Raw genomic sequence first — 140,398 nt, forward strand, 5'->3', positions numbered from 1 at the left:
ATGTTGAAATTAGTATTATCTTTGTGATAACGTTTATTGTTTTACTAAATAATAATTATAATTATAATTATAAAGTTATAAATGTTAAATATAATCTTTAAAATTTTGCATCTAATAAACCCTTTTTTAAAAATTTAACCTAAATTAATTAAAAATTAATGGTTTAGATATTTTTATTATTAAAAATAACGAAGTTATGAAAGCAACTGAATAGAAAAATAAAGGCTTTAATTGTCTAAAATTCTTTAATCTTATCTAACTGGTAGTTATTTTCAAATATAAATTTAAGAAAGTGATTAATTAAAAAAAGATATTTAATTGATTGAAATTAAATTAATTAATATTATTTATAGAGTCGTGTTGAAATGAACCAACCGAGTAGTGTATTATGTCCTATTAATGAAAAAAAAATTAAAATTATATTATTTTGGTACTTAAAATTTTCAATATTTTAGTAAGAAAGAAATTCGTATACAAGTGTTCCATGTTTGGATAAGCTTTCATAAAAGCTTAGTGGACCAGGAAATTTGCAGGGACATTTTCCCTAAAGCTAGAAATGGCAATATTTGACAGATTGTGACAGGAAGGATAACCGATTATCACGGCAGAAGAAAAAAGAGTGCTTTCTGAGAAACTTTTGCTTCATCCAAATCATTCCTGACAAAAATTTCTTGATCTCACAAATACAGTTCTTAAGTTGTAAAACACTTTCTAACAAGATCCATTATCGATATTTTTTGTCTAATCGTACTTTATTACATATTTGAAATAATAAAAACACGAACATTTATTACATTATTTCAGTCTCTTATTACATTGTTTCACACTCTTATTACATTATCTCGGTGACCTATTACATTATTTTTTCAATGAACTAGACTTCTTTTATATTGTTTTTATAGGAGCGTTCAAATTCTCTGTGGCAAGCTAAACTCATCGGAATCAAGCTCAAGGTAGTGAGACAAGTCGAAATCTGCTCTCCGTGTCGTCAAAAAATAAAAATTCAGCAAGATCCAAGTCAGAGATTTTCTGGCAATTTCGACAGTTGTGCACAAACCTTTATTATGTTGTTTCAGCCTTTATTACACTGTTGCAGACTCTTATTATTTTCATATAGAAAATGACAAAGAGCCCAAAATTTGGTAACCCAAAAGAACCCAAATCTAGTTGGCATGTCCATATCAGCATCCTATGTGGATAAAATTTGAAATTTGAAAATTTCACACAAATATTCACTCTCCCCTCCCCTCACACACACACACTCACTCTCTCTCTCTCTCTCTCTCTCCCTCCCCCCTTTCTCTTCCTCTCACTGTCGGTGGCTGGGTCACAACATGGGTCAAGCACCTCCGGTGGTTGTTCCTACCGAAAGATAGTTGGGCTAGGTGCTCCTCAATGCGGGGAGTCCAGTGGTGGTGCCCGTTTGCAAAGGCAGCGTCAGAGGCTGTCGGATCTGACGTTCGAAGGTCCGGCTCCATGGCAAATTCCTTTGGATTTTCTGGTCAATCTTGCTACTAGATCCGGTTGATGAGGGTTGGATTGTGTTCATGATTATTGTCTAATCATTTTGGGACCAACACGAACACCAAACGTTGCCGGACGTCAGAGTTGTCGTCGGCCAGTGGTGGAAGCGGGGAGAGAAGAAAGAAGGGGAAAGAGAGTTAGCTGTTGCTCACATGTGCCACAGCAAACTCTAAAGCAGAGATGAGTTCTTCCTAACTAATCCACTTGAATGGGTCAAGGGTATGGGTGAGAATCCATTGTGTGCTATATATGGGTTTGGTTACAGGAGGATCTTTGTACGATGAAGGAGCCATACCAAATAAACAATTATTTCTCATTCTATTTTTTTGAATTTATTTTGTTTTCCTCTAAAATATTCAATTTGCTTCTCAGATAAAATCAATGGAATATCCCCATTCCATTGATTTTATCAATGGAATAGTTCAATTTTGTTGGACAATCTAATGGTTTCAATCATATTTCCATGCTCCAGATTTGTTGTATGTATTCCATAAATTTGACTTGGTCACACTTATTATTGGTACAAATAATTGTGGAGAACGTAAACATGAAGAAAAATCAATTGGCAACGAAATCAATCGTCACAGCAAAAATAACTACACTCACCTAATATGTTGTGTTGAATTATAAGAGTAATGCTATACATCAATCCAAAATAAGACCTGAATTTTACCTCCAATTTTATGTGGCAAGTGAAATAGGCAAATAGTCATTGATTACAAATACAAATGTAGGACTCACTTAACATCTAATACTCCATTATTCAAATATCCAAAGCAAAATATCTTCAATTGTGATTTTTTTGAAATTAATTTTTCATACTGGGTTATAAAATTTTCCACACTGACTTTACACAATTTTCCACACTAGGTTTGAGTGTGACAATCCAGAATGTCTTTGAAATTCTCAAACGTACAGTTCAGGCTTTGGAAATAGTTCCTCTTTATTTATTTTAAATTGGTTTTATTTTTTTCGATTTTTTTTTGTTTCTTGGTTCACACATGGATTCATGGAAATAATCTATCTTCACAAATGTGTTATTGACTTATAAAGTCACGAATGAAAGAGATAGGTCTTGGGCTGTTTCCCACAATATATTAAAAATTAGTTGCTTCATCAATGCCGTGGATAAATATAGATGTTGAAAGGCACATGTGTCTTCTTTACAAGCCATGCACTTTCTTCTTGGTATTCCTTTGTTTAGCAGCTAACGACTTTTTCAACATGCCATGTTGGTTAAAATGACTTTTCCTTGGGTTTAAAGTGCTAGTATTTTCTCAACATTTGTCATTGTGTCGTGTTATTTGGTTTTGTCATATTGTTTGTTGAACATTCTAATGGTTGTCACTCCTATTTGCATTCTCTAGATTTGTTGTTTTATTGTGTGATAAATGTTGAAATTAGTATTATCTTTGTGATAACGTTTATTGTTTTACTAAATAATAATTATAATTATAAAGTTATAAATGTTAAATATAATCTTTAAAAGTTTGCATCTAATAAACCCTTTTTAAAAAATTTAACCTAAATTAATTAAAAAAATAATGGTTTAGATATTTTTTATTATTAAAAATAACGAAGTTATGAAAGGAACTGAATTGAAAAATAGAAAAATAAAGGCTTTAATTGTCTAAAATTCTTTAATCTTATCTAATTGGTAGTTATTTTCAAATATAAATTTAAGAAAGTGATTAATTAAAAAAAGATATTTAATTGATTGAAATTAAATTAATTAACATTGTTTATAGACATGTGTTGAAATGAACCAATTGAGTAGTGTATTATGTCATATTAATGAAAAAAATTAAAACTATATTATTTTGGTACTTAAAATTTTCAATATTTTAGTACGAAAGAAATTCGTATACAAGTTGTCAATGTTTGGATAAGCTTTTATAAAAGCTTAGTGGACCAGAAAATTTGCAGGGACATTTTCCCTAAAGCTAGAAATGGCAATATTTGAAAGATTGTGACAGGAAGGATAACCGATTATCACGGCAGAAGAAAAAAGAGTGTTTTCTGAGAAACTTTTGCTTCATCCAAATCATTCCAGACAAAAATTTATTGATCTCACAAATATAGTTCTTAAGTTGTAAAACACATTCTAACAAGATCCATTGTTGATATTTTTTGTTTGATCGTACTTTATTACATATTTGAAACAATAAAAATACGAACATTTATTACATTATTTTCTCAATGAACCAGACTTCTTTTATATTGTTTTTATAGGAGCGTCCAAATTGTCTGTGACAAGCCAAACTCGTCGGAATCAAGCTCAAGATAGTGAGACAAGTCGAAATATGCTCTCAGTGTCGTCGAAAAATAAAAATTCAGCAAGATCCAAGTCGGGGATTTTCTAACGATTTCAACAGCTTTGCACAGACCTTTATTATGTTGTTTCAGCCTTTATCACACTACTGCAGACTCTTATTATTTTCATATATATCTAGTTGTCAGGATTATGGATACTTATTGATAAATAGTTGTATGGAAGTTTAGCATTTTCATTTTTTCGTGGTCTTTCTTTGTTTAGCAGCTAATGACTTCTTTCTACACGCCATAGATTTTATCAATGTGTCGTATTGGTTACAATGACTTGGTTGCAGTAAATAAGAATGCACTTCAGTTGGTCTATTCTAGATATGAGAGTGGGACTCTCTTTGGGTTCAAAGTCCTCGTCTTTTTCTCAATATTTGTCAATGTGTCGTGTTACTGAATCCATCCGAAAAGAGAAAGGCCTGGAAAGTCGTGTGAGGTACAATCCAGAAGCATTTCATCAAAGAATGAAGCATTACAAACAGACAGTCAAAGGAGACAGCGTTCACATGTTCTGGTGGGACGATTTCTATGACAATCACCCAATCCCTTAACAACGCCTTCAATTGCTTCCTGTAAACCCAGCAAGTGAGCAATCCTTTACCTTTACTCATATTCCTCAACCCTTTGATGAAAGCCCTTCTAACCCACCACCTTGTCTTTCTCCCTTTGATAATTTGTTGGACAATCTAATGGTTGTCAAGCATGCTCCAGATTTGTTGTATGTATTCCACAAATTTGACTTGGTCACACTTATTATTGGTACAAATAATTGTGGAGAGCGTAAATATGAAGAAAAATCAATTGGCTACAAAATCAATCGTCACGGCAAAAATAACTACCTTCACCTAATATGTTGTGTTGAATTATAAGAGTAATGCCATACATCAATCCAAAATAAGATCTGAATTTTACCTCCAATTTTATGTGGCAAGTGAAATAGGCAAATAGCCATTGATTACAAATACAAATGTAGTACTCACTTAACATCCAACACTCCATTATTCGAATATTCAAAGCAAAATATCTTAAATTGTGATTTTTTTTAAATTAATTTTTCATACTGGGTTACAAAATTTTCCACACTGACCTTGCTCAATTTTCCACACTAGGTTCGAGTGTGACAGTCCAAAATGACTTTGAAATTCTCAAACGTACAATTCAGGCTTTGGAAATAGTTCCTCTTTATTTATTTTAAATTAGTGTTATTTTTTTTGATTTTTTTTTGTTTCTTCGTTCAGATATGGATTGATGGAAATAATCTATGTTCACAAATGTGTTCTTGACTTATAAAGTCATGAATGAAAGAGATACGGCTTAGGATGTTTCCCACAATATATTGAAAATTAGTTGCTCCATCAATGTTGTGGATAAATATAGATGTTGAAAGGCACACATATCTTCTTTACAAGCCATGCATTTTCTTCTTGGTCTTCCTTTGTTTAGCAGCTAACGACTTTGTCAACATGCCGTGTTGGTTAAAATGATTTTTCCTTGGGTTTAAAGTGCTAGTCTTTTCCCAATCTTTATCAATGTGTCATGTTGTTTGGTTTTGTCATATTATTTGTTGGACATTCTAATTGCTGTCAATCATATTTGCATTCTCCAGATTTGTTGTATGTATTCCACAAATTTGACTTGGTCACAATTATTGGTATAAATAATTGTGGAGAATGTAAATATAAAGAAAAAACCATTGGCTACAAAATCAATCATCACGACAAAAGAAACGACCTTTACCTAACATGTTTAGTTTAAAATTGTCTTGAGTTATAGCTTAACATTTACAGTATTCAGAATGAAATATTTTATAGTGTCAATGGTGTGTTAAAGCATAAGCAGCTCCCAGCCGCTTTCACGCCTACCGTGCTTTTTTTTTACTAGGTGCAGATGCATGATTTTATGTTAAGGTGTGCAAAGGCAACTAAGGGCCTTGAAATTATTTTTGAGTTATTTATTAAGTATACATTTGAAAGTACTAAAACAATACTAAAAATCAAAAAGTTTAAAATTAGTGATTGATAAGTAATAATTGAAATTTAAGTATAAATGTACCAAAAGCTCTATAAAAATAACTCCCTGAAAGCCCAGCAAGTGAGAAATCCTTTACTCTTCCTCATATTCTTTAACCCTTTGATGAAAGCCCTTCTAACCCACTACCCCATCTTTATCCCTTTGATATTATTTGTTAGATATTCTAATGGGTGTCGATCATATTTGCATGCTCCACATTTATTGTATGTATTCCACAAATTTGACTTGGTCACATTTATTATTGGTACAAATAATTGTGGAGAACGTAAATTTGAAGAAACTACAAAATCAATCCTCATGGCAAAAATAACTACCCTCACCTAATATATTGTGTTGAATTATAAGAGTAATGCTACATCCATCCAAACTAAGACCTCAATTTTACCTCCAATTTTATGTGACAAGTGAAATAGACATTGATTACAAATACAAAAGTATTACTCACTTAACATCCAACACTCCATTATTCAAACTTATAATTAACATATATGGTATCCAAAGCAAAATATCTTAAATTGTGATTCTTTTGAAATTAATTTTCCAGACTGGGTTACAAAATTTTCCACACTGACTTTACTCAATTTTCCACACTGGGTTCGAGTGTGACGTCCAGAACGACGTTGAAATTCTTAGACTTATAGTTCAGGCTTTGGAAATATTTTCTCTTTATTTATTTTAATTTGGTGTTTTTTTTTTCTTGGTTCACACATGGATTAATGGAAATGATCTATCTCCACAAATGTAGTTATTAACTTTTAAAGTTATGAATGAAAGAGATAGGTCTTAGGCTATTGCCCATAATATATTGAAAATTAGTTGCTCCATCAATGTTGTGGATAAATATAGATGTTGAAAGGCACATGTATCTTCTTTACAAGCCATGCATTTTTTTCTTGGTCTTCCTTTGTTTAGCAGCCAACGACTTTGTCAACATGCCGTGTTAGTTAAAATGACTTTTCTTTGGGTTCAAAGTTCTAGTCTTTTTCCAACCTTTATCAATGTGTCGTGTTGTTTTGTTTTGTCATATTATTTGTTGGACATTCTAATGGTTGTCACTCATATTTGCATTCTTCCAGATTTGTTGTATGTATTCCACAAATTTGACTTGGTCACAATTATTGGTATAAATAATTGTGCAGAATGTAAATATAAAGCAAAAAACCATTGGCTATAAAATCAATCATCATGGCAAAAGAAACTACCTTCACCTAACATGTTTAGTTTAAAATTATGTTGAGTTATAGTTTAACATTTATAGTATTCAAAATAAAATATTTTATAGTGTCAATGGTGTGTTAAAGCATAAGCAGCTCCCAGCTGCTTTCATGCCTACCACGATTTGTTTGTTTTTTACTAGGTGCAGATGCATGATTTTAATTGTTTTTGAGTTATTTATTAATTATACATTTGAAAGTACAAAAAATAACACTAAAAATAAAAAAGGTTGAAATTAGTGATTGATAAGTAATATTGAAATTTAAGTATAAATGTACCAAGAGCTCTATAAAGATAACTCATATACAAGTTGTCAATGTCTGGATAACGGAGTTGGTAACACAACCAATTATCATGGCATAAGAAAAATTGGAGTGCCTTCTCAGAAACTTGACACCAACTTTTGTTTCATCCAAATCATTCATTGCAAAAAATTTCTTGAACTCACAAATTCAGTTCTTGACTTATAAAGTCATGTAAGAAATATGTCTTAGATATTAATGATGTGGATTAATATAGATGTTGAAGAAACACATGTGTCTTCTTTACAAGCCATACATTATTTTCTTGGTATTATTTTGTTTAACATGTAACGACTTGTTTGTTCAAAGCATTGACTTTGTCAACTTGCCGTGTTTATTAAAATGACTTGATTGTCATAATTAAGACTGTACATCAACTGGTCTATTCTGGATATGGGAGTAGGACTCTCCTTTGGGCCCAAAGTGCTAGTATCTTACCAACCTTTGTCAATGTGTCGTGTTGCTTCGTTTTATCTTATTTGTTAGTACATTCTAATGGCTGTCAATCATATTTGCATTTAGAGGTGTCAAAGGCGTGGAAGGCCTGTTAGTCATGAACTGCCCGGCCTAGCCCAATATTCCTTAACAGGTTGGGCTGGGATTTTTGGCTCACTAGGCCTGACGCATAGGTTGTCCCAAAAGGGCCAGCCCGACTCGCTTGGCTTGGTACTTGCTTTTTTGTTTTGAAATGATCATAATTCCCCCAACAATTATATAATTTTGAAGCATTTTGTCGTTGACCTTATAAGCCAAAGTGAGGCTTATCAATTTGAATTTGGTGCGTTTTTGGTGTTAATTAACTATCCAAGAAAATCAATGCAAACTCTATTCAACATTGTTAATTTTTAAATAATGTGAACCCCAGTCCCCGAGCCAAGCTATCACGATGGATCTTCTCAAGTGGAGGATCCCCTATATGGATAATACACATTCTAATTGATTGGGTCTAATTCTAAATGTTTTGTTCTGAAGCAAAGATATTCACGAGATGATTTGACCTATTCATGACCCAGAAATATTGAATTCTCTTTCAAATAGGTCTTGAAAGGAGAAGGAGGGCTAGAATGTCAACAGGTGGCTATTATTGAATGCTCCTAATCCGATAGTACCCATTACAAAACTTGAACCACAATCATAAGAAAATTCCACATTTTGAGGTTTTGATTGCGGTGTTTGGTCCAAATAAGCAACAATTTGGTTCTCATCGGAATCAACTAGAACAATGGGGCATGACTCATCCAAATATTTGTCTACAATTTTTTTCTGACAAGTGAATCTTGAAGGAAACCCGTCTGACAAAAAAATGTTTCAGTGTTCACCATATAATTGTTACCTACTGAAGTTACAGCAGTGTAAATGAGATCCATAAAAGGAACCCGAAGAAGGGGTACGACCCAATCGGACAATAAGCCACCCATGGCAGAGAGAGTTTCTGATACGATTAAAGCACGCTTTCCCTCTGCTCAGGTTGGCGCCTCCACCGCTTCTGCCATCGCTAATCCTTTTGTTGTTGCTTTTGTTGATATGAACCCTAGAAAAACCACACCCCAAAAGCTAGCTTGTAAGGTTCGAGGCTTGGGCCTGTCCACTCGAGGTTATTACACTAAGATTGATTCATGGATCTATATTGATATTTGAAGTGATTGTTTATCGCCAAGGAAAAGGAATATGATAAGTTAAAATGAATAGAATGACAATCTATCTAGAGTCTTTTGTAATCTGTATTGAAAGTTCACAAATGATCTATTTGTTAAAATATGAGTAATTTAGTAGCATGCCCGACAACTTTTGACTGTCGCTTTTCACACCCACACATATTACATTCAAGATGACTGTTCATTACCAGAAAACACTTAATTTGCGAAAGAATTTTCCGTCATAAAGTAAGGACATTCCATCGTAAAAAATTTCTACGACAAAAAAAAATTATGACGGAATTTTAGCTACAGAATTTCCATTGAATTTACGATGGAAAATAAACGACAGAATTGCCATCGGCCAAAATAATAAATGAAAAAAATAAAAATTTTCAAATTAGCGACAAAATTTGAGTGCTAATAATCAGTGATTCATCAAAAACCCATAAAGGAAAACTAATCTCTGCACAACTCTGTTTCACGTAAGTGGTCATCCAAGCACTAACGGGTAACGGCAAACCAACCTAAACTCAGAAAAACTTGCAAATCAACGACTCAAAACAACAACCAACTTCTTATCAGAATTTCTAAGCATGAGTTGCCACGAACTCAACCATATAAAAGCGCATTACAAATTGGGTCTCATTAACATTAAATCTATCAAGAACTAAGAATCCTGCAAGTCAAGCCAATTAAAACATAAGCAAGCACATAATTCTGAAAAAGTGCATTAGAAACCAATTTTCCTGTAACTTGAAATAGAAATATATCAGAAAACAAATTAGGAAGGTTACTGCCATTTGAATCTGACTACCACTCAGAAAAATCATTTGAAGCGAAAACAAAACATACCGAAAACAAGACTGACTACAACTAAAACAAGAAACATCATTAAGAAGACAGAAAAGACTCACAAAATTGAGCAAGGCTACTGCCATTTGAACCTATCATGAGATAGTGTCTAAAGAAATGCTGGGAAGACACAACATCAGACAAAACCCACTATTCCATATTCCATAATCTTATCAGTTATAAACCCATACCATTGAACTTATTTCCCCTTAGGATTTGGCATCTTCATGAAGGTGAAATCCTATAATAACAGCTTTTATAGATCTATACTTCAATATATATTTCCACAGGATTCAGGTCATAACATAGAGGACAGACTACATCCCAAAAAATAAAAACCGATCTTATGGAACCGATCAACAAATGCAACAAACAAAAAAAAGAAATCTTCAGAAAAAATCATTACAAAGAAGTCCTAAACAACCTATCTTTATTAGCCACCAATATATCAGAAAATCTAGAGATCGGAAGCATAATAAGAGTACCTGATCCGAGGATTAGGGTTTCGATATGTAGAAACTGAAGTGCAAACCCCCAATTATCATAACAAGTGCAGCTCTCTATTAACTCAAATGTGGTCGTGGGAGTAGAAATGCTCAATTGCTCGGCAACCAAACAAAATTTTAGGAACACAACTTACAAATATAAATTCTCAATTGTTCCCAACAAAGTTTCAGAAAGATATTAAGTTGGAGTTTCCCTGCAAACAAAGAAAAACACCCGAAGTTAAAATGATGGGTCTCCAATGACTACTCAAAAATGAAGAAACGTAGGGTACTTGCTAGAGCAGCGAGAAATGGATGGGAATCCAACGTTGGGAACAAGAGAACAAAAATGATTTTCTGAATCGCGTTGGGAATGCTAGGTTGCTTCTTTTTTTTTTAATTACAGGGAAGGGGATGGAAGGCTCGAACTCATCTTCATCAGATAAAGCTCCAACCCTATTTCCAGACAATACTGAACCATTATCTTGAGATCATATGGCTATAAATGTCAAAAGTGGATAAAATATTTTTGAGGCTTAACTGTTGACTAATGTAAAGCAGGAATTCTATTGAGTAATTTCTTCAGAGAGAGGACTAATTAAGGCGCCAGATGCAAGTTCATTCAATCCACAGCCCCGATCATATCCAACCCCAATGCTAGTACCAATTAACATTCAAATACAAAGGGAAAAGAACGAAAAAAATGGAACCCATAAATTCCAGAATCGGAGAACACAATTCAATTCAGGCCAAAAGGGTATTCGAAAACGCTAGTCCAAACAAAGAAAAAATGAAGGGAGAGAACCAAAAGCTCAAGAACTCAAGTCTTACAGGTGAAGGATTTGCAGTACTGATTTTGTCTCTGGAAGTGATGACAGGGTACGCTCCATCCCAATTCGTCAATTGGGTATTCAAGGACTCTCAATTCAAAGATCAAGGGTCCGTTTGGTAGAGCAGAAAGATTATTTTCAATGTTAGTGGAAAGGTTGTGAAAAAAAAAAAAAAAAAAGCTGAGATTTAAGCTGTCAAATATGTTGTGAGGTGTTTGGTGAAGTAAAAACTGACGCTAGCAGGAAAAATTGTTCAATTAAAGTATTATAATATTAAATTTTATGATTTTAATAATTCATCTAATAAATATAATTTTTATTAAAATTGTTTTTGTAACAATAATTTATAATTTTACCATTAAATTAAATTTAATAAATATAATTATTATTAAAAAAAATTAAGTATATTAGAATTTTTTTATATCAAAACTGAAAATAATTTTATTAAGTAGAAAAATATATAATATTAAGTAGAAAACTGTATATATATTATTAAAATTGTGGGGCTCACATTAATTATTATAAAAATTTAAAAATATAATCATTACGTGGGCCCCATAATTAAAAAAATACTAGGCGGATCCACCTTCTCATATTGCAGCGGAACCGCTGCAAAATGTGCAGCGGTTTCCTACACTGTTTGGTGCAGCGGAACAGCACAGTGATGCCCTTAGCGGAACCGCTTTCGATTCCGTTGCACCAAACATGTGGCAAGACTTCTTGGTCTTGCCATCCATGTTCTCCATTTCCTCTCCGTAATTATATGTATTTACCAAAATCAAATAATTATTATATTCACAATATTAAAATAAATTTATTTATAATTTTTCTAAAAATTTTGAAAATATTTTGGTGAACGAAAATGCCATATACTTCAATTGTAACGTCAAAGGAATTCCTAATGTAGCTAAAATCTAGCCCAACAATTCATAACCTAAATTGTAAGACAAAGAATATATATGTTGATAACAACTAAATTGGTAAGTTTTTAGTTAATCCTTACAAGTGACCTAAACGTAGGTTCAAAGAGTTGTTTTATGAGTTTTAATATGCATTTCTTATGTTGATGCTTATCTATATGTGCTATGAGTTTGAGTTGCATTTTTTTACTGTTTATATATTTTAGGGCTTTGTCGAGGGTAAAATATACAATCAAAGATTTGTATCATTGGGCCACCAGCAACCTGCAAATCAGATAGAAGGATCAAAGTAAGATTTGAGCACCGGTGGGGTACCTACCAAAGACACTCCAATGCTGAAGTTAGTATGGTGATCGAAGGCTTTCAATGACAATTAATCGAAGATGGAAGTAAGCAATAGCAAATAGTAAAGAATTCAAGTGAGCAATGAAGATGATTCTTAGGATGGTTCTGTCGAAGAGTTTAGGTCGAGGAGAGTTAGCAGAGCATAGTTCTAGAGAAAGAGAGAGCTTTCAAGAGAGAGGGGGAAAAAGATCCTTGCCTTTGGTTAATTTATGCTATTTATCTTGTAGTCATTGGGACATGTGTCCTCATGTGAATTGTTCGATCTCGAGCCAAGTTATCCTTGGAGACATGTTGCCAAGTTATCGTTGGAGACATGTTACCTATGACAAGACGCAAGACAACTCTGTTTGTAAGGAATTATCCCAATTATGCCCTTGCGTGTCAGGAGGAAAGTTGAGGATATCTTATTGTGTCAGAAGTGGGTTCATTTGGTTGATCCCTGTAGTACGTCCTGTAGGATTTACAAAAGTCAAAAGATCAGGAACCAAAACAATGGGACTTTGTAACCAAGGAAATAATACTGTCATGGCTAGATTGTTCGACTTCAACAATTATTATTCCGACTCTTCGACAGTCAAAGACACGAGTCTTCAACCCAAATTGTCTGGCCCAATTTCGGTTTGGGCCCTTGATGGGCTCCTGACAATTGTTGGGTCAGGGCAATTTTTTGCTCTTATATTTACTAGGTTTGTAATTGTAACGAATGCCCACCTTTGTAAATTGTAATTAGTAATGAATCTCTTAGTGTAACACTACTCTTATGAGGAAAAAAAAAAAGAGGAGAAGAGGGAAGTGGGAGGACTAAATCTACATTATGAGAAACTGTAGGGATTAAACCCCCGAAAATGTTAAAGTGAGAGAATACAATCGGAAATATTTTTAAGAATAAAAACAAAAAAACGGACAAAAAAATATCTCCGGAAGTAGGAGGGTGTACGATGAGGTTTTAGAGAGGTTTCATTCTCTCTTGTTCATTCGCCCGAGCCTCCCCCGAGTCCGAGAGACCTTATCTCCAATGGCTTCTTCAACAGCCGCCTACGCCATGAGCCACAGAGCTCAAATTCAATATCCAACATGGCCTAAGCCCCCAAAATCCACCAAAGCCCACAAAAACCTCCACTTCCTCTCCACCCCTACCGCTCACACTCTCTCCAATGCGGGGGCAGTCTCCTCCTCATCCTCTCCCTTCCCTGTTAACCCCAAATCCCCCTCTTCCTCACTTCACTTCCAACCCTTTCGAGACGCGGTTCAGGACAATATCATTGAGAATCTCGAAAATTCGATCAGTTTTCAAATACCCACCGACTTAGACTCCGAAACTAGTGAAATTATCAGTCACGAATCACGAAGGAGTATCTTCATTTTGGACCCGCCATGGATTTCTACCCTTTTCTTGAAGGGTTTGTATAAGAAAACGAACCAGGATTTGAATCGAGAGTGCAAGGAAATCGAGAAGACAAAGTACAATCTGTTGAGGAGGCGGCAGATTAAGGAAGAGACTGAGGCATGGGAGAGGATGGTGGAGGAGTATAGGCAATTGGAGAGGGAAATGTGTGAGAGGAAGTTGGCGCCGAACTTGCCGCATGTCAAGGGATTGTTCTTGGGGTGGTTGGAGCCGTTGAGGGATGCAATAGAGACAGAGCAAAAGTCGCAGCGGTCAAAGAAGCAGAAGGTAGCTTTTGCGCCCCACATTGACTTGTTACCGGCTGATAAGATGGCGCTCATTGTTATGCATAAGTTGATGGGGTTGGTGATGGTGGGGCACGACAATGGCTGTGTTCAGGTTGTGCAGGCTGCAGTGCAGATTGGCATGGCTATTGAGCAGGAGGTGAGGAATGTTGGTTCTCATTTTTGTTAGTCACAATCTGCTGTTAGTTTCATCATTCATGTTAAGCTACCAGGACCTTGTTGTTTGTTTAGTTGCAGTTAAAATCACCTATGTGGGTCAGTTGATGAAAATATATCATATAGGAGAAAGATTGACTGAACTTCATGGAACATGTTAAATTCTAGAGAAGTCACTGCATGGAAGTAGAACGGCTTTATGATGTATGGGTATGCTGAGATATTTTTCTTTCTGCTTTGGAACTAATAAGCCTCAACTATGCTTACATAGACCTATGGTGTAGAGCTGTTCTGATTGATATAGTTTGCACACAGAAAAGTTTAGAATAGGTGTAATTTCCCAATCAATTTAAAATTAAAACTGAAGAAAATTGCTTCAATGTAGCACTAATAAGAGGAGAACGAGTCATTTGCGCAGTCAAAAAGAAGCTTGCCCTTCTGTCATTCTCATCATAAAGATATGCTGTAGGTTATACAGTAGTGGACGTTTGGTGAGTAAGTGTTGATGCATAATCTAGAAAAATGGAATGGGGGAGTTTTTGAAAGGGAGAAATTACTAATGTGGGTGGTGAAGGATCTAGTTTTGTTACTCTGTCTTCATGGTAGCGAGAAAGCATTATCAATGAATATTTTGTTATTGGATGAGAATAAATTCCCTATTGTCAAACTGCTGATACCATCAAATAATGCAGCACCGTTTGTCATGTCATAGCCACCGCCCAAAAACAAAATCTTTTGGCACTCAATGTATTGAACTTGATCAGAAGGAGCATAAGTTCTGTCCTTTAGTTTTTCAGTTTAATGATAAGTTTGACCCTAAAAATCTTTCAGTTTCTTTTTTTCTTCTTCCTATCTGGTTCATTTTTTTTTTTTATAAATTGCCTGCTTGCTGAATCGCACACTTTGTATGCATAATTATTTGATCCATTGTTCCCATTTGACCTATACATGAAGCCTAACGGGTACATGAGTTGTTGCACAGAATCAACTCTATCTCAGGGATTTAGCTGAAAAGAATGTGTTCTTTCAGTTTTACCTCAATTATTTGTTCGACTTTTTAGATTTCTTTTTGCCTGTTTTATTTTTTCTTTTCTTTTCTGTGAAAGATTAGTGGTAACTGTACAATTTAGGAGCATGAGCACAAGGCACTGATATGTTGGATCCCTTGATATAAAGCTTTAAATTTGGGGTCAGGAGTTATGGTAGGTGTTTTCACTTAAGTAGGCTGCTAGGAATCAGGATCGGTTGGGGATGAAGGCAAGGTGCCATGTCATATATTGAACCTTACAAGCTTTTGTTGTGGTATGCTACCTTATCAGGCTTTATCTCAGCTTGACATTGTGCTACCCTTAATTAGTTCTTGTGTTACTGGACCTGCAGCTTTATAATCTCATGGTCCTTTCCCTCTATGCATTTCGTTGCAATAACTCCAAGCTGTGAGATCCTCTTCCACCAAGTTTGCTATTCATTCCCATGAAGCTTTTTGTTGGATGCAAAGTTTATCAAGGCACCAAATGGGTACAACCCGAACATTATAGGAAGGCTTTGTTAATATCCTCAATCAGATTGATACAACGTATAGAGCACTAAAACTTTAGAGTATGATATCAATTGTCTGACATCGAAGACAACTTCGGGGAATTAATTCTCTTCCCATAGAGTTGGTGGTCACCCAATTGATGCCTGCCACATTTAAAACAATTGGCCAAACCTTATTGGTTCGGGGACTGAAGAATGATGTGATCTATTGATTCGTGAGATGATTTACTGAGTCGACATCTGTTGACTAGACTATAAAATCTTCCTTCCCCCTACTTGCAATGAAGTGTTTGGCATCTAATCGTTTCATCTCAAGATTTCAGCAAAAAGCATCTATTTTCTAAGGATGTCTCATTTTTTAAGATACCTATTTCTAAGATTCCTTCCTAGTACCATTCATCCATTGTCTTATCTATGGGATTGTCATAATTGGGAAAATACACAGAATTTTGTCTCAATCCAACTTCTGCTATTAGTTCTTTGATTATGCAGATGTGATAAATGTATGTATACCTGTCTGTTTTTTTTTTGTTTGTTTGTAGTAAATAGTACTCTACTAGATGGGTGGATTCTTTCTTGGGATGAATGCTCATCTATTCTACCTTGAATGATGTACTAATTCCTCTTGTCTTTGCACCGGGTAATAATTATAAACATGCCCAATGAGTTTTACTTACCATGGTTGAATTCTTCATTGCTTATTTTTACCTATTTTTTTTTTTTAAAAAACACTGTTTTGGCTTAGCAAATATGCAAAGCAAGTGAAAATAAGCAATGCCTAACTCAATTTTAAGTTTGGTTGTCGAAGTTGACTTTACTAATTCCTCTTGTCTTTGCACCGAGTAATAATTATAAACATGCCCAATGAGTTTTACTTACCATGGTTGAATTCTTCATTGCTTATTTTACCTATTTTTTTTTAAAAACACTGTTTTGGCTTAGCAAATAGGCAAAGCAAGTGAAAATAAGCAATGCCTAACTCAATTTTAAGTTCGGTAGTCGAAGTTGACTTTACTGAACCAGTACTGAATTAAGTGTTGAAGAAGGTGAAGTTATATGCCAACTAGCGCCAGCTGCTTTTAGGGACTGTGTAGAATGTCTCTTTTTTCTAAAGACTTTTCTCTCTTTTTAATTTCGTATCTCAGGTTAGGATTCATAGTTTCCTGGAGAAAACGAAGGATTACCTAAAAAAGAATACAATAATCAATTCTCAAGATGGTCTGGAAAAGGACAAGGAGATGGTCAGGAAACGTGTGAAAAGCGTGAAAAGCTTAATCAAAAGGAAAAGACTCACTGAAGTGCAAAAGCTAGTGAAAAATGATGAAACTAAACCTTGGGGTAGAGATACACAAGCTAAGGTATGCAGTTTCCGCATTTCTACCTTTTGGAATGGATTTTTTCATTTATTTCTACAGATTTTCTTTTTGTTCTCAATAATGAAAATATCTTCCTCTGACTCCCCTCCTCTGCGCTGGCCTAATGCAATTGTGCAGCTCGGGAGCCGTCTGATTGAACTGTTGATTGAAACAGCTTTTGTACAACCTCCAGTTAATCAGTCAGCAGATACTCCACCTGATGTTCGACCTGCATTTAGGCACAAATTGAAAACTGTGGGGAAGAACACTGGGTGAGACTTATATTCTTTCCATGAAAGAAAATATCTTACTTACTTTTTAATACCTTGTACGTCTGTCTGCTGAATCACTTTTTTGTCCTTGCAGGCAGAGAATAGCAAAGAAGTACGGAGTTATAGAATGTGATCCCCTTATTCTTACTGGGCTTGATAGATCTGTGAGTTAAGAATCTCTTTCTTTCCCATGTAGTTGCCTTATGATAGAATTGCACCATTGACTTGTTGCTCAAGTAGTTTCAATTATGATGCTTTTTGTGGAATCACCTGGAACCTAATTGTCAAAAAAGTTATCCATTAATAATCAATTTTCAATGAAAATGTTTCTTAGTTGCCTCAGCTTATAATGTAACATTTAGGTATCCTATCTTTAACAAATAATTCAAAGGACTTTGCCATAGGCTACCTTTATTTCTGGTGTCCTTATTCGAGTAAAGTGAAGTGATTTTTCATTTAAAAATAGTTGATCTTTTATTTGTGATGCGAATTGATTTGTACTGTAGCTATTCCCTGATTCTCGGATAATGGTTAGAGCAGGGAAGTGCTGCTGAAGATGTGATATAGATAAAATGTTGTTTGTGTTCCAAATATTTAGATCAATATTATATTCTTTGTGTCTTGACATTTTGCTAATGAAGTTATGTCTGATATCTTTCCTCTAAAGCAGGCTAAGCATATGTTGATTCCTTATGTGCCGATGCTGGTGCCACCTAAGAAATGGAGAGGGTATGTATAGTATAGAAGTTGGAAGTGATATAAATTTCGTATTTCTTTCAGCAAAGTCTGCCTTGGGAATGTAATGGGTGGCTGTAAAATCAAATGTAGTTAATCATGTTATTGTCTGCCATATTTCCATTGTAAACAAACAATTGGGAAAATTGATTGACAAACAACTAATTAAGTGCTTAACAGTGTGCTGTTTTTGGCTAGGTTTCCCTTTTGCACCTCGACCTTTTTTCTTCTTTTTGTCCAAAATTTGTTTCTTGGCATTGTAGGCTGCCAGTGCTTTGTAATTTTAAGTTCGTATAGCTTTTATCTTTTGTTTCCAATTTTAGTAAGGGGTTAACTTTGTACTGCAATAAGCCTTCCTGAATACTCTGTTATCTTCAAGTTATTTGGGACATTGGTTGTAAATATGTTTTAATACTGTATCAGATATGACAAGGGCGGCCACTTATTTTTACCTTCTTATCTGATGCGCACTCACGGGTCTAAGAAGCAACAAGATGTACTGAAGAGTGTTCCTGCAAAGGATATGGGGAAAGTTTTTGAGGTAAGTTGATGTTCCCTATATTTGATATAATTGGCTTTATGCTTATGAGATGAGCTTTTTTTATTTAGCAGAATTCAAAATTGAAATGAGATGAGTTATTGGAGATCTCGAGCTGTTCTTGTGTTGTGAAAGTAAATTTTTTAGTCTTTAAAGAGTAGGAATGATAACTGAACATGCCTGGATATATTTGAATGTGAGAGAATGTTAAAAGGAGAAACAGAAGGAAAAAACAGAAGATAGCTTGTTAAGCGTTATAACAGGGTCTTTTGGATGTCAGCCAGCTTAAAATTCTCTAAGAAGCTATTTGTCCATTATATGGAGAAACTTAAGATCTATATGTAAAGATTTTTTTGTGATCCTTAGTTCCTAACTTTATAGGTACTTTGACTTCTAATTGTAAACTACTTGAACTGTTGGTTTGACTAAACAAATGTAAGATGATAGAGTCGCGCCCATACACGCTCAGCACCCAAGGCCCAACCGACACCCACCCATATGGGCTGGCTGTACCCAAGGCCTCCCAGCCCATACTAGAAAACCTTGGGTACTAAGGGAGGCTCATACCTCCCCCTATAAACAACACCTTAGCTCCCACATCTTCCGATGTGAGACAATCCTATCATAAGATAAAATGGACTGGCTATTCCAGCAAGTCTAGAAATGATGGAAGTAACCATAGTCTATAAAATTAGAGTAAACTTGAGTATATAAGACAAGATACTATAAATAAATAAATATAAAAGTAGCAATAAAAATTCAATATAAACGTGGTACTTAATAATATATACCAAAGACTATGAGTGTCAAATATCATCCAGATTAACTTTACACCATCACTGTTGGTTTCTGTGGCTGTTAATTGATCCTTTTCTGGAACTTTTTGCTTTCTACATCAAGCAGCCATCTGACTGAGCTCAAACACTTGCTGCTGCTTGTTGATAAATAAAATAACGGAAAAGGGACTAGATGGATCAAGTTTGCATTGCAGATAATAATGATTCGCTAGCTTGAAGTTCAAATAATGAAGAGCATCTGCTGAAAATCTTTGTTACATGGGTGTGCAATAGAAGACTCAGAATTTTGGAGTATCAGTGAGTAGTGGACCTGAGTTAAAAAATAACTTATTTGCAAGCATCAGTGATAATGCTTTTTTGAATCTTCTTCTCCTTTTTTCCCTGTTGAACAGAAACAGAGATTAGAGATGTCCATGACTTTTAATAAATATTAAATACCATTGATCAAACTTGAATTATCCATAAATCCAATAGCTGTGAGTTTGATCCAGAGACCCATGACATCTTCTGACTTACTCTTTACATGTTCAAAAGCTTTTCTTTCCTCTCCAACCTTAGCAGTTCAAATTCTTTCTTCCCTTGAAGACATGGAAGTAGGAACACACATTGAGCTTCATCTCAAACTAGAAAGGCTTTAATCAAGAGCATCCAATGACATCAAGAACTCTCTCCCAAACCCCTTGACCACTTACAATGGAGGAGAAGATGAAATGGTGTCTACTTATTCGAAAGATAATAAATATTCACCAAAACCCACCTCTCTTTTTGAGCTTGTTGATTTTCAAGATTCTTCCCCAAATGGCTTCCCAGTTGAAGACTCATCCTTTCTGGATCCTTCAACTTCTAGATGATTTTGGAGGTGCTTAGCTAAAATAAAAAGAAGCATGTGGTCAAAAATTTATTCCCCTTCCTTGTAATGGTTCCCATGAATTTTAATTGATATTTTATATATTCTCTGTTGGTTTCAGTTCTTACTTTATCAACTATCATTAACATGTTTGATTCTGTAAATCAACAAGAGCACGTGTGTAAGTGGCATTGCCCCATATTTTTTTATTTCATGTTTAGTCTTATCATTATCATTACTGTGAGAGAGGACTCGAACCTTGTCCCGGTTCAAGTTCAAGTCCTATGAAGTAGGCTACCATCAAGCTAAGAGCTCAGTTTTTCTGACACTTATCATTTTGAGGATCTTACTTCTGCTTATAACTTGAAACTGATACGTCCTCTTGGTTCATCACGGGATTCAATTTAACTTAATTGTTTTCTGTAATGGCTCATGAACAGGCCCTGGATACCCTTGGAAGCACCAAATGGAGGGTGAATAGGCGAGTGCTTGCTGTGGTGGAGAGCATCTGGACAAGTGGTGGCAAAATTGCAGGCTTAGTTGATCGTGAAGATGTGAGCACATCTTGCTCTGCTCCCTTTGGCACTTTCTTGCGCTTCAATAAAATTCTTTTTCATTGGGAAAAAGAAATAAAGAAAAATTGTCTCTCTTTCTCTCTTTGGATGAGTTGTGTCGGTTGAATGATACTTGGCATTTCAACATGAAATGATTCACCTTGGAATATGTATCTTGTGTCAATAATATCAAATTATTAATCTCTTCCATTTGTCATCCTCGTTCAAAACTTTACTGGTTTGTTTGTTGAAGAAGTTTGTAGGCTATTATGTAGCTTTTTATACCAGGCTCTCATGCTTTTAGGCCTTTTTTTGTTTCTTACCCAAATATGGGTTTCTGTTGGTTTGCAGATTCCCATACCAGAGAAGCCACACTCGGAGGATGTAACAGACATCCAAGAATGGAAATGGAATGTGAGAAAAATAAAGAAGATTAATCGAGAGAGGCATTCCCTACGATGTGACACTGAACTTAAACTCTCTGTGAGATTTCTTTCTCTGAAGTGAATTTTCTTTGTGTTTGTACTCATATATGCGTATCCTAAATCATTGTAGTAGCATTGAGTTGTGGTAAACCAGATAGGAGACAGAAGTTGGTGAATCTGTCAACTGGTTAACCTAGTCATGCTAAGTGCTAACATAGGGTACAATTTAGCCTTATAGGTCGAATTTAGTGGCCCAGTGGTAGAGTTTCAGGGTTGCAAACTTTAGGTCATATGTTCAATTCTTGAAAACAACCTCTCCACATACTATTTGAGGGTAAGGTCTACGTATATCCTGCCTGTCCCCGCCCCTGGTCACTATGAGAGCCTTGTGCATGTGACTTTTTTTTTAAGGTGGAATCCTAATTGCACATTCTATTTGGCATTAGCATTGGTTAGCCTTGTCAGATTTGCTATTCAAGCCATGTCATTTTTGGGCTAAGTGGGTAACCGGACAACTCAAAATCTTAATGTGGTTTGATCATAACGTGATTTGACTTAGACTGTGCCTTGACAAATCGTTCTCCATCATATGCTTTTGGTTTCAATTTTTGAGCATGGATTCTAAGCACACTCATTTGAACAGGTGGCTCAAAAATTGAAAAATGAGGAAGGCTTTTATTATCCTCACAATCTTGATTTTCGAGGCCGTGCTTATCCAATGCATGCACATTTGAATCATCTAAATTCTGATTTGTGTCGAGGAGTTCTTGAATTTGCTGAAGGACGACCATTAGGAAGGTCTGGATTACGATGGTTGAAGATTCATTTAGCAAACCTTTTCTCTGGCGGGGTTGAGAAGCTTTCTCATGATGGTCGCCTTGCATTTGTCGAGAATCATCTGGATGATATTTTTGATTCGGCAGAAAACCCTGTTAATGGAAAGCGCTGGTGGTTAACAGCAGAAGATCCTTTTCAGTGCTTAGCTGCTTGTATTAATCTTTCGGAGGCCTTAAAGAACTCGTCACCTCATACAGTGATATCCCACCTGCCAATTCATCAGGTAAGAGCTGCACTGGCAGGACTTTATTTTGTGGCTTCTGTTAAACGATAGATGCCGTAGACAATTTTAGGGAGGATGAGCTTTAGCAAGTTGAGATATACCATAAACAAGGTTAGGATAGACTTCTTTTTTTTTCCAATCAATCATATTAAACCAATCTGCCTTATGCGGCACACTATGTGCAACCCTTACTAGTTGATGGAACTATAGTGGATATCCTTTGCATATAGATTTTCTTTGGTTGAATTGTATCTTTAGAATTTGAGGGAACCTTCACTTGCATTTCTCTTGTGACAGGTTCAATATCTTAGATTTTTTGGCTCTTTCATTCCATTAATAGACAAATTCTTTTTGTCGCCGCTTGTAATGGGTGCTTCTTAAATTTGGAAAGACTTGATAGAGAGCTTAGCGTTTAAGTTCATTTGGATCCACATTTTCTGCCTGACACAAATAGTCTTATTTGGAAGGGCTTTAGCCTTGAGCTTATTTTAGTCCACATTTTCTGCCAGAATCAAATAGTCTTGGTGATGTTTTCACTTTTCTAGAAAATATACCATTAGGGATTTTTTTTTTTCCTTTTAGGGTACATCGAGTATGATGGCTCACAATTGATTGTATAGAAGTTCATGTTTGAAACACCATTTTCAAAGTATGTCCATAATTATCTATAGGCGCGAACATGTGGTCCAGAGTTGCAGGGGCGCAACCTAGAGGTCACAAGTTCAATTTCTGGAAACAACCTCTCTACATATTTGGCAGTAAGGTCTGTGTACATCCTGTCTCCCTGAGCCCACCCGAACCTTGTGTACAAGTTTTGTTTATATCATATCTAGAATTATCTAATATGTTGAATTACACCTATCGCCAAATTACATAGCCATTATCACATTAGGAACTAGAAAATGTGCTAGAAAATCGTTCTGTCTGCTCGATGCAATTTCCCTGGGTATGCCCTAGACTGTTGAATAGGTATGTACAACAAAATTTTCATTATTGCGGTCTTATTCTCTACCACCTTGTTCAATGTAAAAGACTAAATTACTCGTCTTGTTTTTTTGCATAAATCATGTTTATTTCTTGTTTGTGAGATTTTAGACATTCATGATTATAATTTCCTTTCAAGTGTACCATGAAAAAAAAGTGGTCAGAGTCTTTCCCACCTTGCAGCACATTAGTGATTTGTTTTGCCTCTATAGATCTGATCTGTTGTCTTTACCCTTTCTACCTCTTATGAGTATTGGAATAAACTAGAGTTTCTTCGTTACTTTTCTCTCGTCTTCATATTAAGGGAAAAATGATGCAGAATTTATTTATTGCAGGATGGCTCATGTAATGGCCTGCAGCACTATGCTGCCCTTGGGAGAGACAATGTAGGTTTATTTACTGGCTCATGTATATATCATTTTTTTGTTGTCACATGATTTATCTTTACAAGTCACTCTCTGGATGTGATCTCCTTCTATATTGTACATATGTTTTGGAGCAAAACAAAATACAGAACTTAAAGAGCTCATTCTTCTTCAGAATACCCTTTCGTATCAGGCAAGCTTTTGATTCCTCCTCTACACCACTCTCTCTCGTCCATCCACCCCTACTCAGGCTACAAACACATGTTTGTGCCCAGCAAACAGAAAGTAGAAAGAGAACCTGAACGATCAAATCTTGGCATCAGGGGATGGGCAGACTTATCACGTCAGTTTAGGTTGCACTTTCAGTTATATAGGCTTGAGCAGTCTTCTGTTTATGCGTTTCATAAAATTATTTTTGAGTCATCTGCCACCCAATATTAAGATACTCCTAAATTTGACTAGCTACAGCACTCCAGTGAACCAGCCATCTGCTACTTTAACCTAAATGCCCTTTGCCTCAAACACTAGTTTATCCCTTCTGACATCGAGCCTCTGGAATCCTACTTGATATGCAAAAAATCTTCAAATATTCAACATAAAGTTACGGAAATTTATATTTTTCTTTGGAGAATGAAGGAATATTTCGCTTTAGAAATTTTACACAGAAGTTGCTTTTCTTTTGCATTATCAATATCTAATTATTGACTATGCAATGAGTGGAAGTGTTATTTTCCTGCTTGATTGTAACTTGCAATTATGCTAATATTATTTCCATTTGGTTGTGTTTTTCAGATGGAAGCGGCAGCAGTGAACTTAGTTGCTAGAGAGAAACCTGCTGATGTTTACTCGGAAATTGCTGCGAGGTATAGTATTGTCTTGGAAGTAGGAAAAGTTGTCACTTGAATCTTATCTGGAAATGGGAGTCAACAGTCTCTCTCTCTCTCTCTCTTTCTGAACATGCATGCATGATTTGTGTTTATTTGTTTCTTTATTTGGCATCATACTGGATGGCATCCTAAGCTGCTTTTTACTGGGCAGGGTTCATGAAATTATCAGAAGGGACAGCAACAAGGACCCTGCTACGAATCCAAATGCTTTACTAGCCAAGGTCCTAATTGATCAGGTTGATCGGAAGTTGGTTAAACAGACGGTGATGACTTCAGTATATGGTGTCACTTTTATTGGGGCACGAGAGCAAATAAAAAAAAGACTAGAGGAGAAGGGTCTTATTACAGATGATAAACTTCTTTTTTCTGCTGCTTGTTATGCTGCTAAAGTAAGTCATCAACCTTATAATATTAAGGTATAGGTTGTTCCTGTTTTGAGTACAGAATTGTTGCCTGAAATTCCAGTCTGTTTTGCTGTGCTGTCGAATCCAAAATTAAATAGGATTTTACTAGAAAGTTTCACTAAAAAAGTTGGTGCAATTCAAGGTAAAGTAATATAATATATTGCATTCCTGGTTTACTTTGTCTCGGGCCTTGAGTTTTCAAATGTCATGTCAGACCAAATTTACTGAATCTATTGGTGTCATGGATGTCATATTTACTTCATGTATGTAGAGCTATATTAAGAGTTTCTCATAATGTTACCTTTTTTATTCTTCAGTTTAATTTATTCCCACACATGTGAAAAACATTTTACAGGTGACATTGACTGCCCTTGGAGAGATATTCCAAGCTGCACGTGGCATAATGGGTTGGCTTGGCGATTGTGCAAAGGTATCTATGTTGTCACATATATGGAAGTCAAAAGTTCGTCAGCCAGTGAATGGTGATTCTAGAGTGTGGGACTGTAATTTTGTTCATTTTGAACTATAAACTTCTGCAGGTTATTGCTTCTGAAGATCAACCAGTGCAGTGGACTACTCCACTTGGTCTTCCTGTTGTGCAACCTTACTGTAAAAGCGAACGACATCTGGTAAGGGTTGTACCTTAGTTATATAATGTTAGAATTGCAGATTGAACTACTCTGTGGTGCAATAATTTGAAGTTAAGGCTTATAAATAGTGGCTGCTTCATGTAAAATTTTTGAACCATACTGCCAAATTGAAATTGACAGTAGCGCTGATAAAGTTAGTGGTGCTCGCCAATGATGCAAATCTAATGTGCCCATAAATTATGCACCTGGTAAAATAGATGTATCTTCCATATTAGATGTGAAAATGCAATTGCTTTTAATAGAATTTGCATATTTCTTGCATCAGTTCCTCATCGTTAATGTGATTACTCACCTTGTCATATTTTTTTGAATGATAAAAATTTATTAATCAAGGGCAAGACACCATGATGGTATCACTTTAAATGCAAGTGTCTACCACCCAAAGGTGTATTACATCAAAAAAGAATTATTAGGGGGGTTCCCATCTCTATCGGTGAAATGTTCATTTTATTGGAGGTGAAGTTGGAGTGATCAGTTAAATTTTATGTTATGTTGGGTTGTTCAAAATGAAGTGAATTTCTCTCAGAAGAAGTATGTACTGATTATGTCACTGCATTGAGAAAATTTTCCTTAGTTTTAAGACCAACTGTATATGACCGTGTAGTGTTAGAGCACCTACAGCAGATTACTTTAACAAATTCCCTATTTTAGGGAAGTGAATAGTGGTTCTCTAGATGTAGGGAACTATTGTTCATGTTCTGTAAAATAGGGACCCTCTAGGTAATATGATGCAGAGCTATAGTTTGATAAGTTCTCTACAATTGTTCCCTATTTTACAGACAGGCCAATGTTTAGGTAATCTGATGTGGATGCTCTTACAGCTTACAGATAAGTTGTCTAACACTAAAATATGGAAGGATGTTGATGTAGGACAACTAGCTACCAGGGATTGAGTCATCCTCTATATTTCTCATGTGGATAACAAAACTGCAAAGGAAACTAAGAATTTAGAGATTTATCATGTGGTGGTGGACAATTAAGCTGGTTTAGCTGGAAATTTGGCATAGTATCGTAGAACTGAAATGTGAAGGGTAGTTTGGGGTTTAAAGGTGGGATATTAGGGCCTTCTTCCTCTGGAAATAGATAGAGAGAAAATACGGTTTTTAGGGGGTTTTTCTGTTTGGGGGGGGGGGGGGGGGGATGTGTGTTGTTGATGGCAAACCGGTTCCTGAGTGTTTATGATCATCATCATTGCAATCAAAAGATATAAAAGATGGTTTCTAAGGTTGCGTGTCAAATTTCCTTTCATATCAAGCTTAGTAATTCATTGGCATGGCATCCTATAATAAGTTCAAACACAACTTTAAAGTACATCATAGCTGCGGAAAAGACTTCTGAAGTTTCTTATCAAAAGAGAATACAACATATATAGAGGATATATGTTGCACTAAACTAATTAGAAATTGGACTATAAAATTAGAAGTTGGAAGCATATTATTGAATTGTTTTTTCATTAATTTGGGCCCACTTGCCTCACCATCTCTCTTCCTAAGTTTTATCTCTCTTAAATAGTGTAGCGTGAGAGTGATAATTGGACTTGGTGTTGCAGATAAGAACTTCTCTTCAGATTATCGCCTTGCAGCGGGAGAGTAATTCCGTAAGCTGTAGATATTTTATTCCTTTACTTCTGATATTTAATAATATGTATTGACCGAAAATATCACCCTCTCAATGCCAGGTTCAAGTCAGAAAACAGAGAACTGCTTTTCCTCCAAATTTTGTGCATTCACTAGATGGTTCACACATGATGATGACTGCTGTTGCTTGCCGGGATGCTGATTTACGCTTTGCAGGTCTGTCTTCCTTGTTTATAATAGACAGCTCAAACCTATTATATAGACTAGTACAGGCAGAATAGTTGGTTTTAGAATCATTTTTTTAAATTAGTTGAAAATCTCATTTCGAATATTGATTTTAAAATTGTTAACTATATTATCGCCACCTTTTTCCTTTTATTAGAAGTTCCATTTAATGCTAGTTGGAGCTTGATGTTCCAAAAAAGAAAAGAAAACTAAAGGTTATATGATACTTGACTGTTAATTTTAAGTAGTTGGATATCTTTTCCTGAAAGGATAATGAATGCTTTTCAGTTGGAGGAGTTTTGTTTTTGGGTGCATGCCTTTACTCATCATGCGTTGAGATTGAAGTTTCCCCTAATTCATGGATATCCTTGACCTTGAAAGGGTTTCCAGTCATAAAGGGACTCTTGTGGCATTTGCTTATTTTTTTTCTAATCTATGAGGAACAAACATATCTATTTGGGACGAGGTTTCAAGTACTTTCTTTAGCAAATGATATCTTCTTTGTTGTTGAGATTAGGTTGTGAGTTAATTCAAAGTTAGAAACAGTAATACGCTCTAAAGCTTGGAGCTTTCAATATAAGGGGTTTGGCTCAAAAAAAGTTTGTGGTGAAAATAAGTGTGTTGAAGTGGATGTGTGATGGCACATGAAATATAAGAAATGAAGTTATAGACTGTCCGATCAGGAAAAAAGAAAGAAAGAAAGAAGAGAGACAGAGAGAGAGAGAGAGAGAGAAATGAAGTTATAGACCTGAGGTATCCAATTCTAGGTGAGATGTGGAAATAAATTTTAAGATGGTTCTTAGATGTATGTCTATGTCTAATGTAGATGCAAAATATCTGGGCATGGAGAAGTGAAAGAAAATCCCGGTGACTAAGAAAAGAGGAAGGTTAAATACACCATGGCAGTAATTAGGAAGGATATAGATGTCAAGGAACAGCTATTAATGTAATCTTAGATATGATAAGTGTAAAAGAGGATTGATGTAGTATCTTCTTACACATTATACTTATTTTAGAATCTGTATATTTTCATGTCCTTACATAAGAATCTTGTTTCAGGCGTGCATGACTCTTTCTGGACACATGCATGTGATGTGGATTTGATGAATCGGATACTTCGTGAAAAATTTGTGGAGCTCTATAGAGTGCCAATACTGGAAAATGTAAGTTCTTGACCTTGCTCCTCTACTTTTGCAAGAAAACACTTCAGAGAAAACTTTTGTGGCTGCAGAAAAATATATTAAACAAATATTTCTCGGGTTAGTCAGGAGGGGAAGGGAGTGAACTTATCTTCTAACTTCATTAGAATGTTTTGGCAATGGCTTCTTTCCATCCTAGCTTGTGAAACATCAAACATGCTTAGCATTTTCTGTTGGAAAATCTGTTCAGTTGGTTGTTTCTAATTTATTAAAAACTTGGGCGTTGGAGTGTTATGATTGTGTACAAGAATGTACAAGAAGCTGCTGCTTAGTATAAACTTGGCGTCAGAGTGTTATGATTTTGTGTACAAGAATATACGACAAGCTGCTTCTTGGTATATTTTTTTCCCAATTTTTTTTTTCCCTCTCTTTCTAGTGTCAGTTGTGCAATCACATAACTTTCGATATCTCATACCAATCTCATTCTTCTCTGCTACTTTAGCCACAGTTATGGACGACTTCAATTCTTTGTTTTCTGACCTTCATAATAACTTGTCATTTTCTGCAGTTGCTTGAAAGCTTCCAGACATCATATCCGAGATTGAAATTCCCTCCTCTCCCACAGAGGGGCAACTTTGACATGCAAGAGGTTCTCAAATCCCCATATTTTTTTAACTGATTCTCACCCAACCAGGGCATTTGCACTTCCATTGGAATTGGCAGGTTTTACGATGGCATGTTCACAATGGCATGTTCACACCGAATGGAGCTAAAAGTTGGTTTTTTTAAAGTACAAAAAACCTGAGTTTGCTCCAATAACATCGGCGACCGATCAAATGCCAGTCTTTCTGGACTACCAAAAGATTCATTGAAAGGCAACCACTCACCCAAGTAGGTGAGTGATTTAGCAGGTGTGATGACCATCAGGCTAGCCAAATCAAGTTTTGTCAAGTGAACATTCTATTGCATTGCTGTGACACGGGAGACTTATTTAGAGGCGGGTGGTGGATACTTGCAGCTATTTTTCCGGCTGTGGGAGCTGAGCCGTCACAGTTCATACCAATTCTATTCAAGTAGTTTTATGTGGTGTGTATATTGTATATTTGTACATGTATAAGCATAGAGAGAGAAGACGGCGAAGCCATTCCGCAGCAGTGACACATTAAATGTAGTATGTAAACTACAGATGACAAGTAGTTTTTGGCAACATACATAAAGAGATGAAATGAAGCTTCTTCTTTTTCTTCTTCTTTTTCTTTGTACTGATGCCTCTGCTTTGAGAACTAGCAGTATTGCTCTAATCAACTTCCAGTGGTTGATTGTAAAGCACAACTTTGAGATCAATGTTTTCCCTGATATGATTTAGATTGAGGCATTGAACGCCAAAAGTCCTTGAATGTAAGTTACCAATATCATAGTAATGAGTGGTATGAAAATCCAAAGAAATATATAATGATTGAGCTTATAGAGTTAGCATTCTGTTACTATGTCCATTGGCAAAATTTAGAAGAAGGTAACCATTTTCTTTTAGCAATTGAAGTACTGAAGCACCTTCATTGATATTTGGGGTTCAAACAAACTATTATTTCAATTGATGGTTATAGATACTCTCACTGTGTGTTGATTATTCAAGAACAGATTATATCTCATGAATGAAAAAGGAGAAACAAGTAAAATGATATGTGAATTCTAACTATGACTAGGTAGGGGATAATCTTTGCGAGTTTCTGATGGTCCTCCACCACATATCCCGTCGTAGATCGCCTCATAATGATATGTCGACGGGGGCCACCAGAAACTTACAAATTGAAGAGAGAAATGACGGTCATGGGTGTTCTTGACACATTGGTGGTGTCGGTCAATGAATCTCCAACGGTCAAGTTAGCAAATAGATGATAAGAAATAAGTGGAGAATGAAACAGAGAAATATTTAGAGGACAGAATTCACCCTGAAGTGAGTGCGCTGAAGAGTGTTGTTCTAAGGAACACCTCCTTGATAGCTGGTGTAAGTATGGCAGTGCGCCTCGAAATACGGAGCAAGAGTGTTCAGTGTAAAGCTTGGCATTATTTGCTATGCACCCCAAGTCACTATTTATAATAGTTTAGGGACCCGTTGGATAGCTAGCATCGAATCTTGGATTAGCCAACTGTAAAGGTCCATTGAGGTGAGTGGCTTTCAAGTTTCAAGATTCCGCTTAAGACTTCTTCGAACAGATGAGCGCTGAGTCCACCCTTTCAATCTCCAATGCTTCCTTTCATTATTTTGTGGGCACAGTACAGTCTAAATGTTATTCAGACATTCTGAACCAACTCGTTGGGCGGATTCGGACAATCAAACATAAGTCACTGGAATATGAGAACTTCATATTGTGTTGCAATTCAATTCAGGAATCAAACATCAATCATCAATATCGAACCAGTAAACGTCAAATATCGCTGACTTGTTTCGACGTTGACATGGAGGATCCTGACAGAAAGGATTTCAAGATTGTCAAAGCTTGTTTGGGTCTATGCAGTGGAACTTCATGTCCTGCTCCCCTCACTGACACAAAGGTAAGTCCAGCATACTCTTGAGTCCACCCTCCAACCTGCATAACATGCATCCATGTCAATTCACTGCTTGAACTATTTGTACATTAAAAAAAACGTCCATAGAGTTTGCGATCTTATGTAAACTCCATGATTTACTTCTACAAAAGAATCAGGAACTTCTGGTTTCAATGTCTAAAGACGGGAAATTTTCATTAAAATGCCATTTTCAGAGTAATTTACCTGTCCATCATCGTACCAGGCATGCCAAGGTCCTACGGTTGGAAGCTTGAGAGCGTCTATACTATACCGTGTGGATGTAACTGGGAGAACGGAATCTGTATCACCACTGTCATATGTAAAAGGCATAAAACAAAAACTAGATCAGTACCAGAAACTCCACAAAACTTCTTCAACAAAGTATAGGGAAAAACTCCATAAAGTTTCTCCTAAGCCCTCAATATTAAGGCAAAACTGCAGACAGTAAAGCTATGTCAGGTGTTGAGAGACCTGATAACCCATATGCGAAGTCCTGAATGTATAAGTTCATGGTAAATATCCAGCACAGTCCTTGGAGAATCCTTCCAGTGATTATTTACCAATTCACTGACAAGAGCAAAGATTGAAGACCATTAGAATGTTAGATATGCCAATCACACTTCGTGATTCGTACAAAATTGATGGCTGCTAACACCATGCATTCTTACAAATTCAAACACCATGATGATAAGTATCCCACATCGGTTAGGGTGAGTGGGGAAGTGCAATAGATAAGTGAGGGCTCTCCTCTCACTAGTATCCAAGGTTTTCAGGGGGCTTAGCCCACTGGGGCCTTGGTACAGCCGGCCCATATGTTGGGTGTCGGTTGGGCCTTGGTTATGCGTGAGAGGGGTTGGTCTGATGATCCTATCAAAGGTATCGAAGCCTTCGTTCCTGCCATGTGGGGGGACGCTGCTGGCCCTCAACTTGGGGCCGCACCTACGGAGTGGCCAGCCTTGGTGCTTGACCCACAGATGTTCAGATCTTCGATGGGGGCTCAGTAGGCTAGAGGCCGAACCCCTGCCCATTCGGAGTGTGGCTTAGGCCCGACTGACTCTGGAGGGGCCAGCCAGGGTGCTTGACCAACGTGGGCGTTGGTCTTGAAGGGGTGGGCTTTGATAAGTATCCCACATCGGTTAGGGTGAGTGGGGAAGTGCAATAGATAAGTGAGGGCTCTCCTCTCACTAGTATCCAAGGTTTTCAGGGGGCTTAGCCCACTGGGGCCTTGGTACAGCCGGCCCATATGTTGGGTGTCGGTTGGGCCTTGGTTATGCGTGAGAGGGGTTGGTCTGATGATCCTATCACATGACTAGAGTAACTACTGCATATTTGCCTGGCATTATTTGACAGGCCAAGAAAACTGGCATCAGTTTTTCAAAGGGATCCTAAATCTTATGAATAAAGAGAGCTGCTTGGTATTAATACTAATATTCTCTTTAAGCTTCATTGATCCAACCCTAAGTAACAGTTAATTATTATCTATTGGTTCTTCAAAAAGTTATACCTGCAGGTAACCCATTTAGATGGAGCAAACTCCGGAATAACATGAAGTGCCTTTTGAACCTCTGGTAGATTGAAGTATGCAACTGAATGCGCCTCCGTGCAAGGATCATACTTCTCTTTGACACTGCCAACCATCTATCAAATGACATCACCTTTCATTAATTGTACAAAAAAGGATACGAAATATGACCGTGGCAGTCAAAAACATCATATTATATTATTACGATGACTAGTCTAGTAAAAAAACACGTTGAATTAACTATCAATCAACTAGTGAAACTGAGATCAGATTTCATCAATAGCTGATTATCATCATCATCTTTATCCCAAAAGTTTGAGATCGGCTACATGTATTTATGAGAAAATCAACGGGAATGCACTACGAGTATTCATTTCCGCAATTCATTTCTATCTAAGATCATACTTTCGTCACTCTCATTAAATATCCTTTCTTACTACTTCAAGTCATGTTTTTTTATGTCTTACTCTTTGTTTCCTACTCTCTCCTATACAAATTCTCTTGAATTTCCTTACTATCGGACCATCATCTCACCTATACAAATTCATCAATTGGCAGATAATATATATAAAGCATTCAAGTGGCAATCAAAGACATTACTAAGTATATTAAAGAGACAGTTAACTGCCTATATGGTATCATGTTTTGGTAATGTGCAACACTAACGTAAAAGACATCACAGTGGCAGTCAAAGACGTGTTCTTCTGGGGGAAATTTCCAATTCCCATTTACTGTAAACTTCTCCGACCTATTAAGTTGAAGAACTCATGGAAGATCATGGACTTTCTACAGAACCTTAAAGACATAATTAACATGCATTTAACTATTCCAAAACTTTAATTAGGATAGAAAAACCAGTTAGAAAGTTAAAACCTACGACAAAAGTTTTGATCATAGATGAATAAAGGTCAACATTTTAGGGCATTTTCAAAATGCGAAGATGGTTTGGACTTTGGAGAGCTATTATAGCAGCATGCAAATATTCTTAAGATGAAAAAGTAAGCTAAGTCAAGAAAATTGAAGCATTAATAGGAACTAGAAATGCTTTTAATCGTACTAGTTAACACTCAACCAGCAGCAGCTTCATGCAAAATATGCATACATACAAACGTATACATATGTTCTTTTTCTTAAGAGAGTCTTCCACCCATTTGCTTCAGAAAATGGAAATCAAGAAAAAAAATATTTATAGGCATTTGTAAGGGTCACCACGCACCAGTCATTAAGACAAGGTACAATGTAATATGTATCAGCGTGAAATGTAAGTGTTTACTCCCAAAACAAATCTATAGCAAATATTAGTATTTACATTTGACACATACGAAAATACTATTTTACATTGCTTAACAAAATATGCAGTTTGCACAAAGTTAATGGATGTCTCGTTGCTGCATATTTGGGGGATAAATCTATTTTGAAAGTAGGGATAAATCATTCCAAAGATTTTCCAAACAAGCCCTGACAAAGTTCTGGCAAACAAACGCCAATAAGCCAGCTAGTATTAGCTGTCAATATAAAGAGCTAACAAGAGAGAATTCATTTTGACATAATTCTACAGGCAATAAATTTATAAAGAATCAGCAGACAATTCTATATTATACGCATAATTATTTTTCGGAAGCAAATCCTGGAGTTCAAAAAAGAACAAGATAGACAGCATGGAAATAACAAACAAAAGGGCATAGTAGATAGAAGCTCACTAAGTAATAACTCACATGCATTCTTTTGCGCAACTGATTCGACTGGCTAACATTAGCAGTACAGGTAGGAGTGAAAATGCTATATGGGTCAATATCTCCAACTTCTTCGCTAGCAACATCCTGAATCTTATTGCAAGAATCTTTGGTGTGAATAAATGAGTCAAAATCACAAATGAGATTTAGTAGCTTGTATGTTTGGTCGGAAATCATGCCAGCTGCCCACATAAACTGGAAAACACCTAAGTGATCATGGTAGTCATCAAATAGAGCATTTCCAACCTGCATTACACATTCATTTTGATGTAAAAACTTATTCAAATGATAAAGAATGACAAAAAGGAAATTTAATGTGAAGAAAGAAGCTGGTAATATATACCATATATCCTTTTAGATTGATTGTCTTTTCTTTAGCAGCTAGGTTATATCGGACGATGGCTTGGCTAAGCTGAGGGACGTAATGTCCTGAAACATATATTTCAATGTTCAAAACCATAATGTATATCTACAAGTTATCATAAAGCACAAACAAATGAAACAATGTAAATTGAATATAAGAATACAACCTCTTCAACACTAGTGAATGAAAATAAACATATTACTACATAATACCACTGAGAGCTTTTTCAGAAACAGAAAGGATCTCTTAAACTTTTTTTCACTCAGGTGGTGTAAATTTTAAGAGTACAAATCATTCATCCATTGTCAACGTATACTGACATCCCAGGTTAGATAGTGCATTTGCGATGAATATAGCTTTTCTGACTACAGCTCTTTCTTATTTTTTAGCCCATGGTCATATTTGCAATAATATGTCCAAAAGACTACATTCATAATACCTCTAACTACTAAAGAAAGTTGTTTCTAACTCTGCTAGTCCTGCAGAACGATCTTGCTCACCATTTTATGAGTATTGTCACAATCAAGAATGGTCCAACTCCACTACTGAGCAAGAAAGACCCAATTTGATATAAAATGGTATTGATGAAAGGAAGTACATATGCTAGCATACACTAACAGCTCCCAAACATCACCCACCTGCATAGCTCTCTCCAGTAATGTAGAAGTCCCTTCCTTTATACTGGGGGAAACGCTCCAACCACCTTAGTAAAAATATTAATGAGTCTGCCGCTGCAAATAATTGGATGACACAAGACATGCGCGTTAACAAGCTGCAAAGTAATAAGCATCTTAAAGCAAGATTATGATGCACAAAGTGGAGGAAGTATACCAGTCCTTCTATCGCCATTGTTCAACAGGTCAGAAGAGGTATTAGAATATGAAAAACCAACTCCCACAGGCGAATCAAGAAACAGAATGTTGGAAACTGAAAGATGGCAAAACTTGTTAGACACTCTTCCCTAGCTAAATCTGTAAGTGCCAAATTGAAAAACCATAAAAGCAAGTTTTATCCCATTACTTCTGTAAGTGCCAAATTGAAAAACCATGAAAGCAAGTTTTATCCCATAACTTCTTACCCTGGTTCCAAGAGTAAGGATTCAAGTAAAGGGTCTTTCCGTCTGGTCTAATATGAAATGGCCCTACTTCTTCCGCCTCACCGTAAGCAATTGATGAACATCCAGGCCCTGAAAAAAAAAAAGCTTCCCAATTAGAAAATCATGATTATTTGTTATCAAGCAAAAGTATCATAATTTGTGGGTCACATATTCTCCCTTGCAAATCGGCTTACACAAGGAAAGGAAACCCAGATCAAATAAACAAGCCCAAACTTATCGATGTGGGACAAGAACATAAGATTCTCACAAAAAGAGAAGGGCAAAAAGAAAGAAAAAAATCTAGCAATCAATAATTACAACTAATCAGCTAACCACTCACCCAAGTAAATATGACATAAATTAAAATGAATATTCAAATCACTTGAACAGTGAAAAAGAAAGACTGGTGATTATCATACCAAAAAGAAATTCCAAATCCAGATTCTAGATGAACTACAAGGAATCAGTGATTGTATTTCTAATGAATTATCTAACAGCACAGGCAACCAGTCAACCACTACTCCATAACTCGAAAATTTTAAGGTTTTCAAATAAAGACAATAAAAGGGCAAAAAAGAGATATTTGACCTCCATTGAGCCAGAGAACAAGCGGTTTTGAATCTGGATCTTCAATGGCCTCAAAGAACCAGTAAAAGAGGGCCCTCCCAGATTCCTCATTAACAGTGACATAGCCAGAGTAGTGTGCAAAGGTGGCATTAAAAGTCTGTCCCGGGAGGTCAAGAACCCTGTCCAGTTCCTCCTTCGGTTCAGATGGGTGCCCACTGATTGAAGATGTAACAGAAACAACACTGTTACCCAGATAGAGGTTGATGAGAGAGAGTGTCAGTAGTTGGAGAACAAAAGGACATCTGGTATTCGCCATATTTGTCTGCCAAGCACTTAATGGAAGATGTAACAGCAACAACACTTATAGGGATAGAAGAGAGAGACTGTCTGTAATTGTGAACAACAGGAAATCTGGTATTGCTGGTCCTATTGTCTACGAAACAGTGCCAGCCCTACCCTTGGCCCACTCACTAACCAACCAAAACCACATTTGCGGTTCAATGAGCTGACATGAAAATTTTACTTGGAAATAAATTTAAGGCAATTTGGTATGAATTTATGTTTCCAATTTCTTTTTAAAAAGTAAATGTTGTGACCGATTGGTCCAATTTATGTCGATAGCATATATGTTGATAGAGGCGTCGCCGCATCAACAACTAGTGGAATTGTGGAAGTTCCCTCCCCTACTCCCCCGGGTTACGACCCCCTAGAATTGCGAATTGGTGGAGATATGTCAGGTGTCAGTCTAGTTTATTCTCATTTGTATATTTCTACCCAATAGGCAAGGTTCAAACCCTGTAAATAACATTTGTGTTGTGTGTGGGTTGTATGTGTATAGTTTTATTGCTAGAGCATATATGCTTTGAAAAATATGTATTTTACCTTAAACATAAACAATTAAATATCTAATTGTTGCACAAGTAAATAATTCTTGGTCTAAATTCTTAGATATTGACATTACAAAATAAATTACATATTTAAAATAAAATAGAAATAACATCTTACATATTTTAAAATTTAATAAACTAGTTTCTTGCGGCATTCCAAAGCTGTTTGACAATTGAATCCCAAAACATTCTCATGTTTCGTCTTCAAGCACCAATGTTTATTCTTCAACATCATTTTCCATAAAAGTATGAAATACTACGAATGAAATGCTGGTAGAAGAAATGGTAGGATAATTTGGTCAAAAATATGATACGATAGTTTGGGTAATTCAATAAAAATGGTTGGATAGCTTGGTCAAAAAAAAAACCTCATAAAATGCTCCTCTTATAATGCTACCTAAAATGTTCCTAAAATTGTTCTAGAAATAGTCATGCAATTTTTGTGTTTGGTGCTCAAGTAGTGATATTGTCCACCATGGCGAGTCGATTAAATTCTAAAATTATACTAAGAGTAATATCTTTTTGATGCCATGCGTTCGGATATATTCAATGGCAGAATCAAGAATTGATGTTAGGGAAAGACTGTTAAAAGTTGATGGGGTCCGGAGATAGCGCCGCAAAAAAAATTATGACTATTTACAACATTACAAAACTATAGAGTATGAATATGCTTTTATTATATTTTATTTTGATTTTAAAGATAGAAGGAGATAAAGAGATAGAGAAGAAGATGAGAGAGTGATGAGGTTGAATTAGTAGTTTTTCATTGCATAACTGAGCATGTCATCCTTTGTTGATTAAAGCTAGTGTTTTTATCAAAAAAAAAAGAGAATCAAATAAACATCTTTCTAATAATTCAAGCAGAACCCATTACCATACTCAACTCTGTTCTAAAGAATCAAAGGCAAAATTGACAAAACAATGAACTAACTAAAATCAAGGTCTCTGCTATGGACAATGCCAATCTATTTTCAATGGCAAAATTGACAAAAACTTTCACCTTAAAAATGTGAAAGGAAAGCTCATCAACCATATTTCATATTTGACAAAACATAAAAGCATAGGCATTTCTTACATGAACAATGCCATCTGGGTTTCCTAAGAATTTGAAAATAATAGACAAAACAAGATCCAAACTAAGTAAAATCAGAGGATCTCACAGATCTTGAGCAAACAATCAACCTCCCAGAACATCCGGTGTAGATGTGCACGTGGACGGCCAAGATCAGGACAACATAGATAATGAAGAAGATCAGAGTGTGAATCGCTATGGCGGTGCCATTAGTCTTGAAGGATCCAAAATCCACACTCCGTTGATGTCCTGAAACTGGAACAGGTGGCAACAGCACAAACAACACTACTTCTATTTGGGTTAGCTAGCTTATAGAGGACATGAATACCGGATTAGGCAAAATAGGGACACGTGATCTCTGTTGACGAGGCGTGCTGACGGCGTCAAAGCTTCCGTGCTCCACCGCGTTCTAGCTTCTCCCTCACCAGAGTCACTCTCCTCTGTTTTGTGCTTCAAAGGCTTGGAATGGCTGGGGTGTTTTAAGTCTAGCCCTAAAAATAAACACAGTCAACGCAAATTCAAAGTAAATCGGAGTATACTTAGTAAAAATTGGGGTGTGACTAAAGCTCTCCTTCATAATCCATCATGAAATCAAAGTAGACCTTGAATAAAGAAAAGCTCAGTCCAAATAGTTAGATCAATTAAAGGTTGCCAAATTCGAACTCTCTGGCAAGACATCGCAGCTACACAGAGGCAAGATCAATCAGAAAACAACAAAGCTTAAGTGTATTTTTTTCTCCAAAACTTGGGGGACTACAACCTAGTGTAGTCCCCTTGATTCCACCTCTGGATGTAGATCTTGGAATGTTGAATTTTCGTTCAGAAGCTCTTGAAGTCTTATGAATGTTGGATCTAGAAACAATCTGCCCAAGTAGGCAAGTACTGTCCAAATCATTCATATATGTTAACAATACCCTTGCCATATTTACTACTGGAGCAATTGACCTCAAAAAAATACATTGTCAAAACAATAACATCACATGTGGGTATAAACATTGTTTGTTAATCTGTCATTTATCAGATAATTAAAAAAAGTAACATTATAATTGTATCATTGTGTGTGGGTATAATGATAATATATATTTTTTTATTAATGTTGTTTAACAAATCGTAGTCTAATGTTATTGTTTCAAAACAGTAACGTTAAACATTAAAGGCCATTTGAGGCCCTAAACGGTGAATTTGACAAAAAATAAGTTGGGATAGCGGTAAGTCAAGTCTTGATCAACACGTCGAAACGAATCACCTGATCAAATTTCACGCAATTTTGACAACGTGACATTTCAATCATACTAGTCGATTTTTTTTTGCAAAAAAAGGTCAATTAAAATTAATATTTGTGATCTACAATTAAAAAATGGATAAGTATCATGGAAGCCCCTGAACTTACGAAAAAGGGTTAGTTGAGCCCCTCAACTTTTTTTCGGGCCAAACGAGCACCTCAACTTCCAACTATGGGTCACGTTTACCCTTCTAGCAATATTCCATTAAAACTATATGACGTGGAATCTCTTATCTGACATGGATTTCATTTGTTAAAAATGAAAAATATGTGTAATTATTGACATGACAAGTTATAAAACAAAATTTAAAACAATGATAAAATGCATATAAGTTAGGGTTCAACGTAGTCTTGCAACCCTTTGTTCAACATTGTGAGAAAATATTAGGTCACAAACACGCAAATCAGTGTGAAGACCGAGATTCAAGATTGAGTAAGGTATGGGTTTTTGTTTCGATTTTGGTTTCCGATTTTGGTTACAAATTTGATCTAGGGTTTATGTTTCGATTTGGGTTTACAACTAATTGGGTTTATACGTTGGGTATTCGATATAGGGTTTATGTTTATGATTTATGGGTATTTGTTATAGGGTTTCTATTTCTGCTATGGGTTTCTGTTTCTGAGATGTGCATGTATTACAGTTCACATTTTCGATTACTCAACTCAAGACGGTAAAACGAAAGATTAGAGCCATTAGGGGCAGAGCCAGTGGAGTTGATGAGGTGAGAAGTCCTCCTAGAATGAAAGTATTGGCTCTTAAAGAATGAACCATGTTGCATTGTGTTTCTATTATTTAGCGTCTTCCAATTGAACCTTTTCTTTCTGCCTTGAATTTGTATACTGGAGTTGATTTTGTATGCTAGAGTTTGGATACCTGGTGGTATCACGTGGTTTTTTTTTTGAATTTTATGAACTTGGTATTGATGTTGTTTACTGGAATCATATTATTTGGATGTTTATGAGTCCGTTATCCTCATTCTAGGTATATCTGTTGGTGATTAAAAGAAGGGGTCGTTTGACCCAATTTGTTAAACTTCATGGGCTTAATTGGGCCATAACCAAGAGAATAAGGGCTTAAAAGGTCCAAAAACTGCTGAAGTATTCTGTTTAAAAGCTAACCAAGCTCTGCAAATGTATAAATTGTTGAATCACACATGTTATGATATGATTGGCACATACCGTGCACGCTACATGGAATATCATTAAATTTTTTTTAAAAATCCTTGTCATTACTTAACAATCATATCATCACAGTTTTAACGGAATATTGCTGGAAGGATAAACGTGACCTATAATAGGAAGTTAAGGGACTGGTTTGACCCAAAAAAAAAATTAAGGGGCTCAACTGACCCTTTCTCATAAGTTCAGGCTTCCTGATATTTATCCCAAAAAAGAAAAGAAAATCATGATTGAGAATACTAAATAAAATAATAAAATACCCAGTGACAATATAAAGCTGTAGCTCTCCGCGTTTCTGCTCTGTTCCTCCCAAACTTATTGTGAAGAGAGAGAGTTGTTTCGTTAAGTTGGTTGCTTCTCGGAGAAGGTTTGCTGTGATTTCGTCAATCAATAGTAAATTACATAGGAATCGTAGAAGAAGAAGAAAGAAAGATCTATTTAAAAAAAGAAGGAATAGTTCAGGTTTCGTGGGGAGAACCTTGTTATGGAAACTTAAATACCTCACCTTTGGTTTGTCTCTTCACGTAATCGCTTTCCATTATCGTTGTCGCACAGTTCAAGTTTCCTGCTTTAAACCTTAGTCGCGAATTTCGCGATTTGATTCGGCTTTATCTGTATTATTTTTCGGCTTGGTTTTATATTTTGGTTGCTTTTGTGGACTGGAAAAAGCTGAAATCGAGGTTTATTCAGTGCAGAACTCTGGTGAGCTGATTGTGGGTTGGGTCAATTGTTCGTTGTTAGCGATTAGGGTTTTGTCGGGCTAGCCATTTGTGGGTCTTTTGAAATCGGGTTGTTTTTGGGATTTACCCTGTGGTTTTTGTTAAGGATAACACTTCAAAGCCTAGAGTCTTTCGGTGATTTTGCTGGTGCGTGTGCTGCAAATTGGCTGTTTCTTTTCCAGATTTTCATGGTGGGTCAATGACAAGCGGGACTTGAACCGATTCAATCCTTGGCGTGTTCGTTTGAAAACTCGGTAGTTTTTGTGGATATCGGTTTGGGGTTGGTGATTGTCAAGTGTTCTATTAGACTTACAGATTCTATCCCGTTGATGCGGGATCTTTCTGGAAATGAATTAAATTGAATTGTTTCAAGCCTCATTGGGGTTTGGGCTTCCTGATTTACTGCTAACAAGTTGGTATTGGGGTTGTTCTTGGATTGTGATTTTGTGGTGGAGAATTCTGCTTTTGAGGATAAGATGAGCTCAAGTATCACTCAGGATAAAGGCAAGCTTCTGGTCCACATAGCCGAGAATGGCCACTCATTTGAATTTGATTGCTATGAAACAACCCCAGTTGATGCTGTTATGCGGTCCATTGAATCTGTCGCAGGGATCAACGTTGGTGACCAGCTTGTTCTGTGCTTGGACATGAGACTTGAGTCACAGCGAGCGCTTTCGGCATATGGACTGCCGGCCGATGATAAAGAAGTGTTTATATTCAACAAAGTAAGGCTACAAAGCAATGCACCTCTTCCTCCACTGGAGCAAGTTGATATTCCTGAAATAGTAGATCCTTCATCACCAGCCTCCCCACATAACTCTCATCCTTTGGATGATGGTGCATTGCCTTCTTATCTTACACAATTTACGTACCATTACCATAAGGGGCATGCAATTTACAGTTGTACCAAATTGAAGTATGAGCACTGCGAAAGATTTTTGGGGGAGCAAGAGGTGCAAGAGAGAGCAGTGGAAGTTGCAAAGGGTAGTTTGGAGCATTACTATAGGATAATTAATCAGAATTATTTGGAGTTCATGAAGCGTTATGGGCAGCAATATAGGATTCATTCTGACTTTATGTCAAATTTTGGGAGAGATATAGAAAAATTGAGGTCTATGAAGCTTCACCGTGCTTTACAGACTGCAACACGTAGGACCTTAGCAGATTTTGTGAAGGAAGACAACTTGAGGAAGTCGGTTGAGAATTGTACCAGCTCCCACAGGCAGTTTGAGAAGAAGGTATTAGACTTCAAGCATGCATTTGTTGAAGTGAAACACAAGGTTGAGGAATTGTTCTCTTGCAGGCCTTCCTTGGCAATTAGGAATTTAGAACTGACGCTTAAGGATCATCAGCAATTAATTAATGAACAGAAGAGTATATTGCAGTCTTTAAGGTTGGTTCTATTGCATGGTTTTCATAGTCTGTTGTTCACGTTATGCTTTTTTGAATATTGAAAATTTGATCACTTGGAATTACTTGGTTCCTTATGCTTATCAACTTATGTATGCACTAGTAATGAATATTGCTTTTGATGTAACAGTTGCTGATGAAGCCTTTTCGCCCATTGCATTACTAGGAAGTTTGGAAAACATAACAAAATAGAAAGTTCTTTCCTCAACCGCGTATATCCAGTCAATATCGACATCTCATGATTTATATATGAAACCAATAAAAACTCACAGATATGTTGAGTATGATACCTGTAATATCATCAAGCTTAGTGGCACAGGCTTTTAAAAGAGGGGCTGATTTTTTTTAAAAAATCACTCTTTTTTCAATCTAGTAGTCATTTGTGGTATTATTACGTAAGAAGAAGTGTTGAAATTTCTCATCAATTATGAAGCCATTTCTGTCAGGGTTTTTTTTGTGTTTCTAATCCATATAGGAGGCCTGGTGATATTTTGTTAGCTTGTTTCTTTGCACAGACTCATTATTTGCTTTAGATAAGATATTTGTTTCTAGCGTATTCTCATGCACAGTTGAAGGTCCATGTGTTAGTAGTTCTTCCCCCTTTATACTAGTTAGCTTACTTTTTCGGACATCACTTTCCCTGCCTATCTTTGTGCTCTGCTCTTTCTGAATGCTGCCTTCTTGTGTGCTGATTTTGTTACTGGATTTCATTGCAGTAGACAGTAGTGATGTAGTGTCATGAAGAGATGTAGTTTACAGAATCGTAAACCTTCAAAATCACATATTACTTTTGTAGTGTTCATAATCTTATAACATGGACAAGATTTGGATGTCACTGGTCGTTTTTGACAATTTTTTCAATTCAAAACTTAGTATGTTGGAAGTTGTGGTGTATATACTATATATTGGTATAACATGTTGTGTTATTGTTATGCTCTCACTGACTGATGACTCACATGTTAATTGATGCAGCAAAGATGTCAGTACTGTCAAGAACCTTGTTGATGAGTGTTTTTCCTGCGAATCACTGGCCTCACTTCGTCCTCATGATGCAGTTTCAGGTCTGGGTCCTATGAATCATGGCCATGAGAAGGATCACCTACCAAAGATGCAAGATTGTGACCGTTCAATTTCCAAGCTCCTTGAATTTTGCAAGGATAGAAAAAATGAAATGAACGTCTTTGTACAAAATTATATGCAAAAGGTAACGTATGCTACTTACATCATTAAAGATATCAAGCTGCAATTTCCAGTTTTCAGAGAGGCAATGGTGCGTCAAGATGATCTATTTACAGACCTAAAGTTGGTCCGAGGAATTGGTTTTGCATATAGGGCCTGTCTTGCAGAAGTAGCGAGAAGAAAAGCTTCCATGAAGTTTTATATGGGCTTGGCTGGACAGTTGGCTGAAAGGCTTGCTGGAAAGAGAGAGGATGAGATCAGGAAAAGGGAAGAGTTTCTTAAAGCACATAGCTTATACATACCCAATGATATATTAGGATCCATGGGGTTGTATGATACTCCAAGTCAGTGTGATGTCAATATTGCTCCTTTTGATACTCATTTACTTGATATTGACATTTCTGACCTCGACCGCTATGCTCCTGAGCATTTGTTAGCTCTGCCTGCTAAATTTGAGAAGCGTGCCTTAAGAAGTTCATACTCCATGTCTAATGACAGTTCTCCATCAGCTGAGGCTGAAGATATTACTTTTGAGAAGGATGACTCTGAAGAGCTTCTGGAGGGCTCTGAGTTTGTAGAAATAGCGGGAACAAGCAAGATGGAAGTTGAGAATGCAAAACTCAAAGCTGAACTTGCTTCTGAAAAAGCCCTAATTTGTTCCTTACTTCTTAAATTTGAATATGAATCACTCGATGATAGCCAAGTGAATTCCCTATTGAAGGATGCCGCAGAGAAGACTGCTGTGGCGTTGCATCAGAAGGATGAGTATGAGAAACACTTGCAGTCCATGCTCAAGGATGAGAAAATGCAGTGTTTGGCTTATGAGAAGCGCATTCAGGAACTGGAGCAGAAATTTTCTGACCGTTATTCGCAGGGACATAAACTTGTGGACAGTAAAGATGTCTCTGAATTTGCTGTTTTGGCTGAGAATACTGGCAACAAGCCTAAACTTTTGAGTATTACAGAAGCCCCAATACCATATGTATCTACTTCTGAGCACATGGATGAGGTTTCTTGTATATCAAATTCTTTGGAAGCAAAGCTTGGGCTTTCTGGGCAATCAGGCAAGGATCGTGATGTGGGTGATGAAAATACGATGGATTTATCTGGCATGCTGAATCCCCTGATGGATTCATCAATGATGGAGCCGCATCGTGAAGAACTGCAAGTCTGTGATAAAGATGGGAAAGATAAGATGATGGGACAGTCAGGCATGTCACTGGCTCACAGTTCTACAGCTGAGAGCATGCCTCAACCTTCAAATGCCTTACCTTGTGATCAACAAGCTGATTCAGCAATGGATTCTAAAGTCCATGGTGATCTTGTAATGGAGTTGCAAAATGCACTGTCAGACACGTCAAATCAACTGAGTGACACTGAAACAAAACTTAAAGCTGCGTTGGAGGAGGTTTCAATGCTCACAAGGGAGTTGGAAACGAGTCGGAAGCTACTTGACGAATCACAGGTATGATCAGATGAACCACTATCTTTTGCACTACTTTGGGTGGAAGGAAGTTGGAGAGTGGAATTACTTTCCATGTTCTGTTAGACACAAATATGGGAGGGGATGGATGTAGAAGGGTTGGTTTTCCTTATGGATCCACCAAAATCCAAATATTTCTGTTCCAAAGTGGGGTAATATGAAGGGAAAGAAAAACAGTAGTGAGTTTTTGCTTTGCAGGGCCGCTTTTTTTTCCCCCCCTCCTTTTCTTTTGCACCTGTTCTTTGCTCTTCCCCTTGACCTGGTGTTTGGTGGAGAATGATTGGTATTCCTTCTCCTTTACAATCCTTGCCCTTCTGCCTGATATAGCACTGCACTACTGTTTAGTTTTGGTTATTTAGTAGTTTTGCTAAAGGGCTTTTTGTTTTTGTTTTTGCTAAAGAATTTCAGCTTTTTTTGTTTTTGTATCTCATACTAAAATTATGAGAACTCTTGTATGTGGATTCTCTTTTGCCCTTCCATTTAGTCTAAATCTATGCTATCCAATAATCCTAAGTTCCTAACTTCTTTGTTTCCTTCTTCAGTGCTTCTTTCTTCCTTGCTTCCTTTTATGTATTTTTGGGCTTCTATCCTTGTCTCTTTGCTGATCCTCGATAGAAATGAGTGGCAGAGAAGTATTCAAGTAGTGGATTCTCATTGATTTTCTCATAAATTCATGTTAGCTGATCCCAAAACTTTTGGGATAAAGACTCGGATGACGATGATATCCTTGTCACTTTGCATCTCTTGTCTTGAATTTCTTTGCATCATCATAGTCACTTCTTGATGTTGTACATCTGTACCACTTAGACAACTTTTTTCTTATCCTATTTTCGATTGCATCTACGTCTGGCTCTCTACCTTATATTGGAAAATTGGATGAATGTTTCTGTCATCTTCTATTGTTGCAGTACATCCAAACAACATCTCGTCAATGCTGTATTCATATTTTCTGCACAATCTACTATTATACTTGATGATTGTGTCCGGTTTGTATGCATGCTCATTGGCTCAAAACAAGCTCAGTTAAAAGTCAATGTGATATGACCTCATAAGATCTATACCTCTCTTAGCCCCTATTGATACGCAGGGTGGTTTGTTGAATTTAATGTGAGTGGATTGCAAGATATTGACTTGTTATCTTTCATTCTGTGGAGGTGCTGAATTTTATATGCAGAAATTATTTTGTAGGATAGCCTTTCAAACTCTTACTGAGTTGGCAATAATGCAATATGGAATTGAAAGGGCACTACATCGGATAAGAATAAGAAAGTTAAGTGGTTAGTATAGCTGGATGTGCCCAAAACCTAATAGCTTAGGTTTTTGGGTTCATGCGAGTTCTAAACATGTATGTTAGCCACGTACCCTCACGGGTATGCATACACAGACACTCCCTGGTCATATCTCCCCAACAAGTAGCATCGGAGCGATAATGACGATTGGGCAAAGTTGTGTCAGATCCTATGGTGGATTTGGACATAGCCCACAGATTCATTTGGGTAGCTTCAAAGGAGCAAGTAATATGCAACTCATGGTGAAGGGTGCGGCTTTGGGTTAGCCTAGGGGTCTTGTTGTTGGGAAATTAGACCCACTCTCCTCATTGACAGATAAATCAACACGACAATAGAGAAATTGAAACTAAGAAAAAACAACAATTAACACAAGAATATACGTGAAAAACCTCCGGAGGAAAAAACCACGACTTTGTCAAAAAGGCAACCAAGAGAAAATTCACTATGTAGAAATTGTTATAACTACACCCTCAATTTTCTCTCACCTTTTATCGTAGGCACTAAAAGAGTGTTAGGCATGGCTCTCGGGGTCTGTAACGAAGTGGTTGGTTTGGGCACGAAGGGGAGTGAGCTCGATGTGGAAGGGAACGACATGTGAGGGGGAGATTTTTGGGAATTCACAAGTGATTGGGGTCCCACATCGGATAAGCATAAGAAAGGTAAGTGGTTAATATACCTAGATGGGCCCAGAACCTAATAGCTTAAGTTGTTGGGTTCGTGCGGTGTGGGTTCCAAACATGTATGTTAGCCAGTATGCGCACATGGGTGCGCATGGACACTGCTCTCTCTCTGACATATTCTTCAACTCAGCGGCTTTAACATAGTTCACTAGTTTTAAGACGTTGTAGTCTTATCTTATCCTGTAATGGAGCCCCCATTAGGTTAGGAATGTCAAATGACAAATGCTTAGGGATTTGTGATGTCTCAAACCTGTAGCTCTTGAAGTAAAAGTAAATAATGAAATTGAGAAGTGACTATAGGAAGTTTCTAACTTTGCTCTAGTCGACAATAACCAAAATTTCATATATGCAGTTGAGTTTTCTTGTATTCATATCAAAATTTGATACTGTTGCTTTAGTGCAAAGTTATTGTCAACTCTGTTCATTCTAAACAAAAAGAGATTGTTTTTTAGTTGTTTTCCTGCTTGGTAACTGCTGCCCTGTACTTTAAATTACGACTTAGGATAAATAGAATAGAGCTTTAAGGACTGACTTTATGTTTTTGTTTGGGGTGGGGCAAAAGGAAGGTGGCAGACTGCAGGTGAATCTGAGACTCTTGATTTTATCATCACTCTAAAATACTTCCATATTCTTATTTTCATCAACATTTTGTTTGGGTCTGTCTCAGATTATGGTTGACTTTTTTCAGTAATGATTATCTGATTTTTTTTTGGTATGTTTTTGGAATGACATTATCTCATGCTACTTTGCATATATCTGATTATTTTATTTTCTCCATCTACCAGATGAATTGTGCTCACCTAGAGAATTGTTTGCATGAAGCAAGAGAGGAAGCTCAAACCCATCTTTGTGCAGCTGATAGGAGGGCATCAGAGTATAGTTCATTACGTGCATCTGCAGTTAAACTACGTGGCCTTTTTGAAAGACTTAGGGGTTGTGTTTTTACCCCCTGTGTAGTTGCTGGTTTTGCTGATTCGTTGCATTCCTTTGCACAATCTTTAGCGAAGTGAGTTTCTTCACGAACTTCATCGTGTCACTTGTTTGTGCGATTTTCCGTTATTTTTCCCTGGATAGATTTGCGGTAGAAGAGATTTTTTTTTTCCTGAATATAAATAGGTGCTGATACCAGGAGCATAAATGCTGGTTCAAATTTGAAACATAAATATAAGAAACCCTGTCCAGTTTATTCAGTTATTTGTTGGGGTAAATGGTGGGTTTGGTGTTATTCTAGATGTAGGTTTCTGGTGGACTTGATTGCTTTTGTTTTGTGTAACTGTCATTGGCAGTTATTTGAATTGATCTTGGTTGGCGTTATTGCAGCTTTGTTAATGAAAATGAAGATGATGTTACTGCTGAGTTCCAGAAATGTATTCGGGTTCTTGCAGACAAAGTTACATTCTTGTCCAGGAATCGGGAAGAACTGCTTGAGAAGTATCCAAACCTTGAAGCGGCAAACGAACAGCTTCGCAAGGAGTTGGAAGATAAGAAGGAGCTAGTTAAAACTTTGTACACTAAGCATCAACTTGAGAAGCAGGTATGTCTTTTACTCTTTTCTCATTGCTTCATGTTCTTATGTTGTATTGGCAGGACTTACCTTAGAGTTCATTTGAGAGAGGCTAGTCAGTTCTTAAAATTATAAGATTTTTGATTCATATGTGCCTGTTTAATATGGTAACGGTAGTATATTAAGTTTTAGGAGGAATGACTCGTTATTTGTAGTTCAAAATTGACATCTTATGATCTGGCTTTGTTGTCAAAATTTGTATCTAGTTTCTGTGCTGCCAATCCATCAGTTTAAGAACAGATGTATCTTGAAATCGTAGCTTTAGACTGGATTGTATGATGTAAGAGAATTCACATTGTGGACTCTAAACTATTTTTATTATGAATTCGGGTAATCAATTGCTGATCTCAAACTGTATAAAAGCTGCATTTTAATCTCTTCCACCCCATTCTTCTAACAAAAATATGTTTGATGATCTTGCTCTAGGCAAACAAGGAAAAGATATCTTTTGGTCACTTGGAAGTCCATGAAATCGCTGCATTCGTTCTTAATGCTGCTGACCATTATGAGGCAATCAACCGCAACTGCTCAAATTACTACCTGTCTGGAGAGTCTGTGGCTTTGTTTGCAGACCATCTCCCAAGTCGACCCAGATATATTGTTGGACAAATTGTACATATTGAATGCCAAACTGTGAAGCCACCACCTCCTTCAAGTAAGCAAGAGCATCGTAGGACAGATCAAGTTGAAAACATATTCTCCGAGTCAGGGACTGAGCGGTTGACCTTAAATTCGGGATCAACTTTTAACCCATACGGTCTTCCTGTCGGCTTTCAATACTTCGTAGTGACAGTAGCCATGCTACCTGATACTGCCATTCATTCAATGTCTTCCTGATCCCTGTTTTTGGCAGATAGACATGAGGGAAGAAGCTAAAGTGTAAATATCACAAGCATTGGAAAGGAAATGCCCTTTGTAGAGGGAGTTGAACTTTATTTTCTTCCTTTTTTTTTGTACAGCTGATGATGGAATTGAGTTTAATCTCCCCCTTCTGTATATAAAGATAATTTTATTTCTTAAAAAATGTGAATACTCACCTAGCTGTGCCCTATTAGCTATTATACAGACTATAGTTGCTGAGTTCATCACCGTGAAATTAGTATGGTATCCATGATAATTCTAATTGGTTTGCTCCTGGAATTAGTATGTTTTCCTTCTATAATTATGATGCTATTTTCAATTCTCAATTTCTGATTTTTTTTTCTAAATCTCAAAACATCAAATCTAAGAATTAGCTCCTAACCAAAGGGTTCTTTAGAGAAACTATCCACAAATTTGTAGGTTCGATTCCTAATTCCTATTTCAATTGGTATGTCATACTACCATGTGTTTGTCTAACACATTTGATCACGCATTATTGTGCATGTCCATAAATATATCTGTTCACATATATATATTCTGTTAACTCTCAAAAGGTAAAAGTTTCAAATCTAATTCATGTGACATGTGAAATAACCATTGATTATAAGGATACATGTATAACCACTTAACATTGAATACTTCATAATGATTGGGGATAAAATACAGGTCATATTTTGGAATTGGGAAAGAAAAAATCTAAGGGTTAGCATGGGTTGTAAACCAGCCATGATAAGGCTTTGAAAATCAATATAATTACCAAAATCTTGGATATTCTATTTTTAAAGATAAGAAAGACAAAAAAAAAACCCTCTCCTAATTATTAATTATCAAAACAGCACATCTAAAAACTGGAAGGAAGCAGAGCAGGACCCACAAGTGGTGTGACGTGGACGAAATCTGAGGTCAAAGTCGGTTAACGGTGAAAAATACTGGAAGTTTTGTGGGCCCTATACCAAAACCTATATAAGGCCTCCAGACTCTCCACAATGCCCTAAACCTAAACCTCTATAACCCTCTCGTTAAGCGATTTGTTTCTTTTGTGAATCCCGACAGCGTAACGTATTTTTCTTTTCCCGGAAAATCGTCGTCTATGATTCCGGTTGAATTTCAGGTATCTTTCGCTTTCTTTGTTTTTGTTCGATCTTCATATTGGTGTTATTGTATTAGTTGTTTGTAAAATAGTTAGATTTTGCTATGCTTTGTCACGATTAATTATGATTTAGGGTTTTTGATTTGTTTATCGTTCCTTGATAATGCTTTCAACTATCGGAAAGTGAAAGAGTATTTTTCAGTGTAGTGTACGTCAGTATTCTTCATCTTATCAGTAGTAGACTAACAGAGCAACTAAAAAACTTGTGTCTCTCGATCTCTCTTAGTGTGTGTAATTGTTATGGAATTATTTTCTTCTGTAATTGTGTTAATCTGGCACTAAAGAGGCTGATTTCTTGTTTTTTCTTATTTTAAATCTTGAGATTCCTTTTTTACTGAGATTTAGGTAAATTTAATGTAATTCCGTGGAATTTAACCATATAATCAATCCACATGTTTCAATCTGTGTATCATGAAGATTTATTCGGCTTGGCTTTTCATGCCTTCAAATGTTCCACTTGTTGGTATTCAACTTTCAAAGAAACAGAAGAATGCCAAAATACCATCTGCTGGTGTTGCTTCCCTTAGAATTGACAATTGCCTAAGTAAATTTCTGTAATTTTAGTCCTGCTGGTAAACGATGGTCCCGATCAGTCACATTTATTGTTTAACTTCAGGATTCATTTGTCTGTATGTATGTACAGTTTCATGATTACTTTTTGATATATATGATCCATGATAATGGGTTGCCACTAGTGTCTTAATGCAGTTCAAAGTGGCACTGTACTCCATCCACATCAGTTTCATACCAGTTACCTTCCCCTAAACTTCTTTAACAACAATGTCAGATATCAATATATGTTTCATGGCATAGTGAAATGAATAGTGCAATTGATTTTGATTCTTTAAGATTACCATATGAATCCCTTCCTAATATGAGTTTTCTAATTATTTGCTGCCAGAATTCCCAGGTTTCAGGCAACTATAAGTGGTTGGACTGTAGCAGAGTGCCAATCATGGAAACCCAAATTATGTTCATCTGAGGGTTGATTCACCGGCAAGCAATTTGTTCAAGATGCCAAAAGACCATTTGCGGTTTTATTCTCGCAGGCCAAACAAAAGTAAAGCGAAGGTAGATCTTTTTTGTTGCCTTAAAGCAAAGGTAGATGATAACACAAGTGCAAGGGATACAGACACAAAGTGCTATGAATGCATTCAAGCACCCAAGACTGCTTCAAATGTTAGTTTTTCAAATGAGAATCAAGCAGAGTTGTCAAGGATGAGTTTGGAAAATGCAACTGTCACAGAGAAACCTAAGGAACCAAATTCATCGACACCACAAGATGGTTGCATAAGTGCAGTTGGGAACTCTCAAACTGAATCATCAAGAGGTTCACCAACAGATTTGCACAAGTCAAGGAACATGGTGAAAATTAAACCAGGTAATGAACAAGCTGGCCTTTAAATTCTGGAATACACGATGTATTTTTCTTCATCTTACTATTGCTAGAATCCCTTTAGCCACATGATTGAAATATGTGAAGTGTACTGCTGCAGCTCCTTGGCAAGTGAGATCAATTCAAGCGGAAACAATTGTTGGACAGCCAGTTAAGGAGAGTGCGATGCATAATAATCCAAGTTCCAGGGGAGTTCGGACGCCTATCCAACTGAATAAAGTTGCACAGCCAGTTAAAGAGATTGAAATGCATATAAATCCTCCTTCCGGCGGAGTTCAAAAGTCTATCAGACAGAATAAAGTTGCACCGCCAGTTAAGGAAAGTGAAATGCTTATAAATCCACCTTCCGATAAAGTTCAGAAGTCTATCAAACAGAATAAATTTACACAGGCAGTTAAGGAGAGTGACATGCATGCAAATCCACCATCCAAACGAGTTCGGAAGTCTATCAAACAAAATAAAGCTGCACAGCCCGTTAAGGAGAATGAAATGCATATAAATCCACCTTCCAATGGAGTTCAGAAATCTAAAGAAAAGAATAAAGTTGCAGAGCCAGTTAAGGAGAGTGAAATTCATATAAATCCACCTTTCGATGGAGTTCGGAAGTCTATTGAACAGAGTAAAGTTGCACTGCCAGTTAAGGAGAGTGAAATTCCTAATAATCCACCTTCCAATGAAGTTCCGAAGTCTATCCAACAGAATAAAGCTTCACAACCCATCAAGTCGAGTGGAGCTAACAAAACTGTCAGAAAGGTGAATCCCCAGAAAGGTTGGCGGGTAAAGGAAGGGAATGAAGCTGCCAAAAGTTCACAGAAACCACGCTCAAAACCAGAAGCTCAAAGACAGGAAACGACGGGATCTGCCAAATGTTCACCTAAGCCAAGCTCAAAACCTGAAGCTCAAAGACATCATATCAAGTGGCATGGTATGTCCAAACTAAAGCTTTATTATTATTGTTCTATTTATGTACATTCAATGATATTATTTATGGATTTTGCAATACCCTGAATTAGAGATTATTCTAATCTAGGACCAGGTTCTCAATAGAATCATTCAACTCAAATATTGGATACACAACAAACTTTGTTAGAAAGGTTTATATCATATTCTGGTGTGTGGTCTTAAAGTTCTTTATATATATAGCTGGGTTATCTTGAGCTTTACCTGTGTGCTGTGTTTATGTGCTTTGGTTGAGCTGGACATGAATCCATTAGCTTTTGATGGACTAGAATAGCTCATTCAGCCCTTTATCTGCTCCCACACTCTCTTGTAAACATACATGCATGCACTCTCACTCATATATATATATATATATATATATATATGCAGAGAGAGAGAGAGAGAGAGAGAGAGAGAGAGTACTTCAGTGAGTCACGAATTGCTTGTCTCAAAAAAGGACCTGCTCTTAGATATAGACTTATAGTTTGTTAAACTTAGGATTTTGTGACATAGATTAGCTATTGATATTACAGTCTCAAATCATCACAATATGTAGAAGTAATGCTGCTGAAACATTTATATTATTGTTCCATGATGAATTCTATATTCTGCATAAGATATACAGATTCACTGGTTTAGCCATTTATTTGAAACCTCTTCTGCACCTTGCAGGTTTTGATGAATCAATTGGATGGAGCTGTTTCCTTTGCGAGAATGATCTTGCACATTCACCAACTGAAGAGGATGAATATGAAACAGATAAGTTTCCAGATGTTGCTGTACTTTCATGTGGTCATGCTTTCCACGATGTGTGCTTGCAGCTTTCCATATCCGAGCTGCAATGCAGTGATCCTCCTTGCATTATTTGTGCCAGTTTAGTTTTTTAATCGGCCTTTTGCGCCAGGTTCTTGTCTTGAACTGAAGCATTGACGCCATAAACCTTTTCACTTTGCAGTTTATTTTTTCATTCTTGAGGTAGTGACATCCTACACTCCAGTGAATCAATTTTTATAAACATTAGGACTTTGTTACTTGGAATCAGGCTATCTGCCATAACTGTAACTATTTCATAAGCTTCTCCATGGAATAATGCTTTTAAATTTTTATAGGGTCGAGCTAATTCCAGTAACTCATTCAAAAGTGGTGTTTAGTCTATCTGCCGCAACTCCGACTATTTTCAACATTTCTCCATGGAAGAATGGCTCTTACTTTTCTATGGTATTCCAGCTTTGGAAAAACCTGCTAGAACAAAGACGAAACTAGAGCTTTAGCATAATAGCTATGTTATTAGTTGTATAGCCGCACTTTGCACGACATGTAATTGATATGAGAAATACCTGTAGAAGTAGATATGTTGAACGAAAGTCTCTCCCCATTGGATCTAGAGAAATCTCTACTATTTTCACTTTAACCTTACTCGGGGTTCTTATATGGATAAATAATGTCCAATAATAACATTTAATGATATGTAAGAGTCATTCCGAATTTTCATGATCATTGTAAATCGTGTTAAATCAAACACATACACCAAGTTAGGGTTCAATGGAACTTATTGCAATATTAATAGAGGAAAAATCAAACATTTGAAAACTATGATTTTAACTCCCATCACCACGATCTGGTTGGTTTACTTGCCACCCAAAAACAAAAAATTATTGAATAGTCAAAAGTTTCATGCGCGTAGAATGTGATGCCCAGTAAAAGCTACATGCCGCCTTCTCAATTGTTAAGGTCCAAGGACTTTACACTTGATCTGTCTAATTGACTCGACATTAAACATTACCTGCATATAGAATAGGCTGAATAGCACACCCTCCATGCAAAAATGATAAGAGCTATTTATAATTCTAAGCTTTTTACAAGGGCGATTACACCTCCATGCAAAAATGATAAGAGCTATTTATAATTCTAAGCTTTTTACTAGGGCGATTACATTACTAGGGATTCTTCATCAAAACAACTTTCCAAATCCTGGTGTCTGCCTGAATGTTTATATTTAACAGCGCAAGCAACCTTGGAGGTGTAGAGAGATCAAATCTTCAATTAATTCATGACATCATTGCAATTACCTTTTAGACCATATTGCTTGACCCTCACCATCTTCTTCGGAAATGTTAAATAAGAATTTCGGAAGAGATGCAATTCGCGGAAGATGAAGCAGCAGATGCCCAAAAGAGTCTTTTCTTGACATGGCACTTGTCTGCTTACTAGGAGAAACATCTTTCACTCCTTTTTCCGATGCCTTCATGTCCCCATGGTTTAACTGAACATCTGCCTTCTCGATGGGTTCTTCAATGCAACTTGCCCCATTCAACTGTGAGCTCTGAGCCAAAGAAGGGTCTTTCTGAAGACGGCAACAGAGTGAATTGACCCTCGACATAAGGCATTTCTCATAAGAAGGTGGTGTTAATGGACCATCACTGAAAAGGTACTGAGCAATGTCCTCCAGCATGCCCTGGTACTCTGATCCATTCTCAGAGAGAAGGGGGATTCCCAGAACCCATCTGCTAAGAAATACAATGCCCAATGTGGCTTACAAGATCACTCATCGACATAGAATGGTGTAGACCTGGAACTTTAATCTTATCCCAGTAACTTGGCCCCCTTGGAATCGACCTCCCCACTAAAGATCAGATCAAGCCCACAACTCTACTGGATCTTAACAAAGCCCATAAATGATGTATAATACAAAGCCAACCTTAGTTCTCATATATCCGTTAGACAACATATAGTTGTCTCAATCATAACTGTTCTCTGTCAGTCTAAAGTCTGTTTCATTACAAGACCTAGTTAAATTCTCGAGTTTTTTTCCAAAATAGCACTGACAAAAAATAATATTTCCTAATATAACATTGGGATGAAATTATTTCCCAATATAACACTACACGTCATTCACAATGACGTGTTCTTTTGTAAAATTTTTACGATCACGCCATCAGTGATGATGTGATCAAATCACGCCAACCTAGTTGGCTTGAACAGTTACAAAATATCAGTCACGTCAACTAGGTTGGCGTGACTATTGGATTTTAACTAGTCACACCAACCTAGTTGGCGTGAAATCTCGAGCGAGAATCCCCAGCCACACACGTTTTTCACCTTATCTCTCCCTATCCCGTCTCTCGTCCCCACCCGTACCCCACAAAAAAACCAGAGAGCTTTTGGTGATACAGCCACCACCAGTGGCCCACAACAGACCCTTCGACCGGTGAAGCAGCCACCAGCCGCCTGCAGCCTAGCCGACCCGTGACGACGCCAGCCGAAGTCCACACCCCTGGAAGATTATCAAGAGGTACGGATGTGTTTAATTTTTTTAATTTTTTTTCTATTAAATATATGATATTTATGTTATTGTTTGAGATATGATATGGTGTAGATGTGGACAGTTATGAATTAAAAATTTTAAGATTTTTTGTAATTTTAATGATTTCCTATTGGTTATATGTTTGTAGTTATGAATGTGAAATTTTGGTAGATGGGATATGTTCATATTATCATATATAGAACTGATATCGTAGGTGTTAAAATGCTGGAGGAAATAATATGGTTGTTTGTAAAATGACACAATTATTATATTCTAATGTAGATTGGAGAATATAATGACGTCACGTTGGAATTGAAATGCAAACTTCCAGTTTGAGGATGATTCTGATAATGACGCAAATTACAATCCATCCATGCCATGGATTGATGGAACTCAAACAGACGTGCATAGTTCATATCAACAATTCTCACCATACGTGAACCTAAATCTAATCCCAGAAATGTGTCATAATGAAGACGATAGTCAGTTCGAGGGCGCAATTGCTAATAATGATTTTGAGTTGGTAGAAGAAGAACAGGAAATTGAGTCCGATTATAGCGATGACAAAGAGGTTGATGGAAATGTGGAGGTGAATATTGACCCAACCATCGCGGATGAGGAGAGGTGCCTAAATTTAGCTGATTGCGTACCTGGATTTGGAATATGAGCCAGTCAGATTATGCAGTTTGTCTTGATTGGGATATGCACAACTCAGATAAATTTGATACAATGGCAATGAATGAAGTATTTGAGAACAAGAAACAATTACTTCGGGTTGTGAAGATGTGGCACATTCAGAATAACTGTCAGTACAAGACACAACGCTCAAATTCAGATGTCATGCAGTTGAAATGCGTGAAAGAGCCAGTTTACATGACTGAATAGGAAAGGGCTGGATAATGTTGATTGGGTGGTCAAGAACGCTACATGGTTGGCATATTGGGATGATAGACTATCTCATATCGCACAGAAGCAATTCCCTCGCACAAGCGTTGGTGAGTATATGCACTGGTATTACTCTATCACCCGACGGGTGATTAGTGCTCCATCTATAGATAGGCCACAAACATATTTGGAGTATGCGCCACGAGAGAGTCGGCTACGACGAGTGGTAAATATGCAAACATTTTCATTTTTTTATGTAACTTAAATTATATTGTAATGTAATAAACCTTAATACAGGCTGCTTTGGCATTAGAGGGAGCAAAAAAAGATGCTGCTGCAATGCGTGATGCAATTAATGACTCTACTGCTGCCATTGCAAATAATTGTTTGGGAAATTGCCGCGACATTCTAGACGAGGTTGGTGAGAGACATCGATTTGAAGAGGCTATAAGCCATGATGTTGAAGCTACACCCCACCATGAGGGTAGATATCCTGTAGGTCCATCACGTCGACGTGGTCACATTCCCCATGCAACTGACTTTACCATGCATCCATCCCAGTTGACGCATGATGAGGTTGGTCCATCCACTACTCCTGCCACATGGAGTATGCACAGGACTATATGATCTTTGCCTTTGTTTGAATCATATGACAATTTATGTGTTTATTTTTACTGTGTTATGATGATGTTTTGTTTATTTTGGATCAAAGGATTAGTATATGTATGTATTTTGCTGGATATGAATTGTTGTTTTGTATTTGTGACAGGTTGGTTTTGATATTTTTTGGTCGTGTGTTTGTAATTTTTATTCATTCACGCCACTCCAATTGGCGTGAATGAACAAAATATATTAAAAATATATTAATTGCATAATTTTGTTCATTCACGCCACTCCAATTGGCGTGAATGAACAAAATGTAATCACGCCTACAACGTAGGCGTGATTAATATCAAAAACTGAACCAAAAATCTCATTAGTCACTCCATTCTCAATGGCGTGTAGTGCTATATTGAGAAATAATTTCATCACTCTAAGTTCTCTGTATATAATCCTGAGGCTGTATCAATTGAATCAAGGTCAATGAAAATACTTTCTACACGTTTCTTTACTCATAATTTCCACTCCCTTCAATCGCATGATTGTCCATCACTAACATGAGCAGATTCAGTGAGCATCTTAAAAAGACTAAATATTATTGATCATAACTACAAGCGCTTATAAAAGAGCTTGAAGATCATTTACTTATCAACAGTAAGTATAGTTTCACAACACAAAATTTCCTCACTCTTGAGGCCAATGGTTAAACATCATGCATGAACCTACAATTACAAACCAAAACAACCACCTGGCCTGTTGCTCGGAGGGTAGAAGGTGCTTGGGGCAGAATATTATGATTTAGATTGGAGATGACAATGGAAAGAGGACGCCAGAAAAGCTATTTTCCTGACATCCTCCTTCCTTGCCATTGCCCACGGACATATATCATTTTTTTGCCACTCACTCATTCCTTCTTTTATCTCATCTTTTTTTACCCTTCTGATTGATGGTCATCTACTCGTCATCGAATCGATGCTCCTTGGACTCGCAATAGCACTCATGGCGATGGACGACAGAGATCGAAAGGATGATGCAAAGTTTCCATTTTCATTACTCCATTACGGCCTTAAACCTCGGAAGTTAAAGTTCAAGGCGGAACGGAATATGGTGTAGGTGTAAAATGATGACAATGTCCATGGACATATATCATTTTATTTGCCACTCACTCATTCCTTCTTTTATCTCATCTTCTTCGCCCTTCTAATTGATGGTCATCTACTCGTCATCGAGTCGATGCTCTTTGGACTCGCAATAGCACCTATGGCGATGGCCGCTAGAGATCGGAATGATGATGCAAAGTTTCCATTTTCCAATACTTGTTGGGATTTTACCAGATAGCATGTTGTTATCTCCTATTCTCAGAACTTGTCGACCTATCTCAACATGAATCTAGCCAGAGAGAGAATTCGTAGACGAAAGCAATTGTGTTTTTTAATGTGGCAAGATGTCTTTTTGAGTATAAGGAAAGGGGACAAGAGAGACTCGAACTCGAAACCTCTATAAGATACCTCACACATGAGTATCATCTAAACAACTAGTGGTTCTCTATGACAGGATGTCTTAATTCTATTTTGATCTAAACATGGCATCTTTATTGTAAACATGGCAAGATGTCTTTATGTTTGGATTTCTTTTTTTATTTACAAAATTTAATGAGTTATAATATTTAAAATTAAACAAAATTTAATTATTTATAAGGAATAATATAGTCTTTTGTCTATTATTCTCATTTTTATTCCTCAATATTCCTGTCACAATTCTTTCACCAATTAAATATCGGAATATTAGAATTCTCATTTATGTTCCCATTTTCATTCATGTTCTCATTCTCGTTCCCACATTTAACTAAACATAGTGTAAATTCACTCGTGTTTGTTATAATGATGGACTCACACGACATATCCAATGTGACGTTTGCGAATGATATAATTTTAATGGGTGAGACAACCTGAGTCAACTTAAAACCTGAGCTATAGAGACAAGTTTTAGAGTCTAAAAAACAATTACAAAATGCTTGCTACTACCAAAATACTGTATGCAATACAATTTTTTCTTTTGTGTTTGATATCCAAGTAGCATATATGCTATTTGGAATTGTTTGCCAAAAAATGTTGAAGACGAAGGGGAGAGAGGAATGGTAAGGAACAGAGAAAACAGGAGAAGGTGTGCGATGCGACTGAACTTCCAAGAAAACAAAGCCATCAACACCAACAAATCGTATGTAACAACAATAGTAGTGTTAAAGTGATTCCACGTTTAAAATGCAAGATTTAACGAGGTCACAAGCAGTAGGAATGCAAGCAGATATGAAAACTTGAAGGTCCAGGATATCAACTACAACGAACTGGATCAGTAGAATACAACAATCAAGTTCACTTGGATTGAACGTAATGCGGTGAAAAAAATCAAAAAGAGGAACTGATGGGGTTTCCCTTGAAAGTTATACACCATCTCTACTTCGCGTTTCTGTTTACTTTCAAGTATGGCATGCAACCAATCACGTTATCATAGTCGCTCCGGCTAACAGGGTGCTGGCAAGACAATAAACAAGGTGGAGATAAGAGAGCAAGTTTTATACTGAAGCAAAAAATAATAGATGCATGATCTCTAAAATACGCATAATGTTTTTTAAAAAAGAGTCATAAAAATTAATGAATGAAGATATATGCTTAACTTCTAATAATAGGTACACATTTTGTCATAAAAATCAGTCATTTTAACTCAAAAGCCAAACAAAATGTCATAATCATCTTTTAAGCAATGTCATTTCAGTAATCTGGCAGCAGCATAATGAACCTAAGGTGTTTTATTTAGCATTCTACTTGGCCAAATCCCATCACTTATTCATCACCTTGGTCATGTTTGTGGATGAAAACTTCCAATCCACTAACTCAGATATTAGATTGTAACTTGTACCCCAGCTTGTTTCCCTCTCCACTCTTTCCAATTACAACTCCAATCTTGAGAACTAAATTTTCCTGCTATACTTGTTCAATGAATATCATACTTTCCAATTGGCATAACATCAATCTTCAGAAAGCGAATATTTCACTCCTAACAACTCAGATGCTCCAAGATTTACAAGTTAAATACTTTTAACATCTCTATATAAAAACATTGATTACTCTGCAAATGTTTTGTACATTTTTTTGAGCAGAATATAAGGTATGCTATAACAATGCTTTAAACTCTATTTATTAAGATATCCACCTTGTTTCCTTACAAACGGCCTAAGCCTCAATGCCCTGACTTTTTTTTCCTTTATGAAATACAAGCAACCAATTTATTGCAACTTGCGACAGGGATCAAACAATGACCGCTTACACTTATAAACACATGGATATTCATCTTCTTTCATGTGTCACTGCACTGTAAACAATGTTTTTTTCAGCTAACTAGCTAAGTTGCTATAAATATGGTGAGGATCCGATTCCTGCAAGGTGAGGTATGAAAATTTCATCCCTTCTGATGTAAGCCTTCGTGGGAAAGCAACTACTATATTTCATGTAAAATACTCCGGCCCTTTCCCCGTGATTCAAAATTACAGGGTCTTAATAATTACAACTTTATCTTGGCATATGCCAAAGGGCTCATTATCACATAGCAATAACAAAATTTGGTAGTTGCATTGAACTAGAAATATCACAAACAACAATAAGGCAAATGACGCTTGTGACGGCACAAAGCAGCAAAAAAAAAACCATATAAACACCGAAAATTAGACTGAACTCACTATTTTTGAGAGCCGCAATTTTCTCTTGGTATTCTTCTTCTGCAGCAAATGTTGCTTTCCAGCCCTTCTCCGCATAATTTTGCCACTACCCGTAACCCTGAATCTCTTAGCCGAGGCCTATCAAACAAAAAAAAAAAATTTCAAAGACGAAAATGAAATAATCCTAATCCCAATCGCAGAAAGAAACAAATTAGCAAAATCAAGAGACTTGCCTTGTGGGTTTTCATTTTGTAGCCTTTCGCAGCGAAAACGGTGAGAGATTGAAACTTCTTGATGAGAGGAGCAACAGCGTAGTGAGTCTGGTTCAGAGGAAGAAGAGAACGAAACCCACAAATGCTATCGGTGGAACCGAGTCTCAACGAGTTACCGAGCTTCTGGAACGACGAAAATTGCATTGAATTCCGGAAGGCACTGAGCGGAGGAGGGCGTACTGGGGAGAGCCCCATCGTGAACATGCTTATAGAAGCCATTGCTGGATTAATTGCTTCTTGTGCTGATAAGGATTTTGAGCAGTGGATAGGACGAAGGAGGTGAATCGAAGACCTCAATCTTTTTGATTTATTTACCGGTCAGTACTGGACATCCTCAACCTCAACTCTCCATCTAGTAGCATGGACACAGGACACTCATCAATTTGTAAGAGGTTCGGGCTGGGCTGGGCCCGCGGCCCAATGGTTTGTTTAGCATGTTAGATCTCATCATCTCAACACCAATTTTATTTTTTATTTCTTTTTTGACAGCAATCATGGTCATTTGGCCCATGTAAATCCGGATACTTTGATGGTGAATCGCCGCTCTTCCCAAGCACTTGATAAGTCGCATAGCATGTGCCATGTGGAGAGTTATACTTACGTCTCCCAACTCAAAGGATTAATTTCTGCCAACTCGGCTACTCCTGGGTGATTGTTAAGACCAAATAAGACAACATATAATTTTCACCTTCAGACTTTTCTTAACACTCAAGAATAATACCAATTAAAAAACGTACAAAAAATATTGACTTTTCTTAATCTTCTCATCATTTTAAAGAACATGGATCAACTAATAAAACAGATGGCCAATGCTTATTTGTTTCACGTAAAATAAAATCTTGGAAAATGATACTTATATTTTTCAGTGTTTGTTTGATGGAAATTGATAAGATCAAAGAAAAACAATTAAAAATCATCATGAAAAATTCACTCTAATCTAAGGAAAACAATATCCCATTTTAAAGAGGGTATGTCGTTTTCCACCATGACTGCAAGCTTATGTGTTTATTAATTAACATGTCGGATATAATATTTTTTATTTATTGATCAAATTTTGGAGTTTTAATACGTACCTTTAGGGCTTGTAAACTTTATATCCATGATGTTGTAGCGGTTTATTTGTTTCTTTTAAATTTATGTTTTCCGTCAAATAAACACCGAAAAACATTAGCAACGTTTTTGTTCAAACATTGAAAATTAATTATTTTTTCATGATAAGTTTTTCCTTTTTCATAAGAGGTTGGTTTTCCTCGAAACAAACGAAGGATATTGCAACTCCAAGGAATGATACGGTAAGATCAAATCTGGTGAACTATCATCAATCACAACATGGTGATTCATCAACAATCTTGTATGTAAAGATATTCTAGGGAAATGGCATGTTATTAATCTATACTACATCATAAATGTTACCATATGACTTCCATGTTGTATTAACCAGTGTTTTCAAATGCAAAAACATAAAGCAATGCATTATCACCTTCACAAGGCAAAGTGTAAGTATTGATGCTTTGAGGTGCAAATTTTTTGCAAAAAATATTTTTTATATTAAAAATATATAAATATAATAGAAAAAAAGGTTAGAGCTAATTACATGAGAAATTGATCATGCAGACGAACTTTTTAAAGTGATTCTATTTGAAAAGATAAGTCAAATGCTGTGTAAAACTAACATAACATAATGGGCTTAATGCCTAGTAAAGTCCAAGTCCAAGACATATCAGCCCAACTTGAAAATAATAATGTGAAACCCAAATGATTTAAAAGGTCCATTAACTGATATAAGCCCAAGCCAAGATACTAGGACACGAGGAGTTTCTGGAATCAAATCAATAGAACCAACGAAAAGGTCCATCAACCATCTCTGAAACTTGTAATCCACTTGGTTTGTCATTTTCACATAATCCCAAGCAAAGTCTTTATTTGGATCTCTTTTCTCATCCATTTCGTTATCCCCTTCACGAAAAGAGCTCACAACCACAAACTTAATAAAGCAGAAGAATGAGATGAAGGGTGTCGAAGTCTCGGAGACTGACATACGAGGCTTGACATCGTGTATCCAGTGAGTGTTGCAAGTCAGTTTATGCAATGCTTCGTGTCAACCTTATATGGATGCTGTGGAACATATATTGAGATATTTTAAATATGCTTCTGATAAGGGATTATTGTTTCAAAATGATGGACATCTTCATATTGAAGATTACACTCAATGAAGATTGGATAGGCTCTCTAGATGATAGAAGGTCAACCTCAGGCTATATTACTTTTGTAGATGGGAATCTTGTAACTTGGCGGAATAAAAAACAATCCATTGTGGCGCGATCAAGTGTAGAGGCTAAATATAGAGGTATGACTAATGGGGTATGTGAATTGCTGTGGTTAGAAAATCCTTGACTGATTTGGGGTTTGAACCAAAGACTATGGGATACATTGTGATATTTTATCAAGAAGAAACTTGAAACCGGATTTATTGGCTTTCCGTTTTGGTAAGATTTGAAGATCAACTAGCCGGCTAATGTGTTATGAAATGTGTGACATATGTGCACCAACTTGAAGGGGGTATTTGAATGAGTTTATATTTAGTTGTACATTCAGTCAAGTCGGCTTGAGTTTAATACATTCATCTCGAGTGATCCGTTTCTAGACAGATTAGTGCTGATTTCCAGTGCTGGACCTCTCGAGCGGTTTCCTAAAGTTGTATAAATACCCCCGTTTTGGGCTTATCAATCTTAATGACAAGTGTTGAACTTGGGCCCGTTTGAGTTTGACACATCTTTCTATATGAGAAACCAAAACTAATTTTGTTTATAAGAGACGCATGTACACATACATAGACTTCGAAAAATAAAAAAAGGGTAAGAAGACACGTGGCGTTCATCAATAGGTGTGAAGAAATCATTCAACCAATTCCAATCCAGTAGTAGTTGATGATAACCCTGCAATATCTGTCCCTGCTGTCTCATATACTTGCCAATGACAAGATTACAAATCTTGACAAAGTTAGATTGCGAAAAATGGTCATTTGAGAGTTAAGAGATTATGATGATGAAGTGATATAACAAGAAATGTGAGGCTTGAAATTGCTGGGCCTTGTGTGCAAGAGCAAGGCCCTCTTTGGCTCACCTTATCCTATCCATCTCTCTCTCTCTGTCTCTCTGTGTGTGTGTCTTTTCTCTCTCAATATCCTCTTATTAGACACACACTACCCACCTCTGCCTCTCTGTGTCCACCACCCCAACCATCTTTTTCTCTTTTCTTTCTCACTTCCACTTTTACAACTCAAATCCAGTTCCAGTTCCATCTCCATCTGAAATTTTCCTTCCTTCTTGGGTTCAAAATATCTTTGTTTTCATTGGTTTCTTGAATGTGCTTACTTGCATTGTTTTGTTCTTGTTTGAGCATATGATGTTTCAGGCATTTGAGTATTTCGTTTTGAATTCCTGAATTAATTGGGTATTAGAAATGGTCAAAGTTCCTTAATTTTCTTTTTCTTTTTGTCTTAAAAGTGCGGGACCGACAGGTTCCTCTGCAGTTTTCTGTGTGCAGAGAAGATTAAGTAGTCGATAAATTCAATTGGGTTTCCATTGTTATCATCGTCAAGAGTACTGTAAATCATTTATATATATATATATATATATATATATTTATATTTATATCCAATCCTAGCCAGCACTTGTGGTGCTCAATGGCTCCTAAACCAGGCAAGGCAAAGCCACATAAAGCCAAGGGGGATAAAAAGAAGAAGGAAGAGAAAGGTGTGTGCAATCCCATCTATATTTACCTCCTTTTTCTTTTTTGAATAATGCTTGTTCCTAGATAAAGTTGTTGTTTCCGTTTGTTTCCTGAGAAAATGGAAGCAAAACAGAAGAAATTAATCATATGTTTTCAGAAGTATGAAGTATGAGCCACAAAATCTAACCTTATCAAGTTTCAATGTATGTGTTTGTACAGTTTTGCCCACTGTAATCGAAATTACAGTCGAAACACCAGACGGTTCTCAAGTTACTCTCAAGGTAATTGATAAGTACATTACTGTGTGTATATATGTATATATATATGTGTGTGTGTGTGTGTGTGGGTGTGTATATAATATATGTACGTTGATGTGGCAAATTTTGGAGTGAAGGGCATATCGACGGACAGGATTCTAGATGTTAGAAAGCTTCTAGGTGTTAATGTGGAGACATGCCATTTTACCAACTTCTCCTTATCTCACGAGGTAATGTTGAGTTATTAAGCTCTCTCTCTCTCTCTCTCTCTCTCTCTCTCTCTCTCTCTCTACATTGATAGAATCTATAGCTACCGTTGGATTGTTGTGCATCTTCTTTTTGGCTTTGTCAATAGTCCATGCTAGTATTATTACAACAAATATATGTTCACCTTTTCAAAAAAAAAATTATATATATGTTCACGGCTGTATATAGTCTGGAAATGTTGACCGTCTAATGTTTTAGTGGAAGGACAAAAGACACAACTAACATCGTTTTCTACTTTCTTATGATGTATATTGACAAAGTTATATATATTATTGGAGTTTAATGAGTATTGTCATGGACCAAATTCAAGAGCTCCTAAATTAATAGTTTTTTTTTTAAACGGGAAGGGAGATTTGAATCCTGATCATCAGGATAATACACATAATCTTTACCACTTCAATTAGTGATTCGGGTGTGCTCCTAACTTAATAGTTGGAAGGAGAGTCTTTTTGTTTTGGAGAGTGGGGTTTCTATTTCTTATTTTAACTCTTTTTTGAGTTTTTTCTAATTAAAATTATTCAAATCCTTAATTCTTTCCTTATTTTTTGTTTTGAATTATAATCATTTAAATCCATTAATTAATTTCCTTATTTATTTCCTATTTTTTGAATTATAATTAATCAAATATCTTGTTAATCTATCAATCTACAATTTAATAAAACTGAAGCTCTACACATCCATAAAATAAACATCGATAAACTTACATAAACATGTGACATTCCTATGTAGCTTTTTTAATAAAGTTTGTTTATTTTTTTTTAATCTATGTGGCATGCCTTTTTTGCTTGCCACCTAGATTATGTAAGTTTATGGATGAGAAAATTATTGACATATATTATTTTGGTTAATAAAATCAAATCACTCAATTTTTTTCCATAATTAATATTATTTTTCAATTAGCAACATAAATAACATAATTTAGTTCGGATATGATGGACACGTGGCGTTTAAAATCAACTGTGGTAACGATATTAACGACCATGACTACCAAAGGAACCTGAATCGTACAGGTACGGGGACCCAAGCTGAAAGATTCTGTTGACATCGTGTCTCTTAAACCCTGCCACCTCAGCATTGTTCAAGGTAAAAGCATCGGACGGTATACTATCACACATGCACAATATCTATCAGTACACCACCACCACTTGATCACCGTCATAATCCTACGATTTTTTAATTTGAAAATTAATTTTTTTTTAATTTCTTAATTGTCGCAGAGGACTATACGGAAGAGCAAGCCGTTGCGCACATCCGTCGCCTCCTCGACATCGTCGCCTGCACCACCTCCTTCGGCCCCACCTCCTCATCCCCTAAAACCCCCGGTCGTTCCAATTCCAAAGAAACCGGTTCAGTAAAGGAGACAGGTTCGGGTTCGCCGGAGAGCGAAGCTACTCAGGATTCCGGTCCGGAAAGCGGCAGTGGATCAGATGCAAAGCTCATTAAGAAAACCACCGGAGCTGGGAGCCAAATTAGCCCCAAGGATAGGGTGGAAACGGACTCCGCCGCCGTGTCATTGTGTCCGCCGCTGCGTCTCGGCCAGTTCTATGAATTCTTCTCGTTCTCGAATCTCACGCCGCCAGTGCAATGTGAGCTCCTTTTCTATGTCTCTGACTCTCAGCTGCTACTCCCTCGGGAAATGTTTTGGCATTTAGACGATAGTGTGTGAGTTGTTGTACGTGATCCGTTTTCTGTTGCAGATATTCGAAAATCAACTCGTCCGTTTTTGGAGGATAAAACGGAAGAGGATCTCTTTCAGATTGATGTAAGGGGGTCTATCTTTTGATCCTATCAATCAATTTTGTTTCCTGGAAGAGTAATGATACCATCAATTTTGTTCAGATTCGAGTTTGCAGTGGGAAGCCAACCACTATTGTAGCTTCACGAAAAGGGTTCTATCCTGCTGGGAAACGGGCTATACTTTGCCACACTCTTGTTAGTCTGCTGCAGCAAACAAGCAGGGTGTTTGATGCAGTAAGTCTATTCTGATTGTTACGTATTCATTGATACTTGTGTTATGTTTCGTGGCAAATTTATCATCCCTTAGCCCCGTTCGAATTTGGATCTTGACATGTAGATGGTTTTTAACAGTAGGCGTCTTTTCATCTTCTTTTATTTTTGCATTTAATGGACGAAAATTGTGTCATTGCAGGCATACAAGGCTCTTATGAAAGCTTTCACAGAGCACAATAAAGTATGTCAGCTTCTCTATTTATTTTTGTTTGAAGTATTGATACAGACAGAGGAGATGATTGTGTGTTGATATTTATATGATTCCAGTTTAGCAATCTGCCTTATGGCTTTCGTGCGAATACGTGGGTTGTCCCTCCGTTTGTTGCTGAGAACCCATCTGTTTTCCCTCCACTGCCCATGGAAGATGAAAATTGGGGAGGAAATGGGGGTGGGCAAGGGAGAGATTGTAAACATGATTCCAGGCCTTGGGCTAAAGAGTTTGCAATTCTGGCTGCTATGCCTTGTAAAACCGCAGATGAGAGGCAAATCCGGGATCGCAAGGCTTTCTTGCTACACAGTTTATTTGTCGACGTTTCTGTTTTCAAAGCTGTTGCAGCAATAAAAATTATCATTGAAAATAACGCGTCCTCTCTGAATGACTCCACCACTCCAATTCTGCATGAGGAAAAGGTTGGAGACTTGAGTATTAAGGTTACGAGAGATATGCCTGATGCAACTAGAAAATTTGACTGTAAAAGTGATGGAAGTCTGGTTCTAGAAATGTCACAGGAAGAGCTTGCCCAGAGAAATTTGCTCAAAGGCATAACTGCTGATGAGAGTGCAACAGTTCAAGTGGGTGTGAAAATGCTTGCTTGGAATGCTTTAATAGTTCATAAAAGCTGGATGTTTTAATTGCTGACATCACCTTCTGGTTTGCAGGATACTTCTACGTTAGGTGTTGTGATTGTTAGACATTGTGGGTACACAGCTGTTGTAAAAGTTTCAGGTGAAGTGAATTTTGATGGAAATCATATTCCACATGACATCGACATTGAAGACCAGCCTGAAGGAGGTGCCAATGCTTTGAATGTCAACAGGTTAGTTTGTTGTCTTGAGCTTAAGTTTCATCATGCAATATGGGACCAAGACACGTCTTAATTACATATGAGCATGCTACTTCTCCTTTTATAAGAATACAATCACAGACATGCGCTGGAAATCATTAGTTTCCTTGTGGGGATGTAATGCCAGTTGTCAATATCTTTGTTCACAATTTGTTCCTTTGGACAGAGTTTCCAGAAGCCTTTCGTGTTTCGTTGATAAGAAAATGTCACTGATCTTTCTAGATAGGGCATTTATATGGGTTGTGCAGATGTTCAATACATTTAAACTAAGATCGCAAGATGTACAAATTAAAAATAAGAATGAATGTGAATGTGAATGTAGAGTCAATCTCGTGTCTTATAAAGGAAAGTTGGGAGTCTGACTTCCATCATCCTGGCTATCAAAATAAAGCAAAATCAATAGATTGATTCCCAGTATCATGAGCAGTATGTAGAGATGCATTAGGAGAACTAACTGTGATTGGTTTCTGACGGTAATTCTCGGGATTGGTTATCACCTTTCAGCTTGAGAATGCTATTGCACAAGTATTCCATGCCTCAATCTTCCAGTACCGGACAGCGACTGCAGAGTGCAGAAATGGAAACTTTATTATCTGCTAGGTCTTTAGTGAGGAAAGTACTGGAGGATAGTTTGCTGAAGTTGCAGACAGATCCCACTGAGCACAAAAACTCATCCATCAGATGGGAGCTAGGAGCATGTTGGGTGCAACATTTGCAAAATCAGGCATCAGGAAAAACTGAGTCAAAAAAAACTGAAGACACTAAGCTTGAGCCTGGAGTAAAGGGCCTTGGAAAGCAAGGTGGACTGCTAAAGGATATTAGGAGGAAAACAGATGTCAGAAACTGCAAAAATGAATTTGGTAAGGAAGTTCCAGCTGGGAACACTGATGTGAACTGCAAGTCAGATATTGCCCATCAGAAGGAGTTGGAAAAACAAGATGGGGAAATGGAAATGTTGTGGAAAAAATTGGTTCCTGAAGCAGCATATTTACGGCTTAAAGAGTCAGAAACTGGTCTTCACCTCAAGGTATGCTTATCGTTTCCACACAAATAACTGTGTGGTGAAGTCATCACCACTGGCATTTACCTAAAGTTTTTGAGTTTTGATGAGTCCTTGTTTATACTTCTTCTGCTGCTACAACTAGAATGGGCAACTCAATTTGAAACAATGACTTGTTTTTCCTTTGTTCACTTTGTTACATAATTTGACTTTGGTTCGGCCGTTTTTATGTGACAGTCACCTGATGATCTAATTGAAATGGCACATCGATACTATGCTGATACTGCTCTTCCAAAACTGGTGGGTTCCTAACTGATAAGCTCTTCTTTTAAAAATATTATTATTATTGTGCTTCTGAGATCTTTTTAACTTCATATGTGAGGTTCGGTGACTTCAAATTTAATAGGTGGCAGATTTTGGATCCCTTGAGCTTTCTCCAGTTGATGGGAGGACTTTAACAGATTTTATGCATACTAGGGGCTTGCAAATGCATTCCTTGGGGCGTGTAGTAAGTTTCTCATATTTTTTTCTTCTATAAAATTTTCTTTCTTCTCTTTTCACCCGGTAGTCAATGTTTTATTTTTTTTTGATATTAAATCTTGTTTGCCCCCACCGTCTCCCTCCTCTTAATCCAAGATAATCAAAGGAGAAAGGCAAATGACGAACAAACTTTTGATGTCGAAGTTCTGTGATTGTTTACTTTTTTTTTGTTTATGAATTTACTCTATATTAAAGGAATTCTTCTTTTTTTCCTTCTAATTTTCTCACTAATTCAGAAATCTGTATAATGAATGGAAGTATCAAAATAATAGAGAAGAAAGGCAAGTCAGCTCAGAATGGATGTGCATAATTTTATTGGCTGTAAAGTAATGATAATAATTTTTCAGTTAAATTGTGTCTCATTGTGTTAGTGCTTCTTTTACTATCCCTTAGTTCCTTGCAATAGTTTTGCTTCTGCCGTCTCTAATTCAAATACCATTCATTATACATAGATTCATTACCGGAAATGATGCGAAGGATAAAGAATTAAAAATTTCCTGCAGACATATAAGACCAGGGTTGACGTTATTTGGATTCTTAAGTATAAATTTTAATTAAAGCTTTCGGTAATTTTTATCTGTTTTTATCATATGTAAAGTATGTAAGGAAGATACTTTGACAAACTAAAGTTTGTATGAGTCGAGTTGGGTGATGGGCCAGTTATTAAATTCCAAAGTAGGTTCTGGTGAATCCCCAATATCAGTGAACTTTCTAACTATTGTGTTAGGTTTTGGAAATATCACTTGAAAGTCTGATTTGATGTTAACGAGATTCATTCCACCACTTCTTCAGAGTTTGATCGTATAAAAGTTGGATTTTGCCTAGTTAGAGAATTTTTATCCTGGGAATGGAGCTGTTGGGTTTAGCAACAGAGAGAACCAACTCAGTGTGCAGACTGGCTGGCCTTACTTTTTGAAATCTGCGCAAGGTTTTACTTTTCCAATAACCACCTAGGGAATCTTTTAGCATCACTAGAAATGATTAGTCCTGGGGAAACTTGGTCTTGTCTTGGTGGTTGTTATTTGCAGTAGAGTTTCAGCCCACCCCTCTACCAAAAAAATTTCAAAACAAAAATTAAAGGAAGAATGAAGGAACAGGGTATTTTAGGGAAATATCTTCAAATTCACTGTTTGAATTTTATGCCATTCTGAGATAGTAATTAAATTCACTTGGGGTAGTAGTGGCTTGAGTTCCTTAAACTTATTGTAGCTGTCCTTCCAAGTTCTTATATCTCTATTATTTAGGCATTGCTATATATACGGAGAGTAATTTTTATGAAATCCAGTTGTTTCCACACAAAAAAAAGAAGGTCTGCGTTCTCTATCAAAATGTTACTGGGATACATGTAGGCAGCTGATTGAGACCTTTTCTGTCTTATTTTACTTCTATCAATCTAGGTTGAACTTGCAGACAAACTCTCTCATGTGCAATCGCTCTGTATACATGAGATGATCATTCGAGCGTACAAACACATATTGCAAGCTGTTGTATCTGCAGTTGAGAATGCTGGGGACCTGGCTTCGTCAATAGCATCCTGTTTAAATATATTGTTGGGAACCCCACCAATTGACAATGCTGAAGCCGATGTTCACGATGATGATAAACTAAAATGGAAGTGGGTGGAAACCTTCCTCTTAAAGAGATTTGGGTGGCAATGGAAAAATGAAAGCTGTGAGGATCTGAGAAAGTATGCTATCCTTCGTGGTCTGTCCCACAAGGTACAATGATAGATCCAGTTGCTGTGTTTCTAAGGTACTACAGTCACTCATTCAGTTCTTTGTTGAATTCATCTTCTTTTCGTTTCCTTTTTTCTTTTCCAGGTTGGGCTTGAGCTTGTTCCAAGGGACTATGATATGGACCATGCAAATCCTTTTAGGAAGTCAGATATCATAAGCATGGTCCCTGTATATAAGGTAAAATACATAATGGTTAATTGGTTACAAAGTGGGGATTGAAATGTTCTTGTAGTATGTTAAATTAAATTGACAATATTTGCCCTGCCTATAGCATGTTGCATGTTCCTCGGCTGATGGGCGCACACTATTGGAGTCATCTAAGACTTCCTTGGATAAAGGTAAATTGGAGGATGCAGTTAACTTTGGCTGTAAGGTACGAGATAACTTCTCTACTTTTGACATTTAATTTTTTTTTTACAGAAAATGTACAATAATAGAACTAAATTTCTTGTTGATCTGTAGGCACTCTCAAAACTTGTGTCAGTTTGTGGTCCTTATCATCGAATGACAGCCGGAGCATATAGTCTTTTGGCTGTTGTTTTGTACCATACTGGGGATTTTAATCAGGTGGGTATTCTTTACTCTAAAAACCTTCTATATGTAGGCTTTGGATGGGTAGTGACTCCGAGCTCATGCCGTGATTTTATGTTTTTTATTTAGGCGACCATTTACCAGCAGAAGGCTTTGGATATTAATGAGAGGGAGCTTGGACTTGACCATCCTGATACCATGAAAAGTTATGGGGATCTAGCTGTCTTCTACTATCGTCTTCAACATACAGAGTTAGCCTTGAAGTAAGCTTACATATATTCCTAATCAGAGTATCTTTTTTGGATGATTTCAATTTGTTTCATGGTTCTGTCTCTGCTTTTGGCTAGTTAAATTTTACAATACGCTTGCAGTCAATGATAATTTCTTCAGCTTATTAGGTCTTTAAGTTAAAAGACAATTTCAAGCAATGGCAGGAAAGAAAAGGAAATATTATGGATTTAATATTAGGAGTATTTCAAGATTATTGTTCAGCTTCTATTAAGTTTGGTGAAAATTAAGAAGAAGAAATTTTTGACTTTCAGTAATTAATATTTTACTCAAGGACAATCCTATGACCTGGAGAAAACGTTGCTTCATCTCAACCTAGGACTCACTACTTCATACCCATGGATCAGATCATTGTGAACTTGAGAGGCAGTTCATGGATCTTATAACTCAGATTTAGTTATTTTGATGAAAATGATTTCTTTTTCTATTGTGTACTCAAGCTTTCAATATTTTCACCGTCTGCATTCAAAAATATCTAGACTAGATGTAAGCACATGGACTCTATCAAATTTTCTGATTGATCATGTATTGACTCATTTGAATCTTTTCATGGCTCCCAAATCATATTGTTGCCAAAGACAAATGTTCTTATTGTGCACGTATAACATATTCTTCTCTCCGAAATAAAACTATATTTTAATTGGAGGCAGTTATTCAATATATTATTTTGTGGTGACCACTGTTATACATATATTCTGGAGCATCTTTTCTGAAATTTTTTTAAAAAATCTTTTGCTGGAAAAAGATACTTGTAGGTAATTAGTAAGGGCATTCATATTATGTTTTGATTGATATACTACAACAAAAAATGCGATTATTTGATAAATTTTATGTTTGTGTCCACATATTATGACATTCTTTTCACTTCAAAAACTATTTTTTCCCTCTAATACAATTCAAAAAAACACTTGTAGCACACATTCAAGAAGGGTATTGATTCCTTGCAATATTACATAATTTCAGGTATGTCAACCGTGCACTGTATCTTTTGCATTTAACATGCGGGCCTTCTCATCCAAATACGGCTGCTACCTATATCAATGTAGCAATGATGGAAGAAGGTTTGGGAAATGTCCATGTTGCTCTTAGATACCTCCATGAGGCTCTAAAGTGTAACCAAAGGCTACTTGGTGCTGATCACATACAGGTACATTTTCTCTCAATCCATATATATTGTTGTTTGTACGAGTATTTTGATACATCAAGGTTGCTTCTTTCATCCATTCCAATTTCTAATTAGGATGAAAAGCTGGAAACATATTAAATATCTTGTTGGACTTGGCAGTGAATTTTTTCTTTTTAGCTAATTGCTTGAACTACACGATTGGAGTCCAGATTTTCAGATTCTCACCAAATTCTTTCCACTTTAACTTGGCCAATCTAAATTAAACCAATACTGAAGGTGGTTAAAGTTTTTGTTAGTACTCCATAGTCCATACCAGATTCAAACATCACGTAATTTGTTGGCTGGCAAAGATAAATCTTTGTTGAATTCATCTTGGTTGCTTCCTCGTGGCGAGCAAGACAAAATTGTTATTTGTATTGAGCTTGATGAAGACCCAAGTAATTTAGGTTTTCTGCACTGGTTTCTGGATTTCCTTTTCTGCACAAGCAATTAAATTTAAATGGGCAACGTTAAGAAGTTGATATTAGGGTAGGAAATGACTTTTCGGGAAACTTAGAGTTCAATATTTTTGTGTGATGAATGGTGTTATTCCAACTAAATGTTGAGCGAACTTTGTTTAAGAAACTCTGAAACTGATACATAAAAAATGCTTTGGGTCGTCAAATAACCAACTTTCACTAAATAAACTGTAAAATGAGATTGTTACTAGAGTTGGTAATATTCTTATAAAATCATGGCGGAAGTGTGATGGGGTGAGATATGGCTTAGTGGATTCGCCTGGTGGATTTGATACCAGTTAAATTTGATAGACAGGTTGGTTTGAAAAGAAATGATTTTTCCTGGTTTATTAATCTTGAGCATTCTTTTCTGCCTAGCCAAAAGCTGCTCGCTCATATATATTTTTTCCCATTTATTCTGCATATGTAAACTCAATCCTGTTCCTTGTGTTTATATGTGAGGCTTGTATTCTTCTGTATTTCACACATATTGGTTTCTTCAGACTGCTGCCAGCTACCATGCTATAGCAATTGCTCTTTCATTGATGGAAGCATACTCCTTAAGTGTTCAGCATGAGCAAACTACCCTTCAGATACTGCAGGCCAAACTTGGATCTGAGGATCTACGTACACAAGTATGATCAAGTTCAATATGAAACAATCAAATCTTGTTTAGTATGGCAATTTATTCTTCAGATTTAAACGACAAACTTTTTTTAGGATGCGGCTGCATGGCTTGAGTACTTTGAATCCAAGGCTCTGGAGCAGCAAGAAGCTGCACGCAATGGTACTCCAAAGCCTGATGCCTCTATCTCCAGTAAAGGTCATTTAAGGTAATTATTAATAATGTTATTATCTGTTTCAGATTAATCCCTACAGCTCAGTCGGGAAAAAAAGTCTGTATATTATATAGAAGCATTTATTCAAATTATTAATTGTATGTACCCAATGCATGCTTATCTTCATTTAGCCTACCTTCTGTAGGTATAATTATTTATGCTCACTCATGATTGGTGTACTTGATTCGTCATTGAAGTTAACCCATTTGTGGTCATGTCAAATTCAGTTAATACTATTTTCATATGCCATTCTTATCATTTGCTTTGATGGTCTACCTGTGTGTTGCTGCGGGCAGTGGTTACCTAAAATCTCTGGTGTTATGTTATCTAAATGTTCTTTGTTGAATCGCAAACTTCGAGAACCTCTTATTGTCCTTACATTAGCACAAGGTGCAAGGTTCGAGTCCCCCGACACTTAAAAATTAAGAATGTAACCTCACAACTTATCAGAAAGAGAGAGAAAGAGAGAACCTCTCATGAAAAGGAATTGTTGTTTTAAGTTTGAGACTGCAATTTTCTTATATTTACTCTGATCTTACATTATGTTTACAACAAAATGTAAATTTACCATGTCTTGGATCAGTGTGTCAGACCTGTTGGATTATATAACACCTGATGCAGATATGAAAGCAAGGGAAGCCCAAAAGAAAGCCCGTGCAAAGGTTAGGAGCTCCTAAGTTCTTTTGTGTAAATCTAGTTCTATTAATCCTCCTTTCTCTCCCTCATTGATGAAAGAAACTGATAAATATTAACCCCTCATGAAGCAGGTTAAAGGCAAAACAGGGCTTAACTTGGATACAATCTCAAATGAATATCAGAAGGATGAAACATTTTCACCATCATATCCCACAGTGGAGAATTCAAGTGATAAAGAAAATAAATCTGAAATTCAATTCTCTGAATCCTTCGACAAAAGTCCTGAATCAAGTTATCATGTGGATCAGTCAACATTGAATGCTGTGATGGCGCAAGAGGACAATTCAGATGAAGGATGGCAAGAGGCTGTTCCCAGGGGTCGCACACAAACTGGTCGCAGGTCTTCTAGTTCAAGAAAGCCAAGGCTACCTAAACTGAATACTAATTTCATGAACGTATCCCAGTCGTCAAGATACCATGGGAAACCCAATAATTTCTCTTCTCCAAAAGCTGCTCCTAATGAAAATGCTGTCCCTGCTGGTCCTACCCGTACTATTACCAAAAAGTTTGTTAAAAGTGCAAGCTTCAGTCCTAAGCCAAATACCCCTAGTACCTCATCTGGTGGAGCAGAGAAATTAAATACCCCAAAGTCTGCCCCAGCTACCCCAGCTACCCCAGCTTCAGCTGATCAAGTTGTCAAGTCTATTTCAACAGCAAGTTCAGTAAATGTACAGGCAGCTGGAAAGCTTTTCTCCTACAAAGAAGTTGCTTTGGCTCCACCAGGAACAATTGTGAAGGCAGTGGCTGAACAGTTGCCAAAGGGAAATCTTCCCACAGAACCAAACCCTCCGGTGAGGCAAGAGACAGCTGCCTCAGAGATGGTTCTGGGTGAGGTGGCCACAGCAAAGGATTCAGAAGAAGAAGTTCAAAAGCCAATAGAAGAAAAGCAGCCCCTTCTTTCTGGGGAGGAGAAAAAGGGCTATATTGATGAAGAGGAAAATACAAAATCAGGGGATCCAGTAGCAAGACAGCCCATGGACGAGATAAAGAATGCCACTGATAATAACATTGAAACTGAAGGTGGAACATTGGAAGTAAAGAGTGCTGATGCCAAATGTACAAGAAGAGAAACTCCTAATATTGTAAACTCAGAAGTTGAGGATTTAGATGACATGATGGATTCAAGCGCTATTGGCCTGGGCAATGAAGGCTTGGAAGAAAGAAAAACTTCCCCTGACCCAGAACCTTTGTCCGTACTAACTGAAAATGCAACCTTATTGTCAGATAAAGATGCTTCAAATCTAAATGGAAAGGAGGTGGATGAAAGTTTACATGATCTAGCCGCTGGCTTCACGGGTACTAAGGCATCACCAACTGAAATAGGAAAGCAAGATGAAACAGAAGCTGCAAAGGAGACAACCAAGAAGCTCTCTGCAGAAGCACCGCCTTTCAATCCATCTATGATTCCTGTTTTTGGCTCAGTTAATGTTCCAGGATTCAAAGATCATGGAGGAATTCTGCCCCCGCCAGTGAACAATCCTCCTATCATTGCATTTAATCCTGTCCGTAGATCTCCTCATCAATCTGCAACAGCTAGAGTTCCATATGGTCCCAGGCTGTCTGGTGGATATAACAGATCTGGGAATCGGGGTCCTCGTTACAAAGAAGGCTTCCACAATGGTGAACATACTGGAGATGGAAATCCCTTGAGCCCTCCAAGAATAATGAACCCTCTTGCAGCTGAATTTGTACCTGGCATACCTTGGGTTCCCAATGGCTATCCAGTTTCTCCGAATGGCTTTATGGCTAGCCCAAACGGTGTTCCGGTGTCTCCAAATGGTTATCCCATATCCCCAAATGGAATTCCAGTATCAATAAATGGATATCCAACATCACTGAATGGTATTCCAATCACTCAAGACGGGTTCCCTGCATACCCAATCAATTCAGTAGAATCACCTACGGTTGATACTGTTGAAGTTTGTTCTGAAAACGAAAATGTAGCTGCAGCAGAGGAGGGTGGTACTGATGATCCCTTGATGCAAGTTGGAGTTCAAGAACAATCGAGTATGGAAGAAGTACAAAAAAATCATGATGGAAATGCTTATCCTGAACTTGACGAAGTGCCAACCGTCATGGGAGTGGCAAGTAATAATGTGGTAAAAGAAACCTGCAGTGACATGCCAGTTGAGGAAAAACCAAGCAAGTGTTGGGGAGATTATAGTGATAATGAAGCTGAGATCGTTGAGGTTACAAGTTGAAGGAAGATTTTGAATTTTTGTTAGACGCCAAGTCCTACTTTTGCAGCATAGGCTGAATCGCTCTGGGAAACATGAGAAATGCTAATGAATTTGGAGTCCTCGGAGGAGATGACCAGGAGAGTTCATTACAATTTACAAGAAATGTGTTACATACTGACAATAAATTCAGGCATGTCAATAGTTGCTGATGCAGTTTTTTTTTTTTTTTTTTTTTTTTGCCGCATTGAGATAGAAGAATCCCTTCATAGGTTGGTATGTGGAAGAAATATACCACCATGATGAAAGGATCAGTTGAGCGGTTCACTGGTACTGAAATCACACTTTGGAAATCTTTTTATAGTTTTGGTGAATTTTCTGTTTAACAAACAGAACTTAGGAACATCCCTACTTTCAGAATCTCTCAATGGTGATGATGATTACATTAAAAGTCCAGCAATAAAGTTTTAAATTTCTTGGCTGTACAGTAATACTGTCTTTTATTTAAGATGAGATCCCATTTTATGAAACAGGATTTTTTCAGGCTGCAAATTATTAGTCATGCCGGTGGATTGAGGAATTCTGGAATGGAAACTAGCTCTTATTGCTCTATACTTGCTTAGTACTAGTCCAGTTTGGTTGATTGGTTGGATTAGATCTTTCTTATAGTAGATTAAGGCGAAAAGTTGGTGTCTGATGAGAAATCAAGTATTTCTGAGATTTTTCAAGTACAGTAACATGATCTCTCCACTTCAATAGAACTGCAGATAATTATTTCTAGTGGTACAAAGCAAGCTGGGAGAAACACAACCTCGGTCATACACATGCTGGTGATTCCTGTCCGAAATCCAGAATAGCAAGAGTGGCAGCGCTATGAGCAAGAGCCCCTAGAACAACAAAGACGTGGAAAATTTGATGGCTTTGTCCAGCAATATCGAATGCACCAGGCTTCCATCGTTCAGGTATTCTACTAACATAAAACATGGCTCCCACGGCGTAAAAAATGGCCATTGCGAGTTCATATCCAATGGATATAAATATATGCGGGTGCCCCCAATGAATTACAGCAGCATGTGACGCTGGGATAACCCCTGAGAATCCCATAGTGAGGAACAAGGAGGCCCGGAACCACCGGAAACTAGGAGCAGACAGAGCTGGCGCAAGGAGGGTGATGATGGCAAGCACTCCGAACACAGATATGGAGGTGAGGTAAAAGAGTCGCGCGTTGGGGTGGCAGGAGAAGGCGTAGTAAATGGGGGCAAAGAATGAAGAGACTATCATAAGTGAGATTCCTGCATAATCAAGCCGCCAGAAAAAGAGGTTGAAACGCTTAGAATGGCAAGCGAAGAGGTGAGAGAGGGAGCTGCAAATCAAACACCCCATTGCTCCACCTAAGAAAACAAACCATGGCCATCTTGGTATACCATCTTCATGAACATGCAACACTGCTTGCTGCAATCTCAAATGTGAATCCTGCAGAGATTCATATATCAAGTTCAAGTGTTAAAATGGAAAACTACTGGTTCTAAGATGCTTTAGGAATGCCATTAAGGAAAGTATACTGAGTTTATTTAGTATTTTATATAAACTTCCATAAGAATCCTTACTATTGTTTACTACAGAATCTTGTGTTTTTAATCACCAACAGTTCCTTCAATTTTACTACCCCTTTTTAGTCCAACTTAAAAATCAGTGTTTTAAATACCGATCTGGAGGGTACCGGATGGTCCACTGGTGGATTTAGCATAAAAATTGGGTATATGCCGAACCAGTCAAAAACCGGTTGATCGGCCTTATTGAACCGGTTTTATACAAAATATTTTTACACTAAAATTAACTTTTTAATTTATAAATAAAAATAAAAATTTAACTAGTACTTCAAGTCTCCAAAAATAGTCCTCAAGTGAATTTTTTAATAATAAAACTTAAGGCTTCATTTATAAGAATCATGGTTGTAAAGGTAAATATGTTAAAAGTATCGTAGGAAATCTTAAGCGTTAATCACCAAATCAACGTAATTTTGATTACTCATCCTCTGTAATATATATGTACTTTATCTTTGTGTTGCTCGATCAATTGAACCGATTATATCGCATACGAATCGCCTGAATGGTATAATTTTGGTACCAGTATTTAAAACACTGCTTAAAATTGAATTAGCTAGAGATGTTACTTTCAATTTGGGGATTCAAATTTTGGCTAAACTCAAAACACCCTACGAATTAAAAAAAAAAACTCTTTTATCTCACCAAAAAAAAAAACAAAGAATCTTGATTATATTAAAGTACATGTATATAATGAGAAAGTAGGTCAAAGAATTATATGCAAGTGTCCCCACTCATGTGAGGTGATGAAATCCTCAACCTAATAAAGTATGTAATCATCCCCGGATATCGTGAAACAATCAAACATCACATTCACATGGTGTGTTTACCAACCTTTTTCTGAAAATTGTCCTTACCCAAACTCTCTTTTTCATCTTTCTGTCCAACAAACAACCCATTTCTTTTCTTTTCTTTTCTTTTCTTTTCTTTTCTTAGATTCACAGGAAATGATGATGATATGATCACTAACAGGAAATGAGAGAACTAACCGGAAACACATCATGATGTTCAGAGACGTCGTTCGTGTCATTCTTCATCGTAGTCGTCATCATCATCAGCGGCGATGAAACCTGCTTTCTGGCCCCCACAATGAAGACATCATGAACATTCAAACGAAATTACCATAAATAGAAGTAGAAATAGAAAAATAGAAATAATAATTACCTGGAGAAATTTCTGATCAATCCGTCGCCGTTCTCCGTCAAGCTCATCACCGTTAACGCCCCGAATATCAAGAATCCGACCAAATGCCTGCAAAATCGACACAATCGTATCAATATTTATACACGCAAACACGAATTAGTGAATTAGTATGTATGTATTGAGTTGTAATTGGACACATACGTCCAGACATTGAGGGTTTCGTTATGCCAGGAAAAGATGCTGAGGAAGGCATCCTTCAATGGCCACTCGCATCTGTAATAATCCAATATGTATTCGTTATCCTTCAAGTACTCCGGCAAGTCTCCGTACTTCATCAATCGCCTCTTCGTCTTCTTCTCCTTCTCCTCCGATTTATGATGATTATTATGGTTACAGTTCTGTCGATGACCTTTCATATTGTCGTGACCTCGCCGGGAATCGAACTTCCGTAGAGGAATCCGCCTGGTCTATGGCGGATCTGGTCCGAATTGCAGAGTATTTGAGAACTCTGTGTCTCTTCCCCCTCTACACATGATCGAGTACAGGTTTACTTGCCTTTTTTATAGATCTCTGAGCTTTTCGTGTGTCAGTGAAAGCCAGAAAGAGCGCGTGCAACCACTTGAAAATTAACGATAACGTGATGGCCAATAAAAATAATTTTTTAAAAAACAAGGTCAATTGTATATTTAATTAATCATGGAGAGATTTTTGAAAAATTCAATTTTTGGCTATAGGAAAATGTCTTTTTGTCAAATTGGTCACTTAAATATTTTACAACAAAAATTAAATACGTTTACCCCATTGAAATTATTGGATTCTATAATTTTATTACTAATTTGACGTCAATTTTTTTTAGTAAAACCAAATATATAATTTATCATTTTATATATAATGTTTTGTATATGAATGAAAAGCTTAATTACTTAGGTGATAGTTTAGTTTACGAATATTTATGGGGTAAAACTGTATAAACTCAAAAAATTTTGAATTTGATTCTCGTTAGAAGCAATATCATCATGCTTATGCGTTATATTTTAGCTCAACTTAATTATTCTGTTGTCAGGTGAAAAATCTTCATGTGCATGGGCCTAAAACTTAGAAGGTGTCATTATCGGTTAAAAAGAAGAAGAAAAGTTTGGTATACCACAACTAATGTTCATGAGATTCTCCGATGTTTATTATTTTGTCAATGCGTGTCTTCATTTCCCTTATGTATAGTGGAATCTTTATTATTTTATTTAGTCATGAAATTATTGTATATCATTGGATTTGGGAGGTAGGTAGGACATGCACTTTCCGTGATTGTTACGAATGGTATGTCCAATTTGAGCATTATATATATATATATATATATATATATATATAGCACGTATTGTTATATTATTAGTTAAAGCTACAACTTGTTTCATGTGGAAATCCAAATATTGATTATATATATTGGTACATACTATATATGTATATATATTTGTGTGAAATCATGCACACACCACATTAATTTAGACAAGCAAAAGTTGTCATATGATGTTTTGTGGAGTATAAAGTTGGGGATTGGAAATAAGTGTGTAGTCCCTTCAATTAGGGTATCACGTATTACTATTTTTTAAAGCTAAAGATTCCGATTGCATTGCTTTATTGTTTTGTATTAAATTGTTCATCCATTCAAAATAGCAGGCCAACCAATGCTTGGAAGTGCAAGTAAGGTAGAACTTGGAGTAATAGGAAAATATTAATTAGACGTCATAACTTGTAATGTGAAAGTTGGATACTATAAAACAAGTTCGCTCAACAATTAAAGGAAAACCAAATCCCTAAAATACGTACTCTTAATGCATGAAAGCAAACTATATATATATATATATATGTATATATGATGATGATGAATTATCTCATGTGAATTTTAAAAAATTAATACTTTCTCATGAATATATATATGCATATCAGAAATTCTCAAGTGCGGATGTCCGTAACTTAATAATTTGTGCACTCCAATTTTTTAAGTGTTTTGAAAAGTAAAATAATAAGTGGGGTCACTATTTTGCTCTCACATGTTTCAAATCAATGGTGAGATTGAGGAACGTAAGTTAATATAACTTGCGAGGGTCCGTATAAGAGAATTCCTTGATATATATATATATATAGTTAATCTTGTCGTTTAAACATATGGAACACATCCTCTCAAAAAAAAAAAACATGAGTAACACATGCATGCATTAATAATGTTGGGGCCAGATCGACCTGTATTGCATAATTGGGTTCTTTAACAGACTAATTAAGTTAGTTAATTAGGAATCTAACGCTTAGCCAAATTGGTTTAAGAAGGAGTATTCCCTCCTTAGAGATCATGAGTACAATTTCTATCGATAGGGTCACTCCCTGGGTAAGGCAACTAAATCAAAGGCTTTGGACAACATGCCGCCTTAGAGCATCCACAATGGCTCTTGTATAATGACCCTCTATCCTATTTTACCGTTTGAAACACCAAAAAATTCAAAAAAGATTGCCACAGCAGTCCCTGCATTTTGCAGGAGCAGCCCCGTTATTTTGCCAAAACGCTACAGTGCTCCTCTATCTCTAGCGAAGCACTGTAGCTCTTGTAAACAATTTTTTAGTATTAAATAATAGGAGACATGGCCCACTTGTAATTCTATCCAATCATATATTCCTATTTTGTCAAAAATAGACTTGTTTTTAGTCTAATAAACAACTTTTTTTTATATTTATATTTCCTATTTAATCGGATAAACCTTAAAACAAATAACAAATTTTTATTAGATTAACTTAAAATTACTTAAAAGTTACACTTTTCTAATAAAATAATTAAAATATAATGTAAAGAGTACAAACTACAATTCACTATAAATATTCCATAAATGCTCGATAAGATCACTTTGGAGCTGAGAATGAACTTGTCTATCTCTGATTTGAAAATGTTGATCTATGAAATCCTGAAGTTCATATGCATGGTCTTCTGGCACTTCTATTGGTGGAGGACTTTCATCGATTTGATCATATATGAAGGACATATTTGGTTGAAGGTGTAGATGTCGCTCGTCTTCAACGATCATGTTGTGCAATATGACACATGCAAGCATAATCTATTTAAGTGTTTCTGTCTCAAAGTAACGAGCAGGTCCACGTACAATTGCGAATCGAGATTGTAGCACTCCAAATGCACGTTCCACATCTTTTCTGACACCTTCTTGACACCTTGCAAAATGTTTGGTCTTCATAGTTTGTGGTAGCGGGATCGATTTCACGAACGTAGCCCAGGAAGGATATATACCATCAGCTAGGTAGTATCCCATTGTATAGTTATGACCATTGATTGAATAATTAACTATAGGGGCACGCCCTTGAGTTAGTTCAGAAAAAACATGGGATCGTTCTAACACATTGATGTCGTTATGGGACCCTGGTAGTCCAAAAAATGCATGCCATATCCATAGATCATATGATGCAACGACTTCTAAAATAATTGTTGGTTCATGACAATGTCCAGTGTACATACCTTTCCAAGCAGTCGGACAATTCTTCCACTTCCAATGCATACAATCTATACTTCCTAGCATCCCAGGAAATCCACGAGTTTTGTTTAATGCTAGTAGTAGTTCAATATCATTGCTGTTGGGAGACCTCAAATACTCAGGACCAAAGATAGAAATATCTGCTTTTGCAAAATATTTCACACTCTCAATAGCAGTACTTTCTGAAATTCTTACATATTCATCCATGAAATCTGCAGCAACTCCGGAAGAAAGAATCCTCAACGCTGCAGTTATCTTTTGAAGAGAAGATAACCCCAGTCTACCGGCTGCATCTCTTCGTTGTTGAAAATATGGTTCATGCATTTCTATTGCGGATTGAATGCGAAGAAATAGAGCTCGATTCATGCGAAATCTCCTTCTAAACATAGCATCATTATAGACTGGTGATTTTGCAAAATAATCGTTAAAAATGCGTTCATGACCTTGCAGTCGATTACGATTAATGACCGAACGTTGTCGATGAGAACCGGTACGTGATGTTGATCCTCGCTCGAATCGTTTTCTTTCATACTCCAAAAATAAAAGATCTTCAAACTCATCCTCAGAGGACGAGTTTGAGGATGAATCATCATAAATTTTTTGTATACGCTTGAAAAGAGAATTCATTGCGAAAATATAATATAATGAAGAAGAGTTGGGAGAGTTGTAAATGAAGTTATGAGATACTAGTTCTTTTATAGTAAAAGTATGTGACCGTTGAAAAGTAACGTTTGAAATTTTGACCATTAGAATATGCCACTAGAATATTATGATCCTTTAGAATATGCTTTGGAATATTTTGATCCTTTACAATATGCCATTAGAATATTCTAGGCCATTCAAATATTTGTAAATATAGCCGTTTGATATATGACCGTTGGAATTTTGAGTGTTGAGAATATAGCCGTTCAAGTAAACTTTTAGACTAAATTGAAAAAATCAAAAATTTCTGGTAAAATATATATTTAATATATTATTTTATTTTAAAAATGATATTGTCAAAAATATATTTGTTATTGTATAATGTAATTGATAAAAATTAAACATAAAAGATTTTAAAAGTGATTGGAGAAATGAATATTTTAAGTTATAGAAGATGGTTTAGAGGAGCTGCTGTGGAGTGCTGTTGAATTGTGATTCTGTAAAACTGTAAAATGACTCATTTTACTGTATTTTAGAGAATCTGTTAAGAGGAGCTGCTGTGGATGCTCTTAGGACACTAAATTTTTTTAGTACCTAATCCATTAGTTTAGTCTAAAATCTACATTACACTACAAGTCCAACAAAAAATAAACTTTGACTTCCTTTCTCCCTCTTCTCTTCCTCACCGGAGATCGTAAATATTGTCTCACTTTGTGTTTTTTTTTGCCCAAAGTGACTAAGGCCGACCCTACCTATCGAGCCCGTACATGCTTTCATATGCGTGCACGACATGCTTGAATTGGAGAATTTTAATTATTTGCAAGAATAGTTTAAGGAAGAGTTTAACTTGCAACAAGAATTATACTCGTCTTATATATGCATACAATTTACAAACAAGAAGTAGTTTGTGGGTCTTGGGCCTATCAATTAATTTATCCAGTCTCTCAGAATCTTTGGGCCCTTTCTATGCACCGTGTTCATCGTATTGGGCCTTAAATTTGAGCCCTATTTAGCCTGCATCCTGTTGTTACAACTTACAACCAAAGGAGAATTAATTCCTCCTTTGTTGTGGCCCATCCCTCGCATTCGTTCACGTTTTGGCCCAATAATAATTTTGCTTTTCTTTATTAATTTTCTTCAGCAGAAGATTTTCTCCAAAGCATAACAAAGATTTTTAGTTTTTTATTTTCCTAAAATAAGGTAACTAAGTGCTTATGACTTATCAACAAGAGCTGGCTCGGTTGATAATCGGGTGGGTTAAACATATGTGTGCTCAAGGTTCGATTTCAATGAGAAACATATTTATCATCGGTATTTTAAAAAAAGAAGTTCTTATGACTTCGTAAAAGTACATAAATAATTTATCAAAATTTCAAATATTTTTATAAATATAGGTATATTATTAATGTATTAATTGTTTTGCAATAAAAAGTGAAAGATTTTAAAAATACATTTATTGGCAGATGAAAGATTTAATTTGGTTCTATACATTGCAATGACCCATAAATCATGCCACCCAAATAGTGTAGAAGAGTTGAATTTATGTGAGACTTCTACTTTTATAATTGTTAGAATTCTAGCCAAACTATTCTAAACATGTGTAGCTTCACTGTTATTGCTGACTTCAGAAAATAAGGAGAAAAAAAAGAAGAAGGTAAGATATGTCGGTAAGATATGGAGAATTTATGAGGTAATTAATTGAGAGGAATAAAAATTATTGATGTCTAAAACATATAAATCCAAAGTAATATTTCTTTTTAAGCTCTTTTACTGATTTGGTGAGTGGAAATTTGATGGTGTCACCAATTAAGAGAGTTATGGGTCACAATATCCCAGCAGTCTTTTCAAGCTAATCTTTTGCAGTAATTAGGTCAACCACAATATGGAAGTTTGGTGGCTAATGCTTATGTAACTAAACTTCCTCAAATAAGGCAATCTTCTATATATTTAATTGATCTACTACTCTCTCTCTCTCTCTCTCTCTCTCTCTCTCTATATATATATATATATATATATATATATACACACTATTATCAATGTATAGTCATATGGGACCAAATGATATATATATATATAGGACTAGTTGTCATATTTACAATAAAACCTGTTAGTAAGATTGAAAATTGTCATATTATCAGAATTGGACGAAATTTGATTGATTGAAGAGGAATAACGTGGTAAGCAAAATTAGTTGTTTTTCTTTTAGCCCCACCCTAATTTTGCGAAATTTCATTTTTCAGAGTCTTAAATGTGACTTTTTATGTTTCAGGAGCATTGTCGTAATTTTATATTTTTATATTTTTCATCTTTTTAGGATTATAGCCAATCCTAATAGTCATTAACTTTGATTTTAAGAAATATATATATATTAAAATCTTAGATCATTTTCTTTCAAATGAGGTGATTCCAGTGTTCCTTGTTTTGATTAAACGTTGATTCGATTTTTCTTATTGTTTCCGCCTGGATCAATATATATGAACTTTGAATAGTATGGGTAGGGCTTCAATTTGACTCAACCCAAATGGCACATCTATAATGTTTATACATGTACCATACAGTTTGTAATTGAAGCATTAAATTTGAGCCAAGAAAAAAAAGGAGGAAATGGTACCTTAAACCCTGAACATAACATGACACATGTTGGATCAACATCCGTGCATGTCATCTTAAGTTGGGTTAGTTAGTTACAGCCATACATGGTACTGCTTCTATAAAAGTGCACCTATATATGTCGGTCCAATTCACCTGCCTTGACTTGGTAACCATCACCTCCTCCATGTTAATTATAAAGGATGATCTGATCAGAACCTACCCTTTGAATTGTGATTGCCAAACCTCATCCTTACTATTTACTACCACACAAAGTCAAAACCATATTTTATACTTATTATTTGTTAAGCAAACAATTTGGTCAAACTCAATCTTTCATATGCTTTTTGAATAACAAAATTATGGGAGCGTGGCCTTGAGCTAGTCCAGAGCGTGAATATCTCGAATGAATTTGGTCAAAACTCTCTCACCAACTTGGTCTACTTAATTTCACCTTCTTCATCTTATCTCTCCCAGTTTCTTACTAGTAAATTTAATCTTTTTTGTTTGGTAACAAGGTAATTGTATGTTAAAGACATGCTAACCATGTTCTTCCAATAGGGTTGGATTCTCTCTAAGAGGCGAACCTACACAGATCTTTCTTGGTCTTACCTGATAGGCATAGTTTTGTGGTCTTTAATTGCATCAAATTTTTGGGATATATATATGGACTCTTGGGTAAATTGCAGGACATCAATTTTCCCTTATTTTAAAGTCCCAGCATTTAGTATAGCTTTTTTTTTTTTTTTTTTTTTTTTTAACTGAAGACAGAGAATAAGACGCTGTACTTTGGAAAGAACAAAACAGTATTACCATGTAATTATACAAGATAGGATTTTGTATATATATTGAATCATTGAACATTAATTTTGTTGGTGGCCAATCCTTGTATGAGCATTCAATCAATCAATGATTAATTTAACATCCGAGCTCCTAATTGGAGTGGTTAAAATGGTGGGTATCACCTTGGTGACCAAAGTTCGAATGTCCCTCCCCGTTTCAAGAAAATCAATGATTAATTTGTACATAACTTTGTTAAAATGCATTGGGTTACCAAAATTAAAGCTTTTATGTTGGTTAATTAATTTGTACATCATTTTTGTTTGAAATGTGAATAAAACTTTAAATAATATATAATATTATTTGGAAACAAGTCTGGCTTCACGCGTTTTTCCACAACTGTATGTGTAATCTAATTGCATCTTGAGTTGACAGCTTTAGAGAAGCTCCATTTATGTAAAAACAGATTACAAGATATAGAGATAGAGAGAGAATTAATAATTAATAATTATTCTATAATTATAATTAAATAGGGCATATAAGGTTAAAAGAAATGGATGTATATGATTATAACAGCACACACATAACACAAAGTTAGGTAATAACAAGAAAAAAACAATGGACTCCATTGAGCCGGTTGTAGTCGGCCACTCAAATCAAATTAATTTATACATTTTGTTTTGTACATTTAATTTAATTTAATAGCCGGCTATAATAATAAAAATATTCCCAACTCACACACTTAATTCCAAGTTCCAACTCCATCTTTCATCCTTTAAAATCCTCTTCATTGTAGGACCTAATTTTATTATCTCTCTCATCGATCATTTTCTCTATCTACTGTTCTTCTTACAAAAGAAAAAAAAAAGAAAAAGAACCCAAGTATTTTTCATGGCCAAGTTATCACAGAAGAACCAGAGAAATATCAACAGCAACAAGAAGAAGAGCACAAGTAGTGATAACAATAACAATGGTGTTACAGCAACAACAACTACAACTGCTACTAGCAATGGTGTTACAAAGGTGAAGAGAACAAGGAGGAGTGTACCAAGAGACTCTCCTCCTCAACGTAGCTCGATTTATCGCGGCGTTACCAGGTGATTATTATCAACTAATTAACTCATCTTCTTTTCCGTTTTAATGTTTGATTTACATGTGTTTTTTGTTCTTTATTTTGTTTCTCCAATGTGGGATTTTGTGGTTTCAGACACCGCTGGACAGGCCGGTATGAAGCTCACTTGTGGGACAAGAATTGCTGGAATGAGTCACAGAACAAGAAAGGAAGACAAGGTTTGTCGATCTGTTATGTTATCTCATTATACATTACATATTGTTTGTTTCTTAATGGAATTTTTGAAACGATAATGTTGTTGATGATTTGAAACTTTTGATCGTTTCCGGTGGTGGTGGCCGGTGGTTCGATCCAATAATGTATGCAGTCTACCTTGGTAGGTTAATTTCATGGATTAATACTATTTTGAGTTAAATTAATGATTTAGTAGGTTTAGTTTTTGATTGTGATGGAATGCCTTTTCAGGCGCTTATGATGATGAAGATGCAGCTGCCCATGCTTATGACTTAGCAGCCCTTAAATATTGGGGCCCAGAAACCATACTTAACTTTCCGGTAATTAATTATAAACATATACATACATATATATATATATATATGTTTTTTAATTGATCATAATCATATGATTATATGACTAATATTTACTAAATTTTCTCAAAAAATAAAGTTATCGACATATGAAGAAGCATTGAAAGAAATGGACGGTCAATCTAGAGAAGAATATATTGGATCATTGAGAAGGTGAGAAGAATATAATCCAAGTTTAATTAAAACTTAATTGATATTAGGGATATTCATGGATTTTAAATTAATGTTCAATATTATTGACTTGATTAATTTGCAGGAAAAGTAGCGGATTTTCTCGAGGGGTTTCAAAATATAGAGGTGTTGCAAGGTATATATATATATATATATATATATATATATATACCTACATTACTCTTCTCTCTCTCTTTAAAAAAATAATTAAGGAAACTTTTTTGGTGACTTCAATGAAATTAATTAGAGGTTAAATCAATGTTAATCCTATATTTCTAATTTAGCTAGCTAGAGCTGTCAATTAGTTTTAAAAATTAATAATATGTCATTTTCTCTCAACAATAAAAAAGATGCAAACATAAATTCATATCACATCGGACACGTACCAAAAAGTTCAACATTTTCTGAAAAATCTAGACCACCCCGTTTTTCTATTTTTTCTTCTTTACTTCAAGTAGTTAGCCACATTTTTAATCCAAAATTACAAATTCAAAATTAATTTCAATGATACAGACATCATCACAATGGTAGATGGGAAGCTCGGATCGGTAGGGTATTCGGCAACAAATACCTCTATCTTGGGACATACGGTATGTATAATTCATCTTTGATTAGCATACTAATCATATATATATATATATATACATATATATATGTATGTATACATATATATATGTATGTATATATATATATATATGTATGTATATATATATATATGTATGTATGTATATGTATGTATTAGAACATGACACTATTGTATCTTCTTACAATCTCAAAATGCCCATTATGCTTTAATTTTTTTTTTTTGGCAACAATTGGAGTTGAGTAGGTTAGTAGGGAGTTGGGCAAACTCCTCCAAACTGTTTTTGAAAAATTATGTTATCTTATATAGTATATGCCAAATCTTTACGCTATATAAATATAATAAATGTTGGACCAAATCACAATCAATTTAGATAGGATGGTCCACCAAACCTCAACCATTACTCCCCAACAGTCCAACATTAGTGTTAACCCACAATTTTCAACTTCTAGCTACCAATTTTTTCTTCCTGAAAATTGATTGTCACTTTAATTAATTAATTAATTAATTTTTACTTGTTTTGTTGTGTTTGAAGCAACACAAGAAGAAGCTGCCACTGCATACGATATGGCGGCGATTGAATACCGTGGATTAAATGCCGTCACCAATTTTGACCTTAGTCGGTACATCAAGTGGCTTAAACCCAATCAAAACAACACAAGCACTACCACCGCCACCGCCACCGACAATAACATCGTCGATCCAAATCATCAGTCGAGCCCTAACCTTAACCTTAACATGGAAGCTCAATTGACTCCAAACCCTAATCAAGAACAGCTAGGTCTAACCTTTCTTGAAAGCCAAGAAACCTACAACAATACTTTGGGTGACCCCACCTTGAGTCAGTCGCGCCATGCATCTGCCACGTCAGCCCTAGGTCTTCTTCTCCAGTCGTCAAAGTTTAAGGAAATGATGGAGATGACCTCTGCTACAGAAGGGCCGGAGACAACTCTGGAATTGGAGCCGCCGAAATGTAGGTTCCCTGAGGACATACAGACGTATTTTGAGTGTCAGGATTTGACTAGTTATGGAGACGGAGAAGAATTCTTGTTTGGGGATCTCAATTCATATGTTCCACCGATGTTTCAGTGCGATTTCGAACCTTAAAATTGAGGTAACACACTATATATCTGGATGGAGAATTGGCGTACGTAGCTTGGACTTTGATTAATATTCATATATTTGTTATAAGTAACATAAATTAGATTTTTTTTTTTGTGAATAGAAGACCAAAAATGGTCACTGAATGGCTCGGTGATGATAGAGGAGTATAGAGTATAGACTCATTTAAGTTTGATTGAAGTATTAATTTCTTAGTTAATTATAAAACAAAGGAAGAAATCTAGGAAAAGAAAATTATTTTGAAATGTGGAAAAATATTTTCCATCGTAACTATTAGCTGTTGTTGCTTTAGTTCATTTCTTTGTAGATGAAAAACCAAGAAAAAAGAAGGAATAAGGTCATGTATTTGTTTATTTTTCCATTATCAATAAGATGTAACCTGCATTTTGTTACAATCAATAATAAATCTTTCTTTCAAAGTTTATCTTCTCCTTCTTGCTCGCTCCTTTATCTACATTATCTATCCATACATTTCGACAATGGCTCAAACTCGAAACCACTCTCTACTGGATCAATCTTAGCTAAATTCAGTCAAAGCTGCCGTCAATGAACCCGATTTGGACCAGAAACCGCCGTCCTTGAGCAGCGGTGACTGCATTGATGAAATTAGGATTCTTACGCGCAGGGGATGCACACGGAATAGGGGCAAGATGGGGTCCGATGAGATGAGCTTGGAGGATCATGTAAGGGCTTGGGTCGAGAAAAAGAAGGAATCTGAAGTTTAAAATTTGGGTTTTCACCCGTTAATTGGGATATGACGTTTGAATTTAAGCAATGTAATTAGCTAAGTAAAAACGCATTTCGGTAATGACATCCAATTTTAATGCTAGTGATCATAGAGTGTTTCTGTATCGAATGGGGGTGCCTCCGGTGAAATATACAGACAGTGGAATCAATGATCGTCATACCTTTTTTTTGAAATAAAAAACAATGTGAGTCCCACACAAAAACATATCTGACGGCTACAGTGAAAATTATAGGGACTGCTTGCAATTTCCACTACTGATACCCTTAACTAGCTTATGTATTGATACTCTCCTGAGAGTTTTTAAGGATTGAGGTAAAATTAAGTTGACTTTTTGCAGCTTGTTTAGAAATGTTAAAGACTTAGGTGTAAGCTACAAATATCGATCATTTATAAGTAAAAATCTAATTCCTCCCCATGACAAATTAATTATTGCTCAAAACGTAACCTATTTCTGCTAGCAAGTTGCTTTATTTGCGAACATCAACCACAATGGTGATGCATCCACAAACAAAGGGGGAAAATAACATATCAACCAAAATCAACTAAACCCACCAATAACAGATTGGCCGACTATAGGCCCGATAAGAAGAAATAGAGTTGTTGAAGTAGAGGAAAACTGACTAGATGGAAAGCTGACAAAGTGATTTCTGATTTTTAGTTTGGGTTTTATGACTTTCGATTTTGATTTTAGTCTAGATTTTTGGGCTTTTGAATGTCTTCTTATTGAGTACTTAAGGGTTCAAAAGTTTTTTTGAAATGTTTTTAAAATTTTTTTTTATTTTGATCGGCTTTATAATCTAACGTTATAATTTTTATTCAAATTTGACATGAAAAGTGCATGACAATTCTGGATCGTTGAATATAAATCAAAAAAATTACCAACAATTCTAGATTGTTAAATGTAAATAAAAAACATTACCTATGTTTTTCATGCTGAATTTGATTTTTTTTTTTTGAACAATAAGGGTAACAGAGCCCGACACGCAAAGTAGAGGGACATGGATAATCCGAAAAATTGTAGAAAGGCTTGTTTAAAAGTTTTCTGAGGTATATAGATTTTTTTTCAAACTTATCCCAAACTCATTTGCAGTTTTATCAGTTGAATAACTGTCATTAGTGTCGGTCTAATCCACATCTGTCCTAATAACACGCCCAACTGTTCAACGGCTACTTTTTTGTCTTTTTTTTTTTTTTGAGTTTTGTTGTTCCGCTTCATAACTGATCGTTTCTTCCCTGGTCGTTTCTTCTTGCATAACTGCAAAAGAGACACAATCTTTCCCGCCCAATGGCGTCCCTCTTCTTCTTCCTATATATACATCCGTACATGGATTATCTACGGATCATAATCTTTCGAGTTTGCAAAAATGGCAGACCCTGCTAATCTCTCTGCGCCGTCCTCTTCTCTTCCTCCGGATGATCTCCCTAACTCAAAGTCGCCGCCCTCCGCTGCCCAAGCAGACTCGAACTTAGTTGAAATTCCGACGAATAACGCAGATGGGGACCAGTTGCTGCAGTCTCCAAGAGAGAATGTAAGCAATGAAAGTGATGTTCGGGGTTTTGGGCGCGGCCGAGGTCTACGTAAGAAGGGTTTGAAAATGGAAGACCACGTGAGGGTTTGGACTGAGAGGAAGATGGAATCAGGGGTCCCCGAATCCCAATGTGTCCTTCCGTTCCTTGTTGGGTCCAGTAAAATGGTAGTTCCATTGGAGAAGATTGTGAATCTATTAATACTTCTGAAAATTGGTAGTTTGATTAATAACTGATTCTCATACCTTGACATATATCACATTTTGCCATATTGATTTAGGGTGATTGTGTCGTCTGCAACCGCTGTATATGTCCTGGAGAAGAGGTCGTATGCTCGGTTCGTGGTTGTGGAGGAATTTGTCACCCATTATGTGCTGCGGAGGAAATGAAAACCTCGAATCAGAATTCCTTCAAGTGCCCGCACCACGTAAGTTTGGTGAAATTGATTCTATTTTTTTCTCAATTTATAATTATTATCGTTGATATGTAAGGTTGCTCACATATAATATATAATGGGACATAATATTATGGAAACAGGCATGCTTTCTTTGCAAGCAGAAGCCAGATTGGAGGTGCACACAATGTTCAATGGCGTCACATGATAAATGTGCATGCTGGCCTGAAAAATTTGTTCATCAAGAAAACCAACCTGAACAAGCAATTTGTTGGCGGCATCCTAAGAATTGGCGGCAAGCTAATCAGGTCTACTTGTTTCTTTTCATCAATGGTGTCTCCTTCTTAATCAAATTTTTGTGTAGTTTTTACATTTCAGTGGATAAAATCTGAAATTATGACAGCAGTTTTCGCCTGATGATTTTACTTATGGTTGCATTTTAAGTTCCCCGCGAATTTTTGTGTTTGTATGTAATTGTTTGTCGGAGCACTTCCATCGCGGATGGTTGCTTCCAGATCAAGTTCATATCCATAATTTGCTCACAAGACTAACATTTTTGTTGAATGAGCAGCATATGGCCGCGACATCAGATATAGAGGTAAGATTTCTCGTAAAATCTGTTTACGACATTTTCTAGTATCTTTATGAAAATTTGTTAAAGCTCAAGGCTAACTGTTTTCCCTGCCTCGTGCTTAGGAAACATTCTCTCGGTTGCCACTTCCCTATGTCGACGAGGAGTTCAAGATCGATCTGTCATGGAAGGAACTGATCGAGAAGGAGGGGGTAGGGCCATCACCGTATGTGCCCATCAAGCGCAGTATCCTATACTTGTTATCTGCACAAGGCCAGACATCACTCTGCCTATCGAAAACTCATTCAGACCAGAAAATTTTTCCATACAAATATGTCGAAAAAGTATAGTGTATCTTTGACTTCATGAGATAGGGAACCACTGTCAATGTGGCAGAAACAATTCTATAATCACTAGTTTCTGCTAATCACATGTATTCATATTATCATCCTTGACCTTAACTCGAGTAATTAGATATTTACCTGGTCAAGAAGAAGCGAGAAGCTCGTGACAAAGATAATGGATGCGTAGATTGTGATTCTTCATGTTCGGGGCGCTGTGATTGCAGGTATTTTGCTGTACTTCCTACATTCTTAATTAAGATGGAGTGAACCATGGATTTGAAGGATGATTTTATCTTTAATCTAATAGGATTCAATGCTTAAGTTGTTCGAAGTCTTGCCATTGCGGCCCAGAGTCTTGCACCAACAGACCATTTCGCAACGAGAAAAAGATGAGTCTTGTCAAAGTGAGAGCTTAGATTAAAGATCACATCATTTAATTTAAGATCAAGAAAGAAAATTTTGATATTCACAGCATTATTTCACTAATTGTAGGGCATTTTGATTTTTCATTTTCAGACGGAACTCTGTGGTTGGGGAGTAGAGGCAGCAGAGCCACTTAACAAGGGTGATTTTATAATCGAGTACGTAGGAGAAGGTATTTTTTCTTACAGAAGTAAATATTTTATATATATATATGCTGTGTTGAGTCAACTATTTGATGTTCGTAATTGTCTGTTACAGTCATTGATGATGCCTTATGTGAAAAAAGGCTATGGGACATGAAACACAAAGGCGCCCAAAATTTTTACCTGTTTGCAATCGGGAAGGACTTGACGATCGATGCAACGTTCAAAGGGAATGCATCTCGTTTCATTAATCACAGCTGCGCGCCTAATTGCGTCATGGAAAAGTGGTTAGTATGACTAGCAATATTACTGGTTTTAGACAGACAATGTGGGTGGGGGATATTAATTCTGCTGCTTCATTTTACTTTCTTCAGGCAAGTTGATGGGGAGACTCGTATCGGTGTGTTTGCTGCTAGATCAATTAAAGTTGGAGAACAATTGACCTGTAATTACAGGCAAGTTATATTTCTTTGTATTCTCACATTGCCTTACAATAAACAATGAGCATATATGTATAAATTATACAGCAGTTATATATATATATATGTTTGTACTTTATGGTGTTCTTTTTATAGATTTGAGCTGTATGGAGAAGAAATGCAGTGCCATTGTGGTGCCCCAAATTGTAATGGCTATTTGGGGGCCAAAAGAAAAGCTGAGAAGATAGATCTTCTTCCTCCATGGGGTTCGAAACGACAGAGATCGTAAGCTACTTGCTCGCCTGCTGTAAATGTATCTACAAACTGGGCAAGTTAGGCCAGTAGTATATTCATGTTATCCAGGGTCAATAGGTGGTATTGTATATTATTGTAGCAGTCAGAATTGTACAACGGGGAAAAGACTTTGAATAGATTTTCTTTCATGTACTTTAAAAATTCTTTTGCTCGGTATATTCAATATGGTCAATAAATTTCTATTGAGCAGTTTCATAGGTTTATCTAGTATACATTAATAGTAGTATAATACAAATGAATTTGTTTGATCCGGATTAAACCAAGTTATATGTCTGAAATTCGGGTGCAAACACAAAATTTTAGTCCAATTTAAAACTGAGTGGGTTCCAAAAATAGAAATCTTATCCGAACTCTAAACCGGGATTGGATTTTGTCTGGTTTTTGACAAACATTGGGTTTTGTCAATACTTGTCCGGATTAAATCAATTCGGGTTTGGTCAATTAAGTACATTCAAAATCCAATCCAGGTTAGGATCTGAACATGTAAATATTTCATAAACACGTGTTGTTATTCGAATCGGAATCAACCTAGAGCCGATTCAAGGGTATATCAATTGTTTGCAAAATTAGTCTTATTTTCTTCAAAGCAATCGATTTTACCAAAATAGAACATATGTGAGTATTTGTTGTCATAGGAGACATGAAAAAAAAACGATCAACATTATTTGTATCCCATTTTTTATTAAGTACACCCCACTCTAGTATGTTTTTAAAGGGTTAATGTGGTGTACTTAGTAAAAAAACGGGGTGTAAATAATGTTCATAAAAAAAAACAACTATATTAAAAGTTGTGGCACTCTAAATTATTTCCAAATTTAGGGTCCCACAGTATTATTCATATTTGAAAACAAACATTCCAATTTATTCCAGTTTCTATTCTAGTAATTAACTATAGACATGTAGTGATACTGCATACCTACATCCATCAAGACGTTGTATGAATTCTCCCTCTCCCTCTCTCCCTTCCCTCTCTCCCTCTCTCTCTCTATGTGCGGGCTCATAGATATATGGATTAATTAATTAGCAATAGGTCACTCAAGGAAGCTTATGCAAAATTTGGTGAATGCAATGCAAAATGGCACTAAAAGCAATGAATATCAAATAAGATGCAAGAAAAGTCAAAATAACCGAATGATTCAGTAGCATGAAAAGATTATATCCAAACAAAGAAGGGTTTTTAGAAAATAATTAATTAAAAACTCTAACCTCTAATCATTCTCAATGAATGTTCAATTCTCATGTTCAAAGTAATATCACAAACACACACAATTATGTAGAATGAAATTGTGTGATATCAAACAATCATGCAAGTGCAATAGAGATTGGGCATATGGATACGGTCAGGCTTATTGATCTACAATGAAAGTTTAGGATTAGTAACCTAATCTTGTGGATTAATATTTATCTTTGAGACTCGACTTTGTTAACACCCTAGTTCCGCACTCAAATATCAATTTATCATAAATCTACTATACTCATTCCGTAAATTCTACAATAACTAACAATCAACTCACACAATTGATGACTATGCAAGTAGCTCAAGCTATTAGGGAAATCATGTATTGGGTGTCAAAGACTTCCATACAAACATGCTAAATTGGATTTCTAGACAATTGATGAATGTTTAATTAGAACACAACATATCATATATTATGAATTAGTATTCCCCATTGGGCTTAGCCTAATCGTCGAACTATATATATTCGCACTCTACATAAAGAAATCACAACAATAACTTACTCATTTACAATCACAAAATCACAAGAGAAAAATCAAAACTACGATTCTATCCACATATCTTGAACAGTCGAATATCACATCCACCAATCCGGATTAGAGACTGTAGATAAATTATATGCTCTGTTGATAAATATTTTTTATGCTATGCAGATAAATTATATACTATGTAGATAAATGATATGTAATGTAAATAAATTCATATGTAGTGCAGATAAATTAAATTTATATTGAGATTTTTTCATCTCAGAATATGTTGATGACTGATCTTGTTTAAAATAATTTTTCACACTGATTTAGGATGTATTTTTTTTTTTCAAAATTCGTCATGTATTTTGAGAGATAAATTATTTTGAAATTTCATTTAAGAAAAGAAAAAAAGACAAACCTAAAGAAGTCATGTGTGTTTAGAAAATATGGGAGAAGATGTGCCGATACTTAACTCCATAATTTTTTTAAATGACGAGGCGCATGCAAGTAATTCAGTGAGTTTTATCCTTGTTAATAAAATTTTTTTGGTTGTCATTATTGGTAATTGCCAATAATTCTCTCATGCGGACTTAAAATTGGAGTCTGAAATTTAATTTATGTATATAGTTTATGATGTTGTTACTCTTGTATAAATTCCCAAATTAAACCAATTTTAATTCATAGAAGATTCTAATTGTGGGTGCCTTATTACATTATCATTTGAATCTTTATATAGTCACATTGATCATGAGATGGTAAATACAAATATTATATTTGTCAACACAATATTTAAATTGAAGTTTCAACACTTGTATGCTTATGGTGGAGCCAAGAATATTTAGATCCCTATAAGATATGCTAATTAATTGTAGGTGCCTTATTGCCTTTTCATTTGAATCTCTTTATACGGTCACATTGAGCATGAGTTGATAAATGCAAATATTATATTTGCTAATACAATATTTAAATTTTATTAAGTTTCAACACTTGTATGCGTATGGTGGAGCTAAGAATATTTAGATCCTTAAATCAGAACCCACTTGTGATCTCTAGAAAACTATGCATCTAATGCCGGATTGAGCAGAATCTTACTACCTGTGGAAGTTCTCTCAACCATGTATATCTTTTGATACCTATGCTTGATTCCAATTCGAATTCAATATACGTAGGCTAGTGATCTACATGGCTGAATAGGTTCCATTTATGTTTCTGTTAGAGCAATGTAGATCTGTCGGTCTGTGCGACGGCTTGTTAGTGGGTGGTGGTATGCTAGCAGGTGCGTAGATAGTTGGACTACTTTATGCTGTAGCCCCCTCCCCAAAATTAGATTGAAATTGAAAATATGACTTCTAGTTAGATATTTATATCTGATTTTATATTGTACATGATATTTAATTAATTTTCGTCAATTTTAATATGTATTTAAATTAAAATTTTGGGTTATTTTATGAGATCAAACATCAAGATGAATGTTTATTCATAATAGGCTTGGAAAAGAAAATTTGGAGCCATGCCAAAATTTTTCGAGCGAATCAAATACTATTGTTTTAATGTCAGCCCACACCATTATCAATTATAGGCTTCATGCCTATTCGCTAGTGGGTCTTCGTGTATTGGGCTTCGGCCCAGGATTTACTTTGTTGACAGGTGAAAAATTTCCGTGTGCACAAGCTTGCTAGCCCAAGGTTTAACTTACTCAGTTGTTCGAAAGATATGTTGGGCTAGGTGGTTTCTCGGTTATTCAGAAAATAAAAATAAAAAAAAAGTAATGTGGATCGACCCAGATAATATGTAAAACGATTAGCAATTTAGCAGAGATGAGTTACCTTTCGCATGGTATCAGAACTTCGGCCAAACCACAAGATTCTGGGTTTGAGATGCAACTCCTATTGTCTATGATGAAAAGATACAAGTAGGCAAACGGTATATGGAAAGTTAATACAACGAACAATTAATGTGAAATGGAATCGATGCTTTCATTAGATTCTGAGGTAGTTACACTATCCAACTTCTAATTGGTTATGACATGTCTGTGTAAGAATAGGGTTCCAATATATATTCCCATTGTTGCAATTCTAAATGATGCATTCACATCTAACATAATCACATTCAGATATGATTCAGATATGCCATGCCGTCATGCAAAATTAATTCTTTGTATTATATGTATTGATTCTTTTAAGGATAGACCCGCATATCAAAATAATACAGTACGGATGAGTAATTCTTGCTGTTCGAATCTACAATCAAAGAATATTCGAAAGGGGCCACCAGTAATCTGTGACATGAGCAAATGTTGATAATCGAGAATATTGGACACTAGTGGGGTGCCAACCATTTGGTCTCTGACGATCAAGTAATGATGTTCCAGACGATGAAAAGAACGGAGTGATTGTGTATGAACTTGGATGGTGTTTAGCTTGTAAATATGTAGTGCAAATAGTCAATGATCAATCAGAATTGCTTGTAAAATCTGAGAGAAAAGTTGGCTAGGAAGGGAGAAGAAGATAATCTCTTTCCATGGTGAAAGATTTTTGGCTTATATAGCGTCCTTGAAGAGAGACACGTCCTCCAACTATACCGAAAAATGGTCAAAGTAATCGTTAGAGAGACAAGCGATTTGTGGCAAGAGAGGGTCAGTAATAGGTCTATTACTTGGTTTGACGAAAGGGATAGGACTAGTTTCGTGCGTCAGAAGTGAGGTCTGACACAACGGGTTTGATGGAAAAATATTTGGGATGAAGAATTTTACTGTCAAAGACGGGATTGGTGTACGTATCGAGATTGACTTTAAGGGTGTACGAGGGTAGGATGAATGTTAATCGATCAAAAGGTTAAAGGTGGAGTTCAATGTCTAAGGATGGAAGGTAATTGGGACCAAAATTGAAGTGATAGGAAGTTCAGCGTCAAGGTGATGGGAAGGTCGGAGTCAAGGAAATGAAAAGTCGGAGTCGTGAGACGTAATAAGGACGCAATTATGAGAAGGATTTGGATAAATAAACCCTCCTATTTTAAACCCCTTCCCCTAAATTGTCATGTCATGTCCCCTCTTTTTCTTTTTCTTTTTCTTTTTTTTTTGAGTATATGTCATGTCTCATCTCTCTCTCTCTCTCTCTCTCACACACACACACACACACATATATATATACAGGAATTCTCCTATGTGGACCAAGTTTGTGGATCAAAATCCAATGGTTGTAATCAATCACAACATAAGTGGGGGCCACACATTTATTATGGGACCTATCACATCTATGGTTGAAAAACAAGTCCACAAACTTGGTCCACACTTTTGGTCCACATAGGAGAATTTCTGTATATATATATTACGTACATATATATATATAGATATATACATATACATTTATTAATTTAAATGCTTTGATTTTGATTAATATGTTTGGTTTTTTTAATTATTATTTTTCTTTTTAATTTTTGTGTAAAGAAAAGAGAAATTATATTTTTTTTGATATTAATTTCATAATTTTGTAAGACATAGACAATAATTTATTCAAGCACATGAATAAAAGTTTCGGATGAAGATTTGATGAATCCATATGAGTGCATGTATGTATCTAATCGTTCCGTATATGGAGTCGCCCATGCAGCTGCACAAGTATGCCTACAATGAACCCATTCAGGTGTGATGAGAGGCATTGAATAATTCTTTGTCAAACCAACTTTGACGTAGTGATTACCATTTACGTGCCCTATAGCGATGGCAACACGCTGATAGGGTGATGGAGGAGCTGTACGTAGTGGTAGATATGTCCAACTCTCTACATGATGAAGAACATGCAATATCACATTATTAGCAAAAGCAATCAATAAACCCATGTCTGGCATTGTCATCCAGTGCTCAAATGGTGCTGCAACATCATCTCGAAAAAAGTTCAGTGCGTGTTCAACACTGTATGCCCTCTCTTCACCGCCAAGTATTTCAACATATTGTTTCCAAAATGCGTCCAACTCTGCCATCAGGTTATACCGAACATTGGGCCATTCATTTTTCCCATGGCCAAGACACACAGCTATCGATCGAAAGCCGTAATTTCCATCAGTTTTTACATCTTGTACGTCCCTAATGTAAGGATGCAGTATAGCTGAAAACTGATCAATATAGGATCGTAAAGAGTAGTTTTCCTTTCTTAACATCGAACTTCCCTGTGTAGAGAGAGACTGAGTATTGTAAATTGAGGAGCAACTGTGTCTCTCTAGTTCATAAGATTGGAAAAAATCGTACTAAAAAACTTCGATTCGGGGCGTCCGGATGAGGAACTGTGTCTGTGAGGCTCCCGAGGCTAAACAAAATCACTCCCATCAATGACGTATGTTGTTGGATTGTTACGAGTGTTGGTGGCTACCTTTTTCTTTGTGGATGGACGCCTTCTAGTGTTGGTCTTCACAGCCGGTTCACGAAGAGAAGTTGTTGAAGGTCTGAATATTTCCCTCAATTTCCTTAGCCAACTAACTTTTACATGTATTGGCTGCTGGTTAAAATGTTCTGTGAACATTTGTACATCAGCGTTACAGTCGATGTCATCCTCTTTAATCGACTGACATTGCATTAGATCAAGCTTTCTCCAAAATTTATCAATGGCATCAAGCAGTACAGACCTTCGCTCACGTACATGGCTTGTTCGTGAGCACACGGTAGTCCATAGCTCCTACGAAGGTGACATCCGCATTTGTAAGCAATCTGTCCAACATCTTTTGATCGCTCAAACTCAATCAACATCAAATTCAAAGCCTCGATTGAAACAAAACCACATAAATCCCGAAGGTATGATATATTGAATCGGTGTTGGATGATGGTTCGACTTCTCTCAATGCTAGCTTTGATAGCTATGTCCTGAGACAAGATAATCTGATGAATCCACAACATGGATCTCTCCAAGTCTGACTGTGACGAGTACAAATAGCTTTTCAGCTTAGCATGCTGACTCTCGACCCTATTAGTTGTGTGGTTCCCGAAATGCAGATATCTATCGGTCCAGGCAGATACAAACATCTCTTTATATGGTGTCAGCCACACATCTTTCAGATATTTCATCACTGCCGGAAACTTTTGTAAGACTACTTGAAGGCGTGCCATACTACTCATGTACGCGTTTTCATTTTCAGACTCGATCACCGTAGTCCACATGCGGTAAAATGCATTCCAAACTCTATTGTCTTGCACTGATGGCTTGCATTTGGTTAAAATACTTTGATAGATGTGCCATCTACAGACTAGTTTTGAATCCTCGGGAAATACATGAGCACAGGCTTTCATCAGCTCCAACTCTCTATCCGTAACGATAACTCGTGAGCTAGTGCATCCATGCATTACAGATTGCAAACATTCCAAAGCCCAAGTATAACTGGGCTCTTTTTCCGAGTGTAAATATACGAACGCTATGCAAAAAGTCTGACTAGTTGAGGTAACACCAACAATTTCAAGGAGAGGCAACCCATACCTGTTGGTCTGATATGTCGCATCCATCAATAATACATGTGGGAATGCACGCAATCGATCTAGCGAGCCAGGATGTGCGAAGAACAAATCTTCGAGCTCATTGGTTGCATGGTTTGCTCGATAATCGAAAAAGTATTCTTGGTCGTTGAGGAATGAGAACATGTTGGGTCTAAATTAACCTTACTAGCAAGTGTACTAGTCGGCGACTACAGCACAATGATAAGCAAGGGTCGAATCCACAGGGACGGTGTTATGTTTAATCCAAATGTATATTTGTATGTATATATGGACAATGCAATCAAAAGTAAAATTCAACTCAAGATTGTTTGGTTTGGTAATTCAACTAAAACAAGCAAAGAGCAAAGTGTTTTTGGTATTTTCTTAGAATTAGGATGCAACTAATGCAAATGAGATGATTTAACAAATATGAGATGAACACCAAGGCTTCGGAATCCCCCTTGGGAAATGACTTGGAATGACATAAATTCACACACATATTTGCTAATTCGGGCATAACGAATCCGTACCTAAGTCGGTTTTAGCGCACTTAAGCCAAATCTCCCTAAAATCGATTACTAGCCATCTTATTGGTCTAGGTCGGATATTCCTAAATACATTCTAGCCATCTTATTGGTCTAAACATGCATAGGAATTTATGGAGTTCTATGGAGATTAGGATTCATACAAAATTGTCACCTAATTAAAGGGAGACACATTCATAATCAAGTGTTTCAAGAAGCATAATCTACTTGACATATTATTGTCTAAGCAAATTCTCCAAACAATTTCATCCAAAAACCTAAAGTGTTGGCCAATCACCACAAGCATGAAGAAATTGCAATCAAACATAGAAACACAAGATTTATACCCAAATCAACTCATATATATGTAAATCAAGTCATAAACAAAGTCATCAAACCCAAGGCTTCATCCTAGCCTTGGCACAAGAGATTTAGTTACACATAATGAGAGAAAAACACAAAAGGAGAGATGAGAAAATCATGAATAAACCCAATTAGTTGAGTAGATCCAAGTTGAGCTGAAGAATCTCTCCTCCTAGCTCCAAGAATCGCCTTCCCCCTCTGGTTTCGCTCCCCAGAAAATCAGTTCTAGGTTAAAAAGTCCCCGCAGCTCGGACAAATCGCGACTTAAAACATCCCAGAAAATTGCTTTTTGCGCCTAGGCGCGTTGTTTTCACGCCTAGGCGCACCACGCCTAGGCACACGCCTAGGCGCACGCCTAGGCGCAATCCTAGGCGTGCACAACTTCAAATTTAAGTCCAACTCTCTGTACTGGGTGTGTAGGAGTGATCCTGGGCGTGCACAAATTGAGCGCCTAGGCGTGCCACGCCTAGGCGCGTTACCCCTAGGCACATGATTAAAATGACCATAACTTCTCCATATGACCTCAGATTTGCATGATTTTAGATTCAACGGAAAGCTTGAGATGTCTAGTTTCCAATGCCTTTTGTTGCGCTCTATTCCAATAACGTGACAGAAAGTTATGACTATTTGAACACACGAAGGTCGGTGGACATTTTCTTCAATTCAGCCCTTTTTCCGTCGCTTTTCTTCCAAACCGCAATCAACCTATCAAAATACAAATCAACACATAAATACACTCATTATTTATCAAAAGAAAGCTTAAGAGGGGGATATTTCTACCAAAAACAATAGGTATTATCATACCTATCAGAACACAACTTGCATTTGTGATTGACCCGATCTCTCAGAGGTCTTGTGCTTCTTGCGTGCATTATATATGGTTCTGATGGTTCTCACGTTGTTCGGATCTCGCTTTTTCAACTCTGCCAATATATCCCGTGACTTGGCATTTTGTGCAGACATGTCAACCATAATTTGAATTTTAGATTCAGAAAGCCGATCGGGGTATGGATGTCCCTCCATATATAATGCAGGATCATGATTATACTCCGCACACACCACCTACAACATCCAATCATTGTCTAGCTTCATTTTTCTCCCTCTCAATTTGAATGGACATTCTATTTTTTTGGTGCCAGTCTGTTTTGTTGAGGGTTTCTTGCTCTGGTAATTGCCACCGCGACCACATTTGAATTGTAATATGTGTTTTTTACCGAACCCACCAATATCTGATCTATAAATGATGATGATATATCCCAATTTGTGTCCGGTTTGTTGAACCCACTCGATCATCGATTGTCGCGATTTGAACACCTGATAATGTATTAGTTCTTATTAGAAATTTACGAATATTCATTCAACATAACAAAAGAGCTCATATTTTGATTGATTAAAACATTATACCATATTAGTTTCAAATTCACATCTATCGTTAACTTTGATATTATCGACCATCTCGTCCGCATGTTCGTCTTCTTGCTTTATTTCGACTGAGATAAAATCACCCTACGAACAATATAATTTCCACTGAGTATTTACAAAAAAACAACAATATAATTTACATCAGTATATGTATTTACCTGTTTACTTGAACAACTTGACAAGTGATAGTCGAAAATATCACTCAAGTAATCCATATCCACAATAGGTTCACTCTCTTGTTATCTCAAAGACAGACTACTTTGAGGCTCTCTCTCATTTTTCTCTCACACACTACTGCTATCTCTTGCAGCTTCTTAAAATACTCTGCGAACTCTTCTCAATTTATAGATTTCTTACGTATTGCTTGCATTGGCTTTGTTAAACAAAGATTTTAATCAAGACAGATAATATATTCTGTGTTGGCGTGTACATGCAAACATATATGTGTACACATGTACAGACAAAGTATATATTCTCTATCCTATACAGAGAATATATTCTCTGTCTAGACAGAGAATATACAATTGATACCCATATATAATTGATAGATAGATATAATTGAAAAGTTTTATAGATATATATATATAATATATATGTTAACATGACATGATAAAAAAGGGGTCTAAGATAGGAGATTTAAAGTAGGGGGTTTTAATAGTTCTACCCTTATGAGAATCGTATTTGTCAAAGGGTCTTGGGCCCATTAAAAAGGGTAGGCCATTTTTGACCCCTACAATAATCAAAACATGGTCTTGGGTTGATGGGTTTCTCATTAAAGAAAGAGAAAAAAAATATGTATTGATTTTCATTAATTATATTGTGACCTTTTTTGACAGATTTTTGGAGTTCATTGTCAGCATGACTTTATATATATATAAGGTTACATCAGTTAAATTGACTTGCTCATGTACTAACCCTATTTGGGTTAGTCTCAGGAAACAATATTAGGAAAACACAAGATATATATATCTATTCTCCTTTGAGAAAATTCTTGCAAATCTTCTCCCAGCAAATCCGGTCCGGTTCGGCCATCTCCATCCCCAGCTTTGCATTTTCAGCAAAATCTCTCTATAATCATCAAATTCCAATTTATGGCAGAATTAGTACAAATTAATTAATCTAGTTAAAGTTAAAGAAGAAAAAAAAAGAATTTAATTAATTAATTACAGTATTATTATTGACCTGTATGCAGTCATTATTGAGAAGGCGATCGATGAGGTTGAAAAGAATGTCCTTGGTATACTCAGGATGACCTTGAATACCCAAAACATGGTCTCCAATTTTGAACATTTCAACACCAGTTTTGTCTGAAAATGCAATCACTTCAGCTCCCATTGGTACCTCCCAAACCTCATCTTGGTGGCATTCTATGATTGCTAGAGAAGTTGGAACTAATTCTTCACCACTCAACTCACCTTGGAAACTAAATGGTAACAATTCCTTCACTATCCTCACTCTCCTAAGACCAATGTCCCACCCACCATTAGCTTTCCCAACCTTCCCTCCCAGTGCTCTGCACAAAACCTGGAAACAAAACGTTGTTAGATTCACATGAATCATGTGCGTCCATATCAATATTTGGGATAATTGCGATAAAAAATACTGGGATCCTTTAAAAAAAGGGTAGTACCTGGTGACCAAAGCAAATTCCAAGAACTTTCTTCTCCATGGCATCAAGAGTCTGCAAGAGGAAGCAGAGCTTGATGATCCACAAGTCATTGCCATAAGCATCATAAGGGCTACCACTGACAACAAACCCATCATAGTTGTGAAGCTCATTCATGTCAGGGAACTCTCCTTCAACAACCCTAAACAAATCCCATCTCTCTCCTTCTTCCCCAAAAGCTGCAACAAACACATTGAAGTAGCCTCCATACACTTTCTTCACGTACTCAGAGTCCGTTGCTGCTAACAAAAGTGCATATCTTTTCTCTCCAACAGTACTACCAACTACCTTCATATTGTATGAAGCTAAAAGAGAAAGCAAGATCTAGATGGGAAGAGAGTTCTTGTTGTAGAAATGTGAACATGAAATGAGGTTTATATAGAGTTAGCGCCTTAGCTAGCTCATAAGAAAGTCCCGGGCAACACGGGCCGTGTGGACCCTTTTGTGGAATAAAAAGAGAGAGAAACCACATGGAAATAAGGACGTGTTTGGAATTTGAACAACATACAAAAGACTCGCTTTTACAACTTTTCCCCCACTGGAAACACATGCTTGGGATGGCTAATTAACTACTTCTTTCACTGTTAACATATTTTTTTCAATAATACAACCGAGTCACTAGTTTGAGTGATAAAGATAATGTGTATTACCTTGGTTTTTCTTTTCCCGTTTCAAAAAAAGTAATAAAAAATATATATTCTTTTCGACAAGGTATTTTTTTATAATTTTATTTATCAATTTCTGTATATTTACTTTTATTTTTTAAGCAACCCATTTTCATTATTTTATTACAAACGGTTTTTGTTCTGTCTTTTTTTGACTTTCTCGGAAGCAGGACTATAGAGGTAGCTACATTTGCCACCCCACCATTGCCAATATATGGGGTATGTTCATAGTTGCAAAATAAGACTTTTTAATTTGTGGAAATTGAATTTCTTCTTTCTACTTAGGTCAACCAAGGAATTCGGAATTCTAAAATTCTGGTCATGTCCATTTTGTTATTTTTAACTTGAAAAAGGGAAAGAAAGTCCAATATGCAAAAATCTTTTTATTTTATTTAATGGATAACTTGCTAACTTTATTTAATGGATAATTTGGTTATCTTATAATTTTTTATAAAACATGATAAATTATGTCAAAACTCAGTATGTGACCACAAATATATTTTTCCAAGTGAGAATTGAATTTAAGATCTTCCGAACCCATATTATTTGGCTCTAAAGAGATCTACCACTAGATTATCATCCAAATTGTTGTTATGATTTGATGAGATTAGTGCAAGAAATTAACCTTATTTTACATTAAAAGTCACAATCGAGGACATTATTTCATTTGTTGACATATTCTATGTCTAAAAATACCAACAAGCTAGCTATCACATAAATTAATATACACCGTGTACACACAGTCACACAAACATATTATATATATCTATATATTGTGGACCGAGAGTGGCACTAGAAAGAAAAGATTAACATGCAAAAAATGAGAAATATAATTGCGGACAAAACCGTGAAATGTACAGAGGGGGGTGACATGGGGATGGGGCTCACCAAGAATCAACTGTTAAATGAGGTTCCAAAAAGACAACTCTATTTTGGGTTATTTATGGATGTAAATTTATTTTGACATAACTCAATAATCTTTATTTTAAAGCTATAGTTTTAGGCATGTGTAACTCAATAAATTAAAATTATTTTTTTATTATCTCCATTTTTGAGGGGAAAAAAATCATCTAGTTAATAATGTTCCTTCTAGAACACTCATGAATAGCACAATTCCAATTCTGAACCGTCCCATGCATGTGTTTGCAATCAGAATCTGATGCCCGTACATTATTCTCCAAGTGAATATTATCGAGTCTTTTACATATAAAGGCGCCTCTTAGCCGCTATTGCCACAGGGTATGAATTGGCTGAGAATGAATTCTTCCAGTTGGAAAACTCAAGTATGACTTGTGTAGCAAAATGAGTTGGGCGATCTTCATACCCAGATGGCGATTCGAATCCTCGAAAGATTTACGAGTTCAGGTGTAGATTTTCAAAATCATTATCGATCACGTTCTAATCGAGGGTGTAAAAGCGTGGACATTAAGAGTGTGTTTGGATTGAGGGATTTGGGAGAAGGGAAGAGAAGGAAAAGGGAAGGGGGAGAGGGGAAAGGGAATGAAGGGGAATACATTTCTCTCTCACATATTTGGATAGATAAAAAAAAATTATTTAATTTATTAATTTATCCTTACTTTTTATATCTAAATATTATGTACAATGGTAAAATAGGTTTTTCATTTATAAATAACTTAATTAGTCATACATTCCCTCCAAATGACTTCATTTTGGGGAGGAATAATTTTGAAAAAAATTTAATGAAATATTCCTCCCAAATACCCTCAAATCCCTCCCCTTAATTTTTTTTTATAAACTATCCAAATAAGAGAATTGAAAAGAAATTTCATTTCCCTTCCCTTCAAATCCCTCAATCTAAAAACACTCGAACACTTTTTGTTGTAGAGTGATAATACTTCTACATTAATTATTGAGCTCACAATCCTCAAACTGTCCACTTTTGGCTAGGAATCCATTATTTTTCTTTGTAATCTTGATTGTTAGTAGGTATATAGAATTTTCATGATCTATTGAGAAATAAAAAATAAAAATAAGATTTGAGAAGAATATTAAGGTAGTAGAACCTAAGCTATGAAGAATTATTCGCATGAGATATGTAATGCATTTCATGCAACACATGATCCCATTCAGGAGAATAAAATGATGTATGATTCTTTCAGATAAGTGAGGTCACTTGCTTGGCAGACGAAGTAGTGTATTTATCACATTCTTAAAAATTCCAAAACTAGTGGGTTGGGAAGCTTAATTTGATTCCACTAAAAAGTTAATGGATGCCGTGTCAGCAGTTCTTGATTGTATGAGTAGTGCTAGGTAGTCCATCTAATGATAGTCTATGGTATCCCAAATCTCTTAAATGAAACTTTAGAACGTTTTAACTCTTAAAATACATGTTAGATTTTTTAGCAAATTATATATTCAGAATCAGCGCATAAAACTCTTTTTGACAAGATCCAATTGTCGATAAGTTTTATCATATAGATCTTAATTCCATTATTTTTTTTAATGAAAATAATGGGTTCAAAACTAAAACAATGAATTATAGACTGTGCTTTACAAAATAATGGAATCTATATTAAAACTATAAATTTTGGATAATGAATTCTGGGATAAAAAAGTGGAATAAAATCATTACATTGATTAAATCAATAGAATAAACCTGTTGGGCTCCCAAACTGATGGGCTACATGTCATTTTCGTGGTTGTATATATGCTATGCAGAATTGGTTTACATAAAGTATTTGGAATTTGCATGAATGAAGTATCTTGCTGTAGGTTTATAGGTTATTTCTGGATTTCTAGGAGTGCAGTTTTGACATGAGACAATTAATTGGAGGGCTCTTTTTGCTACAATTATAACTACAATTCTCCCTCAAAATCACGTTAAATTATGGTTTTATTTGTTTGAAAATGACACATTAGAATTTAAGAGTTAGGAATTAGTGTTTAGGATTTAGAGTTTAATTTTTAGAATTATATTTAGGGTTTTGAATTTAGGCCTTTTGACTGGTTGGGTTTTAGATTGTGTGGTGATCTCTAGACCTTTTCATGGAGTATGATCTTCATACTTGGTACATTTTTTCTTTAATACAATTCTTACTCACAAAATTTATTTTTTTTTTGGATTTTTTGGTTTAGAATTTATGATTTTTTTTTTCAAAATATTTTATATTATAACATTATGAACATCGTAATTCGCAAAAACACATTTTCATTCATGATGTAAAGTTTTTTGGGAGACTTTTATGTATAATTATAGCAAAAAATTGGAGGTCCCCTTATCAAGAATAGTGAATGATAACAATTTGGTTACGTGTCAATTTGGCATTGGTCTCTGATGCATAATTCCATGTGTATTATAATAAAAATAATCCACGTCATCATCATAAGAAAAAATGTATGGAAGTTAACGACAAGGCTCTTTTGGATCAAAATGGGAGAAAATAACAAACTGAAGGACTTATTTGGCCCATGATGTAAAGTAGATGGGGTGGTCATTTTGTTTCATTTCCCTACAACATAAAGATGTGTCAATGAAATACAAGAAGGCTTTCCTTACATATTGAATTGATTTAAGTTATGTTCCATATAATGGGATTTGATTGAAATCTAGTCAATGTAATATTTGTACAGATCGAAGAGGTCCATTCAATAAGAAATCCGTCAAACTGAATCATTTTCAATTGTACTAAGTCTCCTGACCTGACATCTATCTAGATTTTGTCAAAACTCTAATTATGACACTTGTATTTAAAAAAAGAAGAAGGTCTTCTTGCCAAACAAGTCGTAGGATAATCACTACAAGAATATTTGTGGTTGATTAAAAATACCTAAGAATTCTTTTAATATTTTAGCCAATGCCAATGAAGTTCGTTTAGGCTAATTTCTTCTTCACCCGTCATTCCAATAAATCTACTAATCTCATCCTTTGTATTCAAGAACGTAGCCCAAGATGTGGATGAGATGGGGTACTTAAGGTTTCTGGGGCAGCGGCCCCAATTTTTTTTTGACTATTTATATATCATTTATTAATATTTAAATTAATGCAGTAAATATAACTTGGTCTATAAAACTAAGTTATTTATTTTATTTGTAGCCTTTTAGATAAGGTTTTGCATTGCATATGAGTTTATGTGCATTACGTATAATTTATCTTGAATGCAATGAATTTATCTGCACAGTATATAATTTATCTACACTGCAATGAATTTATATACATTGCGCATGAATTTATTTGCATTGTATATAATTTATCTACACTGCAAATAATTTATATGCAATTGATTTATCTGCATTGCATATAAATTTGACTTATCTACACTGCATATAAATTTGATTTATTTGCATTGCATACGAGTTTATATGCACTAGATATAAATTTGATTTATCTACATTGCACATAAATTTGAGTTATTTGTACTAATAGACAACATATACACTGACATTAGAAATACGATACTAACTTTGAGCCTAGATTTGACTTTTAAAATGTTCAATTCTTCAAAAATATATTAGACACAAACATATAGGTTTCTAAATCTTTTTTCTAATGCCAATAAAATCGTCTCAATCGAAGCTCAAACGAGTGAGTTATGGCTGTCCGAACACACTGACGTCGAACACACTGATGTAAAAAATACAGTTTCAATGAGCAAACTTTGAGCCTCGATTTAATTTTTAAAATATTCAAATCTCTAAAACTATATTAGACACAATTGTATGGATTTTTAAATCTCCTTTCCAACGCCACAAAAAGCATCACAATCGAAGATGAAACTGGTGAGTTATGGTTGTCTGAACACACTAACATCGAATACACTGATGTCAAAATTACAGCTCCGATGCACAAATTTTGAGTCTCGATTTGACCTTTACAATGTGTGAATCTTAAAATTGGTTAATGATTTTTTGAGTTCTCTTTCCAACGCCATTAAATCATCTCAATTGAAACTCAAACGAATGAGTTATGACTGTTCAATCACATTGATGTTAGAAAAAATATTTAATCGTTGAAATTTAGAAATAAAACAAATGAGGGTAATATGGTCAATAAAAAATTATTTTGAATAATTTTTCTTTAATGAAATAAATCTTAATCACTTATGGAATTTATGTGTTGAAAAAAATTAGAGGGGACTTATTAGAATAAAACTTTGATTTGAGGGACCTATTGCTCATTAACCCTACTTTAATTTGAGGATTAATTGAAACCTCAAGTAGAAATAGAATAGGTAGGCATCCACGCAATGGAAAGTTAGGGAAGTTGTGTATAATCATCTCATTTTAACAGGAAATTAGAAAGTGAATCACAAACTGCTACTCATTTTTCCTCTCTTATCTCTCCATGATCACTTAATTATTAGGAAAGTTGAAAGCTCATTAGGAACATGTAGGCCCATGAGGCCATATTTTTCCTGGGTCTACGTTTATTTGGCTTAAATGGAAACTATTGATCTGAATTTCTTCTTAGGGACTTTTGGAGGTCGGTACACTAGATTATACTTAATTGTAAAAAAGTACAATCACTAAAACATCCTTTTAAAAAAGTACACTGAGGATCATCTTTTACCAAAATAACCTCAATTTTGATTTTCTCTCTCCACGAATTGTGATACAATAGTGATACTTTTAAATAGAAGATCCAATTTAGTGTTCAATTTATATTTTTGGCTCATAAAATAATGATATAAATGTTAGAACGTAAATTTGATAGCATTACATGTCTTTCTGGTTCAGTTATGTCATTTTAGTGGATTTTTGATGTTCGTGATACTATAGTGATACATCTCTGCAGCTGTAAATGTTTTTCCAAAACGAGCAAGAGATGTACAAACCAAGAAAAGAAAACCAAGAAAGGAAAAGTAATTAGGAAGAAGAAGTATGCATATTGGTTCAATTGTATCATTTTAATGAATTTTTTGTGTTCGTGATACTATAGTGATACATCTCTACACTTGTAAATGTTTTTTCAAAACGAACAAGAGAGGTAACCAAGAAAAGAAAATCAAGAAAGGAAAAGTAGTTAGGAAGATGAAGTATGCATACTAGTTTCATCATTTTAGTGGTTTTTTGGTGTTGGTGATACTATGGTGATACTATAGTGATACTATAGTGATACATCTCTGCAAAAAACGAACCAGAGTCCAGATCTGCAAAAAAACAAAGCACAACCCAGATTGAACAACGAAGCATAGTCCAGATCTGTCAAAAACGAAGCAGAGCAACTCGACGCAGTCCAGATTGAGCAACGACGAAGAAGGAGATGAAGAGATGAGAAACTCGGCCAAAAACGGAGAAGAAGACAGCGAAGAACCAGATCGAGAACCAGAAGAAGAAGAAGAAGAAGAAGAAGAAGAATGAGAGAAAGAAGGAGATAACTTTTAGTAGAGAAGAATGAGAGAAAGAGAGGACACACTAGAGTTGGATAGTTGGAGGGAGAAGAAGAAGAAGAAGAAGAAGAAAGAGGAGGGTATTGTAGGTATAAACTAAAAAATATCTTAAGTCAGATGACCAAATTACCCTTAAATTGCACTTTTTTACAATTTTAAAAATGTCCATGACCTTTTTACAATTAAGTTGTCTAAAGTGCTCTTACTGCCAATTGTCCCTTCTTAATTATCTAACCTTCATCAGTTTTGTGTTTTTGAGGCCTATGTTCATTTTGGGCCTTGAAACAAAGTTTGCAAACTGACCTTTCGGCCCCATTTTATTGGTTGATAGTTGAAATTTGAAACTTTAACTTTTTGGGCCTAAATGAGCTACGATTTCTTATAAGGCCCATACCCAATTCTTTGCCACAACGACTCTATTACTTCTCTGAAATTTTAATCACAAGCAACGTACTCATCCAAAAGATCATCCCCGATGATGGTTGGGTGAAGGTTAATACTGATGGTGTTTTTTCGAGCTACGCTGAATTGCGCTTCCACTGGAACTCTTATCCACGATAATACTGGGAAATTATTAGCAGGTTGCACTATGAATATAGGGCTGCGTTCTATGCCTTGTGTTGAGTTGTAGGATGTCTTCATTGGCTTGCGGCAGGCTTGCGGTTTGGGTTATAGGAGGATAGCTATTGAAGTGGACTCTAAGCTGGTGTCTGATATGCTTTCTAATCCTCACTGTTCAGTTAATACTCTACTACATTTAGTTGTTCATATCCGGGCATTATTATATACAGTGGCGGAGTTGGGATGCATTGTCGTCAGGGTCACACTTCCTATAATGATAATAATATTAGTTAAAGTAACCTAAATAGTCATATAATAATATTAGTTAAAGTAACCTAAATAGTCATAGTCATAAAAACAAACATATTATAATTTGACAAATAACAAAGAAATTACAGTATTACATATATTAATTTTTTTTAAAAAAAATTGAGTGGGGTCAACCCCACTCTACCCTTCTACCTCCGCCCCTGATTTTATAGAACGGATTGGCGGCTAGTAGTCGATCATGTTTATTGCGAAGCAAATCAATGTGCTAATAATCTAGTTGCTCTGGCATTTAATTTATCTAGGGGTACTCACTATTTTAAAACTCCTGTTTCTTGTGTTACTCTCATGAGGGCTTATTATGTAGGGGTAGCTTACTCCAGAATGATTTATGAATAAAGTTTTTCTGGTTTGGATTAAAAAAAAAAGATGATCTCCCATGATCTCATGTTGGGGTATTTTATATTTGTTAATGTAATTGATTTGTTACCAATGAGAGGTAACTTGATTGGCAATAGCATAAGTGTGTCCAATGTTCCAATGAGAAGCATATTTCTCAACCGTCTTTCTTCACAGGGATTCGGCGTAGTGAGGGCGGTCGCCCAGTGGGGGTGCGCTCCTGTGTTTGGATATGACCCAAAATGTGATTTATTTGTTACCATAATTAGATTGTTAAATATGTTTTCCCAAATTGCATATCCAATCCATGGGTACAAGAGAGTAAGGAAAGAGGGGAGATATGAATTACACTGCTGTTAATAATCAGAAATTCTTGAATTACAGCAGATTATAGGATAATGATTTACCTTGCTAGGAAATTTAAGATGAATATTTGCTTGTACATATCCAATTATTCTGCTCGCGAGACATGCGTCTTAAGGCCATGCTGGTTATCGCTGCGACGACTTGGACAATTTCAACCAGTTTGAGGCCGATGAGTATCATGAGTTGCTTGAAGAACTCCATCTCTAACACCCCCCCCCCCCCCCCCCCCCCCGCGGTAATCTTTAAGGGTTTGAACATTCATGGGCAAGAGTACTTTTTTATAGTTTTATAGTAAGTAAATTGGAGTTGGAGTTGGAGGAGGATTATATGAATACAGGAGAAGTGAACTACGTAGTCTATTTGAGTTGTAGTAGAACAATGTTTCAAGTTATATCTTCGATTTCAATAAGGAAATAAGAACTAACAAAGCTAATACGACTTTACCTAATTAAAAGCCACTTATTGATGCAGATTTCCTTTTTGAGACATTTCATCGAACACTTGATAAGCTACAATTTCTCAACACATCAGAGCATGAAACAGCCACCCACCCATATTAATTTATGATCCTATACGAACTAGGATTTATGAATGTGCTTTGTTAATGATTAATATCAGTAAACCGATTAGGATTCTGAAAACCAACTCCTACTAGGATCAAAAGAAAATTCAACGAATTTTTGTCTCTACAAATACCAATCCCGCGGAGGCTTAGTTCTTCGTCTCATAATATAATTCTTCAATTCTTTCATCATCATCAAATCATTGATTCACACACAGAATTCTCTTATTTCATGGCCGCTAGCAAGATAAAGTTTCTTCCTTTTGTTTTCTTCTTGATTTCAGCACTACCATTCACTCCGAAAGCAAGCCGGGAAGACTCCGGTGATGAAGTTATTGTTTCTGGAATCGTTGCTGCTTTTGAAGAGAAGGGTTACAAGGCGATGTCATCAATTCTGAATAACTCTCTCTAACTAGTCTAATATCAAACCAAAACTCGACTAGTTTTACCATATTTTGCCCAACTGACATTGCCTTCACCTGTTTGAGGAAGGTGCAGCCACCTCCTCCGACGTTCCTTGCATACCACATTACACCCTATTATCTTGTAAGAGATGATCTAGAGTTGAGAGCAGAAACTCTTAGCTTGTATTCAGGAATCAATACACTCCTTCCGGGGGAATTCTCTTGTGTCGACTAGTCGAGTACCTCATCTTAATTCAGAATCGGACTTCAAGGCTGAACTCAACCTTGTCAAGATCATTGATTGGAACGTCAACAATGATGGAAACATCATTGTTCATGGAATACAAGACTTCTTCAATCCCTCGGCTCAAGCAATTCTATTCCCATGGATTGAACATCATGAAATCATCAAAACCACCAGCGAGTCTCAATCTCAAGAGGAGGGTTATTACAGTATTGCAAAGAATCTGTTGAGTTCTGTAGCCTTTTTTTGTCTCACTGTCTTGGTGGTTTCTGGACTGATTTTCATGGCATATACCGTATTCATGGTCGTTCCGCAGATGTAATATAGTTATGTAGTGTTAGTAAGCCCAACGGGGAAAGGGATGGGGGAAGGTTCGAACTCGAGACCTCTATAAGATAGAACACACGAGTGACATCTGGGCTACTTGTGATTCGTAAAAAAGGTTGTAAACTCTTAAAAATGTATTACCATATGAAATATTATTATGGAAATATTTTCTTACTTATACATGTTTGTTTTCCTTCAATTTACTAGCAAATAGACCTTACGCCTAATCATTCAATCAAACTTCAATAATTTTTATTTTGTCCAATGGTTTCTGATTCACAAATTATCAATGATTTCTTTCATCCATCATCATCGGCCGGCCGATGATCACTGGTTGAATGACATTGACATTCTAACAGGCAGTGCCCTCAACAAGCTTGTTGAGCTTCTTGGTCCTCAACCTCTCAGCAAATACCTCACTTCCTTTGCGTTCATATCTGCATCCCAATAAAACAACAATATTCAGTCAAAATTAATTTCAAGATTAGCATTGTTAATTAGGATTCTTAATTGGGGGTCAAGTACTTAAAACTCTCACCTAGGTGGTAAAGATATCAAGGGGCTTAGGCTTTCTGCCAGATTAATAACTTCTTCATCAGTATTCACTATGTGATTGAAGCAAAAGTATCGCCCGCTCGTTGAGGTGTCCTCGAAGGCTCGTATATGAACATCAGCAAGGAAGTTCACATCTACAAAGGCAAGGACTCCATTTTCATACATTTCTGCTGCACCTGTTTTTAACTTCAAGATTATGTTCCATGTGTGTTAACTCAGAAGAAGGTAAATAAATTTCATTACACACATCGGTGTTACCTTTCAGATACGACATAGTTGATTGAGGGTTCTGCTGAGTGACACCAGGTCCTAGAACTAGCGCGGCATTGACAGAAACCATGTTAACCATACGGTCCATCGCTAAAGCCCAAGCTGCCTGTTCGGAGAGTGTTTTCGCCAGGGCATGCCACAGCTTTGATTTGAGAACAGAACATTAAATGTTAGAAAGTAGCATTAAGTAACAGAAGTACTTCAGCTTGTCTAAAACAGAAACAAACAAAGAGAGTAGACAACAAATAAATAAACTGCAGAATATGGAGAATGATCAGACCTCAAGTTTCCTGCAGAATTCTTGATTACTCCAGGAACTCTCATCTACAGCCTTCTCGGAACCAATATCTTCTCTCCATATAGATGCTGCTAAAGAAGAACTAAACACAATCTTCTCTAGTGTCTCAGTTTGTGCACAGGCCTCCACTACATTAATTGCTGCTCTAACTTCAAAATCCACCATTTTCTCCTACCCAAATAATGAAATTGTTTGCTATTAGCAACAGAATTGATAAAAGCAATCACAAATTTTATGTTCAATGAGCAAGATTTGGGCTTTGTTTAATTAACTCACATCATATCCATCTAGACTATCCAAACAGCAGAAAACAGCGGAACAGCCCTTCAAGGCAGTCAGAATGCTTTGATAATCCAAACAATCCACACCAAACATCACCAATCCCTCCTCCACATTCTCCATCTCCCTCATTTTCTTCACCAAATCAGTGTCTCCTGCAAAAAAAAGAAAAAACCCAAAACACAAACTCTCATATTCATATCTTCAAACACCTGGAAGAGTTCTCAAAAGGGTACCACAAAAAAGAGGGAAAAGTTCACGACTTGCCATTCTTTTGAAGAGCTGCATGAACTGTGTATCCTCTACTTAGTAATCCCCTGACAATCCAAAACCCCACATAGGTCGATGCATCAAGAACACAAACTGCAGGCTTTTCCTGATCAAGCCTTGCACTTTTTGCTTCCTTTCCCTTCATTTTTTTTTCTCGTTTGCCTTAACTCCTCCCCCTTTAATGATTTTCTAGCTCTACAACATTTATATAGTGTGTCGTGAGAGAATATGTGTTAGATGAGAAGTTAATAAAGAAGAGTTGGTGAACTAATATTCGTTACACGTTCTCTCATCTACTTAACCTCATGTTTGCCTTCTCATTCAAACTTAATTATTTCATTCAAACTCAATTAAAGAAAGGTTTTGAAGTACCAAAAAATCAGGATAATATGTGTGTGTCAAGAGTGTGTTTGTGCAATTTTAGACGCAACACACATAGTTTGTGTTTGTTTTTTTGTTTAAAAGTTGTTTTTATGATTTTAAGTAGCGTTCGAAAAAAAAATCTATTTCGAGTTGGACAACAACACTTGTTTACGAAATATTAATATATCGGATTGATTTAAATCCGAACAAGTAAGCTGAACAATAATCTAATCCAGATTAGAGTATGAACAAGTAAATTGAACAAGATTTTTTGTGTTTGAACCCACTCTAAGTTTTAAACTGTATAAAATTTTGTGTTTAGACCTGTATTTCGAACATATCACTTATGTTTAAACTTAGTTTAATCCAAGTCGAATAAATTCGGTCATCCAAACCGGAGAGAATTTTGCCACTCTTAATTTTAAGTAGATGAACAACGTGAGGTTGTAGAGAAGAAGCTGTTGGGTTAGGCAAAGTTAAAACTCAACCAAACAAACATGGTGGTGCATGAGGCCCCAAAGTGGTCTCTTTTTGTCCATATGTGGTTTGGGCTTTACTGCTACAAAGAGGATTAATAGTACAAATTTCAGTTCATTAATATGCTGTTTTGATGAGCTAGAACTCTTAGTCTTACGGATCCGAGCAAATGAGATTTCGGTTATCTTAGTTGTTAAGGTTTATGCCTAGAATTTAATGTGCATGTTGAGCCCATCACATACACATTAAATCATGAATGTACATCCTAGTAATTGGGATAATTGAGATCCCAATTATTGAAATCTTTATCCTTTTTGGAGGTCATGCTTGTTGATAGTACCCAAGAGTAGAGATCGAGATGTTGAAACTGCATTAAATACTTGCAGAAACCAAAAATAACTAAATATTTTTATATATTGGTTATTTCCCAATGGGCAATGGACAACTTTGAGAACAAAACTTACTTTAATAAACCATTTGCAATGTCAATTAGTAGCAATAAAGGTTTAGCCCCATCAATGATGTATTGTACAAGAGCATGCTGTCAAGGGTTGGACGGCCGGAATTTGGGGATTGGTGGGTTAGTCAAAGAAAAAGACTAGAGAAGACTGGTCATTCCATAACCTGGACAGCAACAGAAACGTTTTCGTTCAAGTTTTAACCAATTAAGATATAATTGTAAGACTCACCTGGGATAGGAAGCAAAAGCACTGGCTTGTAATTACGTGAAAGTAATGGTTGAGGATAATTAAGAAAAATGGTGACCTAGGTGAGGAGTTCACACCAATCATTTTAAATATTTTCTTGTGAAATCCTGGTTTCGTAAGCTTGTCCACTTCCGGGTCCCTACCTCATGGGCTTCGGTCCAATCTTACCTATCGTCAATGTGGTGTGGACGATTCTGATAGCCTGAGGTTTACGTATACTCAACTGTCTGAAAGACATGTTGAACTGAGTGGTTCCTCGATTATAAAAAAAGAAAAGAAAAAAAGAAAGGGTAGAAAGTTTTAGTTTGGCTTCAAGTGTTCAACCTATGCACAATTTTCTCCCTCTCTGTCACTAGCACATAAAGGTTTAGCCCATCTCCTTTATCTTTATTTTCTTGCTTTCAAATTGTAATCTCTGATGTACACGTACATGTAAGAATTATATTTTGCAACTGCAAAATGCAACTCATAGATTTACAAAGTGGAAGTAGCAGAGACGCAACTTACAAAGAATTTGACAAAAACCCTATTGGCATGTCTGATTATGAGTGCAGACACCCTGGCCTGGCCAATTTACTATCTTCAGCGACGATTTTCATCTATCGATTTTCAAAAAAACGTGATGGAACCTGAAAAGCAGAACGAGGGTTTAGTGTAGCTGAAACCAAAATGAGGATGAAGTAGCAGAAGAAATAAAATAGAGATCATTTCCACAACACATTAGACCATTATATGTAAAGTCACACAAAATTGTAACTACTCAAAGAACCTGAGACTCAGCAAATATCACACAAAGGAAGGCAATATTCATTTCTCTGAGCCCAAGTCAAAGTTCAGAGTTTGGCAACTGATTCCATTATTTTAACTGCAAACGGGATGCAACCAGACAATACAAGCGATGGAAAAGAAAAGACGGGCTAAACTTAATTACAATTCAATGACTCAGTTATAAATGTGGCGTTCACATGTTAAAATCCATGTAACATTAATTTTGTATAGATAAGGTATTACATGAACAATATATCTCCCTGCCATACACATCTGCACACATAAACATGCACAAATATACGGATAGGAATCGACTGATATAATAGCAAGAGGGGAAAGAGATAATGAGAGCAGAACCTCTGCACATAATAAAATCAAGAAAGAGTCATAGGTTGAAATATATGACAGAAATACCAGCACTTAATAATGAGAGTGAAAAATAAAAAAATAAAAAATTTGTGAATACTCTATTTAGCATCTCTTCTCCTTCTAAAGAATAAAAAGAATTCATTGAATTATATATAATCGCCATCTGATGTTCATTATGGCTTTGAGGTTTAAATGCACAAAATTGGAGCTTTCACCAGTACTCATAATTACATTTCTACAAATTAAGGTATCTAAAAAATAATATAAAATAGGTATAAAATAATAACAAAAATTTTCACTTTGGATAATCACAGGTCACTAGGTCAGTATATTATGACCCAAAAACACAGTTTCAAGCAACGATTAGAGATTCATCAGTCATCATCAAATTGAATGTAAGTTTAGGTTCCCCTATATAGTGAAAGTGAAATATAAAAGGAAACTTCTACCTGTGTTTCTTAGCAAAAAATCAATTCTTGTTATTTGTTTCAAGGAGTTTGAAAACAAAGGATCGATAACAGCCGGAAACATCGAATAATATTGACTATTGAACATAACATCAAAGAAATTATCACTACGGCCAGCCACTCGAATAGTCGTCAAGAAAGATCTAAGTTCTTGATATGTAAACTGACAAAATACAAATTGTAATACCATATTCTGTTTCAAATATATTCGCACTGCAGTGGAAGTGTGAAAAACCTTGACTACATCACAATCATAGAAAACGACAAGTACTCAAAAAGTTTAACGCTTCATCATGCAGATGGAAATGAGAAAACCAAGACAGATAACTCGAAGTCTCGAACTACAGCAGATATGACCTAGTAGCAAATGAAGGAGAAAGCGAAACAAAAGGAGAAGTACTTATAGAAGTAGCTGGACATACCTTCACATGATGTGGCATGATCTTGACATCATAGGTCACATGAAACCATGCTTCAGGTGGATAGAGCAAAAAGTTTTCTGGCTTACTCGTATAAACATCAGCATACTGATGAATGTGATAGGAGAAAGCAGATTCTTGACCAGTATCAGTGAGGAAAGTGGCTCCAAAGTTTTTATTGAACATGCTTTTCATCATTAGGCGTGCCTTCTGCCTCTCTTCATTTAGCTCATCCAGTAGTAAGAGGTATGTTTTGCTTCCCTGGCTACTGGCTACAGTCGCATGCAATTTACCAAGCAGTTCTTGTATTATGTGAAATTTCGCCTGTTTCAAGGATCCGAGTATTCGATGGGGTCAGATGGGGGAAATATCATCAAAAAGGTTGTCAGTTTAAGGTAAAATCATGTAATTATTGCTTTCTTTTTTCACACATCACATAGTTGACACATACCGATTGAAAAGATAACATGTAAAAATGAAAAACTAACAATATTATTCACAAAGTTCCAAGCATATGGAAGTGGTGAGGATTACAATGAAAAACAAAAAGAAAATCCGCAGTTGATGCGTCAAAAGAAGAAATAAAACAAAAAGGGAAAACTGCTGTTCTTAAGAGAGTTACAGAAGCATGGCTAACAATAATATATCCAAGCCTCTCAAAAATGCAAATTTGACATGTTTCACTGCTATCAGACTCTGCTATGAATTCCTTTTCTTTTATTTTAACTTTTACTGAAGAGTTATATTCTTAGTTTTTTGAGGAAGGGTAATTGAACCTTACACCTTGTGCAAGTGTAAGGAGTTGGCTACCACTAGGTCACAAGCACTTTTTTGCTAGGAAGTCACTCAATTCAACTCCAACCAGTTCATTTGCTAGTCCATGGGATAAGCATGTACCTATTTCTTTCTTTCACTCCAAATTATTTCAATTAAAATGCAGACATCAAGATCTTAATCTACTAGTTTTAGGATTTTTTTATTTCAATATATGATCAGGAAAATGTGGTCCAATGTTAGATTTGCATGGGTGCAACCTTAGAGGTTATAGGTTTAATTCCTGAAAAAAGTCTCCCCACAACATATTATGTGAGGCTAAAGTTTGCGCATATCTTGCATGTCCCCAACCCTGTCCACTAAGGGAGACTAATGCATGGGAGTTGTTTACTTTTATATGATTAGGAAAGTATTTTATTAGAGACTAAGGAAGAAAAATACTATATTTGAGCAAAATTAGAAGCATACCTGTTCAAAACGATAACTATCTTCGTTCTGTATATCTATTTCATGCTGTAATAATAAAACAATACACCCAAATGGTCACAAGACATAAGGACAAAATCAACTATAATAGGAATAAACTAGATAATTACAAAATAAAGACAGACCCTTAAAACAAAGGTCCAATCTAGCAATCAGGAATGATATGAGAAAAAAATATTAATTTAAGCCCAAATCATATCATGTTATTTTCAAATAATGTTTACAATATGCATCATACATCATGATGTCCTACAGCATTTATTAGTGTTAGAATTATAAGAACAATTAATTAGATAACCACCAAATACACACATCTTTTTCTAACACTAATGATTCATCGTTAGTGAAAAAGAAAAATGTAGCAATAGCAATTATATTACAAACTAGAAATTACCCCATGAATTTCAAACCCATTATAAGAAAAATAAATTTTTGGATAATAGGGAATGAAAAAGCAATTAAACTAGATGGGAAAGAAGTAACAAAAAGTAAGGCTTTTAAATATCTTGGATCGATTTTCCAAGAAGATGGTGACATAGGTGATGATATAGTTAATAGGATTAAAAAGGGTGAAATAAGTGGAAAAGTGCATCTGGGATGTTATGCGACCAGAGAATTCCTTTAAATTGAAGGGAAAATTCTATAGGTAAGCTATTCCACCTGCAATGATGTATGGTTCCGAGTATTGGGCTATCAAGAGACAACATATCCAAAAAAATGCATGTAGCAGAAATGCGAATGCTTCGTTGGATGTGTGGTCACACTAGGAAAGATAGGATAAGAAATGAGATCATTAAATCTAAGGTAGGAGTGGCACCTATTGAAGATAAGTTACGAGAAAATCAGTTAAGAGATATGGACATGTCTAACGTAGAGATAGCGGTGCAGCAGTGAGGAGGAATGAGAGAATTTTTATAGGAGAGAGTAGGAGGTAGTGAGGTAGACCTAAAAAGACATGGCTTGAAGTTACAAGAAATGATATGAATTTAATAAGAGTGGATGAATGTATGATCCATGATAGAAATAAATGGCAAAAACAAATACATGTCGTGGATTTCAAAGGACGATCGCTTGTGGATAAAATTCATGGGTCTCAGTATGAGCATGAGGACGATGATGGACCACCAAGTAAATAGGGAGCTCTGACGAATGGGGCAATTAAAAACAGGTTACAAATGGCAGGGAATAGTAGGCCTCTGATACCACTCTTCAGGTGGGAAGGGGGAACCAACCGAATATTTGAATGATGTGTGATCATGGACATCCTATCAAGAAACTTCATTTTCCAAAGATGACATCTTGGAATAGTGAAAAACAAATGAAAAAGGTGTGTGATAATGTGTTCATTTCTTCTTTAGCGAGATCGCTTGGTATGCAACTTTCAAACAGAGAGGCCATGAATGGAGCTGGATCTTCGTTCTTTGTTCTTTGATGCAATCCACAAAAATAAACTGAAGCCAAAACTTTGAAGACAGCTTGATGTTGAGTGATGGCTCCTTCAAAGCAAAGTCTTTCTATTCCCGTTCTATTTAAAAGCACCCGAAAGGGATAGGAAGGAATTTCATTGGAAGAAAAGTTGAAAAGTTGAAAGTATAGTTTCCTCACCAAGGTAGCTCTTTCCGCTCAGGAAGCCATATGGGAAAAAATGTTAACTGATAGTTCTTCTTGTGCAAAACATGTGAAAATTCGTTAAGAAACTTAACCCTCATCATAATTAGCAAGTGAAATAAGAACATAGCATAGGAAGAGAGCTTAAAGCTTGGAGCAACAAGCAACAAGCAACAAGCTAAAGTGGTGAGATACAAATGTGATAGATGTCCCGCATTGGTTCATTATGAGAATATTCAATGGTTAATACACATAATAGACCTACTGAAAACCTAGATGCTTAAGTTTTTGGGTTCAGATGGTTATCCAACATGTATGGAGAACTGGAGACACCCAATCCAACCCATGTATAGAGACCCATCACCCATGAGCAGAGTAGTGCATGAATTCCCCATGGTTGATCTCCCAAACATAAAGCAAGTAAAAGCTATAATTATTAATAGATTATATAAACAACCTTAGAAGAATTTGAACAAGGATCGGAGGAAAAAACTGGGCTGAAAATCATTGTCAGCCACAAATTAAGGCCTAAAATAAATTATAATTGTGAAAGCTTAATCAGCCTTTTCTCACAAAGATCGAGACTTTTAACTCTGACCACCCAATTCCCCTGGGAAGGTGCAAAGCGCAAACCAATGAAAAGGACGTACTAGCTAATAGCTGTTATAATTAGCAAATATTATGTTTAAAGTCAAACCATATTCATTAAACTAACATGGAATTTCCAAAATGTATGGTTTTTAGTTCATCATTCATAATTTCTATCAAATCAGCATAAGCAAGTTGAGAAAGCACAAAGAAAAGGCCAATCTTGCTATTTGAAATGCCATGAAGTTTCTTTTACCAGTAAGGCAAAAAACTCATGTTGATATCAAGAACCATAAATGCATTCTAAAAGACCCTACACATATATCTGACCAGAGACTCAGGGAATATAAAATGGCGTACTTCTAGTTCTCGAATAATTGCCGCAGTGCGCCAACCAGCCTTCGAAGGTCCCCTTAGATCGCTGAATAGATGATCCCCAAAATATATTACCTACAAAGAGAAGAGAAGTCAAAGTCTCTCAATATACATACGCTTAAGGAGGACATACTTTTACCCAATGATGAATCTGTTAAGACTATAAAATTGCTAAACAAACCCGTGAAGCAGGAAAACTACATAATAAAATATAAAATGAAAACATATAGCACAAACCTCTGGACCCTTCCATTTTGTAATTTGGAGAAAGGATTTAAGGCATCCATGATAATAAACTTTGTCTGAATGAAATGCATCCACCTTTGTAAAAGCTAGAGTGTCCGTCCTTGTGTCATAACAGCTTCATCAACATAAAAAAAGGAAAAAAAGAAAAAGGCAAGATAAAAAACGTTAGCACAACACTCATAAACATGCATCTCAAGGTGAAGAGGAAATTGAGGATACACAAAGTAAACTTCGACAATAGAATGTATTTGCAAAGAAGCTTTTACCTACTAAAGAATGCATTACTAGAAACTATTTCTCAAACAAATCTTGATTTCAAAATGGCAGCCACAGTTGAGATAGGAATAAACAACTTCTACACTCTTTAACAAGAACCAAAAGAGGGATCAGTTCCCTTTTACACGTCAATTTTCGTATGGGGTAAAACAAGACATTGTAAACACAGCAAGCAACAACTTACTTGCAAAATTTGCAATACAAGATATGAAAGAAGAAGACCAAAAGAGGAAAATGATATAAAAAGATGAGAGAGGGAAGCATTAGGAGCACCTTTTTAGTTTTTTTTTGAATATAAGAAAGAGCACTTTTTTTAGTCATATGCATACAGACGAAAAAACCAATGACTGCAAAATACCAACCGAAATGGATGCTCGGATGTGTAAAACTCCGGCTTATTGGCTTTAGCAATCACAACATCAAACAGTTCCCTCCAAGAGTTACCATATCCGATAGAATCCTAATGAACATAAGATGACAAGGTCAGGCAATTGATATTTCCCCACAGATGATGATAACAATAAAAAACAAAACTAATAATACTCAAGGAAAATCTATTAAGTATTAGAACACCAAATGTTCACCCTTAATCTAATTAGTGAGCAATTCACACCCAATCCATTCAAACAATTGAATCTGCACATGCAAAGGACACAATGCCCCTTCTCATGCAAAACAAACCACAAATACCACTGCAGGACAGACATAGCCATCTACAGATATAAATTATTACATCATTGAAAAAATATAGCCTACACTCAATTGGCATCTAGCTCATAACACGTCACAAGAGATTCATGTGTCCATTCTTCTCTCCCCCACCCCATTTGTAGGCCTCACCTCTTAAAAAACCTATATCGTTGATCCTTCTATTCACCTAACTTTGTTTCGGCATTTGATATTTTCGATTCCATTTGAACATCCTAAAAAGGAAATTATATTCTCAATTCTACCACTGTTGAACATTAGAATATAAGAAACATTCTACATTCTTCTTTTTAAATTCATTTTAAACATTAGAAAATAAGATGTAAATTATTTTTGGTAAATATACATATCCCTCTTGTACTGTTCAGGTAGCTCCCCCCCTCGGTGCCTGCCTTCAGATTCTTTATACTAAAAGGAAAAGTTCAATGCAATAGAGCAAAATTTGTTTTGTAATTTTAGATGTCCAACTTAAACTTACAATGGGTATCACAAAGAGATAATTACCTCCAACATAAAACGCATCCCACCATCCACAAAATAATATGGAGAGTTAGTCATCAAAAAAAGTTTTTTCCCCTTGTCCCTTAGCATTCTGAGAAAGCGAAGAACCTGACCCTGAAATATTCATCCACATAATCATAAATCAAATGTCTCAAGCAGAGAGCTGATATTAGCATTAATGATATAGATAGATTTAAAAAGAGCTTTCATCTCCAACTAAAAATCCAGCGCCTCAAGTGTTGAAGGACAAATCATCATGAAAGACTAAGAACTTACATTTTTTACTAAATACCTATGGGGATCAGAAAGAATTCCCCTGTGGACCAAACCACTGCGGTGAACAAGCTGAATTGCACGATTAACATCTTCATAGATGTAGCATGCATCAAATTCCAGCTTAGCATCAACAAAATATTGAACAATATCTGAAATCAGACAAGCCTACAAAACAAAAATATTGACAAACAAGTTCTCTTTCAAAAGAACGGTGAGGCAGAGAATAGAACGGAAAAACCAACAGTTTCATAAACAATGTAATGGTGGCGCACAGCCCTTGGTCGTCTATCTTTGTGCACAATGCATTAACAGATTGGTGGTGGAGATATTGTCATACCAAATGTAGCTTATTCTTCCCTATCATTTCAGTTTTCACTTTAAATATGTGATTTGATGAATAAATTATTGCACATTCGAGACCCGGTACTACCAGGTCACAAATAGGTTCAGAGTGGCCGGTAACTGTATGGAATGACTTTACTGCATGGAATGACTTTACTGTGTGAATGTTACATATAATGAATTGTGCTACAAACAAAATATCAGGATCCAAATAGTGTAAATGTGAAGTAATCATTCTTTAATCAATACATACGAGAAAATTAGTTACTTTTTTTCTAATGCAAAAGGAACTAAAGGGGGGGACTAACAAAGTTCACAGAGAAACGGATCACAAGAAATTTATAATTAAGGCCACGAAAAAAGAGAAAGAAAGGAAAATGGTGCAACCAAACCAAGGTACAAAAAAGCTAAACACCAATGATCTTGATGGCCCTCAGAAAATCGTTAAACAATGCTTCAAAACTTAATTGTAGAGAGCCCACTTGAAAATTGGCTCATTGACTTCACATTTTGCCACGTTTTACAAAAATAATGGACTGGTCCAAAAGTGAATGCACAGGCCAGAAAGCTTGTAGAGCATCAAAAACGATAGTCTCTGCTTTTTGTGCAGATGTACTTTATGGCCTGGAATAAATCTAGAGAAGAAATCTAAGAAGCCAAATGTTTCTAAAACATTACGGACGCTAGCATTCCATTTGGAAAAAAGAAAAGAAAAAACACAATGATACACCAAAGTTTCTCATATGCATTTGCGGTACCTCTATGTGCATGCAAATCGTGCCCTATGTCTAGAGACGGTTGATCCTGTGATTATACAGATCGTAATCTGCTAAAGTAATTTCCATAAAAAAATGGCCGAATATCAATGAGAGTGAAATTAACCTCACTGAAACAGAAAAAATCCATCAAGCCGGCAAGACAACGCGCCTGGTCACGGCCAATATGCCGTGTGCCATATATCTCCACTATTTCTTCCTTGCTCAGCTGTAACAAAAGATATATAAGTAATTTTTCATTTAGACTGTTTAGATCACTACTGAATACTCAAATTATACAAACTACTGAAGATAATTTGTATTCTACGTAACAGTCCCAATCATAGACAGCTACAATATGCATATGCTACTAATTGAAAAATTGACACGTTCTTAAGTACCTTGCGACGACCAAAGTAACATCCATCTGGCTCAATCGACCCAAAGAAATCCAACTTCAAGAGGCATCCATTCTTCTTATCGTAGTACAGTCCTCTAATTGGAAAACTCTGATCATACTTAAATTTCATGCATATCTCAGGATATTTTAACTGCAACAGCATCAACACAAAGCAGTTAAACAGAGAACATTTATAACAAAATCCCACAAAGGAGAAGTGAAAAACAAATAACATAAGTAGGTCCACACCAACCTCATTAACCATATGCGCCTTAGCAAGATCATATATTAAACTTTGTAAGGCAGATGAGTAATGTGCCAAAGTGTAGTCATAGTCGAATCCATAAACTTGAATACTATCCAATCTCAGATTTTTATTGACATATATACCTGACTCAATTCACAATGGCAGAATTCAGAGATAACACACTTAATAGAACTTATTCAATCTCAAAACAAGACACAAACATCGCCGAACCTTCTGGATTCATCTTGGGTATACCCTTCAGTGCCTCCGGAATGGAGAGGAAACTCTGTTTGGCAGCATCGAATTGGTGCCGAATCTGCACTATTTCATCATCTTGAGAAAGTTTACCAGTCTGTATTCGCCTAATCTCCTCCTCAAGCTTTAACAAGGCTTGCTCAGGGGATGAAATTGCAGTATAGCTCCGCACACCTCGTCCAAAACCTTAATTCAATCAAGACTAAGATCAATAACTCTTAACTTATTCTCAATCACTCAATTACGCAGTTCCATCTACGGTTTTTCTTTCTTTGATTCGCAAAATTAGGAGATCAATTCACGTCGACATATATAAGTACAAAGAAGCAGAGAACACAAAGCAAAACCTCCTAGAGTCCGGGAACGAAAAATGATGGTTCCCTGCAATACCTGCAAGAACGTCAAACAAAATATTAGTAGTTAAATATTATACATGTGTACATACACATCCGTGAGTGTTTGAATAGGAGAGAGAGACATTGAGGGAAGTGCGAAGCCTTAGAAATGGTGCCATGGAAAGAGAGAACTTTCAGGCCTGCATATTCCGAATTTAGGGTTTCCGTAAGGAAATGAAAATCGAAACGTCTTAATTGTTCTTGCCTTCTTGGGCTGGACTGGACAGGGTTTTTGTTGTTGTGGTTTACAAAGCCCCGGAGGCCCGGACTCGGAGAATTGGAATTACGGAGATCGAGGACCCGCAGCCGCCGTTTTTTATATGCCCGGAGATCTTCAAAAAAATTGAAAAGCTTCCGCCAACGGCACTCTCAATAAGTGGAAACGTTTTCATTTGGAGAAATTTTATTTTACATCAAGTAGATTATTAAATTAACACCACCTATTTAACCTTATAAATTTACATCTATATTTTATAAGTTTGCACTAAATATTTAATAAAATAATCTGAACTATCTTTCATTTACTAAATTGTAATTAACGAAGTGTTTAAAATTACACATTGTCTAATATGTTAAATTGTTAACCACGAACTCACTTATTAAATCGACACCCACGTTGAACTCCCCTTATCAACAAAAATTTCGAGTCACCTTACGAATTACGACAAATGAATGGCTTCTTTCTACAAAAACTATCTATAAGCAAGAATTTAAAAATGATTTTCAAATGCTTGAATTGAAGAACATAGGATAACATCTCAAGAATACAAACATCAAAAAAAGTTCTCCGCCTCTTTACATGCGTCGTGAGTCCATGGACATGTGTAAATATCGGCACATTTTTCTTTGCCTGGGTGGCCCAAAGGCCACAAAGTGGACTTTAATCGTCTTGTTGCCCAAATGACTGTAGAGTGGGCTTGAATCATCTTGTGGCCCATTTTTGTGTGTGACTAATTGTCCGTAAAAGCTATTAGTTAATTAAATGGATCAACCATATAATCACTCCATAACTCCCTAATAAGTAGGTGTTAATTACTCTGTCATGCTCTCCTATTCAATCAAACACTTCTTTCTTAATATATGTAACTTGACAATCATTAAGTCATTCACCTCCTAGTTGATTTTGCAATCGTTACTTAGTAATCTTCATACCTAAAAATACCCTTTCTATGGTTGTAGTTGCCACAGGTAAAGTCAATAATAGTGTTATTAGTCTATAGATTCTATACACAAGCGGATACAACAAGTTATATCTTGTCACAACAATTTTCCAATAATATCATAAACCCCTATGAATGCATTGTTAATTTTGTCTACCTCATCAATGATTTTGTGATTAATCTTTTATTGGGCTAAGGGAGACATCTATCATCACCATTAGTTGGGTCATTCATATTGTAGGAAAACACAAACGCTAAAATCGATTGTCGTCAGACACCCCCGGATGACACCGAATTACACCGAACTATACCGAACAAGGTCAGATTAAACAAAAAAACATAGAAAGCAAAACAAAACATATATGCCCGAAAAACAAAAAAGACCAATTGTTCTCTAAGAAGTTACTGTAGCCCCGCAATCACACCTTTGGTCATCACCAAAAAACCACCATTTGAACATCATCACTTCTGGCAATCAAACCACCAAAAAGGAGTGCATGAAATGTAGAAACAAAACCCAAGCTACACTGATGGATTGACATCGAGGATATTGACCTGAAAAAAGTCATGACCACAATCGGGAAAAATAAGGTCAATTTGTCCATTGCCGATGTCGGTTAGACAAGCCATCACCACCATTGAACTCCTCACAACTAGATGCTCCTACCCAAGCCATTAGCCGCTCCAAACTGTAGTCGAAGGAGGAAATCTAACACAGAATCGATTCTAACCAAGTGAGACTCAACCTAATTCGAACATCAACAAACTGAAAAGGAAATTGAACTGGACTTGAACACAAACAGTCCAACCCAGACAAACAAAGGAGACCATAGAGAGAAACAAAAATAGGTAGAGTTCAAAGGAACGACTTTAAAACGGATCTAGGGATCCGCAATTTGTTTAAAATTGTAGAGTCTACAATTTGACTATAGTGGTTTGACAGGTATGTCACGTAATGTCACATTTATAATTTTATTTTTAATACTTATGTTACTTTTTATTTACCATTAGATGTAAATTGTAGATTCTAAGGAATTGCAGAGCCCCCAAATATCTTTGAAACAGCCTCATAACTGGAAATCAATCGTGATGAATATCAACTAGGTCTCGCATCAGATAATCGGACAAGAACTGTGCAGGCTTGTCCACCCAAGACAATGCCATTGAAGATCTAGTGGCCTCCTTCCCAAGAACATGCGCACATTGCTAGTTTAGAGAATGTTGTACGTGAGAGATACGCCATTCATCAACTGAACTCAACAAATAGATGGCCTCCTTCAAGGCACCCCTCTAACTATTTAAATACCCAGAACCACTTTGAATATCATCAACAGTGACCCTGGAATCCCCTTCTAATTCAAGCTTCCTGTAACCCAAGGAAATTCCAAAATGCACAGCCTCAAGAAGAGACTCCGCATCTGGTGTTGCCAACTCTATTGGATGCGAACAAATAGAAGCAGTGACTAATCTACCAGTATCATCTCTGAGAACCGAGCAAAAACCAAACAACCATTCCGAGAGCTGATTGTTGCGTCCCAATTAAGCTTGATAAGAACCAATGAAGGAGGACGCCATGTAATTGGGAAAGGATTCATCAGAGTTTGTTGCATTAGTGCCTTGGGTTGTAGATAAAGAAATCAGGCTGGCATCCAAAAAATAAGTATTTGAATGCAATGCTGAAGCAAATACATTGGATGGAAGAGAAAAAAATTCCTTTAAAACTCTTGCATGCTTTAGTTGGTTACAAATCTTTTCTATGCTACTGAGTCATTCAGCCCATTTACTTTTCTTATATCTTATTCATTATTTTTTACGTTTAGTTCTGTAATTAGTTATTTGCATTCATCCACCGAACTTGTATTCGTTTCTCTGTGGATTCGACTCCAATTTCATTGAAATTACTATTTACCGACTACCTTGTTCTTGAGGTAAGTAATACACTATTTGATGTCGGTCACACACCATGACACCACCGTTCATTAGCTAGATTCACAAACTACAAAAAACGAAAAAAGAAGAACTTTCATAGCCTATTTTCTAGAAGCTCATTCAATATCCTTTTGTTTTGGGTTGATTGTTTGACTAATATTAAAGAGTGTGTATTAATTACATTATCGTACAATGGATGAAGAGTAGTGTCACAATTAACAATTAAAATTACATGATATTCACGTAACTTAATTACCATAAATAATCAAAATGAAAATTCATCTCAAGCAAATATTGTTTCTCAAATTTGTGAATCTATTAATCATTTGGAATTTTATACACATGGAATGATCGATCGGGTTGGTTCAATGTCTGGATATGTATGCAAAATCTTGAAGAAGTTTGTGTTGGGTTGAAGTAAAATCTCTTATCTTATCTTGACTGACTAAATACTTAGTAGACGATATAAATAATAATAATAAAAAAAACATTTTTGAGTTTGTCATGGCTGCTATTGTAGTTTGACACTTAACTTATATTCAACATTGACCCATATCGTAAGCCATAATTTGCGGTGGAAATAGATGCTTATTAAGTATGTATATATATGCATCAATTTAACACACAAAATATTTTTTTTTATTAAATACCCTCAGACATCTGTTTCTCATTGAATCAACCATTGGATACACATATATCGAACACAGCTAATTGTCAATCGAGCCACTTTTCATTGGTCACACAAAAGAATTTATAATCATGACATGCGAGGATAGCAAAGAAACAAAATAAATTTGAAGGAATACTTTGCATGGCTGCTATTGCAGTTTGACACATAATTACCTCTATTCAACATTGACCCAAATTATAAGCCAAAATTTGCGTTGGAAATGCATGATTATTAACAAACAATATATGTGCAGCCATATAAATACAAAATCAATAATTTATACGGACTTAAAATATTGGATATATAATTGAAAGAAGAAAAAGTGGACTAAAATTAGCGTGTAAGAAATACGATTTTGAAACGTTGTCGAGGACGTAACCTTAATTAGTGTAAAACAAAATCGAAAACCAATTTCTTAGTTTGGGCACATGTGCTCTTTGGACTAGTTAGATAAGTCTTACGAATTCTACTATTATTTTTTCCCACTATCCCAAATGCTCGGATAGACACACTCGATTTCACATGGATTATATGCGTGCATCTCAACAATTTGGATAATTAGGATATGAAACACTAAAATCCATAGCATTTTCGGTTAGATAAAACGTAAACACTTCAATTCGGAACATTAAAATTGTTTCACAAGAGTGTGTTTTTTTATATATTATTTTATCAATAATCGTTCACACTTCTTCCACAAATCTTTTTTGTGCAATTTATGGTGGTAAATATATATATATATATATATATATATATATATATATATATATATAGTCAATTAATGTAAATGACTGACGATGTTCATTGATTGTGATATCTAGATGGTGAATTTTTGACCGTCTAAGTCTTTCTCTCTTTTAACACATTTGTGGAAACGTGTGAAGACGGGAAGTGGTTCATATTATCATATAGTTGCTTGTTGTGACCACCAGCTATACGTTAATTTTAGCCTATAAATAGGACTAACAACTCACAACCGTCGATCATAATCCAACACAAACATTCAGAAGAAACTAATTCAGCATCTAAGCGAAGGAAATGGCCATGTCAATGAAAGCTTCGGTTCTTCTTGGTCTTGTAGTTGTAGGCCTCATCTCTGTGGCTTCGGCCGAAACCGGAACCGCCACATTCTACACAGTGTATGTTCGTAAGTATATGCCTCAATACCAAAATTTCATTTGAGTTTTAGTTCTAGATATGGCGTATATTAATTATGACCTATATATAAATGTATATGTGTGTGTATGTATATGTTTAATGGAACAGCATCGTCATGTTACGGGTATGAAGACCAAGGAGTGATGATAGCAGCAGCTAGTCCTTCAATATTCAACAATCGCGCTGCATGTGGAAGAATGTACAATGTTAGGTGCACTGGACCTACAAACCAAGGTGTACCCCAGCCTTGCAGAGGCAATGGTGTGACTGTGAAAGTTGTGGATCTTTGTCCTGGATGTCAAGGAAATTCACTTGATCTCTCTCAAGAAGCTTTCTCTCAGATTGCCGACCCGAATGCCGGAAGGATTCAGATTGAATTCAACCAGTAAGGCCTTATAAACTATGATCATTAATTAGTTTCATAAACATTTTCAAATAGTCAATGTTCTTTGTTTTAATCACTAAAGTTGTGTGTTTTCAGGGTTTGAAGGTCCCCTTGGAGAGGACAAGCTATCAAGCTCAAGACTAATAAAGATGCTAATTAGTACAATAAATGAATAAAAAGAGCACCACTTAATTTGTGGGGAATTCGGATATGTGTTCCTCATAAATACTACATACCATGCACTTTTCCATAAATGATAATAAAGTTTCACTTTATTGCAACCCTTCTTGTTCTTTAAAACCTCGTCCTAACACAAAAGAAAACATATATATATATATATATATATATATATATATATATATATATATATATATATATATATAAAAGTATGAGGAATTCTCCTATGCGCATCTAATTTGCACATTTAAAATACTTATCACTTTTTAAGGGTGTGGATGAGCGAAATGACAAGTGGAACCCACTGCTTTAGGTCCCACATGTTTCAAATCAATGATGAAAACATAAGTGAGTATTTTAAGTGCACAAATTAAGTGTGTATAGGAGAATTCATCATATATATATATATGTGCGCTTGGTGTCTTTAATAAACTCATATGACACTCATATGTATGGTATTTCATAGAAGTCTCGAGTTCGAGCCTCTCCTCCCCTTATTGCATTCAAAAAAAAAATTGAACATACTAGATATGCGAAAGCATGGGGCTAAAATCTTATGATCACTATCTCTTCCCTTTTGGGTAATCGAATAATATTTCGGTCTTCCTGATCTTTTCTTCGAAAAAAAGAGTTGGGATATATATATAAAGATTACAGTCTTTTTACGTAACTTGGTACACCGAATTAAATGGAATGTTCATTCTCACGACATCTCTTTCTCGGTCTTGGTCAAGGAGAAACTCCATTTTGTGGATCTAATCGTTTGCAATCTTCCACATAATGTTGGAATTTATGCAAAGATTGTTGACTCTTCATCTCTTATATCAAAAAATAAGAAAAAAAACTTGCATTTTTTACTATACCCTTAAATTACAAGTCTTGCCTTATATCTCTCAATTGATTCATCTGGATTATGCTTTATTTTGTATAACCATTTGGATCATATGGCCTTCCTTCCCTTAGGAAGGTTGGTCACTGTTCATGTATTATTATCATTCAATGAAGTGATTTCTTTATCCATTGCTACGCCAGAGCGAGGAAATTTGTAAGCTTCAGTATAGTTTCTAGGTTCCTGATGTGAGGTGATTGTAGCTTAAAAAAAATGATCATATGAGAAAGAATTATGATGTAGTATATAAGTTGGGATTTGACGAAACAAAACTCGAATATAGACAACTTGCGGGAACAAATGAGAGAAAGAAACCACAAGATTTAACGAGGTTCGGCACAACTTACCAACATCTTCGGGCGAAGGAAAATGAAGAATTCCATTAATATGAAGAAGATTACAAAAGAGATGAGTTCTTAAACTCAAGAACTAACTCAAATCTCACTCTCTCTCGCTCTAGACGACACTTTCTCAGTGTTTACAACTCACAAAAGTCGGCCACACCAAAAAAACCCTACAAATAAAACCTATTATAAGGTATGTCCCATGCATATCTGAGACAAACGTCTGGACGACTCGAGGATCTCTCCGGACAGAAACTGAACTGTATCCAAAAAATGACCTGCTGTCCAGACGGCTTGAGGATCTATCCGGAGATATCCACCTAACAGCAGCTCCGTATGAGCCAAAAAATCACAGTATAATATGATAATAGCACCATGAATCAAGCCCAACATCAAGACACTACTATAATTGAAAAGTCAGAGTTGCCGTTAGAGATGAATCAAGCCACATATCAAGCACAACATTAGCTATTAACATGATTTAGAAGTTGCCGTTGGAGACAAATCAAGCCACTAATCAAGCCATGCATCAATGATGAGGATCAGGGGAGATTATTGAAGAATGCATACAATAGGGGCCGAAGACTGAAACTCAAAAAGAAGCAGGGACATGTAACAGCCATGCAAGCTAACTTGATCGTGGACAAGCCAGCTGGAGCATCGGCCACATCAGCAGAGGAAGTAGTGGAAGATACTATAAGTTCAATCAGAGAAGCAGAGATGTGTAGATCTTCTTAATTGAAGGAAGATATTGGAGTCAACTATTTATTTAATAAGCATAATATTACTACCAATAATGTAGCCTAATAATTAGGCTTGAATTAAAGTTTCCTGATTCTAGTTTCCTTAACAAGTATGGTTGATATGTAAACGTCTGGGGTATAAGAACCAGACTAGTATGAAGTATTAGAAAAGAAGAAAAATTATATAAAAAACTGAGAGTTATTCTCAAACCCTTTGTTTTCTTGTCTTCAAGTAAGTTCAAGAATTCATCATTGGTGCTTTCATTGAGAGCTGAACTCAATGGGATCTCTAAAGGAGCGAGTTGACGCGATGGAGTCCAATCTCCAAGCCGTAAACATGGAGTTACAAGCGGGT

General features: G+C 36.0%; 15 protein-coding genes across 21 annotated transcripts; 7 read left to right on the forward strand and 8 right to left on the reverse strand.

Moving 5' to 3' along the window:
* The first annotated feature begins 13,361 nt into the window (after positions 1-13,361).
* LOC119993507 (DNA-directed RNA polymerase 3, chloroplastic) lies at positions 13,362-29,913 on the forward strand. 3 transcript variants are annotated; one of them, XM_038840664.1, is made up of 18 exons: positions 13,365-14,291; positions 16,993-17,205; positions 17,341-17,474; positions 17,569-17,638; positions 18,142-18,203; positions 18,633-18,750; positions 20,832-20,945; positions 21,297-21,428; positions 22,014-22,430; positions 23,750-23,800; positions 24,572-24,642; positions 24,818-25,055; positions 25,426-25,500; positions 25,610-25,699; positions 27,270-27,317; positions 27,399-27,513; positions 28,582-28,685; positions 29,230-29,913. In XM_038840664.1, exons 1-18 carry the CDS (start codon positions 13,479-13,481, stop codon positions 29,338-29,340), a joined length of 2,976 nt encoding a protein of 991 aa, XP_038696592.1. In that variant the 5' UTR covers positions 13,365-13,478; the 3' UTR covers positions 29,341-29,913. The 3 variants fall into 3 exon arrangements, with proteins under 3 accessions (XP_038696594.1, XP_038696592.1, XP_038696593.1); XM_038840665.1 differs by having other exon boundaries at positions 13,366-14,291; positions 18,145-18,203; XM_038840666.1 differs by lacking the exon at positions 22,014-22,430 and having other exon boundaries at positions 13,362-14,291.
* Positions 29,914-30,890: 977 nt separating this feature from the next.
* On the reverse strand, positions 30,891-36,891 carry LOC119993849 (serine carboxypeptidase II-2). 2 transcript variants are annotated; one of them, XM_038841133.1, is made up of 10 exons: positions 36,533-36,891; positions 35,927-36,034; positions 35,680-35,775; positions 35,487-35,579; positions 34,828-34,913; positions 34,467-34,730; positions 32,734-32,867; positions 31,701-31,796; positions 31,434-31,539; positions 30,891-31,249 (listed from the first exon to the last, which is right to left on the reverse strand). In XM_038841133.1, exons 1-10 carry the CDS (start codon positions 36,825-36,827, stop codon positions 31,088-31,090), a joined length of 1,440 nt encoding a protein of 479 aa, XP_038697061.1. In that variant the 5' UTR covers positions 36,828-36,891; the 3' UTR covers positions 30,891-31,087. The 2 variants fall into 2 exon arrangements, with proteins under 2 accessions (XP_038697061.1, XP_038697062.1); XM_038841134.1 differs by lacking the exon at positions 31,701-31,796.
* Positions 36,892-41,265: 4,374 nt separating this feature from the next.
* LOC119993342 (autophagy-related protein 11-like) lies at positions 41,266-50,391 on the forward strand. Its single transcript, XM_038840443.1, has 5 exons — positions 41,266-43,043; positions 44,033-45,704; positions 48,477-48,697; positions 49,012-49,225; positions 49,682-50,391. The coding sequence occupies exons 1-5, from the start codon at positions 42,127-42,129 to the stop codon at positions 50,090-50,092; spliced, it is 3,435 nt and encodes a 1,144-aa protein (XP_038696371.1). The 5' UTR covers positions 41,266-42,126; the 3' UTR covers positions 50,093-50,391.
* A 1,791-nt stretch (positions 50,392-52,182) lies between these two features.
* On the forward strand, positions 52,183-55,099 carry LOC119992404 (muscle M-line assembly protein unc-89-like). Its single transcript, XM_038839071.1, has 3 exons — positions 52,183-52,647; positions 52,763-53,587; positions 54,274-55,099. Exons 1-3 carry the CDS (start codon positions 52,281-52,283, stop codon positions 54,486-54,488), a joined length of 1,407 nt encoding a protein of 468 aa, XP_038694999.1. The 5' UTR covers positions 52,183-52,280; the 3' UTR covers positions 54,489-55,099.
* Positions 55,100-60,591: 5,492 nt separating this feature from the next.
* On the reverse strand, positions 60,592-62,713 carry LOC119992932 (50S ribosomal protein L35, chloroplastic). The gene is made up of 3 exons (XM_038839773.1): positions 62,336-62,713; positions 62,124-62,240; positions 60,592-60,921 (listed from the first exon to the last, which is right to left on the reverse strand). The coding sequence occupies exons 1-3, from the start codon at positions 62,591-62,593 to the stop codon at positions 60,844-60,846; spliced, it is 453 nt and encodes a 150-aa protein (XP_038695701.1). The 5' UTR covers positions 62,594-62,713; the 3' UTR covers positions 60,592-60,843.
* A 3,305-nt stretch (positions 62,714-66,018) lies between these two features.
* Positions 66,019-79,619, forward strand: LOC119993139 (protein TSS-like). Of its 2 annotated transcripts, none has more exons than XM_038840085.1 (23): positions 66,019-66,129; positions 66,326-66,387; positions 66,501-66,593; positions 67,641-67,713; positions 67,848-68,216; positions 68,328-68,392; positions 68,470-68,601; positions 68,780-68,821; positions 68,908-69,432; positions 69,520-69,677; positions 70,209-70,731; positions 70,942-71,004; positions 71,111-71,212; positions 72,642-72,962; positions 73,065-73,157; positions 73,252-73,353; positions 73,443-73,547; positions 73,641-73,774; positions 74,763-74,946; positions 75,926-76,057; positions 76,143-76,255; positions 76,845-76,923; positions 77,026-79,619. In XM_038840085.1, the coding sequence occupies exons 1-23, from the start codon at positions 66,060-66,062 to the stop codon at positions 79,156-79,158; spliced, it is 5,673 nt and encodes a 1,890-aa protein (XP_038696013.1). In that variant the 5' UTR covers positions 66,019-66,059; the 3' UTR covers positions 79,159-79,619. The 2 variants fall into 2 exon arrangements, with proteins under 2 accessions (XP_038696013.1, XP_038696014.1); XM_038840086.1 differs by having other exon boundaries at positions 66,060-66,129; positions 77,029-79,158.
* A 244-nt stretch (positions 79,620-79,863) lies between these two features.
* Positions 79,864-82,444, reverse strand: LOC119993140 (heptahelical transmembrane protein 2-like). Its single transcript, XM_038840087.1, has 4 exons — positions 82,083-82,444; positions 81,903-81,989; positions 81,728-81,815; positions 79,864-80,607 (listed from the first exon to the last, which is right to left on the reverse strand). The coding sequence occupies exons 1-4, from the start codon at positions 82,295-82,297 to the stop codon at positions 79,951-79,953; spliced, it is 1,047 nt and encodes a 348-aa protein (XP_038696015.1). The 5' UTR covers positions 82,298-82,444; the 3' UTR covers positions 79,864-79,950.
* A 2,532-nt stretch (positions 82,445-84,976) lies between these two features.
* Positions 84,977-86,032, reverse strand: LOC119992703. Its single transcript, XM_038839497.1, has one exon. It carries the CDS (start codon positions 86,030-86,032, stop codon positions 84,977-84,979), a length of 1,056 nt encoding a protein of 351 aa, XP_038695425.1.
* Positions 86,033-90,307: 4,275 nt separating this feature from the next.
* On the forward strand, positions 90,308-93,255 carry LOC119992704 (AP2-like ethylene-responsive transcription factor At1g16060). Its single transcript, XM_038839498.1, has 8 exons — positions 90,308-90,513; positions 90,624-90,706; positions 90,856-90,864; positions 90,954-91,042; positions 91,155-91,228; positions 91,332-91,382; positions 91,760-91,836; positions 92,365-93,255. Exons 1-8 carry the CDS (start codon positions 90,308-90,310, stop codon positions 92,934-92,936), a joined length of 1,161 nt encoding a protein of 386 aa, XP_038695426.1. The 3' UTR covers positions 92,937-93,255.
* Positions 93,256-95,063: 1,808 nt separating this feature from the next.
* Positions 95,064-97,809, forward strand: LOC119992705 (histone-lysine N-methyltransferase ASHR3-like). Its single transcript, XM_038839499.1, has 11 exons — positions 95,064-95,393; positions 95,507-95,653; positions 95,764-95,928; positions 96,192-96,218; positions 96,317-96,437; positions 96,666-96,759; positions 96,843-96,939; positions 97,052-97,130; positions 97,217-97,388; positions 97,476-97,556; positions 97,677-97,809. Exons 1-11 carry the CDS (start codon positions 95,064-95,066, stop codon positions 97,807-97,809), a joined length of 1,446 nt encoding a protein of 481 aa, XP_038695427.1.
* A 463-nt stretch (positions 97,810-98,272) lies between these two features.
* Positions 98,273-105,162, reverse strand: LOC119992706 (protein FAR1-RELATED SEQUENCE 5-like). Its single transcript, XM_038839500.1, has 5 exons — positions 104,160-105,162; positions 103,907-104,046; positions 101,757-101,820; positions 101,369-101,435; positions 98,273-98,363 (listed from the first exon to the last, which is right to left on the reverse strand). The coding sequence occupies exons 1-5, from the start codon at positions 105,160-105,162 to the stop codon at positions 98,273-98,275; spliced, it is 1,365 nt and encodes a 454-aa protein (XP_038695428.1).
* A 2,921-nt stretch (positions 105,163-108,083) lies between these two features.
* Positions 108,084-109,325, reverse strand: LOC119993286 (gamma-glutamyl peptidase 3-like). The gene is made up of 3 exons (XM_038840341.1): positions 108,937-109,325; positions 108,489-108,830; positions 108,084-108,374 (listed from the first exon to the last, which is right to left on the reverse strand). Exons 1-3 carry the CDS (start codon positions 109,264-109,266, stop codon positions 108,276-108,278), a joined length of 771 nt encoding a protein of 256 aa, XP_038696269.1. The 5' UTR covers positions 109,267-109,325; the 3' UTR covers positions 108,084-108,275.
* A 9,905-nt stretch (positions 109,326-119,230) lies between these two features.
* LOC119993285 (cinnamoyl-CoA reductase-like SNL6) lies at positions 119,231-120,974 on the reverse strand. The gene is made up of 6 exons (XM_038840340.1): positions 120,784-120,974; positions 120,514-120,671; positions 120,220-120,408; positions 119,928-120,081; positions 119,653-119,845; positions 119,231-119,551 (listed from the first exon to the last, which is right to left on the reverse strand). Exons 1-6 carry the CDS (start codon positions 120,929-120,931, stop codon positions 119,467-119,469), a joined length of 927 nt encoding a protein of 308 aa, XP_038696268.1. The 5' UTR covers positions 120,932-120,974; the 3' UTR covers positions 119,231-119,466.
* Positions 120,975-122,699: 1,725 nt separating this feature from the next.
* On the reverse strand, positions 122,700-132,955 carry LOC119993284 (5'-nucleotidase domain-containing protein DDB_G0275467). 3 transcript variants are annotated; one of them, XM_038840338.1, is made up of 14 exons: positions 132,672-132,952; positions 132,541-132,583; positions 132,170-132,379; positions 131,945-132,081; positions 131,693-131,842; positions 131,419-131,520; positions 130,195-130,359; positions 129,922-130,032; positions 129,072-129,169; positions 128,425-128,548; positions 128,173-128,262; positions 125,599-125,643; positions 124,360-124,680; positions 122,700-122,962 (listed from the first exon to the last, which is right to left on the reverse strand). In XM_038840338.1, exons 1-14 carry the CDS (start codon positions 132,705-132,707, stop codon positions 122,933-122,935), a joined length of 1,662 nt encoding a protein of 553 aa, XP_038696266.1. In that variant the 5' UTR covers positions 132,708-132,952; the 3' UTR covers positions 122,700-122,932. The 3 variants fall into 3 exon arrangements, with proteins under 3 accessions (XP_038696266.1, XP_038696265.1, XP_038696267.1); XM_038840337.1 differs by having other exon boundaries at positions 131,693-132,081; positions 132,672-132,955; XM_038840339.1 differs by lacking the exon at positions 131,419-131,520 and having other exon boundaries at positions 132,672-132,953.
* Positions 132,956-137,332: 4,377 nt separating this feature from the next.
* LOC119993567 (EG45-like domain containing protein) lies at positions 137,333-138,171 on the forward strand. The gene is made up of 3 exons (XM_038840751.1): positions 137,333-137,494; positions 137,614-137,890; positions 137,987-138,171. The coding sequence occupies exons 1-3, from the start codon at positions 137,386-137,388 to the stop codon at positions 137,991-137,993; spliced, it is 393 nt and encodes a 130-aa protein (XP_038696679.1). The 5' UTR covers positions 137,333-137,385; the 3' UTR covers positions 137,994-138,171.
* Positions 138,172-140,398: the final 2,227 nt, after the last annotated feature.

The sequence above is a fragment of the Tripterygium wilfordii genome, chromosome 23 (assembly GCF_013401445.1).
Source record: "Tripterygium wilfordii isolate XIE 37 chromosome 23, ASM1340144v1, whole genome shotgun sequence".
NCBI classification, from domain to species: Eukaryota; Viridiplantae; Streptophyta; class Magnoliopsida; order Celastrales; family Celastraceae; genus Tripterygium; species Tripterygium wilfordii.

What these genes read in the sequence shown, in the direction of transcription:
- LOC119993507 (XM_038840664.1), top strand. Translation starts at nt 13,479, where the DNA reads ATGGCTTCTTCAACAGCCGCCTACGCCATGAGCCACAGAGCTCAAATT. An exon ending in GCATGGCTATTGAGCAGGAG is followed by an intron (nt 14,292 to 16,992) that starts GTGAGGAATGTT and finishes TTCGTATCTCAG; the next exon opens with GTTAGGATTCATAGTTTCCT. An exon ending in TGCAGCGGGAGAGTAATTCC is followed by an intron (nt 27,318 to 27,398) that starts GTAAGCTGTAGA and finishes TCTCAATGCCAG; the next exon opens with GTTCAAGTCAGAAAACAGAG.
- LOC119993849 (XM_038841133.1), bottom strand. Translation starts at nt 36,827, where the DNA reads ATGGCGAATACCAGATGTCCTTTTGTTCTCCAACTACTGACACTCTCT. An exon ending in TGTTCTCTGGCTCAATGGAG is followed by an intron (nt 36,035 to 36,532) that starts GTCAAATATCTC and finishes TTTTTTTTTCAG; the next exon opens with GGCCTGGATGTTCATCAATT. An exon ending in CTTCGCATATGGGTTATCAG is followed by an intron (nt 31,540 to 31,700) that starts GTCTCTCAACAC and finishes TACATATGACAG; the next exon opens with TGGTGATACAGATTCCGTTC.
- LOC119993342 (XM_038840443.1), top strand. Translation starts at nt 42,127, where the DNA reads ATGAGCTCAAGTATCACTCAGGATAAAGGCAAGCTTCTGGTCCACATA. An exon ending in AGCTACTTGACGAATCACAG is followed by an intron (nt 45,705 to 48,476) that starts GTATGATCAGAT and finishes TCCATCTACCAG; the next exon opens with ATGAATTGTGCTCACCTAGA. An exon ending in TTTGCACAATCTTTAGCGAA is followed by an intron (nt 48,698 to 49,011) that starts GTGAGTTTCTTC and finishes GCGTTATTGCAG; the next exon opens with CTTTGTTAATGAAAATGAAG.
- LOC119992404 (XM_038839071.1), top strand. Translation starts at nt 52,281, where the DNA reads ATGCCAAAAGACCATTTGCGGTTTTATTCTCGCAGGCCAAACAAAAGT. An exon ending in CATGGTGAAAATTAAACCAG is followed by an intron (nt 52,648 to 52,762) that starts GTAATGAACAAG and finishes GTACTGCTGCAG; the next exon opens with CTCCTTGGCAAGTGAGATCA. An exon ending in ACATCATATCAAGTGGCATG is followed by an intron (nt 53,588 to 54,273) that starts GTATGTCCAAAC and finishes TGCACCTTGCAG; the next exon opens with GTTTTGATGAATCAATTGGA.
- LOC119992932 (XM_038839773.1), bottom strand. Translation starts at nt 62,593, where the DNA reads ATGGCTTCTATAAGCATGTTCACGATGGGGCTCTCCCCAGTACGCCCT. An exon ending in ACAAAATGAAAACCCACAAG is followed by an intron (nt 62,241 to 62,335) that starts GCAAGTCTCTTG and finishes TTTGTTTGATAG; the next exon opens with GCCTCGGCTAAGAGATTCAG. An exon ending in AATTGCGGCTCTCAAAAATA is followed by an intron (nt 60,922 to 62,123) that starts GTGAGTTCAGTC and finishes TTGTCTTGCCAG; the next exon opens with CACCCTGTTAGCCGGAGCGA.
- LOC119993139 (XM_038840085.1), top strand. Translation starts at nt 66,060, where the DNA reads ATGGCTCCTAAACCAGGCAAGGCAAAGCCACATAAAGCCAAGGGGGAT. An exon ending in ACTTCTCCTTATCTCACGAG is followed by an intron (nt 66,594 to 67,640) that starts GTAATGTTGAGT and finishes TGAATCGTACAG; the next exon opens with GTACGGGGACCCAAGCTGAA. An exon ending in AGGATCTCTTTCAGATTGAT is followed by an intron (nt 68,393 to 68,469) that starts GTAAGGGGGTCT and finishes AATTTTGTTCAG; the next exon opens with ATTCGAGTTTGCAGTGGGAA.
- LOC119993140 (XM_038840087.1), bottom strand. Translation starts at nt 82,297, where the DNA reads ATGAAAGGTCATCGACAGAACTGTAACCATAATAATCATCATAAATCG. An exon ending in GAAACCCTCAATGTCTGGAC is followed by an intron (nt 81,990 to 82,082) that starts GTATGTGTCCAA and finishes TCGATTTTGCAG; the next exon opens with GCATTTGGTCGGATTCTTGA. An exon ending in AACATCATGATGTGTTTCCG is followed by an intron (nt 80,608 to 81,727) that starts GTTAGTTCTCTC and finishes GAATCTCTGCAG; the next exon opens with GATTCACATTTGAGATTGCA.
- LOC119992703 (XM_038839497.1), bottom strand. Translation starts at nt 86,032, where the DNA reads ATGAATTCTCTTTTCAAGCGTATACAAAAAATTTATGATGATTCATCC.
- LOC119992704 (XM_038839498.1), top strand. Translation starts at nt 90,308, where the DNA reads ATGGCCAAGTTATCACAGAAGAACCAGAGAAATATCAACAGCAACAAG. An exon ending in ATTTATCGCGGCGTTACCAG is followed by an intron (nt 90,514 to 90,623) that starts GTGATTATTATC and finishes TTGTGGTTTCAG; the next exon opens with ACACCGCTGGACAGGCCGGT. An exon ending in TATATTGGATCATTGAGAAG is followed by an intron (nt 91,229 to 91,331) that starts GTGAGAAGAATA and finishes ATTAATTTGCAG; the next exon opens with GAAAAGTAGCGGATTTTCTC.
- LOC119992705 (XM_038839499.1), top strand. Translation starts at nt 95,064, where the DNA reads ATGGCAGACCCTGCTAATCTCTCTGCGCCGTCCTCTTCTCTTCCTCCG. An exon ending in ATTGGCGGCAAGCTAATCAG is followed by an intron (nt 95,929 to 96,191) that starts GTCTACTTGTTT and finishes TTGAATGAGCAG; the next exon opens with CATATGGCCGCGACATCAGA. An exon ending in AAAAGATGAGTCTTGTCAAA is followed by an intron (nt 96,940 to 97,051) that starts GTGAGAGCTTAG and finishes TTTCATTTTCAG; the next exon opens with ACGGAACTCTGTGGTTGGGG.
- LOC119992706 (XM_038839500.1), bottom strand. Translation starts at nt 105,162, where the DNA reads ATGTTCTCATTCCTCAACGACCAAGAATACTTTTTCGATTATCGAGCA. An exon ending in ACAGCAAGAATTACTCATCC is followed by an intron (nt 101,436 to 101,756) that starts GTACTGTATTAT and finishes TTTTCATCATAG; the next exon opens with ACAATAGGAGTTGCATCTCA. An exon ending in GTTCTGATACCATGCGAAAG is followed by an intron (nt 98,364 to 101,368) that starts GTAACTCATCTC and finishes AATCGGCTCTAG; the next exon opens with GTTGATTCCGATTCGAATAA.
- LOC119993286 (XM_038840341.1), bottom strand. Translation starts at nt 109,266, where the DNA reads ATGAAGGTAGTTGGTAGTACTGTTGGAGAGAAAAGATATGCACTTTTG. An exon ending in GAATTTGCTTTGGTCACCAG is followed by an intron (nt 108,831 to 108,936) that starts GTACTACCCTTT and finishes TTTTGTTTCCAG; the next exon opens with GTTTTGTGCAGAGCACTGGG. An exon ending in TCAATAATGACTGCATACAG is followed by an intron (nt 108,375 to 108,488) that starts GTCAATAATAAT and finishes TGATGATTATAG; the next exon opens with AGAGATTTTGCTGAAAATGC.
- LOC119993285 (XM_038840340.1), bottom strand. Translation starts at nt 120,931, where the DNA reads ATGAAGGGAAAGGAAGCAAAAAGTGCAAGGCTTGATCAGGAAAAGCCT. An exon ending in ATAGTCTAGATGGATATGAT is followed by an intron (nt 120,409 to 120,513) that starts GTGAGTTAATTA and finishes TTATTTGGGTAG; the next exon opens with GAGAAAATGGTGGATTTTGA. An exon ending in AACTATGTCGTATCTGAAAG is followed by an intron (nt 119,846 to 119,927) that starts GTAACACCGATG and finishes AGTTAAAAACAG; the next exon opens with GTGCAGCAGAAATGTATGAA.
- LOC119993284 (XM_038840337.1), bottom strand. Translation starts at nt 132,707, where the DNA reads ATGGCACCATTTCTAAGGCTTCGCACTTCCCTCAAT. An exon ending in TCGTTCCCGGACTCTAGGAG is followed by an intron (nt 132,380 to 132,540) that starts GTTTTGCTTTGT and finishes GATTGAATTAAG; the next exon opens with GTTTTGGACGAGGTGTGCGG. An exon ending in CAAAATGGAAGGGTCCAGAG is followed by an intron (nt 128,263 to 128,424) that starts GTTTGTGCTATA and finishes TTCTCTTTGTAG; the next exon opens with GTAATATATTTTGGGGATCA.
- LOC119993567 (XM_038840751.1), top strand. Translation starts at nt 137,386, where the DNA reads ATGGCCATGTCAATGAAAGCTTCGGTTCTTCTTGGTCTTGTAGTTGTA. An exon ending in ATTCTACACAGTGTATGTTC is followed by an intron (nt 137,495 to 137,613) that starts GTAAGTATATGC and finishes TTAATGGAACAG; the next exon opens with CATCGTCATGTTACGGGTAT.